The sequence below is a fragment of the Mus caroli genome, unplaced genomic scaffold (assembly GCF_978045245.1).
Source record: "Mus caroli unplaced genomic scaffold, Mus_caroli_1 scaffold_13, whole genome shotgun sequence".
Classification (NCBI taxonomy): Eukaryota; Metazoa; Chordata; class Mammalia; order Rodentia; family Muridae; genus Mus; species Mus caroli.
In genome coordinates this window covers 55,002,834-55,126,161 of record NW_028227268.1, presented here as the reverse complement: position 1 = coordinate 55,126,161, position 123,328 = coordinate 55,002,834, and the positions used below count along the sequence as shown (strand labels likewise).

Genomic DNA, 123,328 nt, shown 5'->3' with positions numbered 1-123,328 from the left:
TAGAATACTTGCCTATCATGTGCAGGATCTGGCGTTTAATCACCGCCACCACTGGAAAAACTGTGAGCCGAGGCTTGCTTTCCTCATAAAGGCTTATCCGAAGCAACCCCAGTGTGGTCCAGATTTTACATGACTGGACTATTACATCAAATCTGAGACTTTAAAAATGTCTCAGGGGGAAAATACCTAGTTTGCTAGAATACCCTGTTAAGGGGCTATCTTAGCTACTTTTCTGTTGCTGTGATAAAACACCAGGACCAAGGCAACTTATAAAAGGAATACTTTGTTCCAGCTTAAGGTTCCAGAGGGCGGAGTTCATCATTAGCATGGCGGGGAAGTACAACAGCAAGCAGGCCTGGCGTCAGAAACAGCTGAGGGCTCACATCTGGAACAACAAGCAGGAAACAGGGAGAGTAAACTGGAAGTGGCATGTGGCTTTGAAACTTCAAGCCCACCCTAGTGGCATAGTCTCTCTAGCAAAGCCACACCTCATAACCTTTCCAAACAGAGTCATCAACCGTCTGAGCATATATGGAGATTCTCATTCAAACCACCCCATGCACCATCAGTCGTAAAACACATCCTAACTCCAGAGATGCTCAAGTTCAGCAGGGTACATGCCTAGAATTAAGGAGCATGTCATTTCCTTTAAGGAATACCACTGATCTTAGTCTCCTGTGGAGAAGTGCCATCCCTTTAATTTCCCTCTACAACTACATCACTTTCCTGTATTGTTCACAATGAACAAGACCATCTTGAACAAAGTCTCGGGTCAGTAGAAATGATTTTACTTAAAACTTCTTTTCTGGGATGAAGACGCGACTTGGTGGTTAAAGGGCTTGCTTTGCAAGCTGGAGGTCCCCAGAACCTACATAAGTGTCATCTGGGCACGGTGAGCCAGCCTGCCTGTAATCCCAGCAGATGGCAGAGACGGGGTTCCCAGAGCAAGGCTAGCCACATGGGGGATTTGGTAGAGAGAGCCTGCCTCAGTGAATAAAGTAAAAAGACATTTGATGACTCATGACACCAGGCTTCCACATGTACCACATGTACAAAAACATGCAAACACACATACAAAGATGGAAGAAAAGAACATCTTTCCCTTGGATATACAAGTAGCATCCGTACATGTAACGAATCTTACAGATGTAGGTTAGTCACTCACTTTTCTCTCGTTTATTGACTTTGGCTACCCACTTCTTAGACAAGGACCAGAGAAGGCAGTCAGAGCTCACCCTGTCTGAAAGCACAGCCAAGTGGAGGACTGGGATCCACTCAAGCCTCAGGAATCCCCAGGGGACCCTGGCTAACCTAGCAATAAGGAAGAACATCTACTTTGGACATGGAGAATTCCTAGGTACATAGCAATCCCGGGCAAGTCTCCTTGTACCCTAAGCCCCTCCCCTCTCATACATAAAATGAGGATAATGGTAGTTCTTGCTCATTTGGTAGTGATACAAAAATCAATAGATAATGGATACAATAACATAGCAATAGTATATACAGTAGTACAACAAACGGAGGCCTCTGGATCAGATTAAAGGAAGGTGCTTGGTCTTTGAAATTCTTTCCAAAAGTGTCAGGATTTCCCGGCTAGTTTTACGTCATCTGGACACAAGCTAGAGGCATTTGGGAAGAGGAAACCTCAATTGAGAAAATGCCCCCACCAGCCTAGCCCGTGATCAGTGGGTGCTTTCTCTTGATGGACAGGCAAAGGTCCAGCTCACTGTGAGGAGTTTCATCAGACCTGTGTGTTGGTCCTGGGTGTTATTAAAAAAAAAAAAAAAAAGCAGGCTAAATAAACTATGGCAAGCACAGCATTAGACAGAAGCAGGCCTCTATGGCTTCTCCATCAGTTTCTGCCTCCAGGTTCCTGCTTCGTGTCCCCGCCTGACTCCCTTTGGTGATTCTCTGTCCCATGGAAGTAGCAGTGAAATAAACTCTTCCCTCTCCAATTGCTTCTGCTCATTGTGTTTTATAGAGTTGGTGCCAGGTCACAGGGTGTTGTGACAGACCTGACCATGTGTGTTGGGGAGGACCATGGAAGACCTTCAGAACTTTAGGCTGCAAAGGTCTATTGAGTGTTCACAGTGTAATGAACTGTTCTGTGGGAGCTTGGAAGGTAAGGACATTGAAAGAAATGCAGATGATGGAGGACTGGCTTTTGACGTTTTAGAGGGAAGTTTGAGAGTTATTTAAAGACACCATTGGTACTTACAGCTTTAAGAATCTCTGCTTATGGTCAGCTGGGGCTGAGGGGTTGGCTGTGATGAAGAAGAGCCCAGTATCACTGAAGTAAAATCGTCTGGGAAGGTCTCCTCAAGATAAGCACGCAGAAGCTATGGCTCAGAGTGGGCTACAGCTGCACCTCATGCTGGCAGCCAAATTTGATGATGTGTATCAGTTATCCAGGTGATACTGGTTTTTGAAGACATGAGGGTGTCATGGAGAGAGGCTGAGGTTTGGAACTGTGTGTTAGGACTGGAGTCCCCGAAGAGAGGCTGGAAGAAATCATTGATGAAGTTGTAGTCTCGGTTGCAGTGAAAAAAAAATCTTAAGGGTGGAGCTGAGTCTTGGTATCATGTTGCTGACTTAGACTCAGAGACCAAAGAGAGCCAGAAGAGGCTATTGGTGAAAGTGCAGCTCAGTTGCAGTGTTTTAGAGATGCCAGTACCATAGGATAACTGCTAAGGACAGCAGCTATGGCGTGGAGCCAGTCTGCGTTAGGAGACAAGCTGCCTGTGCTGTGGATTTCTGTCCAAGCCCTTTGGAGGAGCCTAGAAGTAGAGAATAAATCCCAGAAGCCTGACATGGAACTTTCATCTGCTGAACTTTAGTGTTTCTTTGATTTGGTCGTGACTGTGTCCTGGCTCATGCCACTTGGAATAAGATCGTTTTTAAGTTACTTTTTATTTTACTGTGAGAGAATATTTCAGAACTCTAGATATTTTAGAGAAGCTTGAGCTTTGGAAGAGATTTGGGATATTTTAAAGAGATTAGACTTTTAACATGTTTGAATCTTTAAGGCTATGAAACTTTTAAAAGTTAGAATGTTTCATATTGTGAAATTAATATTAACATGTTGTCTTGGGGACAAATAAGAGAGTAAAGATTCTAGTTTAATAGATATTTGTTTGTGTGTCAAGTTGACAAGGGGCGAATCATGCTGTCTAGTTTAATGTCAACTTGACACAAGCCTCCACCAGACTGGGCTGTGAGCAAGGCTGTAATGCATTCTCTTTATTGATGTTAGAGGACCTGGTACATTGTCAGCAGCACTACCCCTGGGCTGGTAGTCCTGGGTTCTATAAGAAAACAGGCTGAAGGAGCTCTGGAAAGGATGTTGGTAAGCATCACTCCTCCATGGGCCTTTGCATCAGTTCCTGCCTCCAGGTTCCTGCCATGAGTTTCTGCCTTTACTCCTTTCAATGATGAGCTGTGATGTGGAAACATAAGAGAAATAAACCCTTCCCCTCCCCTCCAAGTTGCTTTGGTCACTGTGCTGTATGACAGTGATACAAAGCCCTGACTAAGACATGGGGAGTGACCAGTTTTACATGTCAGCTTGGCTAGTCTGTGGTGTCCAGATATTTAGTCTGGATGTTTCTGGGAGTGTGAATTTTGGTGAGAATTGCATCGAATCTGTGGATTATAAGTAAAGTAGATTGTCTCCCATAAAGTGGATAGGCCTCATCCAGTCATCTAATGGGCTAACGAGAACAAAACGCTGACCTCTAACAAGGGGATATTCTTCAGCAGATGTCTTTGGACTGGCAGCCGGGTATGATGGCACATGCCTGCAGTCCCAGGACTTGAGGGGTAAAGGCAGGAGGATCAGGAGTTCAAATTCTTAACAAAGTGCATGTTGTTATAAGTACTCACTTATTTACATATGATTACTAGAATTTCAAAAGGCTGTAAAATAAATTCCCTCTGACCTCCTCTTCCAGAATCCCACATGCCTCTCCTCTCCTCCTCTCCTCTCCTCTCCTCTCCTCTCCTCTCCTCTCCTCTCCTCTCCTCTCCTCTCCTCTCCTCTCCTCTCCTCTCCTCTCTCTCTTCTCCTCTCCTCTCCCCTTTCCTCTCCCCTCCCCTCCACCCTCTCCTCCCCTCTCTTCTCTTTCTTTCTTCTCTCCTCATCTCTTGTGGGGCCCTTCCTGTGTACCTCTCCAGGCAGATTTAGTACACAAACATATTTATATTTCAATAAGCACAATACAGCCTATCCTGTCATTGTTATTTACCCAAGCAAAGCAGAAGTCTCATAAAGAGGACCAACAAGGATATACACTCTAAAAGAAGAAATTGCCCAAAAGTGCTAGACCTGGGACCCTCAGGAATCATCTCCCAGTCTTTGGAATATCACCCTGCTTCTTTTTCTTCCCAGCACATATCACAATAAGAAAGTATTTGCTTGTTTTTCCTTGTTTACTGTCTGTCTCCCTAAACAAAATGTAGACTTCATGAGAACACACCATGATCAGCAGAATATCTCATATCCTAGAATAGTATCTAGCTCAGGGCATGGGATCAATAAATATCAATTGGGTAGGTGGGTGAGTGGAAGTATGGATAGATGGATATGGATAAAGATGTAAGTAGATCAATGAGTGAATGGACACATGGTTAGATATGGGTGAATGAGTGAGCAGATCAATAAATGAATAGACACATGGATAAATGGATAGACAGATGACAGACAGACAGACAGACAGTGAATGTGGTTGAATGGGTAGATGGAACAACGAGTGGAAAAATCTCACAAAGCTTTCAGCTATGGTCTAACTCCTCCTAATTAAGCTGAGTTTTCAGTGTTTACCCAAAGGGCAAGCCTGGCCTTTTCATCTTCTATTCCACAGCCTCCTCACTAGCGAACAGGAAGGCAGAGTCTCAGAATGGTTCCTTCTCTTTCCATCAGTCATGAAACCTCACAATAAGAAGCTACTTTGTCAGATCTGAAAAATTATTTAAACCTGAAGTTTTTTAGAGGGCGGAACTTAGGCCCAGATCATGCTGACTCTGTGGGCTGTGAGATGGGGCCCTGGCAGGGGAAAGGTCTCAGACCTCTCCTGTCTTCCTGGCTCAGAAATGAGAAAACTGTGAACATCCCTAGGAATGCTGTCCAACAGAAGGTGAGGTAGAAAAGCGTGGGAGACAGTTTAGTGACTTGAGACTCCATTTGGTTTTGGGTTATGCACACAGAAGCCCCTCTTATATTAAAGATCTTGGCAACCAAGTTCTATTACCTATACATACATGCACACACACACACACACACACACACCCCACCCCTCTTCAAACAGTGAACCTAGTAACCTCTGAACCCTCTAGATGCCCCCCACCTGCGTTAGGTTACATGTGTTCCTATCTCTGATCCCCTCCCATAAGATACAGTTTCTATTCGGGTGTCTTCTCAACAATCTGTCGGTATGATGAAGAGGGGGCTGATCTGGCCTGGACTAATTTTGGGTACATGCTCAGTAAGACAAAACTGTGTCCTCTAATAACCTTCAAAGGGTAACCCCCTATTTACCAGCTTATGCGTATGAATAATTAGTCACACATATGACTAAAACCAGATGCATTATGGGAAGAGACATGGGCAACAGAGAAATGATTATATAACCTATCAACCAAAATCAAGACTAATTGGGCTGGAGAGATGGCGTGGCTGTTCAGAGCAATTTGATCTTCCAGAAGATACCAGCTCGGTTCCCAGCACCTACATGGCAATTCACAACATCTGTAACTCCAGTTCCAGGGAATCCAATGCCCTTTTCTGGCCTCCATGGGCACCAGGAATACACATAATGTACAGACATGTGTGCAGGGAAAACACCCATATACATAAAATACAATAAAAACATAAATAAGAGAATCTTCTAAACTACGCCCCCTATTAACCAGCCCCTCCTTCTCTTAAACCCCTCAAAAGAAACCACAAACTATAATGGCAGTCCTTGAGCATCCTCGCTCCTGTGTCCGACTGTCAATCAAGACTGAGAATGGTGCATCCTTCTTTAAATACTATCTCTCTGCTCCAAATAAAGTAACCTTGCTTTCTTTGTGAAAACCGTGTGAGCAGCCTCTGCTTTCAATTCTCTGGATCATTCTTACCTGGAAACACTAGATCCAGGCTCCTTCCACTGCTAACAAAGGGGCTCTGGTCTATCTTGTCGCCCATGTAGTCATTGAGGACATGACCATTTTAGATGATGACTACTTCAGGGCTTTACATAATGAAGAATTCGGAGTATGCATAAATGCCCTTCATCTTCATGTTGACAGTGTGAACCATTTGAAAGCTCCAGGCGCATTAAATATCCCTGTTTAACTGAGACTGCTTTAAATAGAGCTACACTTTTGGGCTGGTCTCCAACAACTGAAAGGGCCAGGATATGCACGCGCACACACACATTTTCTTTGTAGATCCTTGTTACTGAGAAATTATCTGTTCCAGATGTCAACCTCTATTGAGGCAAAAGCTGGTGGCCTGTGCTTCACATCCTAAGTGTGTGTGTGTATGATGTCAGTGGGTTAATTTGTACTTGGAAGAGAGGCTGAGAAGACAACCAGGGTCCTGGAGGAGTGGTCAGTGAAGGTAGACCATGGAATGTAGAGTGGCCCCTACTCACTTCCTCCACACTTGGGGTAAGGGCTCTTCAAAGGAGACTTGAGTTTCCTCACATCTAAGGACAGCAGCAGCTTATGGTAGACTCTCCGCAGCTTTCTGAACATCTTCAGTCCAGGTTCTTCCCTCCTTGACAGACTTTCTAGCAACTTGGAAGTCACTGTCAACCCAGGGGCCCTCCTTCCAACATATGAAAGATGACTCAGGAACTGGATGGCCAGGGAGTTCTCGTTGATATATTTTTATTTAAGTTATTTATTATTCCTAACAGAACAAGCAGACTAAGTGCGCACTCAATGAAACTGTACATACATATAAAATGTTGAATGTTTTATGAATGTATATATGTGCCTGTGTGTGCATGTACATATACTGTATATGTGTGTATGTGTACATGCATACATGTATCATGTGTATGTTTGTGTGTGTATATAAGTATGTATGATATTCCCTTGAGAGCATTATACAAATCAAGTTACAAAACATCTATGTTATTCCATAATGTTTTCTCACACCCAGTTCACACCTGCTCCTCAGAACTCGGTGTCATTCATACAAATCGATATTTATTCTTGAATTTCCCATAAGTAGATGAGCAGAACGTGTCTGTTTTATGTCTCCCTTTCTCTCAGGTGATTTCTTTGCCAGTCATTTTGGCTGTACAGGTCAGTAACTTGTGTTTTTGTTCATTTCCCTTTTACTGTATGATATTCTGTGACAGAAATACTCTCAAGTGTTCAGGCTATGGGTAGTGTCACTGATTTATTGCTATTGCTTGAATCTGAATGTCCCCCAAAGACTCATGTATGAAAATCATGATGCCCAGGTTGATGCTCTCAGGACATGGTAGAACCTCTGGGAGTCTGAATCTACAGGGAAGGCCCTTAGGTTTGGGGGAGTATGTCCTCAAAGGGCAGTAGGCAGAACACCCCGTTCTTTCTCTCCTTGTTTCTTGGCCTACAAAGAGGTATTGAGCAGCATGGACACGATCAGCGATGAACTAGAACCTCTGGAATACAATTAACGTTTCCCTTTTACATGTTGATTGCCTCGAGTAGTTTGTTATAGTGATGGAAAGCTGAGTAGCATAGCCGTGGATACTCTGTTTACATTATCTTCCACAGTTTAGCCTGTCTACTAAAGTCTTAATTGGGGGTATCATGGGGTTTGTTTGTTTGTTTCATTGTTTAAATTCTCATATGACCAGTTTTTAATGGATCACTCTTTCTTGTATTAAAAAATACTTAATTTTATGTATGTATATGGGACCTGTGTCTGAGTATCCTGAGAAGCCAGAAGAGGGTGTCAAAGACACTAGAAGTAGAGTTACAGGCAGCTATGAGCCTGATGTGTGTGCTGGGAACCAAACTCCAGTCCTCAGGAAGATCAGGAAGCACTCTTAATTACTGAGTCATCCCCCCAAGTTCTTTTTTTTCTTTTATTTCTTGAATTAGTTATTTCAAAGACCTTATCAGTTCATTCTAATACCTTAGTGGAATTTTACACATTTTACACATTCATTATATGTTGTCCTGCAACTTCAAATTCAAATAAAATTTAAATGTGAAGCTCTTGAGTGTCACAGAAGAACTGAAGAGAAATCCAAGGGATCTCTCAGGTATCTTTACAAACTGACCTGCGTGCTCCTTTGGAGACTAAATAACTCACAGAGATCCTTATACAAACCAGTGTATGCCGAGTTAATGTGGTCAATGTGTCTGAGACCATCCCAACAGGTCATCCCAGGGCGCCCAGAAAGCTGTTTCAAAAGGAAATTGACCATGGTTTTACAACAGCAGGTCACAGTACTCCATGCTATCTGTGACCACCATAACACCTGTGACCATCTCCTCCTTGCAGTCCACGATTTTCACCCAGTGATGTAACTGCAGACTCTTCCGTCATTTTTAACCAGGGCTTGCAGTGATCCTGACGACACCTTTCAATCTGCTATGGATGTGACTCATAGATCTTGGCTTCCCAAACTGGGAAGCAGTAATGATTTGTAACAAAGAAATATTTCAAAAGGAGACTTTTGCTGTGCTTTCGTCTTTGTTTGGCTTTTTTGAGCTAGAACCTCAAGCTGGCTTCAAACTCACTATGTAGATAAAGATGGCCCTGCACTGATTCCTCACCTCTTCCCAAATTCTGGGATCAAAGCATGGGCCACCAAACACAGCTACACTGTCACTTTCTTACTCTGAGAGTGCTGGAACATTATGTAATTCCAGCAGGAGGGAGAAAACTGGAAAAGAAGGAATTTCATGAGTTCAAGGCCACCTTGAGCCACAGTGTGAAACCTTATCTCAAAACAAACAAAAAGAACTAGAGAGATGACTCAGCAGTTAAGAACACTGGCTGATCTTCCAGAGGTCCTAAGTTCCATTCCCAGCAACCATATGGTGGCTCACAACCATCTGTAATGGGATCTGATGCCCTCTTCTGGTGTGTCTGAAGACAGCGACAGTGTACTCATACACATAATATGAATAAATCTTTTTTAAGGGCCGTTTGAGTTACGTGAGCTTCTAAGCTTCCACCCACCTACTTCCTCCTTAGAAAGTATATCTTTTTATCTAATCTAATAAACTATCCTTACTGCTACATCCACACATCTAATTCCTTGTTCTGGACCACAAGAACCTAGAAATCCCAGCAAGTGGCCACCAAACCTGTTCTCAGCTGGCCAGAGGGTAAGATGTCAATGTTCCTAACCTCTCACACTTTCTACTGCATGTGTGCTAAAGAAAAGCCACACCAAACTGCAGACATAGGTGGGAGGAGAGAGAGGAGAGGGGGAGGAGGGGAAGGAGGAAGAGAATGAGCAGGAGGAAGAGAAGGAAGGGGAGGAGGTAAGGGAAGAGGAGGAGAAGGAAAAGGAGGAAGAAGAGGAGGAGGAAGAAGAAGAAGAAGGGGAGAAATAATTATTAACCGGAGGACCTGAATTTGAATTGCAGCATCTATATTAAAGCTGTGCATGGTGGCCTTACCCATGCCTACAATGCCAGCATTTAGGGATGCAGAAATAGGAGAATAGTGAGGGCTTGCTGGTTGCCAACCTAGCTGAAAATGCCTCTGAGGCACAAGGTGAAGTATGATAGAGGAAATCCCTGGTGTCCTCCTCTGGCCTCAGTATGAGTCTGGACACACAAGAGAAATCAGGTATCGATTTTACTTCTTCTATATAAACAATTGAATACTTTGACAGTCTGAGATCCTTAGTTGTATTTGTATACCTGCCTTCTCTCTGTGTACTTACTTATTCTGCATAATGTTAATCACCAAAGATATGAGGTGAAGCAATACATAAGCAAGATTAATGTTTCTGATAACTGTTACTACTATGGTGGTGGTAATACCAGTTAAACACTTTTAGGAGAACAAGTGGGAGGGACTCACTTAAAGTAATTTGCATAGGAGAGGAAGACCTTCTGTGCAGGAGTAAGTATGTAGTGGCAAAGCAGATGTGCTCATGAGTATCTAAGAGGCCCCATCCTGCATGCAGACTCTCAGGAATGTGGGAAAGGCACATTGTAGAAATCTGCAATGAGAGCCTTGGGGAGCAGTTAGGTCATTTTCAATAATATTGTACTTGTATCCCAGGTCAGGAAAGCCTTAGGAAACTGAAGTTACCCTACTGCTCTATTGCTTTGATGAGGTACCACAACCAAGGCTACTTATAGAAGAAAGAGTTTAATTGGGGTCTTGCTTACAGTTTTAGGGGCTAGTTCATGATTATCATGGTGGGAAGCAGAAAGGCTTGGCACTGGAGCAGTAGTTAAACGTTTTACATCCTGATGTGCAAGACAGGCAGACAGACAGACAGAGACAGAGACAGAGACAGAGACACAGAGAGAGATTGAGCCTAGCATGGACTTTTGAAACCTCAACGCCCACTCCCAGTGATACACTTCCTCCAACAAGGCCACATTTCCTAAGTGCTCCCCAGACAGTTGCACTCCCTGGTGACTAAGCATTGAAATGCATGAGTCTATAGGGGCCAGTCTCCTCCAAGCCACCAAATCCTAGCAATTCATTTTTACTTCTACTGCAGTGGAGTGGTGTTGCCCATGCATTTAATTTATATGCATACAATTATGCTAAATCAATTATCAGAGATTAGCAGATAAATATTCTAAAAGAGCTGATGGGTGCCTCTATTTCAGTTCCTGCCTCCTGACTTTCTTCGATGACGATCTGTGACAAGGAAACATGTGTAAGCAAAGTAGATCCTTTCCTGTCCAATGCTTTTAGTCGTGATGTCCATCATGGCAATGGAAACCCTGACTAACACAGTCCTGATCATTGTTTTGCCACATTAAGAACTTAAGGAGGTCATCTCAGAAAGCCAAGTTAGTCACGGCAACTACAAAGACATCCTTAAAGGAAAAACACTAAATGTCACTAAGAAGTCTGAATCGAGGGAGGGCTAGAAGAACCAATAGGACACTGTCTTCAGGACTCTGTAGTTACGTAAAAGTGGAACACAGCTGACATCAAGGCCAATTCTGTCTTCCCAACATGTTCCCCACATAAGATGCAATGCCACTATACAAACACTAAAGAAACAACATTTTCCCAGGATGCTATACACTTCTTTTCAAGGTAGACTATTTCATTGTGAACAAGTCCTGCGTGAGATGCAGCACTCCTGATGGAGTGGCCAGACTTACTGGAAATCTTTTTGAACCAGGATTCCTGATGTCCCTGGCCCTGACTCAGCAACTTTCTAGAGAAAATGAGCACTAAGTCTGCCTTCTACTCAAATCCTTCATTTTAATGGTATCTTTCTGATTGGGCCATCTGACCATAAATGTTAAAGATGACCCGGAGCCTTGGACTTCTAGAAGTGGCAAGCTAAGGCCTTGCTTGTACGCTCATCTCTACTCACTGGCTACTCTAAGATTTGACCAAAATGAGAAACTTGACCTCTAAGGATCCGCATTGCTGTCTTAATGTATGCCGAAATCTGGAAATTTAAGGCCCATCTGGCTCTCGGTTAAAGAGTTTGAGACTGCGATACTGTTGAGATTAGGTCCAGCTGGGCGTGGTGGTGCACGCCTTTAATCCCAGCACTTGGGAGGCAGAAGCAGACAGATTTCTGAGTTCGAGGCTAGCCTGGTCTATAGAGTGAGATCCAGGACAGCCAGGGCTACACAGAGAAACTCCATCTTGAAAAAACCAAAAAAAAAAACAGAGAGGGAGAGAGAGAGAGAGAGAGAGAGAGAGAGAGAGAGAGAGAGAGATTAGGTCCACTGGAGCCCAAAGCTGCAGATGCTATGACAACCCACTCATTCAGCCAACAGAGGATTTCTAAGTGCCTGCTCCACCTGGACTCTTGGAGACCTCTTAATCACAGACCACACCTACAAGGAGATAAGCAATGAAGAGAAGCCCAGAGAGTGAAGAGTGGAGTCGTGAGCTCTACATCTGCAGATGCAACCATCCATGGATGGAAGACACTTTAAAAAATAAATATCCTTGCCATCATCCCCTCAGCAATTCGGTATAACAAGTACATTTTTAAAAGATGTGTTGAGCTGGGCGTGGTGGCGCACGCCTTTAATCCCAGCACTCGGGAGGCAGAGGCAGGCGGATTTCTGAGTTCGAGGCCAGCCTGGTCTACAAAGTGAGTTCCAGGACAGCCAGAGCTATACAGAGAAACCCTGTCTCAAAAAACCAAAAAAAAAAAAAAAAAAAAGATGTGTTGACTTTTGTGTGAATGGCTGTTTTGGCCTGCATGTATGGATATGTATTATGTGCATGCCTGGTGCTCAAGGAAGCCAGAGCAAGATGTCAGATCTCCAGGAGCTGTGGTTGGTTGTGAACCATCCTGTGGATGCTGGGAACTGTACCTGGATCCTTGGCAAGTGCTGATAACCACTCAGCAATCTCTCCAGCCCCCTATTAGAAATATTTACATTGGAGCAGGTATTTGAGATGCAACTTGGGTTACCTGCCAGTAATTATAGACGCTGTTTATGAGGAATATGAGCGTCCTGGAACTTTGGTACCTGATGGAGTTCATAGAGCTGGTCTCTGATGGGTTCTGAGGAACGACTGAGCTCTGGGGAAATGGAAAGAGATTCAGCCCAGGTACTCAGGAAGCACTTTTATAAGCAGTGATGTGAGAATTTTCCCAGGTGGTGGAGAAAAGTCAGTGCCATGAAGGAAAGGGAACCCAAGTACAGGAACAAAGGCCAGCATGGTAGAACCCCAAATATGTTATAGCATAGGGGATGTTTAACTGGTCTTCACAGACTCTGAGAGGGCGGGAATATAGAACAGAAGACATGAGATCTGTCCAGGACAGACTTGATTCATGTAGACCAGAGCAACACTCACATTGATGGAGAATGCGGTTGACTCTTAGACATCCACATCTGGGCTAGAATGCATTTTACTCCTGTTTGCCCTTGGCTTTGAACACAGTGCTCACTGGGAATGTTTAGCTTACTGCAATGCCTCACTTTTTTTTTTTTTTTTTTTTTTGAGGACTTCCCATTTGTACATGGGTCGTTTTGCTCAGGAGATGAGCTTATATTTCTTGTCTGGGTACTCCTCACCCCTAATTAACACATTGCCTATTCATAAAAATCAAAGACCTTTAGAAAATCAAAGGCTTTTAGAAATACCAACAGTGGCCAGGCTTGGTGGCACAAGTCTACAACCCTTGCACTCTGGAGACAGAGGGGATAGGATCATGAATTGGAGGACAGCCCAGGTTACAAAGAAAGACACACACACACACACACACACACACACACACACACACACGCACACAGAGACATCTCTAGCCTCACCGCAGGTCACAATTGCACACTGGGGACACAGTTCCCATGCTATTCAAGTTGTCCAGCTGTGCTGACATATGCATAGTGCTGAGGACTGTGACTTGTGACTCAGAGACCCCCCTTCCCCCCCCCCCCACACACACACTGGGAAGAATATACCCGAAACTAGGATTTAGGCCAACATCAAAATGCCTTTGTGAGCACTGCCTTTCAGGTTTTTACAGAATTGCTAGTTAACTTGTCAAAGTTAACTAAAAAGTGCAAGGTAGGAAACACCTGGGTTCTCTGTGGACAAAAATAAATATAGCCATTAAATGAGCCGAAAAGCTGGCAGACGGAGTGACAGGGCCTCTAAAAATGGACCTCGTTGGTCCATTGCTCCTAAGTAGAAGAATAGACGTTTTTTACATCTCCAGAATCAATCCTTTCTCCCCCAGCTCCCTGTGAACACATCCTATATTAACTCTTTCTCTATGCCATTTGGACTGTCTTCTCAAGGCCAAAACCAAGTCATTCCAAAGTCGGATTTTCCAGTTCTCATATTGTTACTGACTCGAATCCTTTGTGACCAGTGTGTCCCAGAGTCCTGCAATAGTGATTGATAACTGATATTTTCCGGTTAATTCATCGAATACACTTACCACGTGAGGGGGGGGGGTTCTCTCATTAGCTCCACAGATGAGAGAAAGAGGCACAGAGAACTTAAACAACTTGCCCAAAGACAGACAGCTAGGCAACATGGAAGAATAGGCCTATCTGGCTCCTGCTACCCCTGATTTAAAAGCTTGTAAGAATTGACAGGCCTCCAGAGAGGACCTGGTCCAGCATCAGCCAGTGGAATAGGAAAACAAAGACCAGAGAGATAAGAAGATTTCACTGAAGCCATGCACCCACTCTGATGCTGCTCTGCCTGTTCTTGTCCCCACTTCAAGATGCTTCCCTGAGGGCAAGAGAATGAGGGATGTCATCAGGTTGGGTGGGAAAGGCCCCAAAGTGGCTAAAGAGATGCATCTGAGGTTAAGAGCACCGGCTGCTCTTCCAGAGGTACTGAGTTCAATTCCCTCCCAGCAACTACATGGTAGCACATAACCAACTATAGTGAGATCTGACATCTTCTTCTGGTGTGGAGGCATACATGCAGGCAAAATGCTATTAAACAAACAAACAAACAAACAAACAAACAAATAAAAATGGGAGGGGAGGAGGGAGGAAGGAAGGAAGGAAGGAAGGAAGGAAGGAAGGAAGGAAGGAAGGAAGGAAGGAAAGAAAGAAAGAAAGGCAACAAAAGCCAAGCCAGCTGGAGCTTTAGAAATTCTTCTCTCTGGCCCAAAGCTTAAGGAAAAGTCAGCAATGACTATATCATATACAACTCCAATTTGGGCCCAACCCCAAACACCTCAAAAAGCAGCTTTGTGAGCAACCACCTGATCTTCCTGAGTGTGTCTGCTAAGGACTTGTCTGCCACACACACAGGTCTATTTCTCTTTTGAGCCTCCTAGACTCTTAAGGTTTTCCAGCAAGATTTCCTACACTATAGAAGATAATTCCCCCTGGTTTCCATTTTCTGTCTTATGAAGTCACAGAGCCTCTGTCTTTGTCCTTGGCCACACCAGCTACCTTGGTTCTGGTCCTTACTGAGAGAACATGTGCAGACATGTTCTGAACGACAACAGCTCATTGTGGGTCACCAGGCCATGCCTTTGGGAGTCACCCAACAAAGATCATGGAGAGGAAAACTTAAGCCATATCTGGAAAGGGCATTGCAGGCAGAATTCAGATATAGAGAAACAAAAATGCCTAACTCCCATGGAGATTTGTAATTTTCTCCTGCCTGAGTTTAAAACCGGCATAAAGGGTTTGATGATCACCATCAGTAGCCCTTGGGCCATTTGGGGCACACGTCACCTAGGTTAACCTAAAGGGGACCCTCTTCTGCACAACTCAGAGGCCATGGTAGCATGCTCCATTTACCTGTTTTAGCCAGCAATGCAGGATTACATTTGCTTCTCAATTAGTTCAGAGCAAGATTCTAAAGACACTCTCCTTTCATGGTCCATTTAGCTAGATATTCTGGGGGGTGGGAGTTGAAGAACTGACATAGTTCGCAGAAGCCTACCAGGAAATATGTCAAGCCTGCAAAGTCTGTCCAATTTACATCCATGACAGCTGCTAAAGTTACTCCTTCTTGTTGAAACTTTGTGAGCTGCCAGAAAGAAAAAAAAAAAGGAAAAGAAGACGGAAAAGAAAGCAGAGCTTGTGGCACAGAACACCATTTTCTTAAGGGAAGAAGCATTTTAGGATTCACCCTGAATGTGAGGAACTGGAGGTCACTATATGGAGCCGAGCATGGCAGACTCACAAAGGCAAGCAGCACATGTGGAATCCAGGGATGGGAGGTGACATGAAAGTACCTGCAGGGAAGCATTAGGGACGGGAAAGTGGGGGATGGGATAAGAAAAGGCAGAGGGATTAATATGATCAAAGTCCATTGTATGCACGCATGGCGTGCCATAACGAATTCCGAGGCTCTCTACAATTAATATGTGAGCATTTTCACAAAAAAAATTCAAGTTCAAATTTTACCCGCTTTGCTACTCTAGAGCAGCTCTGAGGGATGCATGTGCAGTTGCTGGAGATGCTCGCATACCATGTGGGTAAAGCACCCAGGACCTCAGGGAACTCAGGAGCCAGGGGCTCTCCGGTAGCTTTCACGCCTCTTCTCCCTTCTTATCTACCTCTTATCTGCCTGTTTACAGCCACATGGTTTCCCATCTCACGTTCCCACTACCACAGATGAACATGGAGTCGCTATTTTTTCCTTGAAGACTAAAAATATACTTCTGAATAATGCATGGATGAAAAAGGAAATTAAAGGGGAGTCAGATGGCATTTTATGTGATTAAAACACAGCATAGTAGAATCTGTCGGATGCACCGAGGCAGCTCTTCAGAGACATTCATAACAGTAAATGTCTACAACAGAGGAGCCAAGGGATTTCTGATCCTTTAGTGGCTTCAGTGTTCACACTAGGGAATGAAAACAGGCTAGAGAGATAGCTCAATGGTTAAGAGCACTTGCTGCTCTTTCAGAAACCCAAGGAGTCTCAGAATCCACATGGTAGCTTAAAAGCAGCTGTAACTCCAATTTCAGGGGATCCAACACACTGTTCTGTCTTCCACAGGCATTGTACATATGTGTTATACATACACACATACAAACAAACACACGCATAAAAATAAAAATAAAAATAGATAAATCTTTATATTAAAAAACAAAAACCCAGAATAGGGTACCTTAAATCCCAGCACTGGTGAGCTAAGTGGATCTCTGTGAGTTACAATGTAGCCAGAATTACACGGTGGCCCCTGACAAAAGGGCGGGGAGCACTAATGAGTGCTAAGATAAGAAGAGTGGATATCCTGAAGGTAAGAATACAGAGTAATGAGATACAATTGGAAAAAAATACTAAGGAAAGTCAAGGAAACCAAAAGCTGGTTTTGCAAAGATCTATAGGCCTGGAGAGATGGCTCAGCAGTTAAGAGCACTGACTGCTCTTCCGAAGGTCCTGAGTTCAAATCCCAGCAACCACATGGTGGCTCACAACCATCTGTAACAGGATCTGTTGCTCTTTTCTGGTGTGTCTGAAGACAGCAACAGTGTACTCACATATAATAAATAAATACATCTTAAAGAAAAGATCTATAAAATTTAGCTTTCCTCATCAAAAAGCGAGTGACACCAGTTCTCAATACCAGGAATGAGAGGGAATGTCACTATAGGGTAAAAACATTTCAGAGAATGACACGGGGACATTGAGCAACTCAGGCAAACCATGTAAATCTAGATACATGCTGCCAAAACTCATGGAAGATGCTAGGTGACCTCAATGGATGAGCAAATGAAGCAAACGGTTCTCAAGAGATAAAATGTAAATGGCCAATAAAGAAGAAAGAAGGTTCAACCTCACTAGCTATCAAGTAAAAGCTGCATGAATTCCATCTTACCCCAGTCAGCATGAAAGCCTCCAACAAACGCTGCTGAGGATGTGGACAGAAAGAAACCCCTATCTGCTAACACTGAGGACAGGAAGTAGTATAGCCACTACAGACCCAGCATGGAGGTTTCTCAAAAGACTGATAGCATCATCAATTGTTTCGGGAAATGCATCCTGCACTATCACTAGCTACTCTCTGGCCTCAATCAATTATTATTATTATTATTATTATTATTATTATTATTATTATTATTATTATATAATCAGCTATACCAATCCTGGTTATTTACCTGAAGAACTCCAAATCAACACCTCACAGGTACACGTGTACATCAGTGTATACTGAAGCTCTATTCACAACTATTTCTCCCATTCTCTGTCTTCCTCAGTTGCCTCTAGGTCTTTGTCTAGGGTGGGGACCCTATGAGATTCGCCCCTTCTCTGTTAGCATGTTTATTGCTATTGTCCTTGTTCAGTTTTATTGATTAGGAAGCTGTATTGGTGGGATTTCATGAGTGTGTAGCTTCCTTGACATCTCTAGGAGAGGCAGTCTCACAGCAGACTTTCTGTTCCATTAGCTTTTAAAGAACTTTTCATGCCAGACCAGGTGGTAATGGCACACACCTTTAATCCCAGCCCTCAGGAGACAGAGGCAGCCTTCTCTCTGAGCTTGAGGCTAGCCTGGACTACAGAGTGAGTTCCAGGACAGCCAAGGCTACACAAAGAAACCCTGTCTTGAAAAACAAAACCAAATACACACAAAAAACTTCCCATGCTGTCTTCTGTGGTGATCCCTGACCCTTGGGTGCAGGAGTTGAGCTGTGAATTGATTCATCAGCTGGGACTGGGCTCCACAGCGCTACGTTTTGATAAGTTGTGGTTTCCTATAATGGTCTCTGTGGCGAAGATAAGTTTCTTTGATGAAGGCTGAGAACTACACTTATTTGTGGGTATAAGGATATACATCTTTAGAACCCAGGTATTATGCTGGTTTATTAAAGTGATGCCTGTGAGTTCTCCAAAATCCAGTTGGCACTTATATGTGTATATATGTGGTATATATACATAGATGTATGTGTGTATACACATATATATGTGTGTGTGTGTATGTTAATTGACATATAAACAATTAGAGAAAAAGAGGCAATGAATTTTGGGAAGATCAGGGAAGAGATATACGGGAGAGGTTAGAGGAAGAAGCAAATGATATAATTATATTTTATTTTTAAATTATTAATAAAATAATTTTAATAAAACTATTAATGAAATTATTGATAAAATAAAATGTTTAATATCGATAATATGTCATTTTCAGGAAATGGATGCAACTAGAGATAATCATATCAAGCAAATCAAGCCAGCCTCAGACAAATTTTGTGTGTTTTCTCTCATTTATGCTTCCTATATTTTATGCAATATAAAAAAATCACATAAGTGGACATAAAAGTAGAAGTGAAATAGTCTAGAGGAACAAAGAGGACTAAAGAAGGAGAGAAGAAAATAGAGAGAGTAGAGGGTACAGAGAGATTATACACTTGAATGAAAATGTTAAAGTAAAAAAAATCAGATAAAATAAGTCTTTCTTTGCTTTCTTAAAAAACAGTATTGATTTTGTAGCTAAAAACCTTAACACAAAGAAAATTCTCAGCCTTGATGATATCACTGACAAACTCTACCAAACATTTATGGTATAGATAACAACAATTCTACCCTACTCTTCTGGAAAACTGAAGAAAATAAAGTATTTCCGAACTCATTCCATCAAGGTTCATTGCCCTAATAACAAAACCAGATGTTGGAAACAGAGAAACAGGCCAGCAGTTTTTATGGGCTTAGTTGCAAAAGGAATATCTAAATAAAAACTTAGAAATCCAAAACCAGAAGGATAAAAAGAGAAAGTATGATGGCCAAGTGGAATTTATTCCCGGAATGTGAGGCTGGTTCAAAATTCAAAAATAAATCCTTATAACTCATAGTTATGATCATCTCAAAAGATGTAGAAAAAGTGTCTGCCCAAATCTAAATCCATTTCAAAAAAAAAAAAAAATAGCTCCCAGCAAAATAAAGCAGCGAAGGAAAGTTCTCAACCTGATTTAGAATATCTACCAACAGTATGACTAATTGTGTATATTTAATGGAGGGTCTTTGGGAAAGAAGAAGTCAGAGGGAGCTATTTGCCCTTACTGGTACACAACACCGTACTCAAGTTTCTGATGCAGCATGCCCAGTGCTTAAAATCAACACAAAATGACTGGGGGTACGGGGTGGGGGGCAGGAGTAGATTGGAAGGAGAAAGGGAAGCCACCTTTAGTCTCGTGGGACAATTGTCTACATGGAAAGTACTTGAGAACTCACACAGAAGCTACTAAATGTCAGCAAGGTTGTAGGATACAAGGTGACAGACAAAATTCATTATTTCTACAGAGAATTAAGTTCCAGAAGTTAAAGAAGTTTGACGTTTCCCTTTACAGTACTGTCAAACACAGGAACTTTTAAGGATGTTTGACACAAACTGTGTAAGGTATTCATACTAAAGGATTAAAACAAAACAAAACCCCCGTACTTGGACACCTAGCCAAAAAGACCTAACTATTTGAAGAGATATACCATGTCAATGGATTGGAAATCCACAGGTTATTAAAATGTTTTAATAAAAGAACTTAGTTTGACCATTGTCCTAAACATCTAACAGTAAAATCTTGGGGAGTTGTTGTTGTTGTAGAAAGCAGAAGCAGAGTTTTCTAATTTACCTGAAAATGCAAAGTACCGAAAAATGACCAAAATACCTTTTGAAAGACTAAAACTGAGAAACTCACAATACCCGACTTCAAAATTTTATAAAGTGAGATGATCAAGGGCTGACGTTGATTTAAAGGCTGGCAACCAGATCAGGGAGCAAGCATGATTTCCATCACTACATATAAGAAAACTAACTCAAACAAATCACAGCTAAAATGTCTAGGAGAAAACGTAGTAGAGTTGGGCATAACCGCACTCATCTTTAATCCCAGCACTGAGGAGACAGAGGCAGGAGGATCTCTGTGACTCTAAGGCCAGCCTGGTCTGCAGAGTGAGTTCCAGGACAGCCAAGGCTACACAGAGAAATCCTGTCTCAGAAACAAAATAAAATTAAAAAAGAAGTAAAAGGAGATACAAAAGAAGATTTTAAACTCAGACTCCCTGGGCTCTTCTCAGTTCCCCCCATGTGCTTTCCTGTCTGGTTTTGTTGTAGAGGAGAGGCTGATATCTCCTTCATGCTTCATTTTACATTGTTGCTTCCTCAGCAATTGAGGTCAGAACCCCATGCAGCCTTCAGGGAAAACAGGGCTGGATGGCAGGAGGCAAGTCGTGTTGAAGAATATCTAGAAAATTCCTTAAACACTGGCATTTTAAAAAATATTTATTTATTTATTTATTTATTTATTTATTTATTTAATGTAAGTACACTGTAGCTGTCTTCAGACACTCCAGAAGATGGCATCAGATTTCGTCACAGATGGTTGTGAGCCACCATGTGGTTGCTGGGATTTGAACTCAGGACCTTTGGAAGAACAGTCGGTGCTCTTAACCGCTGAGCCATCTCTCCAGCCCCCCACAGGCCATTTTTAATCAGCTCATGTTTTAATTTTAGTCAGCCAAGAGGGATAAATGTAACTTGAGATAGGACTGAGCACACAAGGTAGAGATGCATTTGCTAGTAAAACTGGTTCAAAGACCAGCCTGCTCTGGATCTAAGAGCTTGCAGGTCTGGCTATCACAACCCAGACCTAGCTGTAGTCAAAAGAAATGGAGCCATCTTTAGATTACGATAAACAGGCAGCCAATCAATGCTGAGAGACGGAGAATCCGTTTTCTCCCAGGGCTGAGCTTCCCACTAGGCTATCTAATCCCAAGTGATCATCCCTAAACATACGTGCATATAAGCAACACTATATGACCTTAGTGTGTTTCCTATGTTGTAGCTTCAAGCTTTTCCATCCGCGCCCCAGTTCCCAAGTAATAACTCAGAAGCTCATTTACAAGTAAATGCCTAGGTCATACACTTGGGCTTGTCCCCCTGACTAGCTCGTAACTTATATAACCCGTTTAAACTATTCTATGTCTGCCACAAGGCTAGTTACCTCTCCTCAGTTTCATGCGTATGACTTCCTCAGAGTCTGGGTGGTTGATTCTCCCAGTGCCTGACTAACTCCCAGAGTTCCAATTTCTCTACCTGAATGCCCAAATTCTATTTCCGGCCCTTTGTTAATAGGCCATCAGGTTTTTATTGACAAATGATGCTTCCAAACAGTACACAAGAGATGTGTGTGTATGTGTGTGTGTGTGTGTGTATAATAAATTTGTCATGACTTCAAGAGGAGGCAGAGGGGAAACACAGAGAAGGGAAGAAGGTAGAAATGGTGCTAATACAGTACTTATGTATGAAATTCTTAAAATATATAAAATTTTAAATTTAAAAAAAAGTAAAAGAAATGGAACTGAAAGAAAAAAAGGAAAAGGATAGCACTTGGAAAGGAAGGCGTGGCTCTCACATAGCTTCACTCCCCCCGCCCCCAGCCTTTCATCTTTGCCATGATTGACAGATGCACGGGGCCAGCAACCAGCAGTTAAAAGCAGTAAATGTAGTTTGTGGCTACACTCATTCAGGAACACTGCCACATAGGGCTGCTATTCACGTGAGGACCTGATCCTGCTGGCTTCAGGAGAAACACCAAAGTGGGCAAGCAACTGACAACTTGCTTGACCACAATCATAGGCCAGGTTACAGACACACAGCCAACTCTCCCCCATGGTAGCCGCACACCGTGTGCATCAGGCTGGCACTCCAGAAATGAAGGCAGCAGGCAGCTTCTCTCCGGGGAGCAACTTCAAATCTCCAAATCTTTCCAGAGCTGGAAAAATAGAAACCTACTTGGCATTAAGGAGTGGTAGCTTTTTCTTCTGACTCCTTTATAAGCTAGGATACTGCTGGGTGTGGTAGCCCATGCCTGTAACCCCAGCACCTGGGAGACAAGGCCAAAGGATCGGGAGTTCTAAGCCATCTTCAATCACACGGGTGAAATCTTAGCCAACCCTTTTAAAGCTGGGCATGGTAGCCCTGACCTTCTGCTCACTCATCCCAGCACTTAGCAGGGTAGAGACAGGGGTATTCCCTTGAGTTCCAGTCCAGCCTAGTCGGCAGACCAAGTTCCAAAATCAATTAGCTATGAGTGAATGAATGAATCAATCAATCAATGAATCAATGACAAGCTGGCAGGAGCTATTGTATTCATCCACATCTCCTCCCCCCTTCCCCAGCCTTTCCCATAAGAAATCCTTTTGCCTGGGCCACTCACAGGAATTCAAGGCCCTAGGAGGCTTTGTCAGCAAGTGGCCCCAGTGGAAACTAGTTCTCTCCTGAGGCTATTTCAACATCCAGAGAAGTCATTTGGTCTCAGCAAGTGGCAGAATACCACACTGGCTTCACTTGGCTCAATGCCAAGTGACCCACATATTTATACCATTAATACTTGAAGTTTGAAATTACCTTGGTTACATCCACTACATTGTCTTTTCCAACTACTACAGGTTGCTTAAAGGCAGTAATTTGTGTATTTCGTGTCCTATTGTACCGACAGAGCCTGAAGCAGTATTTACCATCCAGTGAGGCCTGAGGATGTTTACAGTCAATTATGGTAAGTTCAGGGGACATCACTTAAGCAATCCTGCCAAAGATCTAAAAGTGAATCAAAGCAAAATTGCATCTCTGGAAGAACAAAGTCAAGGCCACAGACACAGAAAACAACCTGCCACCTGCCCTATTCCTATCACGTCTGCACTCAGTCCCCCAATTTCGTGCACAAATGAGATTTAGAGAATTTATCAAAACTTAATCAAATAGCAAGCCCAGTGACAAGGAGTTTTTCAGATGCTGACTTCTTGCTGGAATGAATACCCCGAGACCTGGGCCCCTGGGGTAAGCTGTTGATCTTACCCCAGGGGAAAACAAGTCACCATTCTGATGAGCAGGAAAGGCCAGAAGCAACCCATGGCTGGGGGCTGGGCCAGATGTTCCCAGGTTCCTTTAGTGGCTTCTTATTCAAAGATTCCCAGGTTCCTTTAGTGGCTTCTTATTCAAAGGACTGGAGTAAGGGCTTATACTTATTTGTGAAAGCAAGCAACTTAGTTCAAAGTGAAGCTCAGATTAGGCAGGGGTGCACTATCAAGATTAACAGCAGAACACAGGAGAGTACTTACAGGCCCTGCTTATTGCTTGAGGCTTCCTTTTATGGGGCTCAAAAGGAGGAATATGGTTGCTAAAAGGCCCAATAAGAGTGGTTCTGTTTTGATTGGTAGATTATGTCATGATATCATTTTCCTAGTGGTGCATGTCTCTTCCCATAATGCACCTGATTCTAATCATATGCCCCCCCCAAGTAGACACAGGTTAAGATGGTAGGAATTCTAACTTCACTTGAGGACAGTTTGCCTCCATGCATATGTTCTCAAGACCAGTTCAAACTGGATCAGCCTTTCCATTCTTTCCTGATAAATTGGGGATATATCTGAACAGAAACTGTTTAAGTTCTATTGCTGTGAGAGTAGGAGAAACTTGTCCCATTGTGCAGAGATGGGTGTATGTGTAGCTCGGTTAGGTGGGGGTCTGAGGCTGTCAGGTACATCGCTCAAAAAGGGGTCTGTGTACATGGAAAGGAATTGAGCTGCCAATCAATTGGTAAGTGCTGCTGCTGTTGCTGCTGCTTCTGCTGCTGGTGTGTGTGTGTGTGTGTGTGTGTGTGTGTGTGAGATCTAAACCAAGTCGAGTCTCAGGTTACTAAACCATCCCCAGCGCTTGCCTGCCCTAATTTGGTTTGAACGGATTATTTCAGAGTGGGCAGTGAGCAAAAATCCTGGCTCTGGTAACTTAGTAGCTGTGTGATCTTAGGTGGATTAAACTCTGTGCCTCAGTTCCTTCTTCTGTAAAGCAGAGTTAACAGTACCTACCCCAGAGGATTATAATGAGGGCCAGAAGGATGCTCAGTGGGTAAAGGTGATTGCCACCAAGGCCTGATGACATGGGTCTAGTCCCTGGGACACACATGGTGAAAGAACTGACTCCCATAAAGTTGTCCTCTGATTTCCACATGTGCTCTGTGGCACAAAGGTGCCATTGTGTACACACACACACACACACACACACACGATGTAACGGATCTTTTTTTCTTAAAACAACTGGGAGGCACTCATAATCCCGGAGTCTAGGTCATTCCAAGAGAGGCCCGGGTGCAAGCCTGAGTTACGACTCAGTTTTAGAGAGCAAAGCGAGATTGAGCTTGGTGTCAGCCAGGAGCCAATGATCAGCCACATCTTCCATATCACAATTTAAGAACTGAAGAAACTTGGGCTGCTAGGGAACTTGTAGCCCCCGGAGGGTCTGGCTGTTGGGTCTTGAAAGGCAAATTGTCTTTCTCACTGGGGAGAAGAAGGAATCCCGTTCTTCCTGATTTAAAAAAAAAAAAAAAAAGCTGTAGAGACATGCAACAACGCACACGGTGGTCTGGAGGACGACTGCATTCCTGTGGCCAGCAGTCTTGAAGAAATATCCCGTGAGAAAGGAAACACCCTCCAGAGAATGTTTACCTGAGAGGCTGCCAATGAGCTGCTGCTGGCCCCAGTCCTGGGTCTAGGCTTTGCAATGTCTTTGTAGGAAACAGTAAGATATTCCTAGACCAGGTCCTGAAGTGCGGGCAAATACACAGCAGCACACCGGCGATCACAAGGTCAGCCAGGCAGCCTCAGACTCACAGGTGCTGGCCCCTTCCAGAGAGAGAAAGAGGCCTTCCTTAGTCTCCTTCAGAAACAGCAAGTCAAAAGCTAGACACGGTGGCTCATGCCTGTAATCCTTCAGAAGGTTGAGGCAGGAGGATTGCCAAGAGTACAAGATTTGTATGGGCTACCGAGTGAGACTCTTGTCTCAAAAATATATACAAATTTAAAACACCTTTAAATGAAGGAAAAGAAAGGATGGATGGAGGCACAAATAATTTTAATTAAGAGCTTTTTTCCCTCAAGTTTCAGAAACAACACAGGCAACTGCTTTCTGATAGATAGCAACAAGCTGTGACTGACTGTGCAAAGCACCAGGAATGAAGTGAGTCACTTCTCAAATTTCAGTAATTCAGTCCGCCATTTGCAAGTTTCACAAACACAATTTTTATTAAAATTGTGCATAGATCTCATATATTTTTTTAAAAAAAACTTCTTTATTCTGATATCAAAATAGTTATCTTTTTAAAATACCGTGAAAAGCTGTAATACAATTTTGTTGCTATATATTAAATAACCTTCCTGAAATATCAGTCTCTTCTCTCCCATCTCTCGCCGCCACTGTCACACTCTATTTCTTATTCTTTTCTTTTTGGCATCTTTGACACTTATCCAAGACAAGCATGAAAAGGAAAAGATCTTTCTTACAAGCCCTTTATTTTAAGAATATGAAAGGAAAGAATGGGGAAAAGGAGGGAGGGAGGGAGGGGACGAGGGAGAAGAGGAGAGAGAGAAAGAAGGGAGAATAGAAGAAAAGAAGCAGGGCTTGTAAGCTAGGGGCACACAAGCTGGGAGAGTGAGTATCTGCCGTGACACCAGAGTCTTTTTAGTAGACTATGGCAGGCCCTGGACTTCCATACACCAAACACGAATTTTAGCCTTGTCATGATAATTTGGGCTTAGCAGCACCATCTAGTGGCCAGGCTGTATCAAAACCCAGCAATGGGAACCCAACCACTTTGACACTGGGTTATTGGAATATGACAAGAGTTACAGAGACCAAACTTTTCTTTTTTTGGGGGTGAGGCCACAAGTCAACTGGATTCTAGAAAATCCACTCTGGACACAAGAGCCTACAGATTCTCAGTGCACAGCGCCAGGGATGGCGGCTTCACACAACACTGAAATGTTCCATCAGAAGCTGGACTCGGGTAAGGATTTCTTTCGACCTAAGGAAAGGGTGTGGTATTTCACTCTCTGCAGGGTGCCATAAGAAATCTGTTCCCCAGGAATGGTCCTTTGTGAGGTGCCAGCTGTACTGGCTCGAGGGGGCCTGCTGGCTTTTCGGGGGAGGTGGAGAGAGCTGGGCGCAGATCGGATGTCCCTCTCCGTGTGATTGCCCAGGCCCTTGGCTGGGCTCTCTCGAATCCTGAGGGCAGGGGATGAACCTCGGGCCTGCTCATTCATGGCAGGGCTCAGCCGGTCACTCGCTAGGGAGATTGGGGGCGCTGGTGGTGAGCTCTCGGTCCTGACAGTCCTCTTGTGTTCTTTCTTCCAAAACACAGACTTCAAAAGAGTGAATGTCCCCTGTCCCCTGTCTTTGTCAGGGGCCCTTTCCTCCACGGCAGCCTTAGACTTCATCTTGGGTAAGGTACCTGGCCCATTGTCCTTAAAGTTTCTAAGCAAGCCAGTGGAGGGGGAAGGTGGGCTACTCTGGCTTCCCACCTGGCTACTTCCCTTCCAAGGGGTCATCTTCTGGCCCTCAGGGCGAGCTGGCTTTTCATCCCCCACTGAGGGCATCACAGTGAGGGGCAGATCAAACTTTTTTGGGAGCCTGATATCCTGACTTACATTCCCCGTTCGTGTCCTGGCAGTGTGCAGACTGTCATCTAAAGACCCCAGGGCTGGATGGTGGTTGAGGTGGCATGAGGAAAGGGGCACCCCAGTTGTTCCTTGCCCAATGGCTCGACCACTGTCTTCACTTTTAGCAGGAAGGGTGCCATCTGACCTCGGTGATGCTGACATCTCATCCCCACCAGCTGTACGAGTCAAGAGCGGCACAATGGACTGGCTGGTAGAACGGGGTCTTCTTCTGGACTCTAGGTATTCCACCAGTTCAACGGATGCCCCGGGACGTTTCTCCCTGTGTCCAAATGACCACCTCAGGGGCATGGTCTTGAAGGGCCCATGCCTGGATCGGGAAGCAGGAGATGCCTTCATGCTGATACTTCGGCCACCAACACCCCGAACCAAAGGTCTGGTCTCAACTCCTCCTGAAAAAGACACGAAGACCATGAGCACCTGCTAAGGGATACACGCCCTGCCAGCCTTCAAGCAATGGTGTATCTGGGCAGACACATAATCAGGTCTGGGCACAGTGACCATAGCACAAGCCAGATACACAGGGGTCCTTGCCTTTCAGGGCCACCAACGGTTTCATCCATGATCTCATAGAATTCATGTACACATTAAAAACCTACAGGGGAAGCCACAGGCCAAGAACACACAGCCTTTTTGACATCCACAGAGGATTGCTTCTAGGATCTTCTGTGGGTGTGCAAGTCCCCTCTAATACAATAATGCATATCCTTCCATGGACTTTACATCATTTCTAGATTATTTATGATACTGACACAAAGCAAATGCTATGTAAACAATTGTCATGCTATGTCCCTTAGGAAGTAATCACAAGAAAAAATTATCTGTGCATTTTTAGTAGATATTCTTCACCCTCCCCAGACACTGCCCCTGCCACCTCCTGAGCCTGCCTGCAGTTGACTGAATCAGCAGATAAGAAAATGATGCTGAGGGCTGACTACATCCACGTGCCTACAGCCAGACTACCGAGGGGTTCACTGAGTCAGCTGCCCTGAGATATAACATTATTATCATCTATCTTTAACTATGTCTAAGGACAGAATGTTTACCAAATGTCTCTTAAATTGGGTCAAAACTGGGTACTTCTACTTTAAAATGAAAGGATGTCTGTCACATTTCCCATACTGAGCCCAAAAGAAAACAAAGTAACTGTAGGTTTCATTTTGTCCAATTTACCAGTGCTGCCTTTGTGTCTTATTGTAGTTTGCAATTGCCTGTAAATAGCTGGGAAAGTGGTTTTGGTATATAGTCTTAAGTGAGTAGGTTAGAATCCTACAAGGCACGATGATTCAACTTGCAGACACATGCACACAGACACACACACACACACAATGTACTATGCATGCATGTGAAGACGGACATACACAGCAGGTTAGAGAAACGGATACCCAAAGTGATGAAATGGGGAGGGGCTGAGGAGTGTTGCTACTTCATTACTCACTTTCCTAATTCTTTTCTATAGCTCAGCCCTTCTAAAAAGAACATACGATGATCAGCATCCAGTGCCCTTCCCAAGCAGTGTCACCATCACCACACTGCTGAGACTGCTTGGCGCCTGAGACGCACTGCCCCTACTCCATGTAGGCTGCGTGCTAGTTGGTCAAGTACATAAGCACGGTGCTGGCAACCACAGCTGGCTGCTGACCATAAGTTACTCATGGAGTTAAGAGTGTTATCAGCTGAAGGCTTACATCCCTCCCAGTCCCTAAATCAAACTCTAACCCCAAGGTCATAGCTTTAAAACAGTGTCCTTATCAGAAGAGGTAGGAGGAACCAGAGTTCTGACTCTGCATCAAAGAAAAGGACTCACCATAACCCAACCTAATTGCCACCCCCCCCCCCCCCATTCCATCCTGCAGAGCCATGAGGAATAAACTTCTGTCACTGGTAAGACCCCAGCGTATTTCTGTTACAACAGTCCCAAAGGTCTTTGACAGACACTGACTTTAAAGATAATCAAGGACTTTGGCCACAAAACACCCATATGGGGATGTCCTGAGATGCCCAGGCACACAAGTGTGAGGTCAAGGAGAGCAAAAGTCACAGCGAATGCTGGGATAAGATTCTAAGTGCACAAGGACACTTAGTCTGCCCAGCAGCTGAGAAAGCAGGCCCCGGGGGGGGGGGGGGGAGGGAAAAAGGACTGAACCAGCCTCAGGCAGATAGCAGAGAGGATTCATGGGGCTCTCGCCTGTCGGGGGTTTCACATGCCATTTTTGATATCTGTTTCTTTAGAGCTTTTCTTTAGACTGGCTAGGAATAGACCTAATTCCACCCCAAATACTTTGTCATTTCAGTTTGCATTGACCTTGTGGCTCCGCCATTCAATCCCCACACCTGGGGAAAGATAAAACACAGCTCTGGAGGCTGGGGTGTGTGTGAAGTTTGCTTGTTCCTCGTCCACCGCCCTGAGAAGGGCAGAGAGGGAAGCTTTGCATCAGGAGGACAAAGCTGTGGCTTCTCGCCCTTCACCAGGTGGAGTGGCCTGGAGCCCTGGCAGGGAGCGAGAGGACCTGGTTGCTGCCGTAAATAACTACTTTTCCCCTCTTCCTGGTGTGGAAGGGCCCTGGGCCAGGGCTGACAGCAACCCACACGACACACACCCAAAGGACCCCTTCAGCTTGCCTCTTTTTGGACAAAAAGCACCCTTTATTTCTTTTCATCTATTTATTGCCCCATAACAGGATCTGAGGGAGTGGGGACGGAGAACCTTAGATAAACTGAGAAGTAAATGGTATAAGCAGAGAGAAAAAGCAGCAGGTACCTTTACGGGCATTGCTCACTAACCAAGCAGCCCGCCGCTTATCCAGTACTGAAGCCTTTCCTCTGGGAGATGGGTCATCAGGGAGCGAAGGAGGAGGATGGGATCCAGGAAGCCTGAGAGCCACAAAGGATCTAGTCTTTTTTGTTTTTTAAAAACATTTATTTATTTTTATTCTATGTGTGTCTGTCTCTACATATATGTGTACTGTGTGAGAGGCTGGTACCTGCCTACAGAGGTCAGAAAAGGGTGTCAGTCCCCTGGAACTGGAGTTACAGATAGATGTGAGCAGCCATGTCATTGCTGCGAACTGAACCCAGGTCCTTGGCAAGAACAAACATTCTTAACCACCGAGCCACCTCTTTCTCCAGCCTAAGGTGTACAGTCTTAAGCTGCATCTTCCTAGAGGTTGGAGACACCCTGCAATAGACAGTCATCTTCTCAGGCCCTACAGGACCCCTCTGTGGTGGGCTCTTTGTCTGCTGAGGCATATAGCCTCCAACCAACCACAGGGCGGCTGCTCCAAGAGATGCCTCCTCTGTTCCCGTCTGTGTACAGACACCTTGATTCTCAAGTCACTTCTGTTCCTTGGGCCAATGATGTGATCTCCAAATTGAGGTCACACCCTCTTCTCCTCATCCTTAGTTCATCTTCAGTGGGTCAAGTACTTTCAATATCCCTAAGGGTTTCCATCACATCTTAACATCCACCCATTAATTTATCCCAAAAATATTTAAGAAAAGCCTACTGTATGCTAAAAACTAATTATTTCAGTGCTTGGGAAAAAATACAAATAGAATCCAAGATGGTGCACATGCCTTTAATCCCAGCAATCAAGGAGACAGAGGCAAGCTAATCCCTGTGAGTTTGAGGCTAGCCTGGTCTACATAGTTTCAGCCCACCAGGGCTATATAGGGAGACCCTGTATTATAACAATAACAAAAATGCAAGTAGAAAGTGGCTGTGCCCTTGGGGTTTGACAAAAACCAAAACATAAGATATTGTGTAACACAGTGAGTGATAAAGGCTACAGTGAACAAGGTGGGGTCAGGAAGAAGAGGAGGGTGGGGCATGAGGAATGAGCAATATCTGAGAGACCTAAGTGAAAGAGGGAGGGAGGGAGTAAGAAAAGGAGGGAAAGGAGGAGGGAGAGAGGAAGGGAGAAAGGAGGAAGGGAGGCAGGGGGAGATCTGAGGAAGATGAGTTCCAGACTTCAGGAGCAGCAGATGCAAAGACCCTGGGGTAGAAGTGAACTTGCTGTGTCAGGTGAGCATCAAAGACAACCAGAGCTGGAACCCAGGAGAGAAGCGCCTGTGCTATGTGCACCCAGGACAGCTTCTGAGCCCCAATCCATATTTGAAGATCTCTGCCACTGACTTTGAATATAAAAAAAAGAAATTCCAGCCCCTCCCTGCTCCTAGTTAAGTTGTTCCGTTTGCTCTCATGTCTCCCGACAGCCTGGCAGCTACTTCTGCATGGACGGCAGAGGCAATCTAGAACAAACTTGACCCCAAATTTCCCTGTGGTGCCCGAGAAGCTCAGGCAATGTCTACAGACAGGCCAGGGCTACTCTTCTTCCTCTGAGACTACGCCAGTTGGACAGAAGTGGCAAGAGAAGGGCTGGATGTCAACCACCATCCCTTGGGAGCCAAAGTCACGGTCCCTTCTCTCACCCCAAGTGTCCCTTCGCTCTAGAGAGGGAAGAGCAAAGCCTTGTGGGCAGAAACAGAAAGAGCAACAACAGGGTCCATCATGGGTGTGGTGACTGACACCTAGAATCCCATCACTCAGAAAGCCGAGAGACTGAGTTCCTGGCCAACCAGCGTTCCACAGTGAGAGTCGGCCCCAAAGTAGAAAAGACAACAGAGAGGACCAGAAACAGAATAACTCAAAACAAAACAAAGAGCAGCAGCCGCAACAACACAGGAGAGCAGTTCCTAAAGACACAGAGCTGCGCAACCAATGACCCTGAGGGAGAGAGACAGCATCAGGGTGTGACCTAACCAGGCCTACAGGGTCACCGCTAAGATCCCATGAGTCAGTAAATAGATAAGAATTATCTCGCATCCCAGCAGGTGTGTAACCAGGAGCCTGCACCTGTCCCAGGATAGCTATAAATATGACTCAGCATACTTGTAAGTGAAACCGTCACATTAAAAGATTGGGCGCCTCTGCACTTGGAGCAAAATGGCAGTCATAAGACCACATGGGAAAACGGAGGAGAGCGAGGAGGTAGAGCCAGGAGCCACAGCAAACAACTAGAGGAATCTGAAGGCAAAAGACAATAAATCAAGGGAAATACAAGACAAAGTCCCAAAGAAAGGCCTGAGTGTGCAGAAGGAAGGCATTTGGGGGCGGGGTGGGGCTGAACACCCAGGCATGTGCTAGAATTTCTGAACTCTGAGGTCAGAGAGAATCTTAAAAACTTCCAGCCAGGGAGAACAAGAGACACTCACGTGAAAAAGAACACTCTGGGTTTCTCACCTGCAGCCCTGGGGCAAGGAGATCGTGGGAAACCAGCTACCGAGGCAGAAAGCAAAGAACTGCAACCCCAGAGCCCCAGGCCAGCCAGGCTACCACCCACTGGGGTGAAGGAAATACTTCTGGCTGCTAAGGACTTAAGAGCTCACGTGCCTGAAGGGTTCTGACGAACACTGGCAGAGCAGAGATCTCAGGGCAGAGGGCAGAGAAGACAAACACAAAACCACAGTGCATCCCACAGTGCATTCCACAAACTGTTCATCCTCCACGGGGAAGGCCAGGCAGCCTCTGAAGGTCAACTCAAGCCAAGTCGGGTACACAGGACCGGAACTCTAGCAGCAGTGGGGGAGAATCTAACTATTGCAGCACAATGGGGGGAAGAATCCCCAACGGGGCAGAGGGAGATGGAGGAAGGGTTTCAAACCTCTCATTGTGGGAAGAATGTCAGGGGAGAGGGAAGGGAAGGACACAGCTCCAGCTCCAGGGTTACTGGAGAAGAGAGAAAAGGCAATGAGGAAGCAGAATGCCTGGCAGGAAACAGCTGGTTTCTTTCTGCCTTCTAATGGCAGGAAAACGTGATTGATCGTCAACACTGAGAAAGCACACAGGAGCAAGGTAGGAAGAAAAGCAGAACTTGCAAATTAATTAGGAAAGGAAACCAACAGCAACCAACTCAACCAAGACCAAGACGAGGGAACAACAGGGAACAACGTAGTCAGGAAAGGAAGAAACCCAGCAAGGAATGCTTTAGCAAAACACTGCACTGGTTTCTCTCCTCCCATCCAGGGTGCTGGATTCTCTTTAAAAATAAATAAATAAATAAAGCATAGGAACACAACCAGGGATGGGGCTCAGTGTCACAGTGCTCCCTAGCAAGCATGAGAACCCTGGCTTACCTCCCAGTACCACAGTGACAACAACAACAACGAATTGGCTCTTTACTTTTGACCTCAAGAACAGGGAGCTGAAGCCAAAAGCTCAATGATGAAGAGCACATAGCTGCTAAGCACCATCCAGTCCAGGGGATGTAACGCCTCCTTCTGGCACCTAGGGGTAATGCATGCATGTGGTATATGTGCGTGTGTGTGTGTGTGTGTGTGTGTGTGTGTGTGTGTACATTATGCAAACAAAACGTAATACAGAAAGAAGAGACAAAATTATCATTGTGGAGTCCAAGGTGAAAAACAGAGACCAGATAAAGAACAATTACAATGATAAAAATCACAATTTATATATTAAAAAAATCCAATAGTCGGGAACTTTCAGACACTTACTACCAAATAGCTCCCAACACTATGCAACAATTATAAATGTTTACAGAGTACATGGTCACAGCCCAGCTCTGCTGAAGATCTCAATGGGTCTCCTTCATAGTCAGAAGGGAATGGAATCTAAAGCCAGGCCCAGTTGGCTCACACCCATAAACCCAACACTCAGGAGATGATGACAGGAGGTTCAGATTTATTGTTGGCTGTATCGTGAGTTCAAGATCAACCTGAGCCATAATATTTTGCTTCCAAAAACAAAAACAAAACAATAACAAAAAGAGACATATTTAAAGTGACACGGGGGAAAGGACTAAAGCAACCAATTACCTAATATCATATGACAGTAAGCGCTCAAGCCCTCAAAAAGGTACACAGAGCACTTATAAAATAACAAAGCAGACTTTCCTATGAAAGAAGATAACATTTGAGAAGCTCATTCTTGGACCATAATTCGCCAAATTGGAAACAAAGAAAAGACAACCGCACAGTCTTGAATACTTGAAATTCCCAGAGACCATCTCAAGGGGAATGAAAGCTGAAGTGACAGACTATCTGGGAAGGAAGAAGACCTACAAAGCCTTTAACGCCCAAGAAAAGCCACAGAGGATGATTATCAGGCTAAGGATTTGTCCTAACAAGCTGGGGACACCTAAGCGCCGGGGCCCTCTATTCACAACAGTCTCTGGGAAGGACCCCTTGGGAATAGATCTATCTTTCTTCCTTCCTTTCATCCTTTCCATTTTTTTTTTTAAACATAGTTACATCTTCCTGCAGTTGTAAAGGTAGGGTGTTTTAAATATTCCTTTGGCTCTCCAGCACCTCCTTTTCATATTTGCCCCAATTCTATGAGTTGTTTTGTTTTTTTAAGATTTATTTATTTATTTATTTATTTATTATATGTAAGTACACTCTAGCTGTCTTCAGACACACCAGAAGAGGGCGTCAGATCTCATTACGGATGGTTGTGAGCCACCATGTGGTTGCTGGGATTTGAACTCTGGAACTTCGGAAGAGCAGTCGGGTGTTCTTACCCACTGAGCCATCTCACCAGTCCCAATTCTATGAGTTTTAAGCCCCGATAAACTCTGTCTTAGTCAAGGTTACTATTGCTATGACCACACGCCATGACCAAAAGCAAGTTGGGGAGGAAACGGTTTATTTGCCTTACACTTCCACATCCATAGCGCATCACTGAGGGAAGTCAGGGCAGGAACCTGGAGGCAGAGCTGATGCAGAGGCCATGGAGGGGTGCTGCTGACTGGCTTGCTCCTCATGGCTTTCTCAGCCTGCTTTCTTATAGCACTCAGCTCTACTAGTCCACATACAATGGGCTGGGCCCACCCATATCAGTCATTAATGAAGAAATACCAGGGGGGAGGCTCCCTTGGAAAGCAGGGCTCTTCCAATATCCAAGCAGAAGAAATCTGAATGTTTTCATATTGTTGGCAGCTGAGAGCCTCAGAGGATAGTTGAAGGAGCCTGGAAGAAAGCTGCCATTCCTTGCCCTGGTCTGTCTGGCAGAAACAGATGCAGAGGCCATGGATTAATATATATGTGGGCCCATCCCATTGTAGGTGGGGTACCTATGTCTCTGCAGCATCCCCAGGGATGTACCTAACACTTCTCTGAAAACCCCATTGAAAATCTGGGCCATTCTTTGGAGATGCCTCTTAAAGGAAGGGTGTTCAAAACATTTCTCCATGGGAGAGAGGTGCCATGCCTTTTGACAGGGCTGAGATAAACCAATGACTTTCTCACAGGCAGTACTGACAGGAAGGAACAAGCTGGAACCCTTGCTTATAGGCACTCTCCCAAAGGTACAGCCAGAACAATGTGAGAAAAAGAAATACCTGGTGAAAGCAAGATTTGACTGCATCCAGTTCAGTCCCATGGAAATGAACTGTAAGGACTGGAACTGGTTCTCAAGACACACACACACACACACACACACACACACACACACACACAGACAGACACACACCTGCAGCATTCCATCCGGTGGTGGAATGGTGGGAACCCAAAATGCCAAACACCTGCACGTAAAGCAGAAGGCAGCAAGAAGACTCTCATCACATGGACCCACTCACTGCTATTGACTGGGACTCTGGGATTTGCCAGGAACTATGTTCTCAGATATAGTGATGGCTGAAGTACATGGAAACAAGCAGCTGGTGAGTGAGCACATAGACCAAGGCCCAGCAATTCCACCCCTAGGGATGGACTCAACGGAAACACAGGCATATGCACAGCAGGAGACATGAGCCCAAATGTCACAGCAATACAGGTCGGGATATCCAGAGCGCTTGGGACCAGAAGTGTGGAAGGTTTCAAATCTCTTCAGATGTTGGGATAGGTAGAATAATGGAGATAGAACCCATCTCTAAACATGAGCTTTTTTATGATATACATACATACATATACACACACACACACACATATACATATATGTATATATATACACACACATACATATATATACATATATGCCATATGTACAAGCATAAGAGTGATTTATGTAATAGTCTTAATAATTGGTACACAAGACAAGATTTCATGGTATGAAATTTTCTACAGATAATGGCATGATATTGGTAAGAGATTTTGTATTTTGAAGCATTTGGAATTTCCAGATTAAGTACACCCAACTGTTACTGTTGATTATAACTCCAAATTGGAAAAAACTCCTAAGTCTAGCCAAGAGAATAAAATGTGACCTGTCCTTACAATGTGGGAAAATCTGGTATGAGAGGCGGTGCCACCTGCCAAATGGTAGACGCCATCCAGAGATAAACCATCATGTGGGCCCCACAGAGACACTGCATGGATTCACAGAGAATCCACCAGTTCTCAGGAGTTGAAAATCTGTAGTAATTCAAGATACTTTCTTTGACCAGCAGAGGCCAGATTTCTCCAGGGCTGACATCTGTGCTAGATCTACAGAAACTTCCACTCCCTAGTGAACGTATGGAGAGCAGAGGTTGATGCCCTACTTCACCCTTCACCCTTTTTCCTAACCCCTGTCTTTGCTTTTAGCCTTTCTCAATAACTTCTGAACAGAGAACTATGAATCTCTGGGTTGATTTTATTTATAAGTAAAATAAATAAAAGAAAAAAAAAAAAAACCACGCACTGCTATGCACACCAGGTGCACCTCCCAAGAACAGTGGTAAACAAAATAAGGCAAACAGAAAGCCCGTACGCCATATGGCTTCACAGGTAAAATTCATCCTTGTAAACGTGCATTTTTACATATAAACCAGACTGACTACAGCCCTGCTCCAAACTCTCCAATAGCTACTCACCGTGCCTGGAATAAAGTCCAACAGGTGTGTCACAGTTGGCCCCTGGCCATCCTTTACTTAACACAGTAAAACTAATCTGGCATAGATTCTGAGAGAGTGGGAAGCAATGAATGAGATAGGTATGAGGGCGTAAGGACTCCAGAGCCACTGATCTACCTTCCTAGCCTTCTACATACCCTCCCTCCTTCCTCCCCTCCCTTCTTCCTACGCCCTTCCATCCTCCCCTCCCTCATTTCTATCCTTCTACCTCCCTCCCTCCCCCCTCCCTCCCTCTCTTCATTGGTGTTGGGGACTAAACCTAATGCGCAGTGCATGGTAGGCAAGTGTTCAGCCATGGAGCCACACCTCCAACACAAAACTCTCTACCTCTTAACCTGGACCATAAATATGTTCACTTTATTCATCAGATGTGCACATATAATTAGGGTACATATTTACTAGTAGTATATTAGTTTAGTAAAAATACCTGCATGTTTTATATAATATGAACTCATAGCGGATATGCTTATATATGTTAAAGTGCATCACACATTAATGCCACAATCACCAATGTTAGCGTAATGTTTCTATATATGTGATATTTATATTTGTATAAATTTCTATTAAGATTTTATATTAAAAACTAAATTAGGAACTAAAGGAAACATACAAAATTTTTAAATTTAATTTGGTCTTTTTGATATATGGCTTCTCTATGTAGCCTTGGGTGTCTTGCAACTCACTCTGTAGACCATTCTGGCCTTGAACTCCCTGAGACCCACCTGTCTGTCTCCCTGCTGCTGGGATTTAAAGGTGTGCACTACCATGCCCGACTGAAAATGTTAAGAGTTATGAGACCACTTTCCTTTGCCCGAAGAGACACACATACACAGACGCACACACACATGCAGAGACTTGTGTCTATAACCATCCTGTCCTCTGCTTTCCTGCAGTTTCTCCGCTGGATGAGGTCACCTGAACATGAGCATGCTGTCAGCTCTTTCAGTCCAGGAAAGCAGACACTGTTCTGAGCCTGGCTTCCTATGCAGCTTCAGCTACTGGCCTTTAACCACGCCGCATAATGAAACACACCCGTGCCATTATTTTCTGCACTGAAACTGGGCTTCTATTCCCTCCCCCCCAGAAATGCCCCTGGGAGAGTCACTGGTGGCCCTTCAGCCAGACAGGTGCTCCACATCCCTTAGTCCTGAACACAGTTAGCCCTTTTCCAGCACTTGGGAGCCTCACCTGGTTTGCTCCCCCTGGCCCTGGCCGCTCTTTCTCAGCTCTATCTCCACCTCCACTCAAGCCCTGCACAATATAGCTGCCAGGCTTGGTCTCCAGTCTGCATTCTGTGCTAGCTTCCTAATCCCCATGGAGAGCTCTGTCAGCCTGTGGCTTTCAGTGCCTGTGTGCTGGTGACTTTAGTCTTTGTGTTTGTGGTCCTCATGCTGCTACGAATACCTTGCTGGAGTCTCAAAATCCCTGTCCTAAATCATGTGGCTTCTTTCAAAACTGACCCAGTTCCTACCCAACTTTTTCCTATCTTACCAACTACACAATGATCCCCCTTGTTAGTTATACCTTAAACCAAGGCCAAGGCATTCTACGTCATTTTCCTTCTTTCATATGCTGCATCCAACACCAGCAAATTCAGTTAGTTCATCTACCATCTGACCATCTCTTCCTCGACACATGCAGCCAGACCTTACAACCACAGACAGTCTCCTAATAGGCCTTCTGCCTGACATACATGGCTGCCCCTGATGGATTCTTCCTGCAGTGGATGGAGTAGACTTTTAAAATGCAAACTTGGGGGGGGGGGGGGCGCTGGAGAGATGGCTCAGCAGTTAGAACATTTGCTGTTCATCCAGAGGACAGAGGTTTAATTCCCAGCACCCACATATTGGATTAGAACCTTCTATAACTCCAGTTCCAGGGAATTTGACGTCCTCTTCCAACCTCCAAGGGCACTAGTCACTCCTCACATGGTGCTCATATATCCATGCATGAAAAACATTCCAACACATAGCATAAAACACACACGCACACACACACACACACACACACACACACCAGGGCTGGAGAGATGGCTCAGTGGTTAAGAGCACTGATTGCTCCTCTATAGAACCTAGGGAGGACCCACCTCACAACTGTTTGTAACTCTAGTCCCAGGGGGTCTGTCTGACACCCTCTTCTAGTCTGAGCACTGCACTCATGTGATGCACAGACTAACACGGAAGCAAAGCACCCACACACATAAAATAAAAATAAAGGTTAAAAATGTAATTTATAAACCATATTGACTACTGCCCTGCTCCAAACTCTCACTTACTATCCACAGCACTTAAAGTCCAAACGGCACACCGTGAGCTGCCCATCCACTCCCTCAGCCCTCCTCACTCTGCTCTCAGGCTGTGGTTTCTTCTGCCCCTCCCCCGACCCCATGCCCATAGTACATAGCGTCTGCAATGAACATATTCCCAGTCTTCTGCATGAGCATCAATCCTCTTCCCCTGCTGAGGCCTCTACTCATGCCACCTCCCCCATGTAACAGTCAGGGCTCCCTGTATACTCCCCAGCCTCTGCTAGCTCCTTCCCATTTCACCTCTTTCCCTTTGCCCCTGCTTTAAACTGCATTGCTGTGTTAGCTTTCCTATCGGCTCCATGAGGTACTAAGCTCTGTGGGAACAGAAAGAGGATGCATAGTGGTTCCTCAGAGCTCATGAAGATTGGCTCCTGAAGGTGCTCAAATCCCTAGTAGAAATTGTTGTAGTATTTGCATGTAACTGACACATGCCTCCTATGTATTTTATATTCCTGTACATTCCTGTATGCTTTAAATAACCACACAGTTCCCTGTCATACCCAGTGCAGTATAACTGTTACATACATAGTTGTTATTGTTGGGAAATGACAAGAAAATACTCTGCCCATGTTTACAAGTCTAATTTTTTTTTCTGTTACCCATCCATGGTTGATTGACTACCAATACACAACTTGTGGCTCAAAAGAGCCACTGTGCCTGTGGATGGAGGAGGATCATGGATGGATGGAGAGGCAAGTGAGTGTTAGGAAGACCCCAGCACACCTCTTATCAGAACCAACTTTCTGTTCACAATATGAGGTGCCAACACTTTCACAATGAAAAGCAGGGGAAAAAAAAAAGACAGTCAGTCTAACCACATACCCTTGTCCTGGTGGCAGACACCATTGGTGAAAACAGGAGAGTCGGGTACCCGGGCCACGGAGGGGCAGGGGGCAGAGCTCCAGGACAGCAAGCTTCCCCTTGTGCTGTTGTTGAGGCTCCCGAGTCTCATGAGCCAATGATCAGACAAGGAGGAGCTGGTGGAACCTGCAGAAGAAGCAAAAGAGAGATCTGGATCTGGCACATCTCTGAGGAGCCTGCAGGAAGGTGGAGAGTTGTTCTACCACCAGGTTCCCAGGCCCACCCCAAGAGTCCCAAGATGACTCCTATCTTTCAGCCCTGGACTAACAGAACCAGAGGGGAACTATAGAAACAAGGGTGAAGGCCAGAGGGGAAGCCAGCAATGGGTTCCAATCCTTGGAACCATGATGTCTAGTGAACACAGGAAAGGTGGTTCCTTGGTGCATTCAAATGTCTTCTATGAAATTATTTGTTGCCAACCCTAGCTTCCTAAATGGGACTACTCTTCCAGAGCCATATTTCTAGGATTTTAGTAGTCACAGCAAAAGCCATTGTCAGAGTGATAGCATCTGCCCCCTGGACCCATGGCACCAGATCCTATAGGAACACATGAAGCTCAACCAAATCTCCATAACGGGCATGTAAGGATACCTCCCTCTGGCCATCTCTAAGAGGTTTATTATTGTTAAACACTACATATTACTTGAGGAGTTTCCTGAGTAGCCCAGGCTAGTCTAAACTCATGATCCTCCTGTCTCAGCTTTCCCCTGGGATGAGATTATAGGCATGAGTCACCATGCCTGGATCTACGTGTTTTATTCCTCTCTCAATGTCTACCTTCTATAAATGGACGGCAGGCTTGAGATAGTTTTGATTCAAACCCAGAAGACTCTTCATTTTCTCTGGCTATTTTCCAATAATGATTAGGAAAAGAGTGTGGGGTGTATGTGTGTGTGTGTCCCAATAGCACATGTGTGGAGGTCAAAGAAAACTTGCAGGAATAGGTTTAAAGGATCAACTCAAGTTGCTAAGGATAGTGGCAAGTATCCTTACAGCTGAGCCATCTCCCTGGCCCAGGACATCTCAACTCTTAATATGACCTCCAAACCCATCCCCTCCTGAGCTGTGGCACACACCTCTCATGGAGCTGCTGGCTGACCAGGGAGGGATGCTGTTCCGCTTCTGGTAGAACAGGATGTAAGCCCCCCTGGTGTTGACCTCATCCTCTCGCAGGGCCTCCACTGTGCTGTCGTCATAGCTGTACCACTGGCCGTCCAGGGAGTTCCGGCAATAGGCTGTAAGGTTCAAACCCCAAGTTCAATGCTTAGAGCCCCAAGGCAGGAAGATGCTCTCCCACCAGCAGAGCTCAAAATGGAGATGCTTAAAGTAGGACGGCAAAATGTCCATTTTTAGCTAGAACTGATTTCTGTAAAAACTAGAAAAAGACAAGTTCCCCAACCCGGTTATCTTAGCCAGGATTGCTCACTGGAAGGTGAGTGCACACTGTCATCTCGTCCAGCACAGTCTCTCCTAACACGGGGCCTTGAGTTACAAGGTCAGCCAGTACCATCAACTACCGCTCAGCCGATTATACTGAGATATGTCAACGTGCACATCTCTTGATGGCCATGGAAGAGAAAAGTAAGTCTCCTGGTTGCCTTTTCCTACTTAAGGACTGGAGCCCAACATTTACAGGAAGGTGAACATGATTCTGACCACCTCCAACCAGCTATAAACACTTGGCCCTCCAAGCCCAGTGCACAGCCCCCAGACCCACTGGTCCTGAAGTTGGCCAACTTTTAGTGATTGGCCAGACCAGCAAATACCCCAGGCCTTAAAAGAGTGTACAGAAATCAGTTCTAGCTAAAAATGGACATTTTTGATTTCCTATTTTAAGCATGTCCATTTAAGCATGTATGAGAAAGGCACATACAAGTTAGCTACCTCCATTCTGAAATTTCCCCCTATCAAAAGCTTATCATGGAGGAAATGACACATCAAAGGTTATTATTGCAGCAATATTGCAAAGCAAAAGAATGAGTGTGTGTGCCCTAATCCTCTGTATATCAGTGTGGAAACCACTAAGCTAGATCATGAACTGAAAAAAAACTCAGCTATGGATTTATATTCAAATCTTGTGCTTAAAAATGAGTGGCAGAGTGAAGCTAAAGGCAGGCTCTCTCTCTCTCTCTCTAACTCATTATTGGTTCTTTGTGAATTTCACATCAGACACCACCCACCCTAATTCTACTCATTCCCCCTCCCCTTATAACCACCCTCTACATTTGCAACCTCCCTAGCAACAGAGGGGAAAAACACTCATTGTGGAAGCTATAGGGTGTCACAGTGTGTTTAAGGGTCTCTCTTTAGGTTGTCAGTTTTTAACAATTTTTTTTTTTAATTTTTAAAAATAAATACAAGGGCATTTCCAGAACTGAAGAGCAAGCCTCTGCCTCCCGAGTCCTGGTGAATGAAAAGACCCACACAGAGGGGCAGCCTCTGAAATTCCAGGGCAGCAGTGATAAAGGACCTGAAAGCTTCCAGAAAGAAACTGGATCCCAGAAAAGGAAAGGAAACTGGCTGCCCCATCTCCCAAAGCAAGAGTCTTGTTCTTACCCCCACTCCCCATGGAACATCCCTGTCCAAAGACTATGGGGAAATGACCATTGAGCTAGAATTCTATGTCCAACAAGGCTGCCAGTCAAGGGTAGCAGCAAAGGCATTTTAAGACATGTGGTGACTCAAATGTACTCCCATTGCCCTCTCTACGGAGCCACTAGGTGTGCTCCCCTATATGAAGAAGCTGGTGATTGTCTATGATCCCCTGTATGGAGCACCTACTACTGCCTCTTTACTAAACCAGCATACTCCCTAACCGTATGCTAAGTGTTTACTCATATACCCATCGAAAAAGTGGTGCTCTCACTCCTCACCAAAGAAATTTCTCTCCGCAATAGAGAGAACTGAATACGGAAAACCACAGCTGACCAAGCTGCAGAGAACAAGAGACCATGTGGTACCCAGCCCCAGCTGGATACATCTACAACACAGCTCCCGCACCTAGGGCTTGGAACACTGAGGAAGGGTGGGTGGGAAGACTGTAAGAGCCAGAGGAAAAGGAAGTCTGCTGTGAGACTGCTCCTGGAAATGTCAGGGAAGCTTCATCCATTAAGTCTCAACCACACGGCTGCCTAAACAAGACCAGAACAGGGACAACAGCAATAGGCACTCTAACACGGAGGGAGTGAACCTCATAGGGCCTCCGCCCTAGACAAAGAAGGACAAGCAACTGAGGAAAAAACAGTCCGTCCCAGGGAAGAGCTCCCCCTCCCCCCATTGCTTATCTCATACCAAGTGGTCAGGTCTGAGATCACACATAACATAATATAGACTGAGCACATTGTATTCCATGTTTAGGAATATATGTGTATATACACATATACAATTAAAGAAAAAGAGACCATGAATTTGAGAGAGCAAGGTGGGAGTACATGAGAGGGATTGGAGAGAAGAAAGGGGGACAAATGATGTATTTTAATTTCAAAAAAGTAAATATTATTATTTTTAAAATCTCAAGCAAACACAGCGGGAAAGATGGCTCCCAAGATGTACATTCACATAGGTTTCAGGGGATTTGTGCTGAGCTATTTTTAGTCCAGGGGGAAAAGATTGGGGATCTGACTGGACAGGGTCCTCCAGGCTGAAACTGGTAGCCCCTGTCACCTGGAGCAGGACAGCTGTGCAGAACCGGTCGGGTAGCACAGTAGAGCAGCACAAGAGGAACCTGGTGCCCACTGCAGCCTTCATATGATCAGCCAAGTCCCATCCTTCAACCTTTCTCTGTTCGCTCGCAAGGTCCTTGTTTCCCTCTTTCTCTCCAAGGGCACTGTATAGCAGTGTGGAATCTGAGATCACGTCCCAAGCCTCTCATGAGGCTCACAGGGATGAACCTCCACAACTGTGTACCCACTGGACATGGAACTGCTGCTGCCAACAGCTCGCCTACAGGCTTCTGCCATCACTAAGATGGGACGGAAAGAATGGCATTGGTCAAGAAGAGGTCAGTCATGCCATCTCTGAGAATACCCACAGGGAAGGCTTCACCATGAGAGTTGCTTAGGAGTTTGTTTCTCTCTTTGTCTACTGCTTCTAAATGACCCAGTTGAATAGAAACAAAAAGCACCCCACAACATAAAGGGATGCCTATCTAGTAAGTGAGACTCTCTGTGTTGTATCATGAATGAGGGCAAACGTCACATCCTGGGTCTGGTAGTTTACCCTCCCATATTTGATGTGCCTATAAATACCAGACATTACTAACATCATAGTGCAACACAGTCTAAGTCAAAACCAGCTTCTCAGAGGACTGGGCACTGTTTCTTTTTCCCCTGTGTGCTGTGGGTGACAAACCAGCCACAGTGAATGGAGAGAGTGCTGGCCTACAAGAAGCACCAATTCTGGGGACATCTTGAGGCTCTGGCTAGAGCCAAGTCCTATGGCAATGGCTGCTGCACACAGAGAGGCATGGCAAGGCTCACCTGTGTAATGCCCACCTTGCAGACTGCCATGGTGGTTGCAGACAGCATACAAGTCGTAGAGAAAGTCCAGTGGGTAGGTGGTGGGGAGGCAGATTGGCTGCTTCCAGGAGGACCAAGGGCCAGGCCCCGCCTTGGAGTTGGTGCTCCTCCGTGCTACATGGGGAGCCATGTTGAGTCCAGACAGTGGGAACTTCACCAGCGTGGAGAGCTTGTTCCTTCGCTCTCCGACCTGACAGAACCGTTTCAGATGGATGATCAGGATGTCGGGCAGAGTCCACAAACTCAGCTTGACCACACCCTGCTGGAGGACTTGGCAGTGAGGGCACTTCCATGCATCATCCTGGGCCAGCTGGAAAGGAAGCCATCAAGACTGTGAGGTCACCAGAGTACACAGACAACTCACCACTGCACAGCCACAAGGCAACCAGTTCCCCTCCCAGCCAGGGACTAGTGTGGTGAGGGAGGGGGAAGGGGACAGACCTGCTCCTCCTTGGTATAGGACTGAAAACATTCGTCCAGGGTGCAGCTGGGCTGCTGGTGTGCCTGCTGCTGCCGCCACACACTGTCTGCATCCTGGACCCGTTCCTCCTGGAGGCTTCCAAACAGGCTAGATGGAATGAAAAGACTCTCTCAGAGCTCTCTCTCTCTCTCTCTCTCTCTCTCTCTCTCTCTCTCTCTCTCTCTCTCTCTCTCTCTCTGATCTAACTGCCTCTACAGAAAACCTGGCAGGGCATCAGACAGACAAAGCTAAAACCTGTGGGTCCCTAAAACCTCCTGCACCCCTGACTTTGCACTCACTTTTAGGGAATCACCTGTCTCCCCAACCAGCCCCTCAAAAAATCAAGTCCTAGGTTTACCCAACTTAGCACCAGCTTTAGTACCTGGCAAGAGAGGAAGCAGTACTTGCTGGATTGAAGCATGCCCTCTTACAAAGTCTGGCTGATTTACTAGCTGGCTATGAGAGGCAGCCAAGTGAAGTGATGAGCCCAGATTCAAGCCAACCAGGCCGGTTCAAACCCCAGCTCTGTAGGCATTGCTTAACCTCTGTGCATCTCAGTTTCAACCTCTACGCAACTCATAGTCCTCCCACGTAGGATGGGATGAAGATGAAACCAATAGCTCATTGGAAATTAGTGCTCTGAGCAGTGAATGGCCCAGGCTGGGGGCTCTGTAAGCACTTACTACACCTAACACCCCCACTGACCCCATCATGGTCACCATACCCATCGTGGCTATTTAAATAGACAGTTGTAAGTTCTCTCAGAGGAATGGCGTTCATCATCTTGAGGTGTGTGTGTGTGTGCAGGATCTTACACTCTAATTAGGTAAAACTCTAGGTCCAGGAAAAGTTTATGGTCAGAGGCCTATCCTAGCCAAAGTCTGCAGGAATAAAATTCTATTAACTCACCGCTCTGTGACAGAGCTATCCCATTCCACAGCCAGCTTAACATGAGGAGGGCCTCCTGGCCTCCTGAGGTGCAAAGCCCTGAGGAGAGAATGAGGAAACCTGTCAGAAAACAGATCCTTCCCACAGTTCTCAGGGCTCATCAGCCAGCTTTCCCCCTCTCCCTGGAGGAATGTTCCAAACAAAAACACCACAGAAAATGACCCCAAACCACACTAAAGGTTTCTAAGTCTGCTGAAGGCCCCTGACTACCTCTTAATGCCCTTTCACTGATATTCCCAGGAGATGGGAGCTCTAAAGCCTTCTAGCTACTATGACTCAACGAACTGCTTTACTGAAGGCCCTGCTACCCTCTTCAGTGTCTACAAGACACATTGCCATGGTGTGACTATGAAAGGTCTCCCATATGCTCACACCACCATTGGTGACATGCTTTAGCAGGGAAGCTTATCTGGAGTAGGTCACTGGGTGTATCCTGTCTCTAACTTCCTCCTGTATCTCTGTTTCCTGGCAAACATGAGGTCAGGAAGATTCTCCAGCATGTGATGTTCTGCCTCACCACAGGTCCCAGAACACCAGAGCCAGCTACGATGGACTGAAAGCATGAGACAGAATAAATCTCCCCTTCCCTGAAGGTGTTCCTGCCAGGGACTTGGTCACAGCCCCACAAAGTCAGACAAGCACCCAAATGAGCATCTCACACAGAAAGCCAGTACTGATGAAGCCCCAAGAGAGCTAACATCCCTCCCTGCCAACAACAACAACGCAGAAGGAGCCGCTGCAAACCCACCCACACTACTCAAAGTCTTGCAAACCCCCCAATGTGTAAACAAAAATCTCAGTGAGTAGAACTTTACTCCTCCCACCATCTGGGGCTCCACTCATTTCAGAAAAGCAGGAGAAATGAAGGGAGGGAGCGAAGGGTAGGAAGTTTTACCCTGAATCAAGAAGAACAGTAGTGGCCAAGTTCATGCCCAAAGTACTGGTTAGAATTTGTGACAATGTCACCAAGATTCAATAGAAAGTTCTGGACACACAGAATCTTCACACGGTGTGATGAGAATGCACACACTCCATATGAGGACACATAGCAAGTACAATGCCCATTCTTTCTTTTCAATGTATGTTGCATCCCTTTGTCCTTCCACTTAGGTGTTCCCTCTCAAGTTCCTGTCATGGACTGGTAACAACTAGTTTAGGCTGGATTCAGCCTTTAGAGCACATGTTGAATTACCTGTCATCTCCAATACCAAATGCCACAAGGACCCTTCTTCCCTAGTACTTCCTTTTCCTGTAAGACAGGTTCTGGCTGACACAGCTCCCCTCTCCCTAACTTACCAGTTAAGGAGCATATAAATGGGGCATTCTGGGGAGACTTCTGGTCTACCTCTACATGCCAGACAAGCAGTTCAAGCTGACCAAGTCAGGAAACCAGAGAACCTTACTGTGCACTATGCTCTATAGGAATATCAACAAAGCATCAGATTACTAATTCAGAGAGCAAAATCACCCCACAGACATTGTGCCAGCCTTGAAGATATCTACACAAGGCTGCACTGTGACAAGCTATTGAACAGACATGTGGAGCATCATGAAGTCATGGTTCACCACCCTTTACAGTTTAGGACTTATAATACAGCTATAGCATTCTCACCCAGCTCTAAGGGGACACTCATCCCAACTGGGTCTGAAGCACAGCCAACCACATGGTGGGTGCGTCAGGTAGACCAATCTGGGTGCAAACTCAGGTTTCTCTAGTCACCACCTGTGTAAGTCTGAGCAAGTTGATCTCTGGTGGTCTCATGATCCTTCATCTTTGAAGTGGCCATTCTTGGACACAAGGTTTTTAAAAAGTAGCAAAATGTGTCTAAAGACCCAACAAGGTAGCTGGTACTAGAGAGGGACCAATAAAGAATAGCTAGAATTATGGGTAATTTTATTGTTATGTAGTCATCTTTTTTTTTTTTTTTGGTTTTTCGAGACAGGGTTTCTCTGTGTAGCCCTGGCTGTCCTGGCACTCACTTTGTAGACCAGGCTGGCCTCGAACTCAGAAATCCGCCTGCCTCTGCCTCCCGAGTGCTGGGATTAAAGGCGTGCGCCACCACGCCCGGCTTGTAGTCGTCTTCTATAAACCCAGCTCAGTAAGAACACAAGCTCTCTCTTCCCTTACCTGTCAACTGCCCAGTGGCAAAGAGGCCGGCTGTCCTTTGGAGATAAGTAGCTGCAGGCCAAGGAGAGCCCCACAACCCGGATGGAGAACAGAGTCCCCAGGTCCTGCCGTGACAAAACCAGAGGCAACAGTTTATCACGCAGTCCATTTTGCAGAGTAATTGACTCTGACATACAAATTAATCAAAAGTGCAAGCACTTTTCTCTATAGTATTTTGAACATTCTATTAATAACTGGTATTTAAAATGGATAGATACGAAGGCTTCATTGTTTTGAAGATCCAGTCTTTTAATATAGTGATCTAATGCCATGCTTGATCTAGTGAACACAACCCCACACACAATAAACATGGTATATGTAAAAACAAGTATTTAACTGAAGTAGATACTGATTCAATAAATTCAAAGTAAAATTGATTTTTTTTTAGTCAATTATTGATAAGTAGTTCAATCTTCTTTATGGACAGGATTATCATCACCACAAATAAGACAGCTGTGTACAAACAAGTTCATACACACATGCTGATATTCTAGCACTTCTGAAGCTGAAGCAAGTCTCACAGAGATACACTTACATTATAGGTGCCTCAAAAAAACAAAACAAAACAGTGGGACAAATAACCCAATTCAAAACTGTCCAGAGGACCTAAATTCATGCTTCTCGAACACATGCAAATAACAAAAGTGTAATGAAGATGGTTGCTACCATTTGTAACTAGGAAATGTGAACCAAAGAATCAAGACCACAATGAGTTGTCATTCAAACCCACCAGAACAATTATATTTCTACCTATATTCTAATTCTGAAAGGGGAGAGGAGTAAGTGTTGGGGAGGATGTGAAGAAATGGGAGCCCACATGCACAGTTGGTGAGAATGTATACCAGAGCTGTGGAAATCAACTAGAGTTTCTTGAAAGGTTGTGCCTACAGCTACCATCTGGTCCATTAACCTTACTCCTGTAAATGTAGGTAAATCTGTATGTGTGGGGACTTCAAGAGATATCTGCAAACTCATGGTCAAAACAACATTTTTCCATATAGTCAAAAAGTGGGAACAACCCACATATTGATAACAGATAAATAGGTAAATGAAATGCAGTGGATACACACAACTCAATTTCAAAAGGGTTTAAAAAAGAAGGATTGGGATGGAGATAGAGTTTGGTGGTAGAGTACATTCTAAGCAGGCTCTGGGTCTGACCCCAGAAACACACACATGTACACGAACACACACATACACACTCATACTAATAACATACACACAAATAACATACACATGCACATACACACACACATCACAGAACAGCAGAAATCTACCATCTTTGTGGTAGTAATTCATCACCCTTTACCTTCAGCCTGAACTTCTAAGCTTGGGAGAGCTTTATTGCATGCAAGACCCTGAGGTCCATCCTATGCACACTAGGAGGGAGCTAGGGGGTGGAGGAAAATCTGGCATATGCTACGGGCTAGCAGGTATGGAACAGGGTATTCTGTTATGCTGTTAAATGGAAATGGATACAGGGTTTTTGTGGGAGGATCATTTTAAAAATTGAGAGTACAGTAATCATTATACAGGATGGCAAAGCCAATTAACATATACTTATGAATGGTTAAGTCATATATTTTGCCAAAAAAAAAAATCAATGCAGTCTGCATTCAAATGAAGAAATATAGTTTTTAAAGCTGTCACTCAAGAACTTGGCTACAATCAAAAAAATAAAATAACATTTCCTTCTAAATTAAAGTTGACGGCAGACATCTGGACTTAAAATCCTGGGCGAGAGGCACGAGATATATGTCAGATTCCGTCTGGCAAGAAAAAAGGAGGAAAGCTTTATAATTCCAGGAAAGAGTAATGTCCAGCGCTTTGGAAGATCAAAGGTCCAAACCACAGTGAGACAACTGTGAGGGGGCTGCTGAGGCTGTGGCAGCTTCCATAAGCAAGGAGTAACTAGAGACAAAGCTAGAGCCATGTATAAGGTCGTTCTGTTTTAATGAAATTTAATTATTTGTCTCCCTGCGTTTGTTTTCATTGAACACTTGGTCCATACAGCAGCCTACTAGGAGGTAGGGTCTTATGAGAGATGCTTAGGTTACTGGGGCATCCTTAAAAGGAACTCCGAAAGTCTAGTTCTCCAACTCTCCGTCATACCTGAGCCATGATGGCTTTGTCCCCATAGGGTTGTGGCATTAGGATAGGTTGAGAACTGGTCTAGACAGCGAAGTTCCGGGACTACTGTCAAAAGACCAAACACCCCATGTATCTACCAACGATAAATGTACAGTGTGTGGTTAATCGATAGTTTTGACCAGACCAAATCAATGGCTGGAAGCCTGCTAACCTCAGAGGCTTTGGTTCAGATTGACCATGGAAGCGGTGTACACTTTCTAAGAAACAAAGAAAGGTTTCCTTTGTCAGTCCTAACTAAGCCTTGCTGTTGGCACAGAGAGGTCACCCTTAACACAGATCCCAAGATCTATATGGAGGCAGCCAACCCTGCGTAAAGAAATAGTGCTGATCTCACACACCCAAGTTTAAATAGTGACCATAAAAAAAAAAAAAGCTCTTTCAGTAATGTCTTTTTTTCCCATAATTCATGCAAATTAATTCTCTCTAGCAAATGGCTCGTGTTTATAAGAAACCCTTTCCTGTCCTCTATTCTAGGGTAAGCCAATTCATCTTAGAACCTTCAGTGTATGCTCACGATGCTGAATCTCTTCAGCTCAGTTTTGAGAACTCTGGAGATTTTCTTTTCAAATTACTGCCATGTGGAGCCAGTCTTTAACACAGTATTAAAAGGATTAAGGCTGGGGGCTGGTGAGGTGGCTCAGTGATTAAGAACGCTTGCTGCCCTTGCATAGGAACCACAGTCTGTTCCCAGCACCTACATGAGACAGCTCACAACTGCCTGGAACTCCAGTTCCAGGGACTCAGACTCCCTCTTCTGGCCTCCTCGGGTGGTGCACACGTGTGGTGTACATAGCAGTAAGGAGGCACATATACATAAATTAAAAAGTAAAACAAAACAAAAAAAACCCAACTTTTTAAAACCAGTATGGGTTAAGTAGGAGGGCTATCCTGAGAGCCTGGCAGCCATTCTGAGCACATGACTCCCAGAGCACAGCATGCCCAGCATCACATTCACCAACAAGAAAAAGGCTGCGGCTTCCTGCATTGGAATCCCGCTAACTGCACTGGGGGTCCGATTAGTTCTTGATGTTAAAAGACTGTAAGAACACAGAAGCAGTAAATGCTCGCAACAAGAAAAGGAACAGGAGCAGCTGAGGAAGGAAGAGGCAGCGGAAATACGCGCTCACATGAAAGTGGTCTCATCCCTTTTAACAGTCCGTAGCACACAGTCTGGGGACAGCTGCCACTGTTACTAGGGAGCCTGACCTACTTGTGGGGAAGCTCACTTCTAATTCAGGCTCCTCAGTGCAGCGAACAAATCCTTTAGACATAAAGGTCCGGACAAATGCAGTGAAGGTTTTAATAAGGTGCTTTTTGGTATGAACTCTAAGTCGAATGTATAGGGCCGTCTCTGAGTAGGAATAGCCATTGTGAGAGATTATCTCTATAAAGTAGTTTGCTATCACCCCATTGAAAGGCTCTTTTTAAACAGTTTCTAAACCAAGAGACTACTGAGGCAACCTTACAGAACCTAGCCCCATCCGTGCCGGAGCAGTTCTTGACACGGAAGCTGTAAATCGATGGTTTTATGCTTGCTGAAATTCAGTGAGTTTTAAACCACCTTTAAAACCTTTCCAGGACAAGACAAGAAGGCATTTTGTCCTTGAGCTTTTAAAGTCAGGTTCTCAAAGCAAAATTATTTTATTATCTAGATTTCACTCATGGACATTAGTCTCATCAGCCAACAATTTTCCACAGAAATTACATCTCAAGGGCTGGCAGCAATGGCTCAGTGGGCAAAGGCTCTTGCTGCCAAGCCTGGCAACCTGAGCTAAATACTTTCCATACTCACATGGTGGAAGAAGAGAACCAACTCCCCAAAGCAGTGCTCTGACCACCACGTGTGCATCACACACGAACATGCACAGAAGCATACACAATAAGTGAATAAGTAAAAATGTATTTCAAACAAATTTAGAAAATAAAAACAAAAAATAAATTCCGTTTCAAGCCAGGGGTAGTAACTCATGCCTGTAGCCTCAGAACTTGGGGAAGTTGAGGCAGGAGGACTGGACTACAAAGTTAAGACCTTGTCTCAAGAGAGAAGGTTGGGGGAGGAGAAAAAGAGGGAAATTTCATCAAGTATCTTCAAATTTTTATCTAGATGTCTAAACTACAATTTACTATGTGTCAGCCCCTAATGAAAACAATGGCAGGCCATAAAGACATGAAATTGAGAATAATAACCCAAATGTTACTCTTTATTTCATTGGTCCTTGTGAAAGGCATCTCCTAATGTCAGAGGTGAAAACACTACAAGCCACAAAAGGGTAACTGTTTGCACATAAGTGCCACATAAGTACCCACACACTGCACACAAGTACACATACACACAAACACATGCATGCACACACACATGCATTCACACACACAAACACATGTATGCACACACACACACACGTGCACACAGACCTGTGCAGAGACCTCACTCCTCATGAGGCATCGAACCTTGCTGAGAATACACTGTTGAAGCTGGGCCCAGGAGATTGTTCTATCTTCCCGAATCAGGAACGGTGGTCCAAACCTGGAAATCCGAGGAAATAAGTCATTTTTCTGCAGAGGAAAACCCAACAAGAGTCATGGATGTGTGATTCGCTCCGGTTCCTCTCCAGTGGATTAGAAAATTGTTAGGAGCCAAGTACAATATGGAGTTGCCGGTTGCTTATATATGTTACACACAAGCTGCAGTACAGACTATTCCAAGAGATGAGCTGCCTTCCAGAGAACAGGGAGGAAAGGGATGTGGGAACAAGAGCAGGGCATCCAGATGACAACACCATCCTTGTCCTGTCTCAGTAATATTCTCATTACCGACAAGTTTTCCACATCCCAACCCACTGAATGTCCAGCTGTAGGCTTGTCAGTGAGCACAGGATGTCCGTAGGAACCCCAGCTGATCTGACTAGATAATGCAAAACTGTTGAATCGATGTTGGTAAAGCTGGGCAGGAACATGAAGGCCCCTGTGTGGATAGGGAAGGGCCCTGTGCAGCCCCTGATGGACAGATCAGCTCATCAACCTAGTCCTGTATTGTGCAGCACTCTGAGTTGCTTCCAGTTGGTTATTATTGGAACAATGCTGTTTATGGCAGGAACTACACATATTCTTAGACACAGACCCTCCACTCTGTGGGACCACTTGTCCTCCTAGGATGGAGGTTCTATAAAGAGAAAGGCAAAGCCAGTGCCACCCAAATGCCCTACAGAAAGCCGTGGCAGTTTACCAGGGAAGCAAGCACCTCTCTGCTCAGGTCCCTGGATAAACAGCGGGCTTTCTGTTTTATCATCTTGACAAGTAAGTTGCTTTGTTCTTGCTCAGAACGATTAATGCAGATTTCCTTAGCAATCTGAAGAACTAAAATAGAATCTCGCTACTTCTGTTAGACTTTCCTCGCTGCCAAGGACACTGAATCTTTTACCCCATGCGTGTGTTCTGTGGACTCCTCTTACCATGAGAGGTGTTATCTCATCTGAGCAAGAGCTAGGTTTTCCGTAACTGAGGTGAATCCTTCAGTCTCACAAGACCTACATATTTTCCCTCATTTTCTTTTGCCCTTAAGTTTTTATATTTGGGGGTGAGGGAGTCGCTGGCGAGATGGCTCAGTGGGTAAGAGCACTGACTGCTCTTCTGAAGGTCCTGAGTTCAGATTCCAGCAACCACATGGTAGCTCACAATCACCCCTAATGAGATCTAACACACTCTTCTGGTGTGTCTGGAGTCAGATACAGTATACTTATATATAATAATAAATAAATATTTGGGCCAGAGCAAGCAGGGACTGAGCGAGCAGGGCTGACTGGAGTGAGCAGAGGTCCTAAATATTCAATTGCCAACAACCACATGAAGGCTTACAACCATCTGTACAGCTACAGTGTACTACTCACATAAAAAAAAAAAAATAAATCTTTTCTTAAAAAGTTTTTACATTTGGTTTCAGTTTAAAATGTTAATTTTTTTTGAAACATAAGCCTTCTCTTTCGTGGCCTCCTGTTTTATGTGTTATAAAAACAGCCTCTTCTACTCAAAGACATAAATAGTCTATGTTGGTTTTCTTTCTGTTTTGTCTGCTTTGTTGAGAAAGGGACTCACTCAGGGGAGTGCCAGCGTGCTCACCTACACTGCTTTCATGGTAACTTTTCTGTGATTACTTTGTTAATTAATTGGGAATTTATATGTAAAAATTTACAGCAAAAGAAAAGATTGTTTTAAAATAAAAAGCAATTTGTTTAGCCTTAATTATTGGATAAAGCATCCATCCCCAAGACTATGAAATAAATTTCATTTTATCATATAATAAATACCTAAAGATACTTTGGCCTATTTGGGTTCTGAGATTATTTTCATATTCTTTTATCTACATCGTACTATTTTAACAATTAAATTTTTATTGAGCTGTATATCACACTATACACCTATGATTCTAGGAGCTAAGTAGGAGCTAAGGCAGAAGGATTATAAATTTGGAGCCAGCCTGAGCTACATAGGGAGTTCAAGGCTAGTCTGGGCTACAGAGTAAGACCCTATTTCAAAAAAAAAAACATCAGCGGCAACAGCATTGTGGTTGTCACCATCTCTCCTTCCCCCTCCCCCGACATCCCTGGGTATTCCTACCACCTTACCATCCCAGATACCTCTTAGAACCGTTTTCATCAATCTAAGCATCTCTCAGAGGACTTCTCCTGTGTTTTTATTTTGTATTGTTATATAGTGCTGAGCTTTGGACATACTAAGCACACACTGCAGCACTGGGCCACACCAGAATTCTCTCTCTGTCTTTTAAAGTTTATTTTGTGAGTATGAATATGTTTGCCTGGATACATGTATGTGCACCACATGCATGCCTAGTGTCATTACAGGACAGAACGAATCTCCTTGGAGTTACAGATGGTTGTGAGCCACCATGGGATACTAGGAGGCAAAGCAGGTTCTCCCGAAAAGCAGCAAGGACCCTTAGCCATGAGCCGCCTCTCCAGCCCCCAGACTTCTTTAAACATCTTGTTAGCACTTTAGCTGGCACATGATCCATATACACATTTACAGGGTCCACTGCAATGTTTCAATGCATGCACGCACTGTAGAAGGATCAATCAGGGTCGTATCTGTCAACCAAACAGTCACAATGTCCTTTAAGACACTTAATCTGACTATATCAAAAAGTTGTCTGTTTTTGACTATTTAATAATATAACCCATTCACTCTCCTGAATCCTTTAATTCGTTTGAATCACGTTCCAGCTCATGTCTCCTGGACAAACTGTCAAACTACAAACAGTGCTGGGTTTTATTTCCTTTACCTCCACCCTTTTATTTCCCCCTAGTGACCTGTCTACTATGTAGCTCCTGCTGACCTGTAACTTGCTACGTAGCAGAGGCTGGCCTCACAATCCTCCTGCCTCAGCCTCCAGACTAACTGAGATTACAGGTGTGCACGGCCATGCTTCACTTTCCTCTTGTAGCCAGTTTTCCTGTATGGATGCTGCTGGCCTTCACAGTAGTAGTGGTGCTCCTGCAATTAACGGGAAACCTCTGGTGTTTAATTAAGGATGGTGTCACCATCTGCTTGAGGCAATTACAGCTAATCCTTTTGCTCAGAAGCACTCTGCTCTCATCTTCTACTTTATTAACAATGGGAATCGATACTTATTAAGTTAGAAGTATTCTAGATAGAAACCAAGTATAGAGCCCAGCATGGTGGTCTACTCTGTAATCCCAGCAATGGGGAGAAAGAGACAGGAAGATCAGGAGTCCTGAGCCAGTCTTGGTTACAAAGTGAATTTAAAGCCAACCTGGGCTATATGACATGAAGAAAGAGAAGGGAGGCAGGGAAGGGGGGATTGAAGGAGGGAGAGAGGGAGGGAGGGAAAGAGGGAGGGAGGGAGGGGTGGCAAGCACAGGTCTACAAATCCCACTTATCACATGAACACAGGAAGGAGATTCACATACCTGCTCGCCTGCTGCCCTGAGCCCACCAGGTTACAGAAGAGGATGACCACCCTGTTCTCACTGTGGAGAGGCCCAGAGAATCGCTGGTTGTCACGGACTGGCAAGCGCGGTGACACTGACAGACCAGATGGATGGGCTGGAGAAGAGAATGACACCAGAGCATCCAGTCACCAGTGGGGAAAGGACACCTGGGACTTTGAGGGGAGAAGGTGGGGCTCCCAGCACCTGGCATACAAAATTCATATACATAAGATTTTGCGGTTTTAGTCAGCCAATAATTTTAAAAGATGGGCCTGAGTTTGGTTAGAAAATTTCAAAAGCAATCTAAAAGGCAACCCGAAATTACCTGCGTTGTTTTTATGTCTCCATCTAAGAGAACCTTAGAGCATCCCCTACTGGGGACAGAAGAGAGGGCCTCTACTTCTAATCAGTTCTGAAATACAGATTTGTTTTTTTTTTTTCCTCAAGGAAAATATGCGTTACCCATGATTAAATTTGAAATGAAGACTTATTTCCCTGGGTTATAAGACGGTCAAGGTCAATCAGGCTTTTGTTCCAGATCACATGGCCTGCTTTTCTCCTGTTAACGCAGAGAACATCAAACATCTGCTTCTCACAGCTCACTGACTGGGCTACCTAAGGACATGGGCTCAGAGCACAGGATTCACCTGAGGTGTGACAAGTCGCCATCCACATTATCAACCCTACAATACCATGCTTTTTCCTACCATCCGGGCCGACGATAAATAAATGTTCATTCGTAAATTAGGCGCAGTGGGAGAATAGCAACGAAAAGTAATAAAATAGAATGGGAACAAGTTACCATCATCAAGGTTATTTAATATCCACCAGTTGGGGGGCTAGGGCATAGGTGGAGAACTGCCTGACGAGCCTGTGTAAGTCTCTGAGTTTGATCCACAAAACAGAGATACACATTAGCAATGGGTCCTTTTGAAACCTTTCATTTCATGTGTTCAGAGTACAGGGCGTGTAGGAAACAAACTCCAAAAGGGGAATCTGGAAGGAGTGGGGGCTGCTGCATGCTGCAATGGGGTCTTTAAACATGGCCTTCTAAACTGGCTGACTGTGCTAAAATGTGCACTGATACACAATGAAAATTAGCTTTTTTAAAAAAAGATCACCATTTTTATCTGCCAGAGATTAATATCTCTTAAGCTCTTTGCCTGTCTACAGCTCAACTGGTAGAAATTTGACTCCAGACAAGGGCTGTGAATTGTAACAGTCCTGAACATCAGCACCTCCTGCTAAGCAATGATTCTCAGAATGTGGTTCCTGGACCTGCAGCATCAGCACGTCCAGGACTATGATTGACATGCAGAGTCTCAGGCTCCTCCTCAGGCCTTCTGACTCGGAAACTCTGAGCCCAGAAGTCTGCTTTAAGTAGCCCTCTGGGCAATTCTAATACTCACCGAGATTCTTAATATCAACCATCTGCAGGTAAGTTACAGAGGAAGTGAGTGTAGCAACTGCAAGCATTAAAGACTCTCTCTCTGCCTTAGCACCCTGGGAAGACACCCCCAGTCCCCGCGCCCCCCTCACTCATGCTGTCCCAAACAACTTATGTAAGGCACTACTGTACCTGAGAGCGTCCCCAGACCAGGTGAGGGAGGGACTTGGAAAGCATACACATTGTCACCCTCTGCAATGGTATTCAGGTCCTCTTCATCAAAGAATGACCGCTGGAATCCATTGGGATACAGTTCAACCAAGATCACCTGAGATGAGGAGGATTGTGTTCTCAAAAAGAACCCACTAGATAAGAATTCAAAGACAGAGCCGGCGAGAGGGCTCAGTGGGGAAAGGAGCTTGCTGCCAAGCCTGCTGACCAGAATTTGATCCTTGGAACCCACACCATTGAAGGAGAGAACTGACTCTTACAAGTTATCCTCTGGACTCCATATGTATGCATACACACACACACAAACACACACACACACACATACACACACACACAGAGACATATGCTAAATAAAAATAAAATTAAAAATAACTCAGTCTTAAAACTTATTTCTCCTTTCCCTCCAAGTATCTACATATTTTAAATCATAAAATATAGCAAACATAATAATTTGATTAAGCACAGACATTTCAAATGCAGCCACACAAAAATTAAAAAAAAAAAGATCTAAACTTTCACACCTAACTAACCTACCATAGCACAAATAGGATAAAAACATGCTAGATAAATAAAAACAGATCTCCATGAACAGCGCTCCATTAAGAAGGGTTCCTCAAGCCTGAAAAACATGTTCATGGAACACAAGAAGATGGTCACACGGCAGGAAAGAGACCTGGCTTCCCCGGAAACCAATCCAGCATCTTGATATAAAGACCTCACAGTGTCCATCTGAGGCCCCGAAGCTGGAAAGTTCTCTTGTAAAAGAGACATTTCAGGCTTAAAAAAAACCAGCCGGGCAGTGGTGATGCACACCTTTAATCCCAGCACATGGGAGGCAGAGGCAGGTGAATTTCTGAGTTCGAGGCCAGCCTGGTCTACAGAGTGAGTTCCAGAACAGCCAGGGCTACACAGAGAAACCCTGTCTTGAAAAACCAAAAACAACAACAACAACAACAAAAAACCAAAAAAACCAGTGTGAACCAGAAGAAAAGTTTGAGTTGTAGAAAGGAAATGAACCAAAGAAAGTAGTAATTAATATTACTAATTACATAAACATTAAATTTAACACTTCATCACTGATGAATGGCCACACACCATAACATGATGAAACCAAGTTTAACTACAAGTGTGGGCGTGTGGGTATTATAGTCTGGAACTATAAGAACTCCTATTAACTATCTACAACAACGTTTTGTGAGAGGGTCAGGGTCAAGGTTGAGGGAAGTTCTCAGTACATATCCCTGGCTGGCCTGGCCTGGAATCTGCAGGAATCCACCTGCCTCAGCCTCTCAGAGGCTGGATTATAGGTGTGAGCCATCAACACCTGGCTACTATCTGTAGTAATATCTAAATCAAAAAGATGCAAGAAAACTGAAGCACCGAACCAAGACCTCTGTGAGAAGGTCTTCTCTTTCAGAAGATTTAACATTAGACTTTACTCATTTTCCCCACCGGCTTTTAGTAAAAATTAAAATAAATTGATGTAAGTATCCCAAGTCACGAGACACTGAATAAATACACCCAGATGCTTCCATTACCGTAGACAAACATGCCAATCAAAGAAATCAAAACATCAAGAGGGATGTTCAGTTCCAATCAGACTGTCCTGACACCATGTGAGTTCCACGCTCCTCACAAATGCATCCGACATTCTGCATTCCTGACAGTCCTGTGGCTACTCAACCCCTGCCTCCATCAGAGTGGCCCTCTCTGTCTTCCATTAATGTCATGGCTCCCAAAAGTCATGCTCTTCCCACCACCACCACCACCACCACCCTCTCCCACCCCTCTCTCTCACATCTACACACACACACACACACACACAGAGAGAGAGAGAGAGAGAGAGAGAGAGAGAGAGAGAGAGAGAGAGAGAGAGAGAGACCTCTAGAACACTTAAGAGCTCATTTATTTTTACATTTATTTTATGAGGGCGGGGGCCTGGCATGTGCAAACTACAGCATGTGTTTAGCAGTCAGAAGACAACTTTCTCAGTTCCCTCCTTCTGCCATGAACTCAGGGCTTCAGGCTTGAAGGCGAACACCATTACAAGAAAAATATGCATTATTTTTCCCCTGGGTGAGAGTTTCACAAAAATCCTCCAGGTAGAAATGGAGGTCACAGGCCGGGCGTGGTGGTGCACGCCTTTAATCCCAGCACTCGGGAGGCAGAGGCAGGTGGATTTCTGAGTTCGAGGCCAGCCTGGTCTACAAAGTGAGTTCCCAAAAAAGAAAAAAAAAAAAGAAAAAGAAAAAGGGGGTCACGACTACTCAGACAGAGGTGGGAGGGGTCGGTAGACTGATGACAGAAGCCTTGGTAACCAGGGTGATTGATTGTACAAATATACAGATATAGCCACAACCTTAAGATGTGTATACTTTGTTGGATGTGTGTTATGAAGTACCTAAAAAACTTAAACATAATTTTTGTTTGCTTAATTTTAAAAGGTTCTACCAGGTTACCTGAGAAACATAAACTTTCCATTTTATAGTTACAGAAACAAGGCCCAAGTCAGAGAGAGCTGGAGAGCAGCCGAGTCACAGCTAGAACCCCACTCGGAGCCCCTCTGTGATGGTAGTCTTTACTGCCAACTGACTGCGTTCAGGATCACCGTGGAAACGCAGCTGCAAGTGCCCATGGGTATATTTCTAGAAAGGTTTAGCTGAAGATGAAGACCCGCCATGAATGTGAGCAGCAGCAGCCCATGGCCTGGGGATGGGCAGAATGCTAAGAAGGCAAGCAGAGTTCCACAGTCATCTCTCTCTGCTCCCTGACTGCAGATGGACCTGGGAGCAGCTGCCTGAGCCCTGCCCATCCCCCAGCGACGGCAGGCTACAATGTAGCCCTCAAAGCCCCCAGCGACGGCAGGCTACAATGCAGCCCTCAAAGCCAAAATGAACCAACCTTTCAGCCCTTCCTCCCTTGCCTTTTGCCATGAATTTGTTTACAGCAACTAGGAAACTCTTGTGGCCTCTCATCTTGTTTGTCACTGTATCACTTTTATCCCACCACACATCACAGGGGTCCTCTGGGCACAGTAAAGCCAATTCTTCACCAGGACTCCAGAGGAAGCAAAATCAAGCCGAGAGTGTCAGCTCACACACGTAACCTCAGCACTCAGAGGAGGCTGAGGGGAGAGAATTACCAGGGGTGTGAGACTAGCCTGGGCTTCACAGTCAGTTCCACAGCAGTCTAAACTACAGAGTGAGAAGATCCTGTCTCAAAAATTAAGTAATTAACAACTACATATATGAAACAAAGACAGGTTGTTTTGGTACATGCCTTCTAAGCCACAGAATGAGACTCTGTCTAAATAAATAAAAAATCAATCAATCAATCAATCAATCAATCAATCAATCAAAGACAGGTCAGGTAGTACATGCTGAGCCCGAGGCAGGAAGGTCATGTGGTCAAAGCCAGCTTGGGCTACCAAGGAGGCAGGCTTAAGCCAGCAGAACAGTTTCCCACCTTCTCCATCTCCTCTCCTCTCACAAACTTTCAATGTGTGCATCTCACTAAGCATCCCTCCAGTCCCCCGCCGATATTCTCAGGAGTGGGAAAGCGTAAAAGCACATGCATTCCCATCCCAGCTTAGCCACCTCCTTGCTGTGTGACCTTGGACAATTCACTTAACCCCTCTGAACCTTTTTCCTCACTTCCAAGATGAAGACCTCTGTAATATCTTCTTTATAAGAGTGGTCAGGATTAACCCATGAGATAAACTGAGCACTGTGCCACATGCCTATATTTCAACACTGGGAAGGCTGAGGCAGAAGGATGGATAGGAATTTAAGGCCACCCTGGAATATATATATATATATATATATATATATATATATATATATATATATATATATATAGGGGTACCAGGCCAGCCAGAATCATATAGTGAGACCTTATGTCAGAAGGGAGGGAGGGGAGACAGAGGGAGAAAACCACCAAGGGACAGGGCCCACACTTAGTAAACATGACTGGTTAGCTGCTGTTGGATCACAATTACCACCACCTTCTGAACTGCAAAGTGTCTCTTTGCGGTCACCCTGAGTAATAATGCAGAAGTCAAGGCCGGGTCACCACAGACACCGAGGGACAACTAATCAAATAGAAGCCAGTGAGTCATGCTGGAGTCATCTGGGAACCACACACTAGCCTGGGCAGCTGGCCCAGTCAGCATTCTGTCATCCAATGGCCAGGCCCCAGCCGTTCCAGCACACCTCCTCTGCAGGGACGCCTCCTTCCTCTGCAACCATCTTCCTCAAGGCCGCCACTGTGCTGAGGATTGGCACGGCCAAGCCAACACGCAGAAACCGCTGGCTCTTTGTGGGGAACACCAAAGTGACACTCAAGAATCTGGAAAACAGAAAGGGAGCCAAAATTCTTAAAGGACTGAAAGGAATGGTCACCAATGCCATGGTCCATGGCTGGCAGGCTCAGTCCTTAGACACATTTTGCTAATTAGGTCCCTGCACGTTAGGTGCCCAGCCGCTAGGCGGCAGGAGAGAGCCAAATCTCCCAAACTGCTTTTCCCTGGGGTTGAAATAAGAGAATTTTGAGTAGAAATCACACTATATAGATCTCCGTCCGGTCCCTCTGATCCTAAGACTGTTAACAGATAAACAGTTAAAACAAATGAATAAAATAAAATAAAACAAACAAAGAAAACTCTGCATTTTGTAAATCAAAACAGCCAAGTGGTTTATTTTAGAAGAAATCAACTCTACTGGTCGCTTTCCCACCAATGAAAATTTCCCTTCCAGTCTCTGCTTTCACTTCCCCTCACAGACCCCAGAGCCCACTCCTGAGGGACAGTGACTGCTGTGCTGTAGTAATTAGCCAAGTCACAAGCTGGGATTAGAACCTGGGAAGTCTGCCCCAGAGTCACTGCTTTAACCACTGTGCTACGTACGGAGACTCCTCAGTCACAGCCTACATTTTGATTCTATCAACAGTGGTATAACCCATGTTACTGTATAAGACCACCGTCATGCTTATGACACAGACAGCACAGCAGTTCTGAGCAGATGGAAGTGTGACTGTCATGTGTGGCTTTGTGAAGAAGTCCTGTGTTCTGCTAGATCGTAAGCATGCAGATGTGGCTAGGAAGGGGAGGAGACAGGACTGAACAAGGTGGGAACACAATGAAGAAATACCTCCGCCTCCAGGCCCACACTGGCTCCTACAGTCACCTTCCACAACACAGGCCAGGCCAGCGGTGTTGATGGCAAGGTGGGATTCTGGGAAAGAGACTGCACTGCCAGGCCTTGCTTTCAGACACTGCAACCCACTGCTCTCTCACCCCAATACCAATTTTTTCCTCACCTGTACCAAACAAGCCTTTTTTTCTTTCTCTTTCTTTCCTCCTTCATGAAATAATCTCCTTATAGTCGAGTATGGTAGCTCATGCCTACAGACACAGCACTTGGGAGGCTAAGGCAGAGGGATTGGCTATAGAATGAGACTTTGTCCATAAATAAATAATAAATAGGAAATACAGAAAAGAAAATTTTCCCATATCTTTATGAAGAAGGGACAAGATTGTGAGATATGGCAGGGAAGAGCATGTGGCAACAGAAGCCCTTGTCTGATTGAAGTGGGGGCTGTGCTAGCTCCTGAGCAGGCCAGAGATCTAAGTCAGGACACTGCGTGGACTCAGCACGTACACACAAAAGCATCCTGTTCATCAGCTGGAGACTGCACACCCCTTTCTCTTTAATTGCCTATTAACTGAGTGGCACCTGACTGTACAACCAGTCTTAGAGACAGCTAAGTGAAAAATGGCAGCTCCAGGAAGAGAAGGTTCTCAGGAAAGAGGGACCAAGTACAGTGGGCGTGCCACAGCACTCGGGACACTCACGTACCTCGTCTGGCGCAAGGGGATGGGAAGGGACACACACAGGAAAGGGTCAAAGGTGTTGCTTTGTTTCAGGCAGTGTGGACAAGTCAAGGAAGACCTGTGAAGGCAAGAGCAGAGATGAACCATCATCAGACTTAGGTAGTTTGGTAACCCTCAAACATCGCCACAGAATTACTGCAGCACTTCCTTTCCAGCAGTTCCATGCAGAACTGAAAGCAGGTGTTCAACGATCACTTCTGTGTGAATGCTGCTGCAGTCCTGCACAAGCCTCAGAGCCGGAACCAACCAGAGTACCCAGCAATAGATAAGGGGGTAGACAAAATGTGGAATACAACTTAGCCATAAAACAAAACATAGTCCCTGGAAATATGTCAAGTACCAAGAAATACCCAGCTCTATAGTATCATTTTATTGATTGATTGATTGATTGATTGTTTTTTTCCAGACAGGGTTTCTCTGTGTAGACCAGGCTGGCCTCGAACTCAGAAATCTGCTTGCTTCTGCCTACTAAGTGCTGGGATTCAAGGCGTGTGCCACCACTGCCCGGCTGTATCATTCTATTTATATGAGCTATCTAGAATAGGAAATGCCAAAGAGATGCACTTCAAATCGGTGGTTTCTAGAAGCTGGGGGCAAAGGAAGTGGAATGTGACTATTCCCTGGGTACCAGATTTCCCTGAGCCCCCAAAACACATGAATCACTTTTTTGAGATGGCTATTTGATTTATTCATTTGTTTACTTAATTGATAGGGAGGGTGGGTGGGTGCCACAGTACATATATCGAGTCAGAACAGTCTCTGGGAGTTGGTCTTTTCCTTCCACCATGTGGGTTCTGGCATAGAACTTAGGTCATCAGGTTTGGCAACAAGTGCCTTTACCCTCTGAGCCATCTCACAAGCCTAGCCCACAGATGGATTTTTAGAGGTGCAGACTTCCAGGTTTTCCTGACATACATTACATATCAATGACACAGGGGAGGGACTCTAGCATCTTAAGTATAAAAACTTTCCAAGAGTCAGATGTGGTATTTCATAACTGTAATTCTAGCACTCAAGAGGCTAAGGTAGAAGGATGGAAAGTTCCAGGCCATTATTGTAGGCTATATAGCAAGATACTATTTCAAAGATAACAACAGTAACAACAACAACAACAACAACATAGCAAGAAGGTGAACCTATAGATTCACCTGAGGTGTCTGCTCTTTGCCAGATCCTGGGGATACAAGTTACCTAATGGTTACAATAGGGATACAAGTTATCTAAGTGGATAGAAGTTTCTAGAAGGTTGGTAGCAATTAGAAAACAGTCCCCAGTAGTCTTTTGTTTCCTTGTCTGTTGTGTTGGTGGTAGTGTTGGAGCATAGGGCTTCAGAGATGCTAGGTCCACTGTCTACAATACACCATACCCCCCTGCCTTTTCTGTTTAACACTGACCCCAGAGAATAGATGTAGTGTTTTGATAAATGGCAACACTGCCCTACAGCCTTCACTGGCCATGGCATTTGTGGAGTTCCCTCAGCTCCTGCTTCTCTTCAGATCACACCACCTCTCCAGACCACTGTGGGCAGAGGTATGCACCAAGCCACAGGATACACTCTTGTGTTTGGAAAACTTTCCAATCCCCAGTTCAAGCTCTCCTTTTAGCCTCAAAAAAACAAAACCAGGTGTGGTGTTTTTTGTTTTTTGGTTTTTTTTTTTTTTTTTTTTCTTTCATAGAGTTGCATTGTATCAAACTGGTTCAAGAATATGGCTTTGGTTTCTTTTTTTTTAAATTTACTTATGTGTGTCTGTGCATGTGAGCATATGTGGGTGCCTGCAGAGGCCTGAAGGGGATGTTGGAGCCTTTGGAACGGGAGTTAGAGGAGTTTGTGAGCTGCCTCATGTGGGTTCTGGGATCAAAATGCATCCTCTGTAAGAGCAATAAGTGCTCGTAACCTCTGAGACAATTTCCTGCCCCAAGATGACCTTATATGAGCCCTGAACTTATTTCATGTAGTAATATGTGTGATTTGTGAAAAAATAAAAATTTTCTAAGCCATTGGCTAATTGTATGTATGTGTGTTTGTGGGTGTGTGTGTGTGTGTACATATCTTATGGTAGTTAGAACTGAACCCACAGAACTGTACTGTATTGAACTTCATAGACTTGTATCATACCCAAATGACTCAAGAATATGACCTTGCCATCCCAAGGATGTACTTTATCACTGGGCTATAACCCCACTCTTATTTTGTAAAGAACAAAGATAACATGTTGTTCTTAAGTTAAACTACAGAAAAGATGGGAAATATACCTGTTTCTCAGAAATTGGTAATGGTGACAGATTAAATATGACCAGTGGGCCCAAAACTGTAGATGGAGGTCCTGGGTTTAGTCCTCAGTACCTCAGGAGAAGTGGGAACTGAAGAGGAGATAGAAGACAGAGAACCCACAATTACCCATCACCCCCAGTTTCATAAAGGAGACCAACAGCATCCATACTCCTCCATGGAATAGACAAATTATCACCACTCAGTACATTATCTTGGAGCTGTCCCATCCATCCCACTGCAGAAAAGCATGTCTCGGTACCTCCAAAGCCCTTGCTTGCACAGGCTCCTCAGGACACTTTCTCTATATGACAGGCTCTCTGGCTTAAAGTGGTATTCTCTGCTGTCACCACCACAAACACCTCTTGTGCTCTTGTAGATGAGAAATCTACTGGAAGGGCACTATAGATCCTTAACATTTGACCAACTCAAATATCACTTCCTGAGAAGCCCAGCCCTGAAGACCCATCCATCCCACTTAAAGTCAGGAGCCTAGCATACACTTCAAAGTACCTTCAATTTAAATACAAAAAAACCAACCAACCAACCAACAAACAAACAAACCACCCACCAATAATGCTTAGATAAAAAAGCTCCCCCTGTGCCCTTGCCACTGACCCATCTTGACCTGCTTCTCGCTTGTTTTCTGTTTGTCTGGTTTTGAGAGAGTCTTTTTCTGTACCCTAGGCTGGCCTGTTTAACTATGTAGTCCTAGCTGACTTCAAACTCAGCAATCCCTATCTCAGCCTCTCAAGTGCTGGGACGACAGGCCTTCACCATTGCGACTAGTTCTTTCTATTCCTTAAACTTGCCCTCCCAACACCTGAATTCACATAGATCATTGCCTACTTAGGCACCTTGTCTCTGCGACTGCCCCACCTGGAATACCTAGTCCCAGTGATTTGACTGGCAGACTTCTTGTCACTCCCCTCTTTGCTCAAATGTCCACCTGAAAAGAGGGCTTCCAGATTTCATCATCTAATGCCAAGTCTCCTACCTCTCAGGTCCTTAGGTCCCCTCTTATTATTCAAGATATTTGGAGCAGGGGAAGGATGGGAGGGGGAATGTCTGTCATCACTCCCTATACACACACCTGGACAGAATTTAAGATTGGGGCTGGAAAGATGACTCAGTGATTAAGAGTATTTTTCTCTTCCAGAAGACCCCAGTTCAATTCCCAGCCCTCACATGGCAGCTCACGATATCCATACAGAGTTTAGGCTCATTCTGTAGAGCTCTGTACTACCCAGTACTCCCAGCAACCGAAGAGAAGGTGCACATTCCACAGTAACTCCAGCCGCTTCCACATGGTCCTCCCTCCCTGGAACAGAGGGTGGGCCCCTCTCCAGGCCTTTTCCTGCTCCCCTAGAAGGTAGCTCCAAAGCATTCAGACGCTACATGGGCCCCCTAAACTATCATTCTCAAAGATGGCGGGGCCTGCTTATTCATTCCCTCAGAAATCGCTGACAATAATGCAAATCCTTAAACAGAGAAGTTTTATGTCAGCCCCTCCCAGTCAAATGCAAAGAACAAAAGTCTCCCAGAAAGGATGAAAATATGGGACTGGAAGTTGGGAAATTCTAAAAGACTAAATATCACCTGCTTGAAGGGAAGTAATTAAGAAAAGAAACTCACTAAGAGCTCTGGGGAAACACAGCAGAGCAGAGGAAAAAGGAACAGTCGCCAAGACCAGAGAGCAGTTCTGTTGGAAATGGCTCACGGCAACACCCACAAGGACAGACATTGGAACCCATTTGAAGAAACAAGAAAGCCTGGTTCAGGGCAACCAAATGGATCACAGACAATCGCAAATAAACATGGGATATGAAAGCCACAGAGGGGAGTTAGCCAATGCAGGGCTCACACTTCACAGAATCTGCTGAAGGCGGAGCTTCTCCTGCACTTACTGTGAGTCCCTGCAAGAAGCCCCAGTGCTTTTGTAAACTCACCATTGAGAAGGTGGATTCCGGGACTCACTGGCCAGTGGCCTAGCCTAACTAGCAAGTCCCAGACCAATGACAGATACTATCTAAAAATCAAACAAAACGAACCAAACCAATGAAAACCAAGGAACACCACCAAAGTTGACTTCTGCACACACATGTAGCCATGTACAAGTACCCACAAACACACACAGATTATTAATAAAATATACTTAAGCACATGTTAAGTATACATATATTTATATTATATAAATAAATTTAATATTTATTATTAATGTCACTCAGTGGTAGGACTAGCATGTATGAAATTCTGGGTAAAGTCCCCAACTTCTCAAAAAGCATTAGTAGTAAATTATATAAATATAATGTATACCATTTATATTATTCAACATATTTTATTACCAATATATAATTACATATTACCTTATACATGAAAACACATATATTTCATGTGGAACATAAGCACAAATATTTTCACAAACAATATAAAACATAAAATGTGTTATCAAATCCTATGTAAATATTACGCATTGACTCTAAAACTCTCTCAGGGAAGTTGAGAGTAGAATGGCAGTTACCGCCGGGCGGTGGTGGCACACGCCTTTAATCCCAGCACTTGGGAGGCAGAGACAGGCGGATTTCTGAGTTTGAGGCCAGCCTGGTCTACAGAGTGAGTTCCAGGACAGCCAGGGCTACACAGAGAAACCCTGTCTCAAAAACAACAACAACAACAACAAAAAAAAGAATGGCAGTTACCAGAGGCCAGGGAGAAGGGATGGCAGATAGGGAGATGCTGACCAATGGGCACTAACCCACAGGCAGCAACACAGCCACACAGGTAGAGTGATTAGAGATAACTGAATGGTCTGCATTAAATAAAAAGCTACAAGAGAGGATTTTGTAAGATTTTCCTATGCACTAATGATGAACATTTGAGGATACATATATATTGAACATGACACTGTGCATTATAAACACATGTAAAGTCAGCATACCATTCACATATTCAATTTTGGTTTTGCTCCAGCCTTTAAAAAGTGGAATCTAAACCCGATGTTAGAAACATACATATGTGGACATCTCACGTAAAAGAGGCTTTCTGCATCCAACAGCTTCTCTTAAATCTTGACCTCTGTGCTTGTTCCCAGCTTGGAAGTAACAGTCATCTTTGTGGAGTATGTTCCTATCCATCGGACCCTATTCAGCTACCAAAACTCATGAAAAGACACATACAGCCAGTCTAGGGCTAAGGTCTCCTCTTTGACATCTTGTTGATGCAGGTATTTTCACTAAACCCCATGATTCTTATAAACATTCATACTCTCTTACAGAAATACCCACAGTGCATACTTCTTAAAATCAAAGGCCACGTGATGATTTTATATCCACCACGTTGAGCTGAGCTCGCAGTGACTAACTCAGCTGAGCCCTCTGGCCATGCCAAGCAGACAGGAAGAGTCTCCCCAGCTTCACTGTGTCTGCAGGATGGTTTATCCTGGCCGCCACATCTCTGTTCTACAGGACCATCCTCCAGTCACTCCTTTAAAGGAGGGCAGAAGGCCATTCCAGGAAGCCAAGAAGAAAACCTCAAGACTGGAGACAACAGTAGAGTGATTAGCTGGGGCTGGGACAGGAAAGGGAAGGAACTGTAGTGCTTTGTTGTTTTGTTGTGCAGGGTCGAGCAAGGGCAATGAGATACAGGTGGCCTTCCCACCCAACTTCTGGGGACCACACTCTAACCCCACCGCCGTCTTACCTGTACTGTGCTTGAAAGTGGCTCTGCACAAAGCTGGGCCCTAAGGAGTTAGGAGCTACAGATGGCCGGAGGTCCTCTGAGATCTTACTCACTTCTGGGGGCAGCTGCAAAGGTACAAGGAAGAGATCTGATGACATCCTGTCCACATTAGGTCACAGGGCTGCTTCCAGGCCACAGAGCCCACCACCTCGCCCTAATGCCCATATCATCCCTTCCTGTGCCCTGTGGAGCCAAAAAGGAAGTCTTCTTGGCTGATTTACCATTACTCAGTGCTCTTTCAATCCTCTTGTTTGCCCAAACCCCTGAGAAAGAGTGTACACATGTGTGGAACACAGAACTCAAGGGTGACCATAGAGAGAACTCATACACACACTCCCCACCCAACTCCACCCTGGGGTTGATGGCACTGCTCTTCACCTATGTCCTGCTGGGGCCTCAGATACATCTACAACAGGCATCAATTGTCTACAGGAGGGTGTTGATAGGTGCCAGAGCCTCCAGACATTCCAGGCAGGAATCCTCTCCTAGCCTCTTCTAGATTCAGCTGGCTGCTGCTGGAATTTCTTGTCTTGTGGCCACACCATATTGTCCTTGGTTCAGCATCTTCAATAATGCTCTCTGCTCTGTGTTTACACTGTTTTGTCCTCTGTGGTCTCTAAACTCCCTCTGCCCCTTGTAACAACACTCAATATTGTGCTAAAAGACCAACTGGAGAATCCAAGTTAATTACCCTAATTCAACTTTCTTAATCACATCTATAAACAGCAGTTCCCAATCCCTGCATCCTAAATATATCTTTCTAGGTCATCGTTCACCCTTCTTCCCTCAAGGCTCTGGCCTACTCCAGTGTCCCTGGACACCGTGGTCCCTGAAGGGCTGCTGTTCCCAGTGTGAGTTGCTCCAGCTTCCCAGGTTTCCTGGTTATCCCTACTTTCTGCCCACTCCATACCACACAGGGGACATAATTACTTATGAAGTCCCCGCTACACACACACACACACACACACACACACACTGAAGGGTGTCCAGGGTGCCATTCCATGCACAGCAACTCATAATACAAAGCTGTTTAGTAAATATTTGATCATCTATATAAGGCCAGACATACAATGTTCCTGACAGCATTGTATCTCAATTTCTCAATGTGTTTTATCACAAAACTATAATGTAACACTGTGCATGTGTCTGTGTGCTTTTTGAGTATATATCTCCCAGACCACGCTTGGGGGCCTTGAACACGTTATCTTTGTTTCTGTGTTACCGTGAGCAGTCTTTGTTCTCTTAAACTGTTTCCGCTGGGTATTTTCTAACAGGGATGACACAAGTGGCTAGTATATTCAACTTTTCTAATCCAGTTAAATAGTTTACTTGCTCTGTGGCTTTTACCTTAGTTGGTTTTCTGTTGCCGTAATTAAAATACCACAAACTGAGTAATTTATTCTTTCTTGATTTTTATTATTGTTGTTTGGGTTTTTTTTTTTTTCTTGTTTGTTTATTTGTTGAGGAAGGGTCTCAGGTAGTAGGACAAGAAGGTTGAGGCAGGCAGAGCTTTGTGTAACTCCAGTTGGCCTCAAACTCACTCTTGACCCAAGCCCAACTTTAAGACTTCTGGTTTCCAGGCCTATACCTCTCAAAAGCTGGGATTCCAGGCCTGCACCACTATGCTGGAGGAAACTGAGAATTTACAATGACTCGAGAAAAGCTGATTCAGCTCATAGTTCTTTGGGCTAGAAAGATGGCACTAGCATCTTCTCGGCAGTTGGCAAGGGCCTCTGAGCTCACAACAGAGAGAAGACCAACCCTTCCTCATCTTATGAAGCTACAATCTCACACTGGACACACCCTTCTTTCGTGATTTCAACTGTCAATTCCCTTCCAAAGCACCACCCTATTTCCAATGCAGTAACAGAGTCGAGGCCGGAGTTGTGTGATAAAAGTTGCTTTCCTAGCAATGTGTGAGGCCTCAGGATCCATTTCCAGCACTGCCAAATACCATTAACACACAGGCATGGGGACTACATTTCCAGTGTATGACCAATTCCCTAATTCTAATATGGGAGTCATGACAGCATCCAACTGATACTTGTTTTAAGGAGTTAAAGAGTCATTTATAGATATAGTGTCTTAGTCAGGGTTACTACTGCTGTGGTGAAATACCATGACCAAAAGCAACTTGGAGAGGAAATGTTTTATTTGTATTACATATCCAAAGTCACGATCCATTGAGGGAAGCTAAAAGCAGAAACTCAAACTAGGTGGAAATCTGGAGGCAGGAGCTGATGCGCAGGCCACAGAGGAGTGTTGCTTACTGGCTTGTTCCTCGTGCTTGTACAGCTTGCTTTCTTATAGCACCTAGGACCACTATCCTAGGTGTGGTACCAATCATCATGGGCTGGGCCCTCTCCCATCAATCATTCATTAAGAAAATATCCTATAGGCTTGCCCAAAGTCTGATCTTATAGAGGCAACTTCTCAGTTGAGGTTCTCTCCTCTCAGATGAGTCTAATTTGTATCAAGATGATATAAAAGTAGCCATCACAGATAGATAGATAGATAGATAGATAGATAGATAGATAGATAGATAGATAGAAAGATAGAAAGATAGATAGATAGATAGACAGATAGACAGACTGACTTAGCCTGGCACATACTGAATACTTGTACAGGTTGTAGGTATAATATATTGGAGATGTCTAATAGTGTGCGTTTGGGGTTTGTTTGTTTTTTTTTAACCAGAGTGGTAGTTCGATGCTTACAGAGATTCTTTAACTCAACATCCATTCCCAGGTAAAGGACATCATTAAGTGTCCAAGTAACAAGCAGGTGACCTGCGTGGAAGCCATGAAAGTAAAAAGAGATGGGAGGGGGTCTCAAGACACCTGTGTAAGGGCTCTTAGTTCAGCAGAACCAGGAAGAGGAAAGAAAAGAATAAACACAGTTGACTCCAGCAAAAGAGATGGGGCTGGGAAGGACAGACCAAGTTCAAGGGTGGCTCAACAGCCAGACACAGCAGCAGAGTGGCAAGTGTTTGCAAAATTCTGGAGATGTGAACTTGCATTAGGTGTCGACACTGGGTTGTTCTGCCCAGGATTTACACTGCTTGAGACCTTGGGTCTAGTCCCTGGACTGCTATCTTCTGAGTGGAGCACAGCTGTGATTACCCACGTGAGACCTTCCACAACCCCAGCTTGCTGATGCTCCCTCATAGACAGTACCTAGGAAGGGTCATTTTACCCTCACCTGAGACCCTAGCCACTCTCCTTGTGCCTGTCAGCTGTCAGCAATCCCAGCCCAGCTCAAGTAGTCTCAGGGGGTTCTAGAGTACAGAGAAGCTGGAAGGTACTGACGAGTAGGAGACTCCATGTGGGTAGCTTTAGGAGGTCACCACCCATACCCACCCACCCTGGGATGGGACCTTTTAGTGATATAGCTGTTCTGAGGTCATGTATAAACCTCTAAGGAGCCCCTCACCCATGTTCCTGTGAGTAAGCCCAATCAATTCACTGGTTCATCAAGCAAGATTTGGATGGAGTGGCCACTTTGGTCTGTCATTGGAGCCAGTTCATCTATCGGGGTCAAGAGACATTTGTTTATGTCTCCCCAGGAAAAGCTTAACTCCCTACCAAGAGACACAGGGCCATGAGCCAAACTGCACCAAGATGTACTGCCAGGATACAAGCCATGGGCAGTGACCAAGCTTGAAAAACACTGATTGTAGCCATCATGATTAGGCAAGAAAGCTCGCAGCTCTTGCCACCCAGAGCTCTTCTGCCCAGAGCTGTCTAATTCTAGACAAGTGTTCCATTTAATCCTATGTGCTTCTCCCCGGCTGGCCATCTACATTCCCTCCTAGGGCACTTCCAGTTGCAAGCAGGAACTTCCATGGCAGAGAGGGTTTCTATATAAAGATGGCAAGCTAAGACTGAGACTAGGCATGACAGTGGAAGGGGTCACCAAGGGGTGGAATGTGGAAAGAAAATCCTAAGCAAAACAGGGAGAGAGGCAGTAGGAAGTCATTCACAAAACAAGCACTAAGAGGTCAGAGGAACATGAGTCCAGTCTGCTAGGCAAGCGAACCTTCCACAGCATCCCCTCAGCATGGAACTACAGTGAAAATCAGGAGGTGAGATACACACCAGAAACAGAGGCTCACATCTATAATCCCAGCACTTGGGAGGCTGAGCCTGGAAGATCACTGGTTGAAAGACACCTTGGGCTATAGTTTGAGGCTACAGTGTGAGTTTGAGGCCAGGAGAAGTTACTGAAGGAAACCCTGTCTCAGAAAGGAAAGAGGGAGGATAGGAGAGAGGACGGACTCTTACCTGGCACATAGTAGGTACTTAAGACACACTGGCTGCTGTTTCTCTCCCTAGACTCATACCCACCTTTATTCTGCAAAAGTAGCAATTTCTAGAAAACTATCAAAAAAGACTGTTTACGTGTTGGCGTTCACAGGGCAGTGAAAATACAGCCCTTGCAGGATGGACGTATTTGAGAATCGTTAAAGTAATGGAAAAAGAGAGCAGCCCTTACGTTTTTCTATTCCAGTTACAAATGAATCTCGCTGTGTGGTTTTCCTATGTCCTCAGTAGAGAAATAACTTCAAAGGGAAAGAAATCACTCCAGGTACACAGAGGGCAGGAGCTTTCTTTGTTGAAAGGGAAAATGAAGTTTTCCTGCTAAATAACCACAAGGCTCTATCTGCTGCCTCCAAGACACACACACACACACACACAGAGCTCAGCCTCAGGGCAGCCCTCCTTCAAGAAGCCACTTCAGGACAACAGAGAAAGAGACACTGCTAGGGTTGCTGGGTCAGAGTGAGGCTGAGTAGACCTGGCCTAGGGGATGCTCTGCTCCTCCCACACCTGTTCCATGGAGGGACAGAAAGCAGAGGTATGGCGAGGAAAGGGAGTGAGGGGAAGAGGAGTCTGGATCAGGCTGAGTGGCCCAGGGAGGGATGACTTTAGTTCCTGCTTGGTAGGAAGCCACTAGAGCAAGGCAAGCAGGAGATGACATCACCTTGTTTCCTTTTTGAAGAGACCTGGCTTCAGAGTGGAGAATGCCACAGAGGACAATACTGGAAACTGGGGGCCGGGGGTGTCACTCAAGAGATAAACACCTGCCCAGCAAGCACAAGTACCTGGAGTCCATGCCCAGCCTGAAAGAGAGAGAAGGGAGGGGGACAGGAGAGAGGGAGGGAGGGAGGGAGAGAGGGAGGAAGGAAGGAAGGAAGGAAGGAAGGACGGACGTTGAAAGACTAACTTTCAATCAAGCTACTTTCCCTGTATCTTGCAGTTACGAAGAATGATTGGCAGGCCCTCATGACTTAAACAAACTCAAATGTCTCAAAGACCAGTTTGAAGGAGACACATATTCATAGGGAACAAAGATTTTAGAGCGAAGCTTCTCAACTAGAGGGTGATTTGGGTCAGCAGACATTTGCCAATGTTTGCATACAGGTTTAGTGCAAGTCAGGGCTGTCCCTGGCACCTAGCAAGAAAGAAAGTGAGAGTGCTCTGACACACAAGTCAGCCTGGCACAGAAAAAAAAAAAAAAAAGATCCAGGCCCAGATACCAAATGTGCTCAAGTTCCGGAACCCTGGTATAGAGAACGGCGTTTCCTTATTTGGGTATGGCTCTCCTATTTACTAGCTGTGTAACTTGGACACACAGAGCTTACCCTTTCTGTGACCTTACGCCAAATGATTTTCCTGCTACCAAAGAAATAAGAGAGGAAAACTGAAAAGCAGTTTCAAAGGCTGCTGCTGAAATCTGGGTCTGGAATATTCCTCAAAGGCCCATGTGTTATGGCGTGGTCCAAGCTTTCACGATTAAGAGCTGGTAGAACCTTTAAGATGAGGTGGGGCCTAGTGGGAAGTCTTAGGTCACTGTGGGCATGCCCTTGAAGGGAACTGTAGGAATTCATTCCCTTCACAGCCACCATGGGATAAAGAGCTTGTCCCTCCATGTGCTCCCACCATGAGGTACTCCCTCTGCCACAGCCCTAATAGCTACACTTGACCACAGACTAAAACCTGTGAAAGCCATACTACCCCTTTCCACTTGGTAAGCTGGTTACAGTAACAGAAAACTGACTAGCACAGTTAGTTATCAATCCCACCTACTTCCCAGGTAGGAAGAACTCCTGGTATAGGAAAACAGGATGAGTCCTTGTTTATACAGCAGTAGAAGGTAGAAGAGACACCTGCCCATATTTCTCCTCTAGTAGGAAACCGAGAAGACACAAGAAGCTTCCAAGAAAGGAAGTTTGGCACACTGGATTTGAGATCCACGGACCCAGACTCAATCCTACTTACACTGCATAGAAGATGATGATGATGGGTAGGATGGTGCACACCCATAATCCCAGCACTTGAAAGGTAGAAACAAGAGGGTCAAGGGTTCAAGGTCATCCTCAAGTAGACAGTGAATTCAAGTTCAGTCTAAGCTACAAAAGAGTCTATCGAAAGAGTGAATGACCCTGGGAAACCCCTAACCTATATTTCTACTTCCACTAACTACAGAATGAATAATTTATCACTATAAATATTAAAATAAAACAACATTTTGATAGGTTTACTTACTGTCAACTATACAAGGTAATAATAAGTCATGAAAATTGTCAAAGTAGATATACAATACAGAACACTCAGTAAATGGTACGTATCATCTCTGTGTGTGTGTGTGTGAACATACACACATTTCACATTTTAAAATGTGTTCTTTGAATTTACAGAAGGCACAGAAGTAAACAACATGTGTCTACCCAATGATGTATTCTCTGGGCCAGCAATTAATTGACTCTGTAAAAGCCTTCCTTAGCCCGAGTTCTCCCCACAGGCATGTGACTCTTGGATGTCTCATCAGGCTGCTGTAGTCTTCTGACCACATGCCTAGGAATGAGCACACACCATCAGGGTTTGCTTTGCTGTGCCAGCCTCTGGAGACTCTATGAGCAATGCAGAGGCCCTCTTGCTACCCTGTGGGCAGAGCCAGAAAGAGAATGAAGAGATGGAGTCAAAGATATGGTGACATCACCTGGGATCTTGGATTCAGTCCCACCCAAAGCTGCTTCAACCAGATTTGCAGGTTATAAAACAACAACAAATGCCGTTTCCTTAAGCCAGAGGAAGTTAACTTTCTATCACAGAAAAATAAAAGGATATGAATTAAGATTCGTAGAAAAATAACTACAAGTGAAAGTAAAATCACCCATTGCCTCCCAACCCAGAGGAAGCATCACCATGTTGGTTTGTGGTACCCTGGGATTTTTTTTTTAAGACGGGGTCTCATTGGGTAGCCCTGATCAGTCTAAAACTCAGACCAGACTGGCCTTCAACTCACAGAGATCCACCTGGCTCTAGGATTAAAGATGTGCCTCACCATACCTGGCTTCCACCTGGAGCTTTGTTGGGGTGATCACTGCTTTTGTTTGGTGGTGTAGTCCAGTCATTTGGAGTGATTGTTTTTAAAACAAGAAAACAGGCTTTCAAGCTAGTCTCTTAAACTAGAATCCTGAAATCCTGACAAAATTCCTCCCCTTTATTTAAGATTAACTTTAGTTATGCCCCTGTCTCTCTGTCTCTGTCTCTGTCTCTGTCTCTGTCTCTGTCTCTCTCTCTCTCTCTCTCTCGTGTGTGTGTGTGTGTGTGTGTGTGTGTGTGTTATGCACATATGTGCAGGTGGCCAGAGGCCAGAAGGAGGAGACAAATCCCTTGGAGCTGGATTTACAGGCATTTAGGAGTTGTCTGTGTAGGTACAGGGAACCAAAGTCTTGTCTTATCCGCTGGTAGAGCAGTCTTGACTCTTAACCACTGACACAAGTCTCAGGCCCCATGACTGGCCCCTCCTTAACTGTTTATGTTGGGATTACAGACATGCACCATCCAGTCTGGCTTCCCAAAGGGTTTGTTGTGTTGTTGTTGTCGTTGTTGTTGTTGTTGTTACTGGACTCATGAGAGGGATGGGAATCAGGTGTCCAGATAGAAAACAAAACAGAAGGGCTGAGAATTTAGCTCCAAGGTAGACCAGTTGCCTATCAGACCTGGGGGTGTGGTTCAAGTCTCAGTACTATGAGGGAAAGGAGAGAAACAAGAAGCTGATGATGCAGACATGAAAGCTAGTCCTGAATGCCTGTGAGATCCACCAAAAATGTGTTTCTCACAGGCTAATTACCAAGGTGGGAGAGGTACACACTAAGAACTGGGTAACTATAACTTGACTCACTTTTCAGTGAGCAACAAAAAGATTATAGCAAAGCTGGGCCATTATTGGACTTTATTTAGGAAAGCTATAACGAATATAGCTGTTGTGCCAATCAAACCAGGACTTTTACAAAGTATTGTAGTGTGGCTGGGTGTGGTGACAGACAACTGTCATTCCAGCTCTTAGGGAAACTGAGATGGGCGGAGGGGATGGGGTGTGGGTAGGGGGGCAGGCTTGACTCTATGACCAAGGTGTAATCTCCAACCCTGCAGAGACTGGGTGATCTAGAAGGGTTGGCACAAGTTCCCACCTGCACTACAGAGCAAGACTCCGTCTAAACAAAACAAAAACAAAGCCAACATCAACAGAAGCAAACCCACAGTATTACAATGCTTCCTTTGTCCTGAAGGTCTGAAGGGTGGGGGGCGGTTCGCATCAAAATCAGAAATTACCCACCCGTGTCTTAAGAAAAACAAAAAAACAAAAAAACAAAAAAAAAAAAGAAAAACAAAAACCGTTGCTCTGTGAGATACACTAACCAAGAAAGCAAGAGTAAAGTTGGTTGAATTTGGAGACTGTCTAAAAATAACAAAGAATGACTACTGTGGCTCCCCAGACATATGTATGGAAAAGGGTGGAGAAAATTTTAAGGAAACTGTTTTTGGGGAAGGGGGGAGGGGTATGGTTCAATGTGAAAAGTGCCAGCCATGTAAGCATAAGAATGTGAATTCAAGTTCCCAAGCAGGAGCCAGGCTTGGCTGTGTGCACCTGCAGTCTCCACACAAGGGTAGGAGAGACCAGAGCATCCCTAGGCCTTGTTGCCCAGTCGGTTTAGCCAAATCAGCAAGCTCCCAGAATATCAAAAGAGCCTGTGGAAAAAAAAAACAAAAACAAAACAAAAAACCTGATCTAGGAAAACACCTGGCATTGATCTCTGACATGCACATTCGCACCTGCACACATACATACAAACAAAAAGAACTGACTTTAAAATTATGAGCCATAATGGAATCCTATTCACAGTTCTCACTGGGGTCAGGGAAGACAAGAAATACTGCAATAGGATGGAATGACTGTCAAAAAGCAGCCAGAGCTAAAAGAAGAGAGCAAGCCCAGCAGGTGTACACAGTGGCTGGAACACACAGGAGCCTAAGGCGTTGAGGAAACACCGAATGGAAAAGGAATATCACACTCAGACACACTCAGATTGGTGAGTGACTAACCTGCTCAGATACCAGCCCGTGAGCTGAGCCCTCCAAGTCCTCGTGGACACGATCCAGAAGCCAGAGCAGGAATTCCAGGGCATCGTGCTGGGAATTGCCTTGGAACTGGGAGCCATACTTAGAAACAGCATTCTGAAAGGATACAAAGACAAAAGTCACCTTGGGCCTTGACACAAACAAATGAAGATCTGTACGCATCATGCTCCCAAGTGCTCATCAGTCAGCCTTGACCTGAGATGAGAGCATGGGTAGGAATAGGTTTCCTTGCCCCAAGCTAGGAGTACATGGGTTCTCTGAATACAAGGTGCTCCAGACCCTGGAAATTCATCAGACTGTGTCTGCAGGACAGTGTGTCTGTATGTGTGTGTATGTATCTGTGTGTGTCTATGTGTGACTATGTCCATCCACGAGTCCGTGTCCGTGTCCATGTGTGTGTGTGTGTGTCTGCGTGTGTATGTCTGTGTCTGTCTGTGCTGGAGAGCTAAACTCAGGTCTTCATCCTCACAAGGCAAGCCCTTGACTAAGCAAACTCTCAGCCCCTTTGCTAAGCACCTCCCTAGTGTCCACCACCTGTGCTCCCTGAGGCTCATGCCCTTTGATCCCTGGGACCCCATGCACCACTGACCTTCGCTCCATCACTCTCCTCCCACCCTCTCCCTCAATGGTGTAGGAAGGCAAACACCCTTCCTACACCACTCTCCTCGGCTGACTGCATTGATCCTCAAGGCTTCCACTCTGTGGTAACAACAACACTGAGAGCAAGACTGACTTCCTAAAGTACAATGTGTGCAGCTCCTTCATCAGAATGCTGGCTGTGGTCTTCATTCTGATTACACTCTTTGGGGTCTTCCCCTAAGTGTCCATGTAGCCGGCCCCTCAATTCCAAATCTCTGAGACCCCACCCTTTGTCTTAGCATTGATGTCATCTTTCAGAAGCTCACCCCAGGAACAGCCTAGGATTGAATTTTACCCTCCCCCCACCCCACCCCCGCCCCCAAGCCTCGGATTCTCCCCTTCCTCAAAGTATCAACCTAGCAACTTCTTCTCACCTAGATTACACCAGCTGATATCTAAGTAGCTACCACGCCCCTTTCTCCCTGGCCCTCTGGGTCCATGATAGATCTTCCTGATGATAAATCAGACTGATCTTCCAGCAGCCCAGCAATCCCTTCCTTCTCCCACTATTCAGCACAAAATAATGTTCAAATTCCTCCATTGTTCACGTCCCAAACTCACATGTTCTCTACTCCCTGTCTCTGTCTGCCTGTCAGTCTCTGTCTCTCTGTCTTGTCTCTCTCCTCTGCCTCCTCCTTCATCACCCCCACCAAGACCTCCTTTAGCCCTGTAGCTCAAACCTCCCGCTCACTATGTAGTCAAGGATGACCTTGAACTTCTGACCCTCCTGTCCCTACCTCCCTAGCACCAGGATTACGCCATCTCATCTACTTCCTCCCTGTTTCAAAGCTCCAGGTAAAAAAAAAAAAATCCACTCTGGTCCCCCCCCCCCCAAATACTTTCTGGCTTCTACCAGCCCTTTAGTGTAACCTCGTATACGAGTTCTGTCCCCTTCAGTTCATTGTGAATTCTCTTGCTCTTAGCCTGGTTACCTCACAAAGTCTCACAAAGAATTTGACAACTCCAAGAAGACAGATAAGATGGGATCTTTAACAAAACTGTGTAGGGCTGGGGACCTGGCTCAACAGTAATGTACTTGCTGCCAAGCGCAGCAACCTGAGCAAGAATTCAATGCCCAGAGCCCATGGTGGAAGAAGAGAATCTGCAAATGGTCCTTTAATCCCATACAAGTGCTGTGGAAGGTTGGTACCCACATACATGGGTATGCATATCCCCCCATGCATGGGTGTACATACCCACACACACACAATTAATGACAAATAAAAATCAATTTAAAAAAAACAAAGTCTCTCTGCATATATATAGCAATTTCACTTTGGAGAACACAACTCAAGGAGAGATACAAGCAAGGATTTTTCTACGGACCCAAATTATCAGCAAGAAAGTTGGGTGTGGTTCATCACACCTGTACTCAGTACCCTGAAGGTTGAAGCAAGATGATCTTAAGTTTCAGGCTAGCCTAGGCTATATAGAAAGACTGTTTTCTTTAAAAAAAACAAAAACAAAAACAAAAACAAAAACAAGGGTTAAGGGTTAGCTCAATGTGGAGAATTTGCCTAGCCTATGTAAGCCCAAGGTTGGATCCCAGCACCATGAGGCTGTACTGGAGCTAAAATTCTCAAAGATGAGCAGGGACATCTGGGACAGCTATCCACAGCACAACATAGCTAGGTTTCTGCGTGAATGTGTGGATGCATTTGTGCATGTGCAAGTGAGTATGTGTGTGCGTGCATGCATGTCTGCATGAGAGAGAGAGAGAGAGAGAGAGAGAGAGAGAGAATGTGTTAGGGTATGTGTATAACATGTGTAAGAGAGAAGGGTGTGTGTGAGTTTATGTATGTGTAAGTAGGTTTGTGAGAGAGTACTGTGGGGGGTATGAGAGAGAGAATGTGAGTGTGTGTGTATATGTGAGTATGTATGAGAATATGGTGTATGTGTATGTGAAAGTATGTATTATATGTGAATGTGTGTGTGAGTGTGAATTGTGTATATATGTGTATGTATGTATGTATATGTGAATGTGTGTGTGTGAGTGAGTGAGTGTATGTCTTCTACCCAAACACTGGTGATTTTTCAACATATTTCTTCTAGTTATTTAATAGTTCAAGCCATATTTTTTTTCTACCCAATAGTTTTTACCACTTCTCCTACCATTTTATCCACACCTATCAAAACAGAAGTGAAGAAACTGGAGATATAGCTCAGCAGTAAAGCTCTTCCCTAGTGTGCGAGAGAGAGGCCCTGACTTCAATCCCTAGGACCAACAAAAAGAGAAAAAAGGAGTGAATCTTTGTTTCAAGAGACACCTCTATAGGAACATCAGAAGTTCAAGGTCATTGTCCACTTAGTGAGCTGGAGACCAGCCTGGGATATTTGAGACCTCTCTCCAACAAATCAATAAAAAAAACTTTAAAAATTAAAAAGTTAAAATAAATAAAAGGAAGTGCCTGTCTTTGTCTATCTAAATTTGATTCTAAGCACATAAGCTAAGAGAAATTCCAGATGGCTGAAACCCTTATTATAACCATACAGAAGCTAGAAGACCATAAAATAGAATGCATATCAAAAAGTATGATGTATCTGGACATGGTGGTGCAGGCCTGCAACCCCAGCAAGAAGGAGACGGAGACAGGAAGACCCTGAGTGCAGACCAGCCAGGGCTGCACAGAAAGACTCAGTAAAAAACAAAACAAAACAAAACCACTTGAGTTTTGCAAAAAGACATGACATGAACAAATCTAAGGCTTCTAGCATTGAGATAGGAAAAAAGAAACAATTTGTATAAAGTATTTGTAGAGACTTGGACAGCGCAGGCAAACAAACAGAACCTTGAGGACAAAGCACAGCGGAAACACAAACAATGGAGGGGACAGTTCCAAGAATAGACTAGACAAGAAACATCGGAACCACTCCCACCTCACTCCTAATGGAAAAGGTATTTCCAACAAATCAGTAAATCAGAGGTGGCCTTTACAAAGCCTGGCCCCCACAACAATAATGAGGTCTTAGAGCAGCTGTGCTCAACCTTCCTGATGCTACCACTCTTTAACACAGTTCTTCATGTTGTAGTGACACCAAACCTAAAAAGTATTTTTGTTGCTACTTAACAGCTGTCATTTGGACACTTTTTACCAATCTTACTATAATCATCTGATTTTCCCATGGTCTTAGGTGATCCCAGTGAAAGGGTCCTTTGCTAACATCCCCCCCAATGGGTCTCGACCCACAGACTGAGAACCTCGGTCCTAGAGACTTGGGCTGCAAAAAGAATTGATTGTGAGTGTTCTCATCTCTAAAAAGGGTCAAGTGTACGATATTGGTAGCTATGTCATTATTTGGAATTAACCATCTTACCCTGTATACATACCCCAAAGCATCATATAAGACACTCTGACACAGAGAATTTTCCTGTCAATTGTAAACTTCATAAAGCTGGGGCAAGTGGATTAGTGAGACAATACCCAATCTCCTCTGGGAGATTTCTTAAATGGATATCTGAAACCTGGCAATATCCTTTGGAAAGAATCTGTCAATGTAGATTGTAAATAAATAAATAAATAATAATAATAATAATAATTATGGGGTGCGGTAGTGCCTCCCCCACTCGGAAGGCAGGGGGCAGGCAGATCTCTGTGAGCTGGAGACCAGCCTGGTCTACAGAGCTAGCTCCAGAATAGCCAGGACTACACAGAGAAACCTGTCTCAAACCAAAACAAAATAATAATAATAATGATAACAACAGCAGCAACAATAACAACAACAACAACAACAACACGCAATGAAGTTGATTTAGAAGGAAAAGAAGGTGCTAGGTCAACTGACACACACATTTACTCTCAGCACTCAGGAGGCAGAGGCAGACCAGTTCTTTGAGTTCAAGGCCAGCCAAGGCTACATAGTGAGACCCTGTCTCAAAAACTAAAGAAAAAGGAAAGGAAGGGTAAGTATTTAAGGTGGGGAGATGTTTGTCTGTACATACACCTGATAAACCTCACTAAATCCAACCCTTGAGATAGATGCACTTCATCATATAACTCCCACCCCAAAAAAGGCTTGTTTTAAAAAGTAAAACTAGAAAGTTTTTAAAACATTCCTTTTATTTTGCAAGCGTGGTTCCACTCATGGAATTGGATATCTGGAAATCATCAGAGCCGAGAACAATGATTTAAATGCAGGGAAATTGGGGCTGGAGAGGGCTCACGTGGTTAAGAGCAGTGACTCTTTCAAAGGGTTCAGGTTTGATTTCCAGCACCCACAGGGTGGCTCACAACCGTCCCCACCTCCATTCTCAGGGACTCACAGGTGGATCTCTGTGAGTTCAAAGCCAACCTGGTCTACAGAGCTCCAGGACAGCCAGGGCTACACAGAGAAACCTTGTCTTGAACCCCACCCCACCAAAAATAAAAGTGCATTTAACCCATTTTCTTGAATTGGGTTGTGAAAGATGAAGTGTCAACTAAGGACATGGGAGACGGGAGATGGACCAAATGAAAATTGGTCCTACTATGTGTGGAAAACTGGTGCGTCTGGGCTCTAAAAGGGAGAACATTGTAAACCCATTGCAAAACCAACTCATTTGTGGAGGTGGGGTCAAGCCCCACCCTGCTGGACCCTTCCTGGGCCCGAAGCAATCATCTTACCAAGGTCAAATCTCTCCTTCTCCACTCTCCTCCCCAGCTCCATGAGCTTTCACCAATGAATTTGGCAAAAGGATTCTTGGCCTGAGATCCAACCTCTGCTCTATCCTTCCCCTTGGCTGTCGTTTCTCCTTTCCAGGCCTGGAGCTGCCATGTCCCATGTCCCATGTCCTTAGTTGACACTTCATCTTTTACAACCCAACTCAAGGTACAGGAACCTCAAAAGGGTTCCTCCAAACAAGTCATATCCTCTTGCCACAACTGTCACAGCTCCTTGTGTGGTCCCTTCCCATCTTGACACCAGTTCTGAGGGCCTGCATGACCACTGTGCTGCCATGTCCATCTCTCCTCTAGACAGTGAATCCCTGGGAAGCAGTCCTGGAATCTGGATCCAGAGTTGTCACTCAGTCCCAAGATCTGGCTTTTACCCATCACTCATCACACAGTCCGTGTTCCCAACAGAATGTCTCCATAATCGATAAACGTGCACTGACTGGGTGTGGGTTTCAATATCCATAAAGGAAAGCGGTTGCCCACCTAGTTTGCCATCCTTAATATTTAAAATCCAGGATTCTAAAGTCCATTCCATTCTCGAAGTTTAGCCACAAAACAGTCCCAGGAAAACCCCAGATTACATCTACCCTCATTAACAACTTGGTTATCTTTCAATTCCCCACGGCACTTGGGAGCTCCTGGGCCCGGGGGATTCAGACAGCAAGAGAGGAAATCCTGGTGAGTCACTGGCAGTGACTACAAATTTCAGTCTCTTCCAAGCTACTTGCCAATCTCGCTGCTGTAGTAACTGTATGAGAATGTATCTGGTAAAAGAAAGCTTACCCAAAGATCGCTTCCCTTCCTCCTCTAGGTCTCTCTCCGGGAAGGAAGTGCAATTCTAGAATAAACACTTCCCGGGAGCCAGGCATGTCCTTGGTGCTCTCTATATAACCCACTTAGCACAACTACTCTATAATGAAGTAACTGTCATATTCATCGATTTTACAGATGAGAAGAGATTAATTTGCATAAAATTCATAGAGCCCCCAAGCCCTTGCTCTTTCTGTATGTACACGGACCAAGTATGTTCCTTTCCAGAGACAGGATCTGTCACTGAATCTAGACGCTCACAAATCGGCTAGATCATTCATACAGCAAGCCCAAGGGATCTACCTGGCTCCATCTCCCCAGGGCTGGAACTGTATACAAGCCTACCCTGGGATTACAGGTCCACAGTGAAGATAAAGGCCTGCAGTGGGACACCTGGCTTTTTTCCTTTTTATCTGGGTTCTGGAAACATATCCTCAAGGCTTGTATGACAAGTGATTTGTCAAGCAATGAGTCACTGCCCAAAAGACCTTGCTCTTGACCACTACACTACACTGATGATCATATCTGAACAACAAATGTGGCCCAAAAGTGATAATTATGACATCTGTGTGACTACTGAGCTCCTTCAGGGTCAGAGGTCGGAGAGGAAGGCAGCGGTTAGCATCCTTGCAGATAACGGGACAAAGACTGCTTTTTCAGGCTGAAACTTAAGAACCATGTATGTTTGCGGAATGAACACCGACAGTCGTATTCACCCTCAATAACAATCACTAGTCCGTGGGGTGTGCCTCAGCTTTCTGCCCAGAGCTGCGGTTTTGCAGCAGGATAAAAGCCCTACGCATCAATTATCTGGAACACTTTCATCATCCACATTTGTACTTTAACGCTGTCTCATGACCCCCGCAGCATCCCCAGCAAGGGGACTGTAATCTTACAGATAACAAAAGCCACTTCCTGCTCACATACTGTCAGGACTTAGTATGAATTAAATTAAAGGATACCATTCTACTATAGCTCTCTTACCAACTCCCTCTCCCTACTTTTGAGAATACCTGACCCACGGGTTCTCAGCACCCACTGGGCTTAAATAATCGAAAGCCACTGCGTCCAAGGTCGTACACGATCTGAAGACCTTCACCTGCCTTCAAAACGCATCACTTTCAGGCCTATGCCCTTTCTACTTATTGATCACGCTACCTGGATTATTCCTAGATCCGTTCCTTCTCGGCTTTCTGTTCCTCACGCTTCTATCTCCTCCTTCCCAAAGCTTGGCCTTCAAGGACCTACTTCCCATGCTGCATCCTTCTAGATCCGAAGCTCTCTCACCCTGGCCGGCAAGTCCCACTCCAACAACTGCTTTTAACCACAAAACTGCTCGACACACTTAAGGCTGTCAGCTTTCTCCACCCCAGCCCAAAATACCAGGAAGAAACCAATTTCTAAAGAAAGCATTTGCAAATGATAATGTAACGTGTCACCTCAAAACAAAGGCGGTAACTCAAGGCTGGGCTGGTTAAGTAGTGTCTACCCCCTACTCCCCGCCCAAGAACCTGGCTTGGCTGATGGTTCACACGCTTTTCAAGAGCAGAAACCAGAAGGGTCGGAGGAGGCTGCGGGCGGCTGGCGCTGCCTACCTTGAACTCTGCGGAAAGTTGGGGCGTGTATTCGCGCGTCCAGAGCGCGCGCACCAGCGCCGCCAGCTGCTCGGTGACCTCGGCGCGGCCTGGCGCCGCCCGGTAGCGCCCCAGAGCTAGGAACTCGGCCAGCAGGTCGGTGTTGCTGAGACACTGCACCACCGCGTTCATGAAACAGGTGTTGCCATGGTTCTTCAAGCCCTGAGCGCCGGGCGGACGCGCCCCGTCACCCGAAGATATCTGGGGTTGGGATCCCGGAGGACGATCTGGCCCTGGACTCCCGGCAGAGGCTGGTGCCGGGCCCGGGGCGCAGGCAAAGCCCCCTTCTCCATCGCCATCGTAGGGACTGGGCTGGGCCGGGGGCCGGGGCGGCGAGTCCCCCGAGCGGGAGCGGCTGCCCAGAGCTAGCAGGAAGCGGTTAAGCAGGCGGCGCAGGGAACGGCGGCGGCGGGGCCGGGGCGCGGGCGGCCCCTCTCCCAGTGCGTCCCCCACGCCCGGATCCATGCTGGCCACACACGGTGGTCCGGGAGCTCAGCCCCCGGGACCCCAGGCGGGCCGGCAGCTCCCCGGTCCTCACCGCCTCCCGGAGGCGCCGGGCGCCGGCTACCTGAGAGCCAGGTGTGCGCACACCGGCGAGGGCGGAGCCAGGGGCGGGGCCGCCACGCCCCACGCGGGAATCCGGCCCTAGGGCAGCGCCCGCCGCCGGGCTCCCGCCCCCGCGGCTGGAGCTGGGAATGCACTCCCCCTGAGCCCGCCTAGGGGACTTCCCCGCCCTTCCTTCCCGCCTTGGAACAGGCCTTTCACCTCGGTTCGCCTTCCCCGCCCATCCCTAAACAGCGTAGCTAACCCGGGGATGGAGCCTTCAGAAGCGCCCAGCGAAGCAAAGCCCTGGCTCTGGCTAAGTTTCTGGTCGTGGAAGCCAGATGAAGACTAAGAAAAGTGACCGGCGAGCGGTGCCCCTGTTCGTGCCCAGGTGTCCCGAGAGGCGCGCGCTGGCAGCTGTGCAGGTGGGGAGCCCAGGCTCAGGTGCATGCGGTCAGGTGGCGCCACCTCCTTGCAGCCTTTGCCTACACCGGTCACCCCAGGACCTGAACTGGGAGTGGGAATGCTAGTGGGTTGGGAGTTTGTTTTCTTTTTCTTGCTGTTTTGTTTTGGTTTTTTAATAACACAATAGGTTATGTTCATTTTCCTTAAACTTGGGAGACTTGAACGTCTTGGTTTTCATTGGTGAAGGGAGCTCAGCGAGGTTGAGGCTACGAAAGGAGAGGAACCGGAATTCGACCCTCCCTGGGTGCACTGCAGAGTTCAGGCCCTTTACAACCCCAGTATTTGCTTGGCAGGAAGTTTTCCGGTTCTCAGGCGCGCCCCCTACTCGGTTGCTGCTTCGCTCCTCCACGCAAAAGCCTGGCTGTATCCTTACCCAATAAGAATTAGTTTGGCCTCGCCCCGCCCTTGATTCCCTGGGTAACCCTGGAGGCCTCTGCTCCTTTTATGCCTTAACTGTCAGGTTTATAATTAATCAGGCAAGGTCTTGCAAAATGAATTTCTCATCAGTTTGTAGCTCAAAAAGAGATCAGCAGCTTTCTGGAGTCAGACTTACATCAGAACCCAAAAATGTGACTTGCTATTTAATAAATAAGTGGTCATCATTTATTAAGTATCCCTCCTCGATCTTCACATAGAATTGCAGCAGTTACCTGGTGCCAAAAAGCTGCATAAGTTAAGGATAAAGAAGAAACTGTAATGTGGAGACTTGAAGTGTAAAAAGCCACCATTTGCCTTCCTGGGAAAGATACCCACCTGGTTGATAAATTTATAAGGTTCATTTCATGACCCGGATGTACTGAAAGTGCCGTGGTCATAGCAGACTCTGATAAATCATCTCCAGTATTTCACCTTTGAGATCATGTCGAGATTCCCAGTAACTCGCAGGGAGTCTTCGTTTGGTAACAGTTTGGGGCGGGCTGTTGCTTTTGTTTTGCTAGGAGGTTGGTAAGAAGGAGGGAGTCTATCGCACTTATGTAACTCAGGTTTGTCTGGAACTCTCATTCTCAACCTTAGCCTCCTGAGTGCTGGAATCCTGGGTGTGTGTCTCACGACTCACAATAAATGTCTGAGCAGAAATCTATTCTTACTTGGCAAGTCGAAAACTGGAGCTGGAGTTGTTTTATGAGCTTGCTGTAAAGGCTAATTTTTGATAGTCAATTCGATCAAATTAAGGGTCACCTGGTGACCCTGTCTCAAAAAAACAAAAAAAAAAAAAAAAAAAAATCACCTGGTGGGGGAGGGGGAACTGGATCGATGGCTCAGCAATTAGGTTAAACTGCTCTTCCAGAGGTCCTGAGTTCAAGTCCCAGCAACCACATGGTAACTCTCAACCATCTATAAAGGGATCTGATGCCCCCTTCTGGAGAACAGGTGTACATACGATAGTGCGCTCATACATATATACATATATATATTTCAGAGGGTCTTTGGGCTATAATAGAGCAGGTAAAGGTTGGCTACCAAGCCTGACGACCTGAGTTTGATCTCTGTGAACCACAAGATGCAGAGAGAGAACTGACTACCCGGATTGTCTTTGGGCTTTTATCTGTGTGCTATAGCATGGACACACACTAAGAAATTAATAACTATTTTAAAAATCAGCAAGCGATTGAGGCATACCTCTGGATGAGACTGGAAGGGTGATTCCTGAGAGGATTAATAAGTTGGTAAAGACTCAGTCTAAGTCTGAGTGACCCCATCACGTGGCCTAGGGGCCTGGAGGGAATCAAATGGGTACGGAGAGCCCCCTGCATTCCTCTCTCCTTCCTGTCTTCAGTGACTGAGTGTGTATGCCTCACCAGGAGGTTCTCCCCTAGTGCCTGGGGCAAAGCCACCATGGTACAAAGCTGTGAGTCCGAGTAAGTCATTGCTCTTTAGATTGTTGCTGTCAGGTATGTGGACACAAGCTATACAGGAGTTAACTAATATACCTGCACAAAGACCTGGGTTCAAATCTATACCTATACCTATACCTATACCTATACCTATACCTATACCTATACCTATACCTATACTACTTCACCATTGAACTGATCATTTAAAGGGTGAGTTTGGACTAGGGGGATAGCCCTGTGTATGAGGCCCTGGTCTCCCATCCTCACCACCACGCACAGGTGAGCTCGCCTCATCTTAATAAGGAAACAGCATCCCTCTCTGGGAAGAGGTCAGGAAGAATGCCTGTGGATTTGGATTTTGTGAGACACAGAAAAGAGATCATGGTCAGAACCTTCTAATTTATTAATAATTTGAAAGAACTATATATATCTATAGATATAGATATAGATAAACTTTCTCTTGAGTATATTTCAATTTCAACATACAATGTAAGATAGTGTTAGCATATTGTATAAAGTAAACAAATAACTTCAAGATAAAGTAATTTGACTATAGAGCAAAAATAGGTGTGAGAAATCAAAACCGGTTCAGGAGTTATCCAAACTTGGTCCTGGACAGGCCTGTGCTCGATACAGGGTGGAAGCTGGGGAGATCCCGAGCACATCATGAAGCAAATGGGTATTTCCACCTCAAGATGGCTCCGTCTGCGCTCACACTGACGATATACTGGTTTCCTGGACTTATCCGCATGGCCATGATGTTGCCGCTGTGCCCCACCCCGACGTGAGTCACTTCACCCTCGTTGTAGTCCCAGACTTTGACCAGATGGTCATGGCCACCTGAAACACAATTGCATGGCATTGCTGGCAGAGACTCCTAAACAGCCCTGGCCTCACGGAACTGCTTGCTTTTCAACACAGTGTCCCATGTGCCAGCTTGAAGGAAGAAAAATCCATATTTATATAAAGCTTTTTTTGATCTTAAAAAAAAAAAATCTATGTATGTCCTAGTAAATTTAGAGTGGAAAGGAAAGTACCGCCCAGAACTAACCACTAAACACACATCTCCTTCCACTGTCCACGAATGTAGAGGTGTAGGCACATTGATGGGTGTCCCAGTGTATGTAGTTTGATCTCTTTTTTTTTTTTTTTTTTTGGAGGCAGATAAATATACTACAGGTAAGGTAATATATTACATCTCTATGTAATATCCCTTGCTGTCCTGGATCTTGCTTTGTAGACCAGGCTGGCCTCCAACTCACAGAGATCCCCCCTGTCTCTGCTTCCTGAGTGCTGGGATTAAAGGCGTGTGTCATATCTTTTTGTTTTGTTTTGAAGTCAATGTGTTTATGGAATTTTCATTTACTTGAAGCACTTATAAATGTCAAAGAGCCTGGCAGGAAATTATATTAATGCTGTTCCAGTGGACGTGACCTGTGGTAAATGCTCCCCAGACATCACGGAATTCAACAGCAAGCAAACAAACAAACTGCTGGTTAGGAGCCCAGTGAAAAAGAGCACAGGTGCTTTACCTCTTATCCTAGCACTCGGGAGCCTGAGGCAGGAGGATCACTAATTCAAGGCCAGCCTGAGCTACATACAGTAAGACATAGCTCAAAACAAAAACAATAAAAACAACCCCCCCAAAAATGCATAGAAAAGCAAGTAGAAGTCTCGGGGCATTTAAAACCTCATTTCTGCCCCAAAGAGCAAACATGGCCATGTAAAGTGGGGCTTTTCTCTGGGCCCTGCACAGATGCCTTCCTTCACTGAAGTGTCTTTTGGACCACTTTCCAGCTTTGGTGGTGGGCTGTCCTGGGCTGAATGTAACCAAGGTGTCCTTAAGACCCTCTACTAGCTCTTCTGACTATCCCCACCCCCGACAAGGGTTTCTTATCCTCCAAATAAGACAACCCTGATTTACTAATCTTATCCAGGACCAACCTGTAACAAAGTGCCCTCCTTCCTGAGTGATATCCATACCATTGATGGACCCAGACAGGGAACCTTCCAACTCTCTGATTACTGATCCATCAAATACTTCCCAGTAAGCAATCTGGAACGTAGGAGAAGGAGTTAGACAGGAGTCAGTGCTGTAGAATCATCCACACACATGCTAACAAAAGATGCCTGCACTTTATATAGAAAGTAGCAAAAATACACCATGGGAGGGGACCAGTTGGAATTATAAATAGGCCATGGCGAGGGGGTGGAGGAACCATTTTATTATTTTTAGTATTGGTTTTGAAGTTTGCATGCTATTTAAAGAGATGTTGATATGCGATAAACCAGGGGTGACAGAGATTTCTGATAAGGCGAAGCAGATTGAGTCTGCTGCCCCGTGTAAAATAAAGAGCCACGGATGGGTCTGCTCCTGCGATCTGAGGAGGAGGGCAGAGCTGCAGGCCCAGTGGGAGGGAAAGTTCTTTCCGGAGGATGGGGAGTGAGAGTTCTGGAGACTGGGCTTTGCTAAGTCACTGGCTCTTCCCCTCAGCCTCGCCCCCCGCCCCGCCCCCACCCCGCCCCCACCCCACCTGTCCTGTGACTGGACTGGATCTCATCTTTATCCACCGACAAAGCCAAACTACATTTTGCTTTTCTGGACTAAACCAGCAACACATTCCAGACGGTAAGATTTAAAGAACCTAAAAGCCTAACGTTGGTCCCTGCCTGCGAAGTGAAACCAAGTAGGGAGCAAGAAGAAACAGTTGCTGAAAGGGGATACTTTCCTGTGTAGGGCCGGAGAATCACCCATGGGGGCCAAAATGCCAACATGCTTGCACACTGTTAGATGCAACTGCTTGCATCTAACCTTTGCACATCCTCCATCTGTGTACTTTAATAAAGCGTCCCCAGATTGCTTAGAAAACTGTATCACATCATGGGAACACTATGTGAATAGCTGTTATACTGTTTAGGACATAATAAATGACCTAAAAAAAAAAAAGTCCTGGGCATGTTGGGGAAAAAAAAAAAGATTGGGTAAAGATGCAGTTCACCTCCAAACCCCACCCCCAAGCAATTTTCCAGGCATTTACAAGTGACTGGATCTGCAGACGTGAAGCTCTAGGCAGTGGAGGGCCGCCTGCACCTACCTTCCTGTCTGTGCCACTGGTGATGATCTGGAACTCTTCCGGGTGGTAACAAACACACTGGAATAGGGTGTTGGCCAGGATCATCTGATTCCTTCTCAGTCGCCTGGGAGTAAATTCAAATGCTGTGGAACCCGACTTTGCCCCCTCCTGCTCCCCCCCCCAAAAAAAACCCTTATTTATTACACAGTGTGCAGTTGGACAAGCTTGGAAGGGGTTGGGTTTTTTTCTCTGACTTCTTATGCTAATCACACAATAGAACTTGGGTTTGGTGGGGTTTCTTGTTTGTTTGTTTTGGGTTTTGTTGTTTTCATTTTGTTTCTGTTTTTGTTTTTGTCAAGACAGATATCTGCAGAGCTGGAGAGATGGTTCAGTTAAGATCATGTACTGCTCTTGCAGGGAACCCGAGTTTGATTCCCAGAATTGGCATCAGGCCACTCACAATTGCCTATAAATTTATTCCAAGAAATCTGATGCCCTCTTTTGGCTAAACATGTATGCACATGTAATTAAAAAAATGTTTTATTTTGTTTTTTTTTTTTTAATAGACTCCTAGCTGCTTTATCCTGTGCTTATGTCTTTTCCCACCAAATCTGTCAGCAATTGTAAAAAGGCACAGGCAAAGGTGAGTCCCCTTCCTAAAGACAGGGCATGAAACTAGAGCAACAGTAAACTCTAGAGAGAAGGATGGAGAAGATGCTGATTCAGGTCTAGCCCGTCACCTCTCACACAATAACCTGGATTCTCAAGGCCACCATTGGAGTCACGTGATAGTCCCTAGAAACTGAATGCCAAAGGGTGGGGAAAGCTTGTTTCAAAGGGAGATAGATTATTGGGCCCACCCGTTCCGATCTGGAGTCAGAAGGCTGGAATGGAAGCCCAGAGATCTGTATCTGAAGCCAGCCATTCCACTGACTGTTATGTGCACACAGGTTTGAGATCCCCTGCCTTAGACACCACAGAAAAACAGCATGTTTCAGACTCGGGAATATGCATAGACTTTTCTACCTAAACATCCCTAGGAAATCTAAAATGGTCTGAACTCTGAAACTTTTTGTCGGTATTAAAGGGAGGGAAGGGAGGGAGGGAGGGAGGGAGGGAGGGAGGGAGGGAGGGAGGAAGGAAGGAAGGAAGGAAGGAAGGAAGGAAGGAAGGAAGGAAGGAAGGAAGGAGAAGGTTTTAGAGGACTTGGGGATTTCAGATTAGGCTGCCTGACCAAGAAGCATGGCTGTATCTAGTGTGCTGGTGGCTGTCTCACAGGTCCAGATCCTAGCTGAAAATGTACACTCTGCAATTTCTTCTTATACTAGAAGCTTTCAAACACAGTATTTGAGCTGAGGATTTTTAAAGACTTAGCACATCTTAAATATTCCTGCTGCACAAAAGGAAGGTGTTAAAGATTTGAGCCGGTCACAAAAACCAGCCACTGATAGAAACTCAGATACCCCTTCTTGGTGCATACTTTCCCAATGCAGAGGTCACATGTCTATGGGTATGGGCCTTGAATCAGTAACTCCACATGGGAACTTATTAGACATGAAGAAACACAGGTATCATCTAAATGTATTCAATGAAAAGCTACATGCAGAGTTCTTGGGGTGCTTTGCCCCTGAGAGTGTGTGTGTGTGTGTGTGTGTTTCAATGTGCATGTGGAGGCCAGAAGTTGACATTGGTTGTCTTCCTCACTTGCTCTCCACCTTGTATGTTTTTGAGGCAGGATCTCTCACTGACCCTCGAGCGCCTGGTTCAGCTACAGAAAGCTCAGGGATCCTCCTGCCACTGCCTCCCAAGTGCTGAGGTTCTAGGTGTGCACCAGTCAGGTTCGTGTGCTAAGATTCCACCATCTAGACTGTATCCACAGCCCTGCGTTCAGATTCCTAAGAAGTTAACCAAAAATGCTCCGCGTTTGCCTTCAGTCCTCGCTCCCCTCTCTCCAAGCAGGAACAGTTCAGCTGGGCATGGTGACACACACCCTCACTCACAGCCACTTGAGAGGCTGATGTGGAAGGATGTCTCAAGCCAAGGGATTCAGGACCAGTTTGGACAGCACAATGGTACCCCATCTCAAAAAAGGAGGGACATAGTCTTTGACCAGCTGCATCCCTTTGCCCCTCTGTGCTTAGTTCAGCCTCTTTAGACAGTCATGCAAAGGCTGTGCATCCCAGGGGGAGTGATGGTTAGAGGAAGATTGGGGGAAAGGGTTTGGTTCCAAAATAAAAACATGGGGGAAAAAATCTACAGCCAAAAAAAATTTAAAAATCATCTTTGAAAACTCTCTGAATGGCTCCTATGGTGAAGTTCACATGTTTGGGGCTGAGTAGTTTGGCATTGCCATCTTTGGGTCTGTGACTTATAGTGTAAGCAGTCTCTGGGAATGTGCCCCTTCCAGTGTTGCCTCCCCAGGCAGGCTCATGACCTAGCAGGATGACAAGAAAACGTCTTGCCCTGTAACTTTCCTTGTTAATTTGCAACATTTAGGTTGAGTGGATTCACATTAAGTCATGCGTCACCGCATATATCTGGAAAACGACTTCCCTGTCTGCCCCAGAAACGTCTGCTATTTCGTTCTTCCTGGAGACCATATTTTCCCTGTTGGAATCTATAACCCTTGGATAGCCAAGGAGACCAAGGTCTTCTCAGAGCCTTTTACTGCTATGATGGTTAATCTTCATTGTCAACTTGCCTGGATTTAGCGTCACCTAGGAGATACACATTTGGGCACATTTGTAAGAATTTCTCCAGGCAGGGTCAGTTGAGTAGGAAAGGCCACCTGGATGCACTGTTCCTTTAACTGGAATTCTTGACTGGATAAGAAGGAGAGTGTGGGACTGGAGCTCTGACTCAGTGGTTAAGGGCATAGGCTGCTCTTCCAGAGGACCAGGAAAATGTGGTGTGCTTCCTAGCACCCACATGGTTGCTCACAACCATCTAAAACTCCAACTGCAGGGGATCTGGTGCCCTCTTCTTGTCTCTGCAGACACCAGGTGTGCATATGGTACATAGACATATATGCAGCCAAAACACTCATACAGATAAAATAAAAATAAAGCCCCCCCCCAAAAAAAAAACCCTTAAGGGAAAAGGCAAGCCAAGTGTCACAGGCATTTGTCTCCCTCCTAACTGCAGGTAGACTCAACATGACCAATGGCCTCCTCAGACTCCTGCTGCCATGTCTCCCCACCATAATGGACTGTATTCTCAAACCAGGAGCCAGAATAAACCCTTTATTCCTTAAGTTGCTTTGGGGAAATATGTTGTCACAACAATGAGAAAAGAGACCAATGCAGCCTCCTTGGGATCTTTGCTTCTGTTCAGCAGAATGCTGGCAGTGTTTGGGTTTTTGTATGTGTTGTGCTGTCCTCCCTACCCATCCCAGGTACTTACACGAGGTCCCAAATGATGCATGTCCCGTCGGTGCTGGCAGTGACACACTCCTCATTGTTCTTCTTCACCCTGATACAGGACACGGAGGACTTGTGCTCCTTCAGAGCCTCCTCCAGCTTCTGAGTCTGGCAGCCTACCTGCCACACCCTCACCTGTGGGCACCAAAGCACGGGCTAGCAACACAAACCCAGGACTTTGGAAGGGAACAAGAAAGATACAGTGTTTCCATCTCTGCTGGGTGTGACTTATTTAACTCTGTTCCCATTTCAGCCAGACAGGATGGGAATGCCACACTTCTGGGCAGGAGTGTGTATGAGATATGGCCATCTTCCCATGAATAGTGTGCAGAGTGCTGCTACCAATCTCCAGACCTGCTTCTACTTTGGGAGAAAACGATCAGGCTCCCGCCTGAGAAATCAATATTGCAAGGGCCTCTGCTAAGCCCAGAGGAAGAACCTGTCTCCTCACTTCTGCTGAGCATTGCTCTCAAATTTCTCATGCCATCAGGAAAGCTCTTGCTACCCAGAGCCATATTTAAACTTTCATATCAGCTATTCAGTTTTAATCATTGAAAACTGATGTTATTCATCCTCAGAGGATCAAATAGCCATTGTCTTTTATATATTGAAAAAGAGTCTCTGAATTCTAGTGCAGGTGCGTATTGGAAAATGAAATGGAGAGGCCGATAAAAGGACTCGGGCATTTCTGAGCACTGCCTGCTCTTCCAGAGGACCCGGGTTTCATTCCCAGAACCCATATAGCTGCTAACAACTGTCTGTAACTCCAGCCCCATAGAGGGATCCTATGCCCTCTTCTGGCCTCTTGCAGCACTGCACACACATAGCATAGATACATGACACGCAGACATCCATGAACATAAAAAAAAAAAAATTAAATAAAAGAAAAGTGAAAAAATGGATAGCCTCCTATGAGTTAGTTGCTCTGAAATTAAAGGCTTTTTTTTTCTAATATAGTTTTAGAGCTGTACCTCCCCTTCTCCTCCTCCACTGATGATCCTTTTACAGTCACTGGTGGTAGCAATGGCAGTCACTCCGATCCTGTGAGCACTGTTAATGGTGTACATCAGCCGACCTGATTCTGGAGCAAAGGCTCTGATTTTTCCATCATCCCATGCTGACGGGGAGAAAGAGACAAAAGGTAGGTTGGCCCAGTGGAGATACCGCCTTTCTCTGCAGATTGATACCCTCCCGAATCACCAATAAGAGTGAAAACTGGATGAAATGGTAGCAGCAGACTGAGAGGCTTGCCCTAGCCCCTGTCAATACTCTTGTGCCCTTCTCCCCAACCTCCAAAAACTGCTCACTCTCTGAAAGGGGGAGGAAGAGGTTTGCCTGGAGTGCACCCGCCTGGAGTGGATCTCAAGCAGGGGAGGAAGCCTGTTCTTACTTGCCTGAGTTGTAGACCTCCACCCTCATCCATGTAGTTTTCATTTTGTTGTTGTTTTTGGAGACAGAGTTTCCCTTTGTAGCCCTGGTTGTCCTGGAACTTACTCTGTAGACCAGGCTAACTTCCAACTCACAGAGATCTGCCTGCCTCTGCCTTCCAAGTACCAAGTAACAGCTTCACTCAGAACAACTTGGCGTGCGTCACCTCTGCCCATCACTTATGTAGTTGTTAAGCCACACCAGGGATGCATCAGTTTACAGTTCCAAATAACCTCTGCCTTCTCATCTCCCCGTTGTCATTGTTATTTGAGACAAGGTTGCAGTTTGTAGCCCAGGCTGCTCACTCTTCATTCTCGTGCCTCAGCCTGATCTGAGTCCTCTCAGTAGCTCCTTCCCTGCACGCCTGCTTGCAATTAGTTATCTATTAGAGGCTGGGATGCACTTTTTAAAAGCTAAGTCACCTTTCTGATCAAGATCTCCTCAAAGTTCTCACTGTCCTAGAATTAAAATCCAACTTTTAAAACCTACTGATTTTTTTTTTTTTGAAGCATGTAGATACATGTGGGAGTGTGTACTTGTAAATGCAGGTGCCCAAGGAGGGTAGAAGAGAGCATCAGATCCCCTGGACCTGAGATACAGAGCGTTTGTGACCTGCCTGGCATGGGTGCTGGGAACTGAACTCTGCAAGACTTCCAACCGCTGGGTCTTCTCTCCAGCCCCCAAATCCAACTCTTCAGTCTGAACACTAACTTGGACCTGGTGCTCACCTACCTCTTCATCCCCTTTGCTACCACTCTTCCTGAGGCCACGCCCCTCCTCTGACTGATGAGCTCCAGACACAGTGACCCCTTAAATACAGCAAATGCTTTCCCACCTCAGAACCTCTGCACTTGCTATGCCCTCTACCTGGAATACCTTTCCCCCAGGGCTGTGTGCAGCAGGCACTTCCTGTCGGCCTTAGTGTTGTCTCTTGAGCTTAGCAAGTTTAAATAGGATGCCCAAGGTGAACCCCATTTCGGCAAAGACTTGAGGAAATGAAAGGGAAGGAAGAGTCAAGCCATGAGGTGTTTGGAGGAAGAACATTCCAGGCCAACTGAACAGCTAAAGTAAGACCTGGATGTCCATTATGCAAGTATGGGGGTGGGGGAGCAGGTTGAGAAGAAGAGATAAGAAGTGGGGAGTGGAATAGAGAAGGTCCTACAGGGACTTGCATGTGATTGCTAGGACTTTGTCTTTGTCGGGTGGGGAGGAGGAGGAGGCTTGAAAAGCCCAGCAAATGGCTTTCATTTAACATTCTAAAATGGATTTTTGGTTCATGTGTAGAGAACTGACTGGAGAGAAGATAGACAGGTGGGCTAGAGTAGGGGCAAGCAAAAGCAGTAGAAGAGATGAAGTAGAAGATGAAGCAATAGAAGTAGATGAACTACTGAAGAGATGGTTCTGCGGTTAAGAGCACTGGCTGCTCTTCCAGAGGTCCTGAGTTCAATTCCCAGCAACCACATGGTGGCTCACAACCATCTGTTTGTTTGTTTGTTTGTTTGTTTGTTTGTTTGTTTTGGTTTTTCAAGACAGGGTTTCTCTGTGTAGCCCTGGCTGTCCTGGCACTCACTTTGTAGACCAGGCTGGCCTTGAACTCAGAAATCCACCTGCCTCTGCCTCCCGAGTGCTGGGATTAAAGGCGTGCGCCACCACGCCCAGCTCACAACCATCTGTAATAGAATCTGATTCCCTCTTCTGGTGTGCATGAAAACAGAGCACTCATGTACATTAGATAAGTGAATAAATCTTTGGGGGAAAAAAAAGGAAGGAAGAGAAGGAGGAACAAACGAACGAACGAATGAACAAACGAATGAACTACTGGAGAAATCTAGAAGTGTGGCTGATGGCAGGGACCAGGGTGGAGAAGGCGACCAGTGATAGACCGACCTATGGCTGTCCTTTGAGATGGAGCCACTGGAGCACATAGATAAGGGGAAAAGAGAAATAGAGTGGGGGCGGGGATGACTCTAAGATCCTCTTGTGCAAGGACTGGTCAGTTCTGGGTACAATGTAAGCCCCTGGGGGGGGGGGTTGAGACATAGGGAGGGGGAGTGGACAAGGAGGAAACAGAGCCAAGAAAAGAGGGGATGGGCCCCTAGATCTCTGTCTTAACAGCTTCACTCAGAACAACTTGGCTTTCCCCTGATGTAAGCCAATACATTTATTTTTGACTAATGGGGAAATTTGATATAGGTTACTCATAAGATGATATTAAGAAACTATTGTTTCACAAGAAAATATTTTTAGAGCCATATACTGAAATATTTAGAGGAGGACTAATGTGGTATCTATAATTTGGGAGGGGGTGGGTTTCTTGAGTCAGGATATCCTGTGGCCTGGGCTAGCATCAACCTTACCAAGAATGATCTTGAACTCCTAATGCCCCTGCCTGTCCCTCCCAATGCCAGAATACTAGGTGTTCACCACTGTGCTCAGCTCATACCATCTATTGTTTATGTTAAAACATTAGTTTGGGGCTGGAGAGATGGCTCAGTGGTTAAGAGCACTGAATGCTTTTCCAGAGGTTCTAAGTTCAATTCCAGAAACCACATGGTGGTTCACATCTGTTATGGGATCCTATGCCCTTTTCTGGTGTGTCTGAAGACAGCTATAGTGTACTCATATAAATAAAATAAATAAATCTTTAAAAATAAACAAAAACAAGAAAACAAAAAAACCATTAGTTTGGCATTAACTATATATATATATATATATATATTTTTTTTTTTTTTCCTTTTAAAGACTGGAGAGATGGCTCAGCGGTTAAGAATGGTAGGCTGCTCTTCCAGAGGACCCAGGTTCAATTCCTAGTAGCTATATGCCTGTAACTCCAGTTACAGGGAATCCAGTGGTTTCTTTTGTCTCTGTAGACACCAGGCAAGCACGTGATATACCGACATATGTATATACATGCAAAGCATACATATACATAAAATAATAGACAAACAAACAAACAAATAAAACTTTACCTTTTACCAACACTTGGGAGGCAGAGTCAGGAAGATCAGGAGCTCAAGGCCATTTTCAACTACATAGCAAGTTCAAGACCAGTGTGTGTTACATGAGACCCTTAGAACAACAACAACAACAACAAAACAAAACTACCAGCATGCACAAACAGTTGTGTGCATGAATGCAAAATTAAAAAGAATTCTTTGAGACATTTCTTAGTTTGAGTTGGGTTTTTCTCTTTTATACAAACGCGCTCTAAGCCAAGGCCCTATTCATCCTAATCCTCCAATCCATTTAGCATCAACTACTTTTCCTACTATGAAAAATATCCCTGGTACGTGGAACAGTTTGAGAGACATAGTTCTTCCCAGCTAGGAAACCTCCTGGGTAGAAGGGAACGCCAAGGAGAGACTAGACCCCAAGGTCTAGTGCTCAACCTGTGGGTCGGGACTCCTTTGGGAGTAGAGGACCCTTTCACATATCAGATATCCTGCATATCATATATTTACATAATTCATATCAGGTATGTTATAATTTATAACAGGAATATTACAGTTAGGAAGTAGCAACAAAATAATTTTATGGTCACCAAAATAATTTGGGGGGGGGGATTCACCACAACATGTGGAACTGCATTAAAGGGTTAATCAGCGGAAAAGCCAAGTGAGTCTGAGTAAGGCTATTGAAACAGAGACCTAGGAGCCCATCCACTCTTTTCTTGGGGCTCTGCATCGGGAAGTTGAGAATGACTGCCCTTAAGGGAAGGAGGGTGGATGGCAGAAGGCTGCCCCTGAGGATCCACACGTAGACACTAGCAGACAATAAGAATGGTAAGAATTGAGACCTCAGCCAGAACTGGATCCAAACCTCCACTGGAAGCGACTACCAAGTCTTCTGTTGTTTGGTTGCTGGTTTGAGACAGGGTCTCATGTAGCACAGGCTGGCCTCTAGAGCTCAAGGACGGCCTCCACCTCTGAAGCGTGTGCCCCCACACACATCCTGTTACCTGAGATGATGCTCTTCCCGTCTCTCATGAAGTCAATGCCATGGCAGGTCATGTTGGGCACCGTGATCCGAAGCAGCTCCCGTTTGGACATGGTGTGCCACACCCTGATGTCTTTCTTGGCACAGGTAGCAAACAGCTCAGCAGTACCACTACAAAGGAGTCATCGAGGGATAAGAGGTGCAGCCGTCAAAGATACACAGCGTTTGGTGTGCATTGGGTATTAAATGTGCCTCGTGAGGATGTGGGCAGCATGCCCTTTGGACGCTGATTACCTAAAGGTGTGATGTGAGAGATTTCTCATGTGGAGAGACACCCAATTCCTCCCATTCTCTAAGGAGAAATCTTTTGTCATCTTGGAACAAAGTTTTTAATAAAGAGAAAGCTGATTTGAAATCTTTCTAAATCTTGATTAAATCGGAGACATAGTCATATTACTTCATCTTAAACTACTTTTGGGGATTTGGTTGACACACAAATACCTGTGTATGTTCAGTATATATGGATTAGTCTGGAGGCCCGTATACATCTAACCAAGTAGCATTTCTTGAGATAAATATATAGCCATAGAATATCTTTACTTAAAAAGCAAATTCCAATGAAGTTGAAGTCTTGTTAGGACCACAAAGAAGAAAATGGCAACATGGTCAAATTCACATTCACACCTTTTATTTTGTTTAGTTCTGAGAAAATAAGAAATTGTGAACAAAGAAAAGTATCCCTGAGTAATTAATTGGTCAGTCAGGCCACTTGTAAATGGGATATAGATTACCAAAGTGTCAGATGATTATAGATTACTCTAATTTTTATACAAAAGGGAGTGATATTAGGGTAAAAGAAACCATCTGGTTTATAAAGTGTAGTCTCTGGGAAAGCTGACCTTTAAACATTCCTCAAGCATTGTCTCCATTTCATCTTAAACATGTTTCAAAAATATTCGAGTCTCACTTTACTCACTTTAGAATTAGTAGGGAGAGAAAGTAGACCCTTCTGCACACTTGGAGTTGTGTGCAGAGTTGAAATTAGATGGCAAAGGAGAACTCCAAAAAATTGTCCTCTGACCTGTACATGTGTACCATGGCATACATGCAAATGTATACACACACACACACACCCAATTAAATTAATAAAGTGTAAATGAAACAAAGAAAATGAAAGCCATACAAACCCCAAATAGGTCGACATTTACATAAAATTGAACATATAGTTTTTAAAAAAATATCCTCATAGTGGCTGGAGAAAGGGCTCAGTGGTTCTCTTCCAGAGAACTTGAGTTTGGCTTGCAGGACTCAAGTTAAGTAGTTTTCAACTTTCTGCTAACTCCAGGCCAAGAGATCTGATATACCTTCTTTTGGCCTCTGTAGATACATGTATACACATACACACCCACACACACGAGAGAGAGAGAGAGAGAGAGAGAGAGAGAGAGAGAGAGAGAGAGAGAGAGAGAGAGATCTTTAAGTATATCCTTATAAAAAGCACTAAAACAAGAAAATTGTATACATTGATTCCCCCAAACTCCTTAAAGGAAAAATGGAACCTGGTTAGAAAGTGACCCACTTTCCCATGAAGATTCACTTCAACGGGAAGCACAAACTCTTCTCTCTTAGAAAATCCCAAAGACCTGAACCCAAAGGACTCAGGAACCAAAGCTGCAGCTCATTACATGGGGGTCTGAGTTCTGAAACAGGCTTGCATCTGAGGAACAACAATTTTGGTGTCTGAAGTCCAAGCTAAACTCAAGAGGCTCAGAGCAAAAACTGTCTGGCCAACTTTACGGGACAGATTTTGTTAACTGTAACAACCAACATGCTTCAAAATCAAGTAGTGCCACAAAGTGACCCAGGATCCTTCTGTAAATATCAGAACTGCCAATGGATGGTTGTCTTGGGTGAGATTATCAGGAAAAGCAGCCAGTACAACCCAGGAGACCACATGTGCATCACCTTAAAAAAAAACAGAAAGAAAGAAAGAAAAAAAAAGAGCAAAGGCTGCTAGATCAGGGGAACTCAGGGACACCAACAAATGACTGGAATAAATTGTGAAAACAGATGAACAGACATTGCTGTGCATGGTGATGCCCACCCATGATCCCAGCGCTCAGGACACGGAACCGGAAGGATCAGGAAGGAGTTCAAGACTCCAGCCAGCTTCAGATGTTGAGGCCCCGCCTTAAACAAAATCCAGCCTGAGAAGAGGTAGTTTGGTGATTCTTTTTTCTCAGATGGCATTGGGAAATCACAGAAAAGCTCTCCTGGGAATGTGCCCTTCCCGCAATGGGCCAGCGTTTTCCATGTATTTCTTGATGTGTGCGCATGTGCTTTCGCCACAGTAGGCGAGTGGAGGTTGGAGGGCATTGTGGGAGAGGTTCTGATGTTCTAGTGTGTGAGTCCAGGAGTCCCTTACACTCAGCTTGTCAGGCAAGTGCCTTTACCCAGTAAGCCATCTCACTTGCCCAAGCACTTTAAAAGTGTATCACTCTTGCCCAGCATTTTAAAAACATGCAAAGCAAAGGAAGGAAAACAAAGGTAACTGTGCGGTAAAGGCAATTTTTTTTAAGCCCATTAGAAGGCTGGAGAGATGGCCAGCAGTTAAGAGCACTGGTTGCTCTTCCAAGACCTGGGTTCTGATTCCTGACACTCACATGGCGACTCACAATAGTCTGCAACTCTAGTTCCAGGGACTCTGATTGCTGTTTCTGGCTTCTGCAGCCACTGCATGCATGCAGCCAAAACACCCATAACCCTTAAAATAAAAATAAATAGGTCTTCCTAGGTCCAATAAAACAATTCAGTACACTTGAAAAGTTTGACCAGGAAAATAATGCTACTAAGGAATCTTGAAAGCAATTGAATAGAGCAGAATTCCTTTGCGTGCTGCATCAAATTTCTATGTTCTAATGGTCCTCTTCTTCTACTTACAATGGAAAGACGATGTCCTGGACAGCTTCAAAGTGACAAGTTGCAATGAGAGTCTCTTTGAAATCGGTGAAGTTAACGCGGTAGATGTGTGATTCTTCTGTCCCCACAAAAAACTGGTGTCCTTCTCCTCGGAGCGTGATAGAGGTAATGCCACCTTGCAGCTGGATTTTCCTTTGGGGGTAATGCACAAAAGTGAAGCAGAGCCACTCAACCAGCAAGCATTTGCCCACCTGATTGCAGAGAAAACAAAACCAGTCACATGGTATGGGATGGGCCCTCGAGGAGGTGACACAGCTGAGAAGGCCTGAGTTAGTCACAGTGTTGCACACCCACGATCAGGAGGGAGGGGGTTGACAGTGTGGGTTAAAGTAGTCAAGAAAGGTCTGCTAGGGAGATGTGGTCTGAAACAGTTTGTACCTTAAAAATTAGGGGGGAATGCCTTGTATTTCCAGTATCATGTCCTAGTATAGTGTATGCAAAGTCGTACTTATTTATCAAAAGGGCAGTGTGCCTCTGGGTTAAACTTTAGTTTGGTTTAACATGAAATTTTTCATGGGAAAGAAACCACTACCTCTATAATTCCAGCTACGTACACACTTAATAACAAGATGAAATTCTTTAACCAGGTATGAATTTCTTTCAAACAGGGCCTCATTGTGTAGCCACAAATGGCTTGGAGCTCTGTAGAACAGGCTGGGCAAATCCCACAGAGATCCACTTGCCTCTGCCTCCTGAGCGCTGGGATTAAAGGCATGAGCCACCATGCCTACAATATGGTTCTTCTGATACCGTTCAGTTGTTGGATGTAAATGGACCTCTCTCTAGTGGGTCTCCACCTACCCCAGCTCTGTGGTGTGTAGAACTTACCTGATAGGCTTGTAGCTGGGGCTTTTACAGAAGATCAGCAAGCCAGCTCCAGAGCCGACCAACAAACCACCCATCTTCAGGCACCTGAGAGCCGACACTCCCTACGGGGAGAAACAGTGCTAGAAAAGAGCTAAAGGGTTTGCCATTAAAACTCAAGGCAGCACCTGGTGCAGGGAGCACTTGACACGGGGAGCACCTGACAACAGGGAGCATGGCTGTGGGCACTTCAAGGCTGCACATGATGTTTGATGAGGATCATGATGTACCTCCAGGTTGGCCAAGAACATTCAATGCCAACGACAAGTTCGTGTCTTAGGAAGTAGCCTTCCTGGCCTGCAGGCAAGTAGGCAAGCTTCACCATCCTTCCTCCCTAAGGTCTCCTGTGCATTTGAACAGACTGAGTATTAGTGCCCAGATATCCATCCGCTCAAGCTCAGCTGCAGCAGGAGGCAGAAGCACGGCCTCGGTAAGCTGGGTCTTCAGTTGCCATGGTTTCCACCAGAACTGAATTCATATAAATGCAGGGTCCCATGTGATATCCAAAGACGGCATGGGACAGTTCTTACCATTGGGTGATTATATTTTCTGAGCTAAGGCATATGGTATACAACCTTACCAATAGTTGGAAACACATTCAAAGTTCCAGACAGTGACGGTCTTCAACTATATGGAGGAATGATGGCCAGCTCATAGTATGCTCCATAAAGGTTCTAATCGAAAATGTGCATGACTACCATGATTTTAGTGCATGCCTCAACAAGGGTCAGTGATGGAACCTACACCCCAGGGCAAAAGTGCTGGGAAGCAGAGCCCTATGGGCAGTTCAAGTACCCGGTGTGGTGGTGCACACCTTTGATCCTAGCAGCTGGGAGCCAGAGGCAGGTGGATCTCAGTGAGTTCCAGGCCATCCAAAACCCTATCTCAAAAAGAGAAAAAGGAGGGGGAAAAAAGGCCATGAAGCCTCTGTCCCCATGGATTGCATTGGTTATAAAGAGAATGGTTTATCACAAACAGTGAATTTAGCTCAATATGGAAATGTTCACCTATCTGCGTTTCTAGCTGCTTCGAAGGCTCAGAGTGGAAGAGCACGTGATCCCCAGACTTAGTAAAAAGTGACTCTTGCAAGATCGATGTTGGTGATCTTTATATTCTGGGAAGAAATGGGATGATGTAGCCCATAGTCCTTCACTGGAGGCAAACACTGAGCTCTGAAAAGCTCTAGCCTCCAGGATCATGGACTGAATGAACTTCCACGTTAGAACCACCTCGTCTCCAGCACTCTGTTACAGCTATGCAGAACTCACGCAGGCAATGGCTGTCACTTTATTTGAAAGCATTCAACACTCATGGTTGATTTGATAGGCTTATGTCTTAATGAGCTCTGAGGGCTTGGTTTCATCTCCAGCACCGCAAGGAAAAACAACAACAAAGCAAAAAATAATAAAAATAAAAACAAACAAACAAAAAAAACCCCAAGGTTTGAATAATGAAAAATAAATATATCCTTTCAAGTTTCTTTAAGCTGGTTTTTGCCTGTTCCGACTTGAAAGGCATTCATTCCACGGTGTCTAAGAAGAAAAGCAAAAAGCAAAGGCTGGAGAGTAAGAGAGCAGAGGAGGTACCGTGTGCATTAGCAGAGATGTCTTTGCCAAATGTTCCGACTCTGTGGCTTGACCTCTCAATCTCTCGGTGATGCCTTTTGCACAGCTTAAACTCTATTAACAAGGCCCCTCTCATGCACTCTGGGATGGCTCTGATAGTTCTCAACTTGACTATGTCTGGAATCAACTAAGACCCAGAAGCTGGCTATGCCCATAAAGGGTTTTCTTGATTGGGCCGTTTGAAATGAAAAAGACCAACCCTAAATCTGGGCCACACCTTCTGGTGGCAGCACATAGAAAAGGACAGAAGAAAGGAGTTTTTGCTTTTTGCCTGCTTGCCCTCACTTGGCTGGCAAGTTCATCTATTCTGTTCCTGAAGCTTTCTTTGCTGGTATTAGAGCCTACTTCTTTGGGTTTCTAATGCAGAAAGAAGACTTTCAGCTCTCTAGGACTTAATGGGGCTCCCTCACCGAAAGTTGGGATAGCTGGGACAACCAGTGTCATGGACTGAACAAGTCCAAATCCTTAGCGTTTCTGTCAGGAAATAGTCACTGTCATACTGCAACCTGTACATCACTCAAATAAATCCCATATATATAATATATATTGCACATTATATATAACACAATGTATATATTTTATATGATAGGATATATTATATATTACATTTAATATAAAACATACAATATATATGTGTACAATATACAATGTATACACACTCTACAATATTATATACATTCTATCATTTCTGTTCCTTTAAAGAACTCCGACTAACACATCTTTCCTGGACTGTGTTTACACGCTCTGTTTAATATGTCATCACTAAACCTCAGGTCATGCTTTTTCTAAAAATTATCCTCTGTAAGTTTTACATTTTATTTTTAGCTCTGCGATCCAGTCTGAGTTCATCTGTGAAGGGTTAAGGTTGGTGTCTGGATCACTGTGAGGGTTTCGATTTGGGGTACATGTGTTGAACATATAGGAGTCCGCTTGTACCAGCATCATTTGCAAGAACTGTCCTTTCACCATTGGATCATCTTGGCTCCTCTGTCAGTGTTAAGAATAGTTGTGCAGGTCTGCTTCTGGGCTATTTTGTTTCACCTATCTACTTTTTCATTAAAATCACGCAGCTTTTATTACTGTAGCCTTCTGGTAGGCTTTGGAATCGGGCCTTCTAACTCCTTCAGCTTAGCTCTTCGGTGGGTATGCGGGCTGCTCTGGATCCGTTGCTCTTTTTTATCACTGTTATAATCAGGTTCTCAGCACCTCTAATTAACTCTGGGTTTAGGTCATGATTACATTAAATCTCTAAATCCAGTCGGAAGAACTGGCTTCCTCTTTCCCTCTCTCTCCCTCCCTCCCTCCCTCCCTCCCTTCTTCCCCTTTCTTCTCTTTCTCTCTCTCTCTGTCCCTCTGTCTGTCTCTGTCTCTGTCTCTGTCTCTGTCTCTGTCTCTCTCTCTCTCTCTCTGTGTGTGTGTGTGTGTGTGTGTGTGTGTGTGTGTGTGTGTGTGTGTTTTAGCAGACACTCATGTAGCTCAGGCTGGTCTTGAGCTCACAAGATAGCCAAGGAGAGCTGTGAAGTCCTGATCCTTCTGCCACGAGTTCCCATGCCTGACTGGGAGTCCGGGCATGAGCTCACGAGTGCAAGAACCGACATTTAAACAACAGTGTCTCCCTAGCCACAAACACACACTATTTCTCTCTTACTTCTTCTCTGATGACTTTCATTTGTTTTGTTGTTTTCTCACTGAGACCTTGTAAAACATCCTGTTTTTATTGTTACTGTTATTACCACAGTCAACTTCTTCCAATGCAGTACCATGTATCTATCCCATAGGCCAATTTTAAACCATGATGATTCTTGGCCTCATTCTTTGGGGATCAAACATTTAAGGAGAGTTTCTTCTTTTTTTGTTTTGTTTGTTTTGTTTTTCCTAGACAGGGTTTCTCTGTATAGCCCTGGCTGTCCTGGAACTCACTTTGTAGACCAGGCTGGCCTTGAACTCAGAAATCCGCCTGCCTCTGCCTCCCGAGTGCTGGGATTAAAGGTGTGTGCTACCACACTGGCTATTTAAGGAGAGTTTCAAAATGAGTAACTTTTGATTTTCCAACAAGGCATCTTCACTACCACCTCTTTTGCTTTCATCCCTCAAGAGATCTTTGCTTTCTGACCACATGAAGGCTCAGCTTGAACCCCTGCTTTGTAGGGTTAACCAATGGCCCTGAAATGAGCAGCCATGCAAGAACTGGGAGGAGGCTTAAAATGCCAAGGTTTGAGGGGCTCTACTGCAGCCAGCATCTGCTTAGTAGAGGCTTAGCTCCCAAGTACTGTTCAGGCATTAAAAACAAAACAAACACAAAGAAACCATGCCTATCAGTAGTTTTCAAATAGTGTCTTCAGATAGCCTTTGGAGACCTAGCAGGCTTTGGAGCTGGCAGGGCTCTAGGCTATGTCTCCCTTTCCTCTGATTGGCCTTGTTTTTATCTGCTTAGTATTAGAATCTATCTCCCTGAAATAATTTGGAAAACCTTTGGTCTAGGCCACGCTTTGATTATTTCTAAATACTCCTCTATCTGTACTATCTGTATCAGGCTTCTTCCCGTTTTTTTTTTTGTTTGTTTGTTTGTTTGTTTGTTTGTTTGTTTTCCTGTACTTCTTTAAAAGCTTGAATATAAGATGATGATATGATTAAGGAAACTGACATTTTCTCAAGAGGACTGCATAGTATTTCAGTTTCTTGAGAATGTGTGTTAAGTGGGAAAGTAGATGTGCTCCCATAGGCACCATCTGTTCTGATATCAGAAATGAGAGGGCAGGTGTGGACTTAGCACACAAACTTCCCAATTCCAAGTCTAGTGAGAGCAGCCCTCGGAACTTTCTGGGCACGTTACAGATAGCTGTCGTTGTATAAAGTCATCATTCAGAAGTGAATCTTTTATTTTTGTCTAAAAGTTAGCATTTCTTACTGGGGTTTTGGTAAGAGCCTTTGGGAACTCTGCAACTATACATGTTCAATGATTTTTTTTTTTTTTTGGTCTCATGAATGACTTATAGCAGCACCACAGAGGCTAAAATCTAAGATCTAGTTATTAGAGTTGAGATACACATACACACACGGGCTCACACAGACACATTCACACACATTCACACACATACATGCACACACATACTCACATACACATACATACACATACTCACACTCAAACACACACTAACACATATACATACTTATATATACACATATTCACACACAGATGTGCACTCTTACATAAACACACAGACACACACATACATACACATAAATGTACACACTCACACATACACATACTCACACACAGACACACATGGATACATACACACTCTCACACACACTCAGATACACACTCACACATACATACCACAAAACACACACTTACAGATCAAAACATACACCTCTCTCATAGATGGCAACTGCGTTAGAACCAATATAGTTTCAGATCATGAAGAAACAGATCCCGTCTTGCCCTGAAGGGAACCAGAGAGTAGGGCCTGGAGAACTGGCCAGTGCAGGGTGGCCAAGCTGACTGGGGTGTGTGGCTTTGGATCCATTGCTAATTTGCACACTCCCCACCCCCCACCCCTAACAGATTTTTTTCCTTAACAAAACTCTGTGCAGAAGAACATGACAGGGAGGATTGGATCATGCCTTGATGGTGTCTACTCACCAAGCTGAATTTGTCCTTCACAGGCCCAGTATCTGCCAGCAGTTTAGTCTTGGGGTTCATTTTGAGAATATCCCCGGTTGTGGTGCCAAGGTAGAAGAAGCTGTCATCGTCGGCCATCTAGGAGATCAGAAACAGAAACCTGAAGACTCGAGTCTCCCCAGGAGTCTAGGAAGCCCCAGTCAGGAAGGAGATGGAATTCCATAACCTCTGACAAAGAAGCTCATGGTAACACCGGTCTCTCGAGATGTAAGGACAGGTCAGCCCAGCTCTGAGTGCAGCAGAGTCAGGGCCACCCGCAGCTGGAGGGTGAATTTTACTTGACATTCATTTGGGTCTGATGCTAACACACACATGACCAGTGCCAGCTGCTGAGTCACCTCCAAAGGGCTCTTAGGATAAAGATGTGCTTCCTCTATGGGGACACACAGTTGCTTTATTTCAGTCTCCAAAGGCTACGTTCATAAAAGGGACTATGCATTAAAAGAGGAAGAATAAATCAAGGAATGGAGCAGAGAGTTCTATGAATGAATTATGATTCCGTATTCAACCATATTAATAACATCGATTTGTGGAAGGGTCTGCATTTCAACAGTGCATTTCCCTATCAGACACTTTATTTCCAAAGAAAGGAATAGCCATGGTGGCAGATGGAGCTGCAGCATGATCTTCAGTGTCACCTGGCCACACTGCTTCCCTCCAGGTCAGGCTTTGGATGTTTGGTAATGAATGGCGAAGGTGCCAGTGAAATGGGACCTCTTAGCACTTGCATAGCTCCTTCCCAGCTGTGTGCTCCCTCTGAGCTATGCCTCCTCACCAGCATCCCACCACCGGTCTATCCCTCCTCCCTAGCCTGGCCCAGTGCACACACACCCCTGCTCAGGCTGCTGCTGCTGCTGCAGGCACTTGCACTAGGAGTCAGTGTAGCAACAGTTGAGGCGGTACTTACTCCAGTACTCAAGACTATCCTTTTCATCTGTCCTGTTTGGCACTCGGTTGGCCAGATTTTTCTATTTGGAAGATCCAGTTCCCACACTCGAATTGTCCCACTACAAAGAAAAAATCACAGTCAAATGGATACCCTTTTAAATACTGCTTCACATCTTTTAGGGTATTTCCACCCCACCCCACCCCACCTCACCCCCTCTTGAAGGAGAAGCTGACAGGAAGAGGGAGAAATATTTCTGAGGATTTTTACTTTTTGAGCCCACTGTACAACTTGAGAATTTCCCACTCAGCCTCACAGCAACCCTAAGAGGTAGGTTGTACGCTCCCCGCCTCTGCAGGTGGGACGATGCAGACAGAGCTTGTACACAGCAGAACAGGACTCATACCCCTGCTCTGTCATGCATTGAAGTGTACACTCTTCCCACTGTACTGAGAAAAGCAGGTATATAATTGTACTGGCTATTTTTGTGTCAACTTGACACAGCTGGAGTTATCACAGAGAAAGGAGCTTCAGTTGAGGAAATGCCTCCATGAGATCCAACTATAAGGCATTTTCTCAATTAGTGATCAAGGGGGAAAGGCCCCTTGTGGGTGGGACCATCCCTGGGCTGGTAGTCTTGGGTTCTATAAGAGAGTAGGCTGAGCAAACCAGGGGAGGCAAGCCAGTAAAGAACATCCCTCCATGGCCTCTGCATCAGCTCCTGCTTCCTGACCTGCTTGAGTTCCAGTCCTGACTTCCTTTGGTGATGAACAGCTGTGTGGAAGTGTAAGCTGAATAAACCTTTTCCTCCCCAACTGCTTCTTGGTCATGATGTTTGTGCAGGAATAGAAACCTTGACTAAGACAATAATCAAGCAAACAACCCAGGCGTGGTGCATCCTTGACTCTTAGCATGTAGGACACTGAGGCAGGCAGATCTCTGAGTCTGAGGTCAGCCTGGTCTACATAGTAAGTTCCAGGACAGCTAGGGCTACATAAATGTGACCCTGTCTCAAAGATAAATTAACAAATTAGTCATGCAAAAAATGTAGAACAAACCAGGGTTCTTAATATTCAGACAAGTCCTCTTATTATTAAGTGAAGTTACATATACTTACGATATACAGCATGAGGTTTTAATGCATAAACACACTGTGGAAAGGTTAAATTAAACTGCTAAGCATGTGTGTTACCTTATTTATCTCTTCCTAGTAAGAACACTTGAAATCCACGCCCATTGGATTTTTACATTCAGTGTTATTTAACATAGGCTGTGTCCGAATATTGCTCTGGACTGTAGTCACCATCACACTGAGTGCCCATCGATCGACGAGTGGATGATGAGTGTGCATATATACAAAGGAAAACTGTTGGCCCTTAAGAAAGGTGAACATCTGGAGAAGACCAAGCTAGCTAGAATAAGCCCATCACAGAAAGACAAATATTGCCTGATCTCACTCTTGTGGAATCTAAATGGAATGTACCAGAGGCTTGGGTGGGAGAGGGCAAGCGGAAGATGTTTGTTCATGACACCGAATCTCAGTTAGGAGAAATTTGGTGGTGATATCTCTTTTTTTTTTTTCTTTCTTTCAGAGGCAAGATCTCATGTAGCCCAGGCTGGCCTCATAACTCACTGTGTAACTAAGGCTGGCCATAAGACTCCTGCCTCTGCTTCCCAAATGCTGGGATTACAGACATGCGCCTTGTTTAATGGAGGATGTCTTAGTTTGGAGAATTCCTGTCTCCAAGGAAAGAGACGTGAGATTAAATGAGTAAAAGTTCAAGTTAGTAATTAATGCAGCACTTAATATATGGCTGGTGCTGCACTACTATATGTTGAGTTCATCTGAGTTAACAATTCTATAATAATAATTGTAATGCCAAGGTGAATATGATCAAAATATGTTGTGTGGACTTCTCAGAGATTTAGTAAAAGTATTATTTTAAAACGAGAAAACACTACAAAGAGTTCTGCCAACATCTCAAATGAGAAAAGTGTTAATTAGAATTTTCCAACCTTATTATTATTATTATTATTATTTAGCTTACAGAATTGTAGACATAGTAAATGCTCAAGGAATATTTAAATATATTTTTCAAAGTGTAGAGAGGGGGCGGGGGAGGGGAGATAGATTGCTCTTGCACACATACTGGCCCATGGCCAGACTGATAGGTATCATGTGAATGCCAAAACAGGAATGCGTGGGCTGTCTCAGGGGACATATGGAATAATATATAATGGGGTACACAAACCATGACTCTGATGGAAAAGGCAGGTACTTTGGCATCACAACAGAAATCTTACGTGAGAACGTGGACATTTCCAGTACTGGTATCAACAAGAAATCGAAGCCAGCTTGGAATACAGATGAACCAAAAAGATTGTTTCCTATAAAACTTCCAGCTTGACTTTGCAGAAGCATTGCCCACAGACATTAGAACAGATTGATGCCTTCAGCTGCTAAGAAACCAAAGAACCCAGATCCAACAAAACAGAGAGTCAAGCTGCTCTGGGGACCAGAATGGAGGGCAGTGGGGGCAGGGACTGAAGAACTTCAGTCTGGGCAGAAAGAGCAGGGTAGGGTCCAGATCTGATCTGCCTGACAGGGGAGGGCTCTCGTGGCTGCCAAGGAATTTCCTGCCTCTCTGTGAGTCCTCCCTCACTCACCCATGGAATAAATGCAGTGTGTGTGTGTTCCAAGGTGAGGACTGGAGACATTACAGAGGCAGAGCAGCACACATTCCTCTCTCTGGCTGGGGAAGGAACGAACAGTCTGTACCTTTCATGGGTGAGAGATGACAGAGAAATTGCAAAGATATTTTCGCTGAACTTATCTTTCTGCCTTACAGTTTACCATTTCTTCCCCCTTAAGTCTGTGAGAGATGTGGGAAAGGACACTTTTATGTCTGTTTCACCTTCCCTTCAGGACACCAAGCAGGGCTCTGATTGCCAGTTTCTAAATTAATGTATGCTGTGGCACAGATCGATGCAGGTTCTGCTCAGATGTTCAAGTCGCTCACCAGAAGCTGGCCGAAGCTGGCCCTACCCAAGTCATGTCCTGTGGCTAATAGCTTAAACGTTTGAAGTATCCTGGCATGGTTCTTTTGCAAAATAGCACCACATGAGACCTAAATCAAGAGCAGGTGGTAAGAAATACCAACGGGAAAGCGAATCCATGTAGTTGTGCAAATGATTTGGCTGGCGCGGATCGGAAAGCATGTCTTTTCAATGACAAGAAGAATCCTAAGGGAGGTTCAGGACTGGTGAGGTGGCTCCATGGGTAAAGGAGCTTGCTGCCAAGCCTGGGTTCAATCCTCAGGACCTACCTACGTGATGGAAGTGAAGAACCGACTCTAGAAAGTTGTCCTTTGATCTCCATATGCTTACTGTGGTGCGTGCATGGACAGATGCGCACAATATGTAGATAAATGTAATAAAATATTTTTTAAGGAGGAGTTTAGCCATTCAGCATAATCTTTCCTCAACGACATTTTTCAAAGAAACATTCTAAAAAAAAAAAAAAAAACCAAAAAAACAAACAAACAACGCATCCAGCTGAAAGGATGTTTCAGTACTTACAAAAATTACAAAGCGAGGGGTTCGTTCAGTGCTCAAGACATATTCCTCCCTCTCCCCACCCCCTGGCATCGCAAGTGTGTTTTCTGTGCGGGTGACGTGGGTCATCTATGAGTCTGACCGACCTTCTCTCTGTGCAGACTTACTTTCCAGCAGTGACAAACATCTCATCTCGGCACCTAGAGAAGACCACGCTGGTGGCATTGCCGACATTGAGGCCTGCCGCGGGGCTGCCACAAATGGCATCTCTCTTGGCTATGCTCCAAACCACCACACTGCCAAACAAGAAGGGGAAGACACCAATAGGGGAAATCAGACCTTCAAAGGTAACAACTAGTTTCCTGGTTCTAGGAAGAAAAAGAACAAAATGAAATGTTACTAGTGGAGGCTGGAGAGATGGCTCAGTGGTTAAGAACACTGACTGCTCTTCAGAGGTCCTGAGCAATTCCCAGCAACCACATAGTGGCTCACAACCATCTGTAAAGGGATCTGATGCCCTCTTCTGGTGTGGCTGTAAACATCTAGTGTACTTATATAAAATAAACAGATAAATCTTTTTATTTTATATAAGTACATCCCCACCCTCACACCTCCATCCCCCCTCCCAGTCACTCCCAAGCATCTGCTCAATCAATCCCACTGCTTTACTAGAAGACTAACATGGGATGCTTTAAAGGCTTTGAAGGAAAAGGATTCTGGGGCTGGAAGCCAGGGAACCCATCCATCGCGGCTTTTCAGACATGCAGGCATCAAAGCTTGCAAGCCTCCGTCTCATGTAAACATTTTCCTTGGGGCTGTAGTTGCCTCCTTCTTTAATTCTAGGCCTTGAGAGGCTGACACAGGTCCTAGGAATTCAAGATCATCCACATTGGCTATATACCAAATTTGAGGCCAGCCTGGGCTACATGGATCCCCTCTTAAGCAAAACAAAGCCCGAATGCTTCGTACTTCAAAGAAACACAAATATATTTCCACACAAAAGCTTTGTGTGTATGTGTATATGCATATGTATATGCATATGCATACATATATATCAGTATGAATTACTCATAATTATATAATCAATAATGCTTTGAAAGTGGTCATAGGAGCTGGAGGTGTAGGTGAGTGCTAGAACGTGCTCTTACCATATTCTAGACCCTGGGTTCAACCCTCAGCATTTTTTTTTTTTTTTTTTTGGTTTTTTGAGACAGGGTTCTCTGTATAGCCCTGGTTGTCCTGGAACTCACTTTGTAGACCAGGCTGGCCTCAAACTCAGAAATCCACCTGCCTCTGCCTCCCGAGTGCTGGGATTAAAGGCGTGCGCCACCACGCCCGGCTACGTTTTTTTAAATTAGGGAATGAAACCCATTTTTTCATTACCTAACTAAAAACAGTTAATAAATGACATCACTCAAGAGTCTTCAGCCAATAGAAGAACCCTTTATAGTGAGGGGATGAGACAGTTTTGAATTGTCAATCCTTTTTGCATTGTAGGACAACACAGTTTCTTTTGAATCTTAGCCAAATGTAGCTTTAATTTGTTTAGAATTAAGTGTAAATTGTTTAAATAAATGGAGCATGCCAGCATAGGGAGTAGTTCACCAGTCTGAATTTGTGACACACGTGGTATAATTCCACAGCCATTGCAAAGAATGGATACACATAGATGTTCTGAACGAGAATTCATGGTGGTCTGGATGAAGATGGCTCCCATAGGCTCCTATATTTGAATACTGCCCCCCGCCCCGGGTTGGTGGAACTGTTTTGGAAGGATTTGGAGGTGTGGCCTTATTAGAGGAGGTGTGTCACTAAGGACAGCCTTTCAAAAGACTCAAACCATTCCCAGTTTCTCTCTTAGCCCTGTGTTTATGTCTTAAGAGGTGAATTCTTAGCTACTGCTCCAATGCCATGCCCGGTCTGCTGGCTGCCATACTTCCTGCCATGATGGTCATGGACTCTTACCCTCTAAAACTGTACACACCAAATTAAACACGTTCCTTTATAAGTTGCCTTGACCAAGGTACTTTATCACAGCAATAGAAAAGTAACTAAGAGCTGCATTGCAACAAAAGAGTGTGATAATATTGATATAAAAATGAATACATTTATTAGTTTATTAATTTACTTTGAAATTTGTATGCAGAAAGGCAAACCATAGAATGTTCACCACTATCTACTGTAGTTTTCATCTTCCCTCTACCCATAAACCAGGAGGATTGGGTGGACTGGACCCCTGCCGCAGCTTCAAAATTAGACCAACTGTCTGAAGCTAGCTGTCAGAACCCTGCCTTCCTCACCACAGTGACCAACCCAAAACGGTCATATTGCATTTTCTTGGCCCAGCAAAAGTTTAACCATTGGGTTCCTCAAACACTAACTTTATGGAAGCAAATTTTAGATAGTCTAAAATGAATGTCAAAGTGACAAGGGATTAGCAAGCTTTCCAGAGGTGAGAGTTTTTCCCAGACAAGGCTCCTAGCAGAGAGTGGAGGTAAGGTGACTTAGTGGCCAGTCTCCAGGACTCTCCATGCCCGGACCTCAGGCACTGGGACTTATAAAATCTCTCCAAGTATGCACACATGACTGAGAACAGCTGCATTTAACAGAGGTAACAAACACCCACAAAAAATTTATGTTTCTTATGAGAAAACAGTCAAAATGAAGATGAGCCCAGAGATGGTGGGAACACTCACAAAAGATTATTAAAGTAGCAAAAATCATGAAAACGATGGCAAATTTCTGTGCATTGAGAGGACATGGAACTATGTATCATTGTACACTTGTGACTCTCAGATAAGGAAACTATGATATATGGAAAAGTATTTCGATGTATCCATGCATAGCTAGAGTTGAGCCATTGTTTTTTTTTTTTTTTTTTTCTCATGGCCTTTTCACACATAACAACACACTCAGATGTAGGCAGACCGACAGAGGACCTGGGGAGGGCCAAGATATTCTATGGAAATACACCTGGTGGATTCTACACAAATCATAGGCTGGCTAGAAAATGATGCTTTTAGGTGTGTACATGTATTTTTCCAGTTTTACTTCATGTATGTCCTCTGTCAAACATTACTAAGTTCATCAAAGGGCAAAGACCACTTGTGTGGCAGGGTAAAAATATCCCCTCTGGAGTCAACACTCTGTGTCCCAGTGCTGCCACTTACAACTACTGACTTCAGTTGTTCAGCTGTCACTGGGCACTGCTGCTTCCGTTCTAAAGGGCAGATGAAGGTCAAATGAGCTATTGCAGCTAAAGTTCTCAGCACACACTTGTCACACACTATGTACTCAAAGCACCTTCATCTTTGATAGTGACTATATGCTTGAGGTCATGATGTCTTTGACAGCAACAGTCTTTGAATATAGGCCCACACAGTATCGTCCATGACTCCTAGAGCCCAGATCGATCAAATCAGACTGTCTGTAGCTGGGCCTTGGCAGCAGGGAGACAGCCAGGTAATGTTCATGTGGTCTCAGAGCTAATGGTCACTCTTCTAAGCTACTTTTTTCCAATGGCCTTTTCATATATAGCAGCACACTCAGATGTGCGCAGATCAAGAGAGGACCCTTGATGTCTGTAACACCTGGTAGAAGACATGTAAGTAGCTGGGTGGTGGCAGGTGGATTTCTGTGTCTGAGGCCAGCCTAGTCTACAGAGTGAATTCCGGAACAGTCAGGGCTACACAGAGAAATTGGATCTTTTTAACAAAATGAACAAACAAACAAACAGAAAATTCAACAACTTATGAAGAAGAAGGAGGAGGAGGAAGAAGAAGAAGAGGAAGAAGGAGGAGGAAGAAGGAGGAGGAGGAGAAGAAGAAGGAGAAGGAGAAGAAGAAAGAAAGAAAGAAAGAAAGAAAGAAAGAAAGAAAGAAAGAAAGAAGGAAGGAAAGAAAGAAAGAAAGAAAGAAAGAAAGAAAGAAAGAAAGAAAGAAAGAAAGAAAGAAAGAAAGGAGAAGGAGAAGAAGAGGGAGAAGGAGGAGGAAGAGGAGGAGGAGAATGAAAAGGAGGAGAAAGAGAAGAAGAAGGCTTTCCAAGAAGGAGGAAGAGGAGGGGGATGGGATGGGATGGGATGGGGAGGGGGAAGAAGAGAAGAAAGAAACAAAGAAGTTATGTAAGAATTTGTTACCTTCCATCATCTGGGCCACCAAGTGAAACCAAGTACAAATCATTGGGCGAAAAGGCCAAGGCTTCGATTTTGCCCTTGTGAAGTGACAGCCGAGCGATCAGCTCCCTCTTCTTAAAGTCCCACAGAATGATGTCTGCCTAAGGGGCAAGAATACACTGTCAGATCCTAGACAGGCTTTAGTGGAAGCTGAAGGGATGGCTACCTCTCCTGGTGAGAAATACTCAATGATGCACCTTCCCTCTATTAGACCACGTGGTATAAACATGACAGACAGCAACAAGATAGAAGCAGATTTAAGCTCAGCATTTGCAATCACAGCTGCGGCAACTGGTGCAAAGATGCCAGAGTCTTTCAGAAGCAGCTTGATGGGCTGAAACCTAGAGGAGGCACAGGACGAAGGGAAGACATCTGAGAACACTGAGCCAGGAGCCTGAAGTCAGGGAACTCTTCCAGGGAGACACCTCTAAGTAAACCCCCAGTCAATGGTTTCCATTTTATTTACCTTGAAACCCATGAATGTGACTTGTCCAGAGGCAATATAATCTCCTTCCTTGGAGATGGTCACACAGGAGACGTTGTTACCATGGCCATGTAGGAAATTCTGCTCATTAGTATTTATTGCCTGGATGAGGACAGTGCAACCCAGGGGATAAATCAGGTGCTCCTGGTCAGGATGGCATTTGAGACCATTGGGAACATGTCCTAAAAGAGAGAGATTAGAAATAACTATAGCCAGTTGCAGATGTGGCTGGTTTGTTTTGTTTGTTTGTTTTTTGCTTTTATCACAGTACAAAAGACAACACTTTTGAAATCAACCTTAATTCAGCTTAAACATGTATGGAGTACCAGGTAATTGTATTCCACAGACAAGGACACAGGTGTAGCACAATTCTTCTCAGACTTTGATGTGCATAAAACTGCCCAGAGAGCAGGTTAAAATGATCCCACTTTCAGGTTTGGAGTGAGCTAGGATTCTTCATTTCCAACTAGCTTACAAGGGATCCTGATGTCCGGACCAGCAAAGCCTTATGGTAGGTTCTCTAATCCTGCAAAGCACAGGTGTATATGTAGGTGGAGGAGTCATTTTGCTAATCAGTTCGTGATTATGTCAATAAAGATGGTGGAAGTCAATCACTGGGCCAAAAAAAAAAAAAAAAAAAAGAGGTGGGATTTCCGGGTCCCAGGAGGAAGAGGAGGGGACGAGATTGAGAGGTGGCTTGTTGGTCAGGCTTTGGGGAGAGGAACACCCCATGTAAGGAATGCCATGTAAGTCCTGGGAGTAGCTGATCTTGGAGCATAGCACAGACCACAGCACCAGGCAAGGATTGAGTGTGATTATAAAATTACATGCAACATATGTATGGCAGCTTATTGGGGGGATGGCCTATAGACACAGGGAGCATTGAGTACTTATGTTAAACATTTAAAGACAGAAGTTTTGCTTATTTCACTTTGCAAAATCCCCTCCAGGCTTATTCATCATTTTGCAAATGGCATGATGGCCACCTTTTAAAAAGGCTGAATTACATTACAGTATGCCTATGTGCATCTCATACTTTCTTTATCCATTCATCTATTGATGGGGTATATCTATATCTTGGCTGTTGTGCACAATACTGCCATGAATATGCTGGTTTCGATACTACTTCAGAATGCTGGCTTCATTCTTTGGGGTAATTTAGCCTGTGCTGGATCGTTTTATGTTATGTCAACTTGACACAAGCTATAGTCATCTGAGAGAAGGGCAAGCTCAAATGAGAAAATCACCCCACAATATCCAGCTGTATAGGCTGGTGAGATGGCTCAGTGGGTAATAGCACTGACTGCTCTTCCGAAGGTCCTGAGTTCAAATTCCAGCAACAACACGGTGGCTCATAAACACCTGTAATGAGATCTGACACCCTCTTCTGGTGAGTCTGAAGACAGCTACAGTGTACTTATTTATAATAATAAATCTTTGGGTTGGAGTGAGCAGAGTTGACCTGGGTTGACTGGAGCGAGCAGAGGTCCAAAATTCAATTCCCAAAAACCAGATGAAGGCTCACCACTATACAGCTACAGTGTGTACTCATATACAGTGAGTAAATAAATCTTTAAAAAATATATCCAGCTGTAGGCAAGCCTGTAAAACATTTTCTCAATTGGTGACTGATAGTGGGAGGACCCAGCCCATTTTAGGGGTGCCATCCCTGGGCTGATAGTCCTAGGTTCTGTGAGAAAGCAGGATGATCAAGCCATAGAGAGCAAGCCAGTAAGAAACACCCCTCCATGGCCTCTGCATCAGCTCCTGCCTCTAGGTTCCTGCGCTATTTGAGTTTCTGTCCTGACTTCCTTCGATGGTGAACAATGGTGTGGCAATATAAGCCAAATAAACCCTTTCCTTCCCAAGTTGCTTTTTGGTGTTCCATCACAATAATGCTAACCCAGAAGTGGGATTGCCAGGACCACATGGTAGCACTGGTTTTCTTTTCTCCTATTCCCACCCCTGCCTCCTCTCTCTCCCCGAGGAACCACCATACTGTTTTCCATAATGGTTGGGCCCATTTACATTCTCCAGACAGTATACAGAGGTTCTCTTTTTTTCAACATCCTCACCAATACATAGCATGTTTTGTGCTTTTTACGGTTGCCATGCTAACCTGTGGGGAGCGGGTGTGGTGGTAGTCCCAAGATGGCGCCCAGGACTGCAGCCAAGTCTTATGACTTGCACCTGACTTCCTCATACACCCGAAAATAAGCCACGTCCATCATGAGAGCTGTGCAGGCGCACCATGATGCAAGATCAGGCCATTTGACGAAGGCCAATGAACTGAGATTACGAGGACGTGGTTGAGGGGTTATATAAAGGATTGCGATTGGGGGCTAAGAGAGAGTCCTGCTTGCATGTTAGAAGAGATTCCTGCTTGCATGTTGAGAAGAGATTCCTGCTTGCATGTTGAGAGAGATTCCTGCTTGCATGTTGAAAGGTTCCTGAATAAACTGTATTGAGAAGAACACTGTGTCATCGCTCTTTTCTGCTGGTTGGAGACAGAAGCGACACTAACTGACCTGAAATGATATCTTACTGTAGTTTGATTTGCATTTCCCTTATGAAGGGATGTTGGCCCAAGGGCCATTTGTGTGTCTTTTGAAAAATGTGCGTTCTGTTTCTCTGCTCAGGTTTTAATATTTCTAGAGCACGTCGTGCCAAGCGAAGTAAGCCTGGCATAGAAAGAGAAATGGAACCCTACAAGGCTGAGCTCATAGAAACAGAGTAGGATAGTGCTTGCCAGGGGTGGAGGAAATGGGAAGACAAGGGTCCAATTTCATGAGATGAGAAAGTTCTGGGGACCTGGTATACAGCACAGGGACTACAGTTAGTGTCCTAGTTGGGTTTTTGACAACTTGACACAAGCTAGAGTTATCTGGGGAGAGGAACCTCAAATGAGAAAATGCCTCCTTCAGATTGCATGCGGTCAAGCTTGTAAGATAGACTTGCTTAGTGACTGATGTGGGAAGGCCCACTCCACTGTGGGAGGTGCCACCCCCCGGACAGGTGGTCCTTGGTGGTATAAGAAAGCAGACTTAAAAGAGTCACAGGGAGCAAGTCTGCTTTAGCTCCTGCCTCCAGCTTCTTGCCCGCTTCTCTAGCTCTTCTCCAGTTCCTGCCTTGTTTTCTCTCAGTGATGGATTGTGATCAGGATGTATGTATCCCTTCATGGTGTCGCTATCTCTGGGACAGAAAACCTAAGACAGTGATACTGCAGTGTCAGTGCCTGCTTGTTATGATTGTTGATCTTCGGTATTTTCAACATAACGCACACAAATGTGAAAAACATTAAACATTCTTATCATTATCTTCGTTGTGGGAATTACTTCTCAGGACCCCCATGTAGCAGGACATCACTTTGCCTATTTTACATTTATTTAAAATATATTAAGTATTTTATATTACTAGGTAATATGATATACG

General features: G+C 44.9%; 2 protein-coding genes across 3 annotated transcripts in view; both read right to left on the bottom strand.

Annotated features, from left to right (window-relative positions):
* Positions 1-25,471: 25,471 nt before the first annotated feature.
* On the bottom strand, positions 25,472-87,608 carry Usp43 (ubiquitin specific peptidase 43). Of its 2 annotated transcripts, none has more exons than XM_021177353.3 (15): positions 86,909-87,608; positions 79,177-79,308; positions 69,746-69,849; positions 63,743-63,835; positions 62,099-62,234; positions 57,849-57,984; positions 56,249-56,384; positions 52,719-52,830; positions 48,117-48,220; positions 45,950-46,027; positions 45,022-45,148; positions 44,542-44,890; positions 41,140-41,298; positions 40,025-40,189; positions 25,472-27,438 (listed from the first exon to the last, which is right to left on the bottom strand). In XM_021177353.3, the coding sequence occupies exons 1-15, from the start codon at positions 87,410-87,412 to the stop codon at positions 26,360-26,362; spliced, it is 3,414 nt and encodes a 1,137-aa protein (XP_021033012.1). In that variant the 5' UTR covers positions 87,413-87,608; the 3' UTR covers positions 25,472-26,359. The 2 variants fall into 2 exon arrangements, with proteins under 2 accessions (XP_021033012.1, XP_021033013.1); XM_021177354.3 differs by having other exon boundaries at positions 44,557-44,890.
* A 2,551-nt stretch (positions 87,609-90,159) lies between these two features.
* Positions 90,160-123,328, bottom strand: part of Cfap52 (cilia and flagella associated protein 52) — a 42,062-nt gene continuing 8,893 nt past the window's right edge. The window contains exons 2-14 of the mRNA XM_021176819.2: positions 119,879-120,078; positions 119,377-119,513; positions 115,409-115,537; positions 111,708-111,807; positions 110,762-110,878; positions 105,455-105,555; positions 104,588-104,758; positions 101,670-101,818; positions 97,255-97,400; positions 96,267-96,418; positions 92,886-92,988; positions 91,735-91,846; positions 90,160-90,630 (exon numbers count right to left, since the gene is read on the bottom strand). Coding sequence (XP_021032478.1) covers positions 90,455-90,630; positions 91,735-91,846; positions 92,886-92,988; positions 96,267-96,418; positions 97,255-97,400; positions 101,670-101,818; positions 104,588-104,758; positions 105,455-105,555; positions 110,762-110,878; positions 111,708-111,807; positions 115,409-115,537; positions 119,377-119,513; positions 119,879-120,078 — 1,793 coding nt within the window. The 3' untranslated portion in view covers positions 90,160-90,454. The remainder of the gene's footprint in view (positions 90,631-91,734; positions 91,847-92,885; positions 92,989-96,266; positions 96,419-97,254; positions 97,401-101,669; positions 101,819-104,587; positions 104,759-105,454; positions 105,556-110,761; positions 110,879-111,707; positions 111,808-115,408; positions 115,538-119,376; positions 119,514-119,878; positions 120,079-123,328) is intronic.

What these genes read in the sequence shown, in the direction of transcription:
- Usp43 (XM_021177353.3), bottom strand. Translation starts at nt 87,412, where the DNA reads ATGGATCCGGGCGTGGGGGACGCACTGGGAGAGGGGCCGCCCGCGCCC. An exon ending in CACTTTCAAGCACAGTACAG is followed by an intron (nt 63,836 to 69,745) that starts GTAAGACGGCGG and finishes TTGCCTTCACAG; the next exon opens with GTCTTCCTTGACTTGTCCAC. An exon ending in GATAGCTCTGTCACAGAGCG is followed by an intron (nt 45,149 to 45,949) that starts GTGAGTTAATAG and finishes CATTCCATCTAG; the next exon opens with CCTGTTTGGAAGCCTCCAGG.